The 144,179-nt window shown below is 36.3% G+C and overlaps 4 protein-coding genes and 1 long non-coding RNA gene across 6 annotated transcripts; 3 read left to right on the top strand and 2 right to left on the bottom strand.

Annotated features, from left to right (window-relative positions):
- Nucleotides 1–38,135: 38,135 nt before the first annotated feature.
- Nucleotides 38,136–44,515, top strand: LOC115977688 (ferric reduction oxidase 7, chloroplastic-like). 2 transcript variants are annotated; one of them, XM_031099702.1, is made up of 9 exons: nt 38,136–38,711; nt 38,809–38,902; nt 39,056–39,253; nt 39,676–39,910; nt 42,213–42,540; nt 42,625–42,889; nt 43,003–43,267; nt 43,357–43,789; nt 44,187–44,515. In XM_031099702.1, the coding sequence occupies exons 1-9, from the start codon at nt 38,486–38,488 to the stop codon at nt 44,354–44,356; spliced, it is 2,214 nt and encodes a 737-aa protein (XP_030955562.1). In that variant the 5' UTR covers nt 38,136–38,485; the 3' UTR covers nt 44,357–44,515. The 2 variants fall into 2 exon arrangements, with proteins under 2 accessions (XP_030955562.1, XP_030955563.1); XM_031099703.1 differs by having other exon boundaries at nt 38,144–38,711; nt 43,003–43,258.
- A 5,778-nt stretch (nt 44,516–50,293) lies between these two features.
- On the bottom strand, nt 50,294–50,971 carry LOC115974118. Its single transcript, XM_031094333.1, has one exon. The coding sequence runs from the start codon at nt 50,969–50,971 to the stop codon at nt 50,294–50,296; it is 678 nt and encodes a 225-aa protein (XP_030950193.1).
- Nucleotides 50,972–78,577: 27,606 nt separating this feature from the next.
- LOC115977686 (ferric reduction oxidase 7, chloroplastic-like) lies at nt 78,578–85,544 on the top strand. The gene is made up of 9 exons (XM_031099700.1): nt 78,578–79,097; nt 79,167–79,266; nt 79,423–79,608; nt 81,182–81,416; nt 83,030–83,357; nt 83,441–83,705; nt 83,812–84,067; nt 84,166–84,598; nt 84,993–85,544. Exons 1-9 carry the CDS (start codon nt 78,854–78,856, stop codon nt 85,160–85,162), a joined length of 2,217 nt encoding a protein of 738 aa, XP_030955560.1. The 5' UTR covers nt 78,578–78,853; the 3' UTR covers nt 85,163–85,544.
- A 5,110-nt stretch (nt 85,545–90,654) lies between these two features.
- LOC115977687 (ferric reduction oxidase 7, chloroplastic-like) lies at nt 90,655–109,276 on the top strand. Its single transcript, XM_031099701.1, has 9 exons — nt 90,655–91,061; nt 91,131–91,230; nt 91,391–91,573; nt 94,431–94,665; nt 106,823–107,150; nt 107,234–107,498; nt 107,602–107,857; nt 107,956–108,388; nt 108,775–109,276. The coding sequence occupies exons 1-9, from the start codon at nt 90,815–90,817 to the stop codon at nt 108,942–108,944; spliced, it is 2,217 nt and encodes a 738-aa protein (XP_030955561.1). The 5' UTR covers nt 90,655–90,814; the 3' UTR covers nt 108,945–109,276.
- On the bottom strand, nt 96,549–99,153 carry LOC115977689. Its single transcript, XR_004088585.1, has 2 exons — nt 97,240–99,153; nt 96,549–97,137 (listed from the first exon to the last, which is right to left on the bottom strand). It is a non-coding gene; the product is annotated as an uncharacterized LOC115977689 (long non-coding RNA).
- Nucleotides 109,277–144,179: the final 34,903 nt, after the last annotated feature.

Genomic DNA, 144,179 nt, shown 5'->3' with positions numbered 1-144,179 from the left:
TAACCTACTTGAAGTCGGTATTGTTGTGCCCGTCAGTTTTGATAAGTTCAAAGTGATAACTCCTTGCTAACAAGGGTATCGGCCCTAAGTACTGTTCGAAAGAAAAGGACACCGGTACATCCATTCACAAAACAATTATTGCAGAAAAGAAAGAACATGCAAAATGGGATAAAGTCATCTTTTATTAGACAAAGAAGTAGTACAGCATACAAGAAAGGGGCTTAGACAAGCCTATACCAAAAGCTAACTATAGAAAAAAAAAAAAAGGGGATACACGGGAACGATAAATCCTTCAATTTTGCTTTAGTGGCGACCGAGCAAGTCTGGATGGCACCAGTGATGGAAGAGAAGAAGAAGCGGAGGCACCTGGGTGGCACCAGTGATGGAAGAGAGGAAGAAGCGGGGATGCCAAATCCCCATACCAACTCTAACAGCAATCGAGCAAGTATCGTATTAGCAGTAGTCGAGCGGAAACGGATGGTACCGGCGATGGGAAATCTCAGTGCTATCATACCAAAAATCTGATGCGACCTCCACCTGTTTCGGATTTTGGCTAAAGGAAGAAGAGGCTCCTTTCTTGCCTTATCGAGGAGAAGAAATGTCTTGAGTCTTTGTCTCCCCTACCTTGACCGGGCCATCTTAAATCTCGAAGATACCCTAGACTTCTGAAGAGGGTGTGGTCCCTTCACCCTCATCCTGGCCTTGACCATGTCACCCCCTAAGGCTCAGTCACACTGGTAGTGGGGACTTTGGGCACAATTGGAGGGTTAGGAATTTGAAAAGCTTAAAGGGTCTGCAAATAAAGGGAATGACCTCCCACCGTGCTTCTTATATGGGGGGTAAGCCTAGTGGCATTTAATCTGTACAAATCTCCAAGAAAAACTACAAACGAGATAGGTCCCGCTCAATTCCCAAAGCAGTCTTCAGCCATTGGATTTGCGTCGCCTCAAAAAGAGACCCTAATGAAGACGCGCCTCGTGTACCGAAACGTCAAGAACGCGGCATGGGTAAACTAAAAGAATGTCTCACAACCAGGGACGTGCCCCTAGCAAACGAAGAGGCTCCGACATTGATGAAGGACAAGACTTGGCAAGCCATGACATAGGCCCGACGACACCAAAACCCTCCTCTCCGTCCGAGGAGCCGGACAGCAGGATTTTGAGGGAATTGTGGGGGTATAAAACTGGGAAGCCCATGTCAATATCTGTGCTGGGCCTAAGGCTCGATCCAAGGAAGGCCCACCCCTTGGTCATGGGAAGGATCCTCCTCGGCCATGGGAAAGACCCTCCTCGGCCATGGGAAGGACCCTTCTCGGCCATAAATGTAGCCAAGGGCAAAGGGAGCAACTCGGTCCTAGTGATGACATTCCGGGTCATTTCGCCGAACAAGAACAGTACTAAAACGACAAAGAGCAAGGGAAAGGCTGTCATTACTACAATTAAGTACTCTGAACCTGACAAAGCCATGCTGTTCAGCTTTTACAACCACCCCTAACCACTTTGGGTATGGGCTGATGGGACAAGTACTAGCCCTATAAAGCTGAACCTACATGTGGACGTTGGGGGGAGGGAAAAAGCTAGTATAAAAGAAGGAAGAAGCAATCCAGAAAAAGGGACCGGGACGAGGTCCAAGAACTAGAGCCACCCAGGCCGTGCCAAAGAGAAAGCCTTCTTGGATAAGCTTAGTTCACCTCTGTGCGATCATCATGAACACTATGACTAATGACTGTCTGTTCACCAAGACTTAGCCTTCTAGCTCACTCTCTACAAATTCATTGTATTGGGCCCGCTGGTCCAAGATCCCACCCACCGTGTGGTATTGGGCTGAAAAACGAGACCCTATAGTAATATATAGCCTTTATATATATATATATATATATCTTTATATTTTATAATACACTACACATAAAAAAAAATAAGGATTACATGGATATTAAATTGTAATCAAGTTAAGATTTTTATCAACTTAGAAATTATAGGAGAAGAAAAATTATATATATTTTTAAAATCTAAAAAAAATTCTACAATATGGTGAAACCACTTAGCGCAATTATGGCGTCTAAGCCTAACTTTAGTTTTATAGTATACTAGTCGCTAACCTATGCAATGCACAGAAAAATTATTGACTTTGAAAAAAAAAATCCAACAATGAGTAAATAGACATTTTGCTAGATAGTTTTATTTATTTTATTTATTTTTTTATTTTTAATGAAGAAATATTTAACTTCTATACTTTTCCATAGTTTAGAAGTGTTGTCTAACATTGAATGTTATTGAGTTGCAAATGCATAGTTACCGAAACCTACAAAATAATTTACAATTCTTAATTTAATAAAGCAAAACTCCCAATAGTTACACACACACACACACACTTAAAACTAATATAAACTGCAAATATATAAACAAAGACTATGATATGAGGAAGAAACACCAAGTTTCAAATTTGAGTAGCAGTATGACTTTCTCATAGTAATAACAATATAGGCAATTCAAAACATGGAACAATATCAAAATTATAATACCTAATTTCATTATCTTTTATGTTGAATCCAAACAAACAATTAATTGAAATTAATCCAAACAAATAATTAATCAACCAAAAATCATAGATTTTAATAGGAAAACAAAAAATACATGAACCTAAATAAAAAGCATTTAAGGTGAAGAATTAAGATCAAACTTCAAATTTATAGAATCCCCAAATTCTACTTCAAAACCAAACCAAATTCAACAAATTTATATTACCAAATAAAAATTTATCGTTCCTTAGGCTGGAAGACATAAGTTGTAGTTTTGATTTTTCTCCAAAAAATAGAGATGTTTTATCTGCCATGTACAATAATAATAAAAAAAAAATTAGTAAAAATTTCAACCCAAAAACCAAACCCACGAAAACAATGTCAATACAAATATGGAGATTAACCCAAACACTCAAAATAAAATCAATTCTAAATATAACAAAAGAATAAAATAGAAAGAAAATCGTAGATATAAACAAATATCCACATATGTTGAACTGGAATTTTATTAATAATAACAATATAAAAAACTAGTCGCTAAACCCGTGCGATGCACGGGAAAAACTATAAAATAAGTTTAGAAGAGAGTATCATTATATTAAGTTGAAATAGTTAGCATAATAATAACTAAAAAAAGAGAGGAATATTTAGCATAAATGTATGAAATGCTTTTAAATAGGAAATGACATTAATAATACAATGTAAGATGCCATTTGAAAATTATTGATATAAACTATCCAATAGACATTGCATTCATTCTAAAATAAGTTATAGTCATAAATAGCATTTTTTTTTTTAAGAAACAAATCTTAATAACATTGTATAACTAAAAAAAAAAATGTCTATTGGATAGTTTAAAACATATATTCATAGATAATTGCATTTTTTATAGTATATTTTCTTAAAAAGAAAACATAATACATAAACCTTTGAATTATTATTTTTTATTTTTTTGACAGTAATGATTTATTAGCAAAATCTAGCAAAAATAATAATATTAATACTAAATGTAACACATTTAAATAAAAGGTTTATATAACAACATATGTACATATTACTAAAAGTTTCATTCTAATGTTATGAATGTAGTTTCGATGCCCATTTCAGTTTGTCTATTAGAATAGAATATGGGCAATGCTAAGGATACTAAAAATCCCACAACGCCACAATACAAAAATTGTGTCCTTAACATTTTCTATAGAATATTTTAGCTTTGACATATTGTGGGTTATTGCTAATATATATTGTGGGTTATTGCTAATATATATAAATTAGTTCTATAATAATAATAATAATAATATATTATTATTATTATTATTATTATTAATAATCTAATGCAGAGTAAAAAGATATCTTTTTTTTTTTTTTTTGACGGAAGAAGGTAGAGTTGATATATTAAAAAATGGCAAGAGTACAAAAGTATAAGAATAGGGTCCTGAGCCACAACAGGCCTATCCGCCTAGGCTACAGGACAAGAAGCAAGCTAAACACTGCCACAAACAGAAGACATGACTAAAGAATAAAAAATTGAAAAAGCTGCTTAGGCCAAGTCAAGTTCTCTGGTTGGCCACCAACGTTTGATACTCAAATTGGTATTTTTGTAATTTAGTAAATATAGAATGGTTTTTATATATCACGCAACTTCAACGAAGCTTCCTTTTGCACTTTTGCTAAAATCTACCCTCCCTACATTATTATCTCCTCTCTCTCACTGTAACTCTTTTTCGTCTCTTTCTTCTTTTCTTTTTCTTCTTCTTCTTCTCTTATAGTAATAGAAACTGAGCCCATTCCTATCCCTCCATGCATTCCATGTTAAGCACCAGGTGTAATGTTCCAAACTCTTTTCTTGAAAGTCTTCGAATTTCAACGCCGATGCTGAAGCAATATTTTTGCCATCGTTGGTATCACCCAAAGCTACAAATATAAAATTCCATAACTCCAAAGAATTTTTTTTTTCTCTCACAGTGCCCTCCGTATCTCTCTGTCATCTCTTTCATCTTCTCTTTATTTTTATTTTCTTTTGCCCACAATAAGATCCACTACCTTATTCTCTTCTTCTTCTATCAAATGCTTTGAAATTTGAAAAATGGGAAACGGGTTTGGTGAAGCTGGGACCGGAAAAGTTGAAAACAGAAATCTTCAATTGAAAGAGAGATTTAAGGCCTGAGGCTGAGGGAGAAACAATTAAGAAGATGAAAAAAGATGAAAAGAAGCGTACCTCAAAGCAATGATTGGGTTTTTTGGATCATTGGAGATAGATACCGGAATGGGAGAGGAGGAGGTTTCTTATGCTGGTTTTCAGTTCGCTAATAATCGGGATTTTGTTTTTTTGTTTTGGAGGAAGGAGATGGTCTGCATTTTGTTTGTCAAAGGTGGAGATCTGGGATTTGGGGAGCCGATTTGGCCTTTAGCATAGCTTCGTGAAAGGGAAAGGCAGAGTCGGGATTTCAAAAAGTTTTATTACTTTTTTTTTTTTTTTTAATATTATGCTGACGTGGAAATTTGTGGGGGCTTCAAAAGTTTCGGTTTTATATGTATATATAGATTCGACATAAAATTTGTAGGGTCACGATTTGGGGCCCAAGCCCAAGAGGTATGTGGCTTTGGTCTAACGAGCCCAGAAACAATGAGTTTGTAGAGGATGGGTTGTAAAACTAGGTCCTAGCGAATTGGACAACGGTTAGTATTGGGCTATACAATGATTAACACAAATAAAACACATTGATATCCTTAGATTAATCTAAGGAGGTTAAATGAATATATATTGATCACCATTGAATATTTTGGCAGTTTAGATTGCTACAGTGTTCTCTTTTTTTTACTCTCCGTCCCCCTTTCTCATGGGGACTCCCCATATTATATAGCCTTCTTGAAGTTATCGTGGTCCTACACTTATTGATCATTTGGATCCCTACTTGAGTGCTTGTCCCATCAGACACCTATCTTCAGCCTTCTGTGAGTTGTGGTGGCCAAGGCAACACTGTTCACAGGTCTTCTCCACATAAATGCGGCCAGAAAAGTAGCTGCAATGCATTTAATGCGGTAGTAGTAGCCTCTCCTTGGATATTTTGCGTTTCCTTCTTCCCCGTGGGTTTATGAGGCACACTCTTGTTGCTAGTGCCTATTGGAGGATCCCTTTAATTGCTAGAGTGCACGTTCGAGCTACACTCATCACATCCGAGGAGGTATTCCTCCTCGGATCGTCTTCCATATGTTCCTTGCATTTGAGAGCTTAATTGGGAATCCTTTAGACAACCATTTCCTCTCCTCGGACTTTGTCAATTGTCCCGGGTGAGGCCCAAAGCCCATTACATGATATGGAGTCTTTGCCCCTACAAAATTCATTAATCAAAGAAGAAAGTTGATTTAGATTGCTTGCAATTTTTTTTTTAAATGTTAGTCTCTATCTTTTGCTTCGGTTATATATATATATATATATATAAATATATAGATTATCAACGTTTGAGTTTGAGTTTGAGTTTAAGTTTAAGTTGGACTTATTGGAGAGATAGAGTTCAACTCTTTGTTAAGTTTGGATTAAACAATAATAAAATTTTTTAAATGATAATGATGAATTTGAGGTTAAGTTAGACTTGTTAGAGAGATAGAGTTCCACTCCTTGTTAAGTTTGGATTAAACAAAAATAATTTTTTTAAATGATAATGATGAATTTGAGTTTAAGTTAGACTTGTTAGAGAGATAGAGTTTCACTCCTTGTTAAATTTGGACTAAATAAAAATAATTTTATTTAAATAAAATGATAATTTTATTTAAATATTATGCTGACGTGGAAAATTGTGAGAGTTTCAGAGGTTTCGGTTATATATATATATATATATATATAGATAATATGCTAATTTGGATTTGGCCATGAGATTGGGAACTTAAATAAATAAACAAATTATAAATGCGATGTGAGTGATGATTGTATTATTGATTTGAAACCAACAGGTATAATATTGTAAATATATGAGTATAAATTCTTTTCTATTTCAAATAGACATGGTAAAACAGGTTAGAATTTTTTGACTTGACCCAACCCGAAAAAAGACTCGAACCCTTTTTTCTTTTCCAAAACAAAAACGGGTTAACCCATGAACCAACCTGTGTTTTTTGCGGGCCAACTCGACCCAACCCGTGACACGAACTATTTTTTAAAACTTTTTTTGGTAAAAATAAAATAAAATAAAAATAATATTGGTTTAATTGTTTGTTGTGAGTTTTAAGGAAACAATTGAGATATTTACATAACTACGTGCAAATGAATTAAAAGATGAATGGTTGAGCATTCTATAATGAGTAAAGATTTTTAGATATCAAATAGTAAAATACATGTCCAGATAATATATTTATAGTAGAATTATAAATATAGATTTAAAATTGTAGACATGTGTGAGAAACATTCATAAGTGTGAAAATAGTGAAGCCAAAGTATCAAATTAGCATAAATTATGAATGCCTAGACCTATTTTTTAACAATTTATGTCCAAAATAAACTGCTTTTTAAAATTTTCTTAGAGTGTGTGTTGCTTAACAATGATATGATATTTATAAAAGAGACCATGTATAAATAAGTAAATAATCAAACTTTAATGTATATTCTCAAATTGAAATGGAGTACCAACCTCAATTGATAATAGATTATAAAATTAATTTTCAAGATTGTAAATTTCTTATATGTTTTTATTCTTTGTCAAATGAGTTATCCAATAAGTCATTTGTAATTTTGTTTTATATTTGGAGATGTTGATATTGTGTAGAAATAAAACTTGTGTATTTGTTTTACTTATCTTTGTGTTATTTTGTTTTAGTTAGTAATGCTGGAATTTGTATAATTTTAAAATTATTGAATAAGTATTAATAAGTTTAACTCAGTTCATTCTTGATATAAGTGGTGAATTCAAAGTAATACATTTTATATTAAGTAATTTGTTGCATGACTTTTCAAATGGCAAATATATGTTATTTTCTTTATAAAAAAAAAAAAAAAATTCATGTGAAAAATATGACCCGACCCGACCCAACTTGCAACCCGATTGCCCTGAACTTGTTTTTAACTTGCTTAAAATGACTTGTTTTTACCCACAATTCGCTTGACCCGCAACTCGATTGACCCAACTCGACTTGCCCATTTGCCATGTCTAATTTCAAACCACTTTGCTTTGTACTTAATTAGATTTTTTTTGGACTTCCTAATAATCCCAATATGTATTTTCTTAAAAATTAAAACAAATAAAAAATCCTAATACTATCCACTCGTTTTGGGCCTAAGATAAAAGTGACAAAGAGAGAGAGTAGCTCTTTTAATTAAACTTAGAAGGCACTAAATGTTTAGCCCAGTTGCCATTAAGTTATAAAATTCGATTTTGTTAAAGTCCATTTGAAACCAAATGATAAATATTATATATATATATATATATATAGAGAGAGAGAGAGAGAGAGAGAGAGAGAGAGAGAGATAGGTTCAAGTTACACCTGGTGTAACTCTTTAGAGTTACATATTTTCTAAACCATTAGATTTAAGTAAATCCAACAGTTAAAAGAAGACACTCATGAATACCGAGATTAGAATCTAATTTATTATTCCTTATTTATGATATTCCATACTTATTTCTAAACCTAAAAAAGGTATACTTATTTCTCTCCCTCTTTCTCTCTTTCTCATACGTATTTATGTAATCTTTTCTCTTTATATTGTTTTTGGTTTTTGAGTCTGTGACACAGTTAAGGACATATAAATGGATTAGCGAAATATAAAACATAAAAGGGTAGAATAGAAGTTGAAGCAGTACCAGAGGAAAAGTAATTTGGGTAGAGAAGTTTCGCTCATATTCATTTTAAAAATTTTGATTATATATATATATATATATATATATATTTCACTTTCCAAACACCATTAAGGTGGTCTTCAACGAGGAGCAAGATTGAAGAGGTGGAGTAAATGGACTTTGGTCTAGAGATGGAATAACAAAGAGATGAAACTAAAAGTCAATCACTTTGCTTGCTTGGAGTGCTGCTGATTTGATTCTTATCATTCCTTCATTCCCTTTTTTTTCCTCTTAATAAAATTTTTAGCAATTTAATCATTTAAATGAAAAATTGGATGGCGCTTGCTCTTAGTTTTTGTTCTCAAATATTTATTCTTGTAATCAAGCTAAAGAATTTACCTCTATGATAGGCCAAAAACGAATTGACTCATTGTGATAAATTAATTGATTAATTAGTTAAGTTTATTAATTAATCAAATTAACATGCAATTGTACGTGGCAGCACAAACAAATCACCAAATAACTAAAGAAAGAAATTGCATACAAGTAAATAAATTGTGTGAAACAGAAATAATAAATTGCATACCAGTAATAAGAACCATGTGTATAAAGAAAGAAAAGAAACAACATATGCAAGGATAGGTGAAAGAAAAACATACATCAATTTATAAAGAATATAAGTACAATGTATGTCAATAATGGTCACAAGACCCACGTACAAGATATAAATGTATTTAAAATGGAGAAAAGAAAAAGATACAAATAATCCTCACTACATCCCTCAGAAAGAACACTCCCCCTGTCAAAAATCTCCTATGCTAACCCTCCCCCTAACTATGACTACCATTATATCCAAAATTACTCCCCCTTTTTGTCATGAGTGAAAAGGGTAAGAGTGTCAAGTAAACAAATCGTCATCGCTAGGTGAGCTAGCATCTCCATCAACCTCATCATCAGAATTGGTAGCATTATCATCATTAGCACCATCGAAGTCATCACTCTCATCCACAGAGGCCACAGGAGTGGAAGGCATGGTGTAACCACCTATCTCAACCTAGCGTCAAGTAATGTGTCCAACACGGGTGTTCACATGACACAACTCATCACTGAGAGTGTCGAGGCGAGCATCCATGCGCTAAAGCTACGCCATGATGTCTTCGAGTGTCACTTCGCTCGTAGAAGAGGAAGGAATGGATGTGGATGGAGCAGTAGGAGTCAGAGTGGTTGTCGATCCAGACCGTCTCAAACGAAACTGCGCCTTACTGCATTTAACGGTACCAGCATCTATAGCACCCATGACAGGAAAGGGATCGGAAGAGGGAAAATGAACAACAAAATGGCGTAAAAGCCTCATGATAGTTGAAGGGAAGATGAGCTTATCATGAATCGTCGTATCTCTATAGACATCTATAATAGAAAGAATAAAGTGAGATGGAAAATCTATGGTAAGACCCCCAATAAAAGAAAGCAAAAACCGAGCATAAGGCTCTGTGATAGAGTTATAGAGAGAGAAAGGGTGTAAAACAAAAGTCATGACCATGTTCAAAACTGAGGGCCTTTTGCAAAGCCCGAATAGTAAGTGAACTGGTGCTCACCCTAATCGGATGGATGCTCACAGAAGGTAGAAATGAGCTCGTCTTTAGACATTGTCCTCAGACGCTCATAACCAGGGTAGTCAGGAAACTCAACCCTGGGGACACGAAGCACATCTGCAACAATCTGCAGTGTGACAACTATGTACGTACCTCGAACGCTAGTAATGAAATGAGGTACTGAGTAGCTGAATCCATGCATGTTGGAGTAAAACTTCTGGATCAGCATGGATGGACAAGTGACCGAGGTGTCACACAGTGGCCCCTATCCTTTACTGTAGATGACAGTTGGTAGGTCAGTGTCAGAGAAGTCCGACAAGATGACTTGGCGTTCAGAATGAATGCCTCATGGAGTAAAGTTCTCAAAGAAGTTCAATTTGGCCATCTCATTATGGAACCAGACAGAGAAAGGAGTACTGTCAACAGAAGAGGATGCCCCGGAACAAAGAGGGTTCCAGGACGGGGCAGATTTACATTTGGGTGCCATAGAAGCAGACTAACGTAAACGGAGAGAGAGAGAGAGAGAGAGAGAGAGAGAAAACAATCAGAAAAGTCCTAAAGCAGTTCAAAATATCAAAGAATTTATTGAAAGGAAAGAACATATGCATGGGAATGCATGAACATGTGATATGCAATATAAAAAGTATCATGGGCTCAACCCAATCCAAACCTACCGGCATACAATCAGTCACACACATCTAAATGCATGACAATATTGTTATAATACTCATGAGATGCAATGCATGAATTTTTTAAGATCAAATCTTCAAAACCCATCCCAAAAATTTCACAAAAACCTCTTTGATTTTGAAAAACCCCAAAATTTTCAAAAATCCCAAAAACTTAGGTTAACAAACATGAAATGTATGAAAATGAGGGATTTAGACACTTTCCATGTGAAGAGTAACTTGAATAAGGTCGAAAATCTCTTGGGAAAGAAGTTTAGTGGAAGAGAAAAGTGTTTGGGAGGTGAACCAGTTGAGATCAATCTAGAGAGATTAAGGAAAGTGAGATCAGAATCGTGAGCACTCCTTTTATAGCCCATCAGTAAATCTCGATAGATCAAAAGGTGTCGAGGATCTGTCGAGCTTTAAAGAGTTCAATAGAAGCATCTGTCGAGCAAGTGTCCAAGGCAAAAAGAAGCTCAATGGATTGAGGATTTGTCGAGGATCTATCGAGGGGACAGGTACTTTCTTGATCAATCCACCTAGCTATCGAGAGGTGTCGAGATTGCAATAAAAATCAACTGAAGAGCTCGACAGATAAGCTAGGTGTCAAGAGGTGTCGAGGATCTGTTGAGGTTGCTTTAAAACAATTTTTCAAGAAGGGAAAAATATAGATATGAATGCAATCAAACATGCAACTAAACCAAGGATCCAAACAACATTTTAAACTCTTAAAATCATCTCTCAATAAAAATGTTAAGCACATAGATTCCAAAACACACACACACACACACTAAACAAGTCTAACCAATTTTATATTTCAAAAACAAGTCAAGAAAGTTTAGTGAGTATACATTAACACATGGAAACCTTGTGATGACCAAATCACATTGTACCTGCACATGTATCAAGAGTAGCAAAGAATATTGCATGTTGTGTGTGAAAAGTATCACAAGATTGCATAAGTATATACGTGTTATGGCGATTTGAGATATGAGAAAATCACTTTAACTCACATACAATCATAACTGTTTGATAGGGACTATCACCTTTGAGGTACATCCTATAACTCCCACATCTCCTAGAATACACGCTTGCAATCATAATTAAAGCATTTTGATTCTTTTTGCTTTTTATTTTTCTTTGCATATTTTTCTTGTAAGCAAACCATGCATGGGCATATAAGAGATAGAAAAGAAATATCCAATGATGTTAAGCTTTTGACATTGTACTTTTGCTATGCCGAAGCATACATATGTCATTTCATGATTAGCAGGCAATAGTGGTGAGATGGTTATTTATGCCTTTTTCTTTGGATTTTCCAGTCATTCCCGTAAAAAAGAGTGATATGAGTATTAAGTACAAGAGATCACTTAACTTTACTCATCACAAATACGAGCCATAAAGCTCACTTGCTTAGTTGTGCATGGAGATGCTCATCTAAGCTACAAATGATACAAAGTTTAGAAAACTTTGTTTCAATGACCATCCAAGGTACACAAGTACCAATGTACACAAACACACACTGTTTTTGTATTTTTCTGATTTTTCAATTATTTATTTATTTTTATATGAAAAAAAATAAACAAAACTGAAAACAAACAAAAACATGTTAAACAAAGCAAAGCATAAAAACTAGATTGACTTAAAACAATAAAGCAAAACACACAAGTAATGCAAAAAAAAAAAAATAATAATAAAAAAAAAAAAAACAAGACAAGGAGAGAGAGAAAGTGACATAATCACTTCGAGCTCTTTTCCTTCCACAACTTGGAAGAACCTTTCCTTTGAGTAAACCTTTGAACCAGCGGTGAGGGGGAAGGAAACTGATTCTGGTTTCTCGATGCTATCATGTTGTTGTTCTGTTGAGTGGCTAGCCACTTATAACAATTAGGTCGAGTATGACTGGCTACTCCACAGTGATGACAGAGATGCTGCTTCTTCTGTTTAGGCTTTTGAGAGTTAGTCTTCTTAGCCCTAGGGTTTTTAGTCTCATTCTTAGCAAGTTTAGGGGGTGCTCCTAAGATAGACTTACCGTTATCTATGTTCTCACTAGCTAATTCATTTTTAACTTCATTGTTCTCGGTTTCAACATTATTAGCAGGAGGAACAAAAATAGTAGTACTAGCTGAAGCAATACTAGAGGAAGAGAAATCATACCCTAAATTGGTTCGATCAGAAGCAGATTTCTGAAGATTGAGCATCTCATCGAGCTTAGCGCTTGGAGTCCTTTCCAGCTGGGCTCTGACTTGGAACAGTTCTGCCTCAAGTTTCCTAGTCTTCTCAGCCAAGAAATTATTTTCAAACCTTAGTGCTCCAATTGTTTGATTGGTTTCATCAAACTTTGTGGAAAGCTCTTCTCATTCCAACTCTACATCACTAAGCTTTTTGGTGGTCAACCTATACATCTTCTAATGCTTTTTTGAGACCTTATATAATTTTGCATAGGCTATGTAGATGTCATCTTGTTCATCCATCTTCTCAAACTTGGACTCCACCAATTCCTTTTCTTCATCCACGTCTTCAACAATCCCCTCAGTAGGATTGACAATGGCATGAAGGTATTCAAGATTCCGTTATCCTTATTGTCTGAATCATCCTCAGGCTTGGTGTCGCTTAATGTAGCAGTAAATGCCTTGCTCTTCTCAATGCTCTTGAGATATGTAGGACACTCATGTTTCATAAGCCCAAAGCCTTGACACCCGAAGCACTTTGGTCCTAAGGGAACAGTGTACTGACCGCCATCCCTAGCATCCTTCTTCCTTTTGTCTTGGCTCTTCAACTGAGAAGAACTAGATTGGCTACGGTCCTTGTCGAAGCCTTTTCCATTGGAATTTTTCATGAACTTCTTGAATTGCCTTGTAATGTAGGACTTCATCTTAGAATCTTCATCATTTGAAGACTCCTCAGTATCACTGCTCTTGGCCTTTAATGCCATGCTCTTGCTCTTACCCGATTTACCAATTCTTATTAAACCTAACTCATAGGTTTGCAGATTACCAACCAGCTCTGTCAGAGGAATCTTGTAGATGTCCTTTGATTCCTTAATTGTGGTGATCTTAGCATGGAATCTCTCGAGTAGAGATCTGAGCACCTTTCTCACAATCTTGGGTTCAGGAATGGTTTCCCCAAGATTGAAAGCAGAGTTCACTATGTCTTTGAACTTGGTATAGAACTCATCGAACGACTCATCCTCCTCTATCTTGATCTCTTCAAAGCTTGTAGTGAGCCTCTGAAGTTTTGAATCCTTGACAGTCTTAGTTCCTTTATAGGTTGTATGGAGAATGGTCCATGCTTCCTTTGCAGTTTCAGTGGAGGATATCTTCTTGAATTCCTCATTAGTGACTGTATTGAACAAAGAATTCAATGCCCTGCTGTTGAAGTTTGCCACCTTGATCTTAGCATCATCCCAGTCGGCCGGCGCTTCTTTTGGCTTGGTCCAGCTTATCTCCACAACTTGCCATATTTTCTCATCTAGTGACTGCAAGAAAGCTCTTATGCGTACTTTCCAGTATGCATAGTTAGTGCCATCAAATAAAGGAGGTATAATAAGAGACTGTCCTCTATCCATGACAAATAAGGGTTAATGGATCACACAACAAAGATTAACCCTAATCAGAGTGTGCCTACTTTGATACCACTTGATAGGCCAAAAACAAATTGACCCTTTGTGATAAATTAATTGATTAATTAGTCAAGTTTATTAATTAATCAAATTAAAATACAATTGTACATGACAGCACAAAAAAATCACCAAATAACTAAAGTATGTAGCGGGAAATAAATTGACACGGTGATTTGTTTATGAATGAGGAAAACCAACACAGCAAAAACCCCACTGGGTGATTTTAAGGTCACGACTCCCAAAAATCCACTATTATCAAAATAAACGGTTACAAGTAAAGGAATCTCAGTACCTTATACCAACTTATAGTTGAGCCCTTACCCCAATACCCAATTGGACTTGTTTTATAGTGACAATCTCTCATTGTAATGCACGGTTCCCAGTACGTGGCTAACCAATTGCGCGGATCCCAGTACGCGACTTCAATCACCAACTAGAGAAGGTTGTTGGTTGCAAAGTTCTTCAATTCATCACACGATGAAGATCGAGAAGTTCCTTGTTTACAAAACCCTACGGTGCACAAACACAACAACTTCTTCATAAGAAAGATGAACTAGGGCAAATTCAATCTCCGATCACAATTTGCTTGAACAAACTTTGCTCAACACTTGTGCAACTTGTTCCACCGTTGACGGCTCTTAAAATAATCCTTTTATATGTCTTGGGTTGTGAGAAAAGAAAGCTTAAACATACAATCACGGATTGAATGAAAAATAGTCCTGAAAAACTGAACTTCATAAACCTCGACAAATGCCTACCTGTCGAGCTCCTATCGAGCCACGGGCTGGAACAGCTCTTTAAGGCTCGATAGATGGCTAGCTGTCGAGCTTTAATGACAGATACTTTTTAAGTTGAATCTTGGACAGACTTGCATGGCTTTAACACTTGAACTTGAAACAAGGTTTCTTAAAGTATTAAACACATCCTAGATCTACCCAAATACAAGTAAAGTTTTTGTCAAAGGATTAGCCAATTACATAAAATAGTAACATATGTTCCTATCAAGTGAATCACATATGTCTTAACACTTTATCAAATTCCTGAGTCAATTGTTGGTGAGCACAAAGCCAAGAAACAAAACAGACAAGAGAAAATGAAGTTTTTTTTTTTTCATAATTAACAGAATGAGAAAATGAGTCACAGGTTGAGAGACAAGGTGGTGGTAGATTGGAGCAATAAAAACAGTCTTGCCATATTTGTTGTTTGTTCACTTACAAATCTACGATGTAAAAAATGTGTAACTTTACAAAAGTTACACCAGGTGTAACTTGAACCCATCCTTCTTTATATATATATATTTTATACATACGGTAACCATCCAATCCTAAACATCAGTTTTTTTTTTTTTTTTGAATATTATTACATCAGTTGATAATTACACCTTGGACCACATCCACTTTCATGCTCACTCTCATTCTCATACAGCAAATTCATGGAGAAGCTTTTAATTAGGGATCAAATCAATGACCCTTTTTGTCTTGGCTAGGCCATTGGCTATTGGCTATTGGATAAGAAATGGGTGACTTACCGCGCGCTTGGTTTCTTTTCAACCCTTATCTCATTAATTTCTCAACTCTCCTATTCAAAACCATAAATAAATTAAATATAAATATATAGAGGGTCATATCAAATTTTTTTCGTTACGTTCTTTTGAATGTTTGGTTAATTATTATTATTATTATGGATGACAAAACAAATATAAATATGAAAGACAGATTAAAGGCATAGAAGTATTTTTTTTTTTTGAGAGGAAATGATAGTAAACTTTATTAATTAAAAAAAAATATACATACGTTGGGGAAGAGAAATAGGGCATATGCCCTCCTTTTTCTCTTTTGCATCACTAGCATACGCTAGAGAAACACTAGTGTTGTTATTACTACTTGTTTAGAACGTTAATTAGGATTAGGACTTTGCCAAAAACAATTAATTGCTCTGTACGTAATTATTCCAGTTTAATTTTTTGGTTGGATCCTAGCTAGGTGTATAATATAATATTAGCTTAACTGGTAAAGTCTTTGATAATTGTATAAAAAATCTTAGGTTCAATCTATGCCTACACTAAAAACTAATTGGTGTCTTGGTCTGATGATAAAAAGCTATTATCAAAAGCGGACGCTATAGGTTGAAATTCTCTAAAAAAAAAAAAAAACTACAAATATAGATAGAAAAAAATAAACGGTTTGTTAAAGAAAAAATATCTCATGAAATTAATAGTCTCATAATAAATTGATGATATTGAGATCGAGCTACCTCATCAACTTAAAAAATAAATTAATACAGCTATATCATGTGATGTGGGAGACAACTATACAAAAATTAATGACAAAGACCTCTCATGTTATATTCCCCTGCAGCTGCAGGTGAAAAATTTGCTTCGATCCAATGAAACCCATAGTATATTTATTCATGCATATATATATATATATATATATGATATTTCTCTACCACAAACATATACAACTAAGTACCACTTGCATGTCTTTCCTATACAATTTATATATATACGCTAGTATTTGTTATTTTATGGGGCCGGGGTATATATCACGTAAGTACCTATACTATCTTTCCTAGCTATACCTCTCATTATTCATTAACATGCATATTGGATTTGGAGCAATGCCTAACTTATTACCGTAGATATCATGTACCTATATATAGAACACGCAAGCTGTGACACAAGTACTACTGTTGCATACAACATATCGATGCACAAACAAAATACCTCCTATAAATATAATAGAAGTGGAACTACGTACGTTCGTTGATACTATAGCCCCCAAATTTCTTAAAACTTTTAGATCTCCTGATATGTATATTTAGGACAAAATTGGCCTTTGCCCTTTTCGGGTAAAATAAATAACATTTTACCCTATTTCCCAAACTAATTAGGGAAATGCCCCTCTTTTGAAAATCGACTTTCTCAAAATCGAGTTAATCTTTTTTTTTTTTTTTTTTCCTGGAGTCCTATAGTGGCGTTTTAAGGAGCCTATAGTGATGTTTTAATGACCTATAGTGATGTTTTGTAACTCGATCTCTACGAAGTCGAGTTACATGCAATTTTTTTACCTATAACTCGATTTCATGGAGCTTGAGTTAAAAAAACACCACTATAAGTCCTTAAAAACGTCACCATAGGTCCTTAAAAATGTCACTATAGGACTTAACTCGATTTTGAGAAAGTCGATTTTCAAAAGAGGGTATTTCCTTAATTAGTTTGGAAAAAAGGGTAGAATGCTATTTATTTTGCCCAAAAAGGGCAGAAGCCAATTTTGTCCCATATATTTAAATTAATCACAAGTTTTAGCAAAATATATGGATGGTCCCTAATATTGTTATCTATTACACGTCACTTATAGTCTCTTGATAATGTTTAACTATAAATAAATTCTTTCATAAATTGGACTTATGGAATGATCATGGCTCTTATCTCATCAACAAAAAGAAAGAAAAAGAAAAAGAAAAAAGAAGAAGTAAATATAGGCGAAGCCCAAAAGCACATGGAATGGCTATATATCTCAATAACTATAAGATTATATATTAATATCAACTAGTCGCAAACCCGTGCGATGCACGGGATAGATTTAAATCAAATGTTAACACGTTCAGATTTAAATATCTCTCTAATTTCAATTATTGAAAGCTAAATTGACTCTGATATAAGATGAAACATGTAATATTATAAAGTAATATTAAAAATGAGATAAATACAGATATTACGAAATAATATATTACAATAATCATAATATGCTTTTACATTTGGTTTAATAAGTATTACAAAAGAACATCGCACGGGAATGCTACTAATTTTTTTAATTAAAAATAAATAAAAATTATATCCATAATAGGACATAAAATATCATTACTGTCCCAAAGGATGACACATAAATCACAATTTTAAGCTAAAGCTCCTCCCAACAGTTTTTAATTTGCACATAAGTCCCAATACCATGTATTTTTGCTATGGCTTTTTTTTTTTTTTTTTTCAATTTCATTTATTTCATGACTTCCACTAAATATTCATTGTATTCATAATATTTAAAAAATGTTGAAGTAGAGCTGTATCCTCAAATAACAAAATAAAAGAGTTTAATTCCTCTTTGTTTCAATTTAAAACCAAATTGTGCATAAAAGCAAAAAAATTTCCTTTGTTCCACTATGTCTTTAGTACCAAAATCACAAATCCATTAAAACCAAATTGTGCATAGAAAATCTTAGAGATTGAAAGACAACTTTAAAGTATTTTTTGTATCTTCTTCCTTTGTTGCTTTGTAACAGTCCCTGAATATGCCCTTTTGTTTTCCTTGAGTACAGATGTTGGTGTGAGTTGCACATTGCTTTGAACATCAAGTTTTTGAAATTTTGTATAATCACCATCTTCTTCAGTTGATAAGTTGTTGCTACATTCATTTGAAATATCACTGATATAAGCCTAGCAATAGAACAGGTTGAGGAATGTATTACAACATATACATCTGAAATATCATATTTGTAATTTTGCTAAACTAAAGAATACGTACTTCTGTCATTTTATCAAGCTAAATTGCTTTGTCAATTTCTTCAAAAGAGTCAAAAGTTTCTTGGCAGAGTAGAATTCCCATCCATACTTGAGATTATAGTCATTTAGTTGTATTTTTCTTCTTAATTGAAGAAAAATATAGCATTTACATACTAACTTCAGAATTAAAAAAATAAAATAAAAATAAAAACATGATTATTTGATAAAATACAAATTGTACATAGAAGTAATTAAAACAATGGAAATCTTGAGATGAAACAATTAAACCAATCATAAAACCAAGTTTGAGATAACCAAGAAACTTAAATATGCAATCATATTCCAATTTCAAATTCTTTCTACAAACATATTACCAATAAATATGCAATAAATAATACAGAATAAAGGAAAGACTGGTAAATACCTAACTTTCCTCATCTTGTAGTTGTATTACCAAATAAGCCAGATCTCAAAATGCTAAATCCCTACCTGCAAAACAGTAAGAATCCAATTTTCAGCCAAGAAACATTAATAGAAGAGAAATAATGCAGTACAAAAAGTTTGAAACAGTGTAGTGTAGTGCAGATTTTAATGAAACAGTGCAGAGTAGTGCAAATTTTTCTTTTTTAATCTCCTTCATATCATCAAACAATTTGATTGTGAAAGCAGGCAGCTTACCCTCATAAAAAAAAAAAAAATGAGAACTCTTCCTATATATGTTATTTTCTTCAAGAATTAAATAGATTAGCATAAAAAATTTTATGATTCTATCCAATGAAAAAACAATCACTTGCATCACCATAGTTGCTGCTATTAGCTAACTTTAACTCATTTTTTCCATAGTGACCAGTAATTTATAGAGGCAAAGGAACCCAGATATTAAAAGCAAAAGTCTAAACTAAATCCTCAAATTGATTTAAGAATTCCATTTTGTTTTATGCAGTTACTTTTAGTTATAGTCTTGTAGCCTTGCAAGTATTTGAATGTATCTTATCTAATAATGTATCTTATCTAATCAATGTGTAAGCTGCATCATACCTTGCATGTCCATATGTTAATGTGTTTGAAGACAAAAATAATGTTGTTGAGCAATACAATATTCAATTTTGAAAAACTAAACAACACTGAAAAACTAACCTCAACATACTCCACACCAATTTCACTAAGATTATCAGGAATGTTGTGTAATGAAAGCAAGTTGATAACTCCACCTCGCTTAGTTTCCACTAAACAAATTCAAACCCATAGCTCAGTTTCCACACAAAAAAATTCAAATTGATTATCACCATTTTAATATCTATTTAAAATATTGAAGATGTAACTCACTTAAAAATATATTATCATCAAAACACACTACTAAACTCAGTTACAAAGTTCCAAACCTGAGACTTATCTAAGCGTGTGCACAAACTCAATTACAAATACAAAATAAACACAGCTAAAACAGCACATATTAAAATAATAAGCCAACAGTAAACTGTTGAAGTTACAGAAAACAACAACTGTCACATAAAAAGCTAAATAAATCCCTCTAGAATTACAAAACAGCTGACTTCACCATTTGTTGCAAATGCAATTCACAGAGTTCTATCTTTGGGGTAGCCCAAGACAACGAAGCCCCACATTCTACTATTGGTTATAACATATCACACCACTTAATTCCAAGATACATCTTTCAATTTATGATACAGAAAAGAAAATAAAGCTCAATACAGAAAATTTTATCAACATATACTCAAAAACATTTTGCAAAAAATAGTAAATTGACCCAAAACCACCTACTCAAATCAATAATGCATTCACAAATGAAAATTCCCAAGTATATGTATAATGTTTTTTTTTTTTAAGTATTGAAAAAAAGTGGAGCAACTATTATGACAAAGAATTCTATTAGCGTAATCATATTTATAATGAAAGTGGCAGAACACAAAGTGCTTTAGAAAATACCAGGTATTGACACATAGATGGCTAAGAAAGTGAGTCCACTTAGAAGCACTCTGCTTCATAGAATAGGATATTCTCCAATTACTAATTCTCATGGCCCTTCAATCCACCCATGGAGCAATGAATTTTAGACTCGAATTGGAAACATCAGAAGAAGTAAAGGGAAATCCATAAAGCTGGATTTTTGGGGTCATCTATAAATATATATATATTCCATTGAGAGTGAAAGAAGACCAGCTATTTCAAGCATAACCTAATCTTTAAAATGTGAACTAATTCAAAGTAAATTAATTTGAAGTAAACAAAAGCAGATCAGATCCTAAGTCATAATTTTGACATCAAATTGATTGAAAGCAAGCATAAATGTAGACCAACCATAGACTACCACTAAACAAATTCAAACCCATAGCTCAGTTTCCACCAAAAAAAAAAAACAATCAAATTGATTATCGTCAAATCATAGTACTAAACTCAGTTATAGAGTTCCAAACCCAAACTCAATCAATTACAGATACAAAGAGAAACGCAGCTAAAACTACAATTTAATCAACTCTAGAATACAAAACAAAAATCAATGAAGCTAGGGTAAAAAATCTCAAAAAGGCTAAGAAAAAAAGCTAAACTAAAAGCTAAGAAATCCAAACTAAACGAATACCATACCTTTAACCCTAATCAAACCAAATCCAAATATCTAAATCTAAGATAACAAAAATTAAAATACCTGCACTGGTAGCGGCTTTGGCGGTATATGACGGTGGTAGGAGGCTGGCACTTTTTGCCACTGAAGGAGTGAGAGAGTGCCCATGGGATATGGTTTAGGGGTTTTGAGAATTGAGAGAGGCAGAGGCTAGAGAGAACAGCAAAAGAGAGAAAGGGTATAAAACCTAAAATAAAAATGAAAAATAAAATAGTGGTAGAATTGGGTTCCGGTTTTAAAAATAAAATAGTGGTATTATTATTAATATTGTGCTGATGTGGAAAATTGTGGGAGCTTCAAAAGTTTTGGTTTTATATATATATATATATATATATAGATTAGAATCCAATTGCATTCCAAAGTTGTTGAACATGTACGAAACCTAAACGCCCACTTCACTTAGAGAAATCCTAATTAAGCATCCATTTTCTCTCTAATTAATTGAGCAGGTTCTAAAGTACACCGTAATTTTCTTTCCTTAATTTGCAGTACTCTCCAAGTGCCCTTTCTGTCCCTCTTACCAATCTCCTATCATCTTTCTTGTTTCACATAATATCTCACAGTGAGCAATTTGGTGTATCTTATCTTTCTTATGCTTTCTTATGCTTTCTTCCTTCTTGTACATCATTTTCATGATAAAGAACAAATTGAAATACCCACATATATATGGTGCTGCCATAATTCACACTTAACCTCTTGCATATGCTTTGCACTTGTTCCAAGGAGAAAATGGGCTTTTGCCCTTTTTTTTTTAAAAAAAAATCCAGCATTTTGCCCCATTTCCCAAACTAATTAGGGAAATGCCCATGTTTTGAAACTCGATTTTTGGACAATCGAGTTATAACAAACTGAAAATTAAAAAAAAAAAAAAAAATTGCATGGAACTCGAGTTCATGGAGCTCAAGTTCATGCAATTTTTTATTTTTTTATTTTTATAAGTTTGATCGCTCTATACCTATAGTTGCATTCAAGGAGCCTTATAGTGGCATTTTAAATGGAACTCGAGTTCCATGCAAGTTTTTTTTTTTTTTTTTTGATCACCCCATACCTATAGCTGTGTTCAAGAGCCCTATAGTGGTGTTTTAAATGGAACTCGAGCTCCATGCAAGGTTTTTTTTATTTTTTTTTATTTTATTTTTTTTTTATTTTATTTTTAAAGTTTGATCGCCCCATACATATAGCTACGTTCAGGGAGCCTTATAGTGGTGTTTTAAATGAAACTTGAGCTCCAAGAACTCGAGTTCCATGCAAGTTTTATTTATTTATTTATTTTAAGTTTGATTGCCCCATACCTATAGCTGTGTTCAGGGAGCCCTATAATAGTGTTTTAAATGAAATTTGAGCTCCAAGAACTCAAGTTCCATGCAATTTTTTATTTATTTTTAAGTTTTATCTCCCTATACTCGATTTTCTACAAATCGAGTTTTACATTGAAACTTGATTTTGAGAAAATCGAGTTTCAAAATATGGGCATTTCCCTAATTAGTTTGGGAAAATGAGGAAAAATGCTGGATTTTTTGCGCGAAAGGGGCAAAGGCCAATTTTCTCCCTTGTTTCGACGAAGAGAGAAAGTTTGTTTTTTTATTATTATTTTTTTCAATTTATCTTCACGCATATAACTAAGATAAGTGAACTTTTACTTGTCTTCGCCAATGCATATAACTAAGATATGTTTCACTGACTTTCTATTTTACTCTCCTCATTTATTACTAAATAGTTTCTCTAACTTTCTATCTTACTATTCTCGTTTATTACGAGATAGTTTCATATGATATTGCAAAATATATTCATTAGCTTGGATTTTCTACTTAATATGCTTACTTGGGCATATGAATATATTCGTTTTTTTTTATATTATTTTTGATAGCAGCATACGAATATATATATTTGTTAAATATACTTGTTTGGCTTTGCTCATAATAGCCTAAAATATTTCTTCACACTTAATTTGTATACACCTCATAGCTCAAATTATCTACACATGAGAAATACTCGTTTTCTCATTTGTTAGGACATATGTGGATATTATTAGAGACATATGTTATGTATATTGGCTAGTCCTTTGACAAAACGTACTTTACTTGTAATTGGATAGATCTATGATGGGTTTAGTACTTCAAGGAACAAGAGTTCATGTCTAGTATTGAAACCATGCAAATCTGTCCAAGAAACAAGTGAAGAAGTGTTGTTCATTAAATCTCGACAAATAGCTCAATAGATAATATCTATCAAGGTTTAATGCTGATGCTCGACAGAAATAATATCTATCGAGAATTACAAAATTCAGATTTCCAGATCTGTTTTCATGCATATCCAAGTGTATTTATGTAGAGTTTCTTTTCTCACAATCCTAGACATATATAAGGATTATTTTAAAGGCCATCAAAGGTGATGCAAAGTGAGGTAACTCAATGCAAATTGATTGTGCATGCATATTGTGACCGGAGACAAAATTACCCTAGTCATCATATTCTTTGTAGAAGTTGCTGCGTCTTTGCGCCAAGGGTTTTGTAACCAAGGAGTTTCTTGATCTTCATCGTTTGGATGAAATGAAGAACTTTGCAGCCAACATCTTTCTCAAGTTGGTGTGTCAGTCACATACTTGGATCCGTGCATCGATTGGTTAGTCACGTACTGGGAGCTGTGTATTGAAAAGAAAGATTGTCACTACATTACAAGTCCAATTGAGTATTGGAGTAAGAGCTTAACTGTAAGTTGGTATTAGGTACTGAGATTCATTTTACTTGTAATCGCTTGTTTTGATAATAGTGGATTCTCGGGAGTGGTGACTTTAAATTCACCCGGTGGGGTTTTGCCTCGGTGGTTTTCTCCATTTGTAAACAAATCACCCGTTTCAAATTTAATTTCCGTTGCATTTAGTTATTTGGTGATTTGTTTATGCTACCATGCTTATTGCATGTAATTGAATCTAATTAATTTCACTTGGCTAAATTAATTGATTAAGTTACCAAATAGGTCAATACATTCTTGACCTATCAAGTGGTATCAGAGCGGGCACATTTCGATTAAGGTTAATATTTCCTGTGTGATCCATTGACCCCCGTTGTCATGGCTGCAAATGGCATGAAAAGATCTTTTATTTCAAATACAACTTGCTTCTCTAATCTCTATTTGAATGAGTGTTTCAGAAAATGCAAGTCTAAAAGTTATTTGAAAGCTATCTTAAGGATTATTGAAAAAGGTCTTAGTATAACAAAGAAGAAACTAGACTGTCTCAGAATGATAATGTGCAGAGGAGTTCATTTGAGAAGGGTGAAACTTAAAGGCTTCCATCTTAAATGGCATATTAGAGAGAAAACCATTCCTACTGATTTGTCATGCAAGCATGAGGTGTGCTTTATGATGAAGTCTGCATTTAAGGTAATGGATACATATTTGTGATACCTTGACAATGGATGCTCACGACACATGACTGGAGACCGCTCTCTCTTTAAGGTTTTCAAGTCCAAGAAAGGTGGAAATGTCACCTTTGGTGATGGGTATTAGGTTCTAAAAGTTTAGAACAATTGGCAAATCAGGAACACAAACTTATTTAGATATAGATCTTGTCTATAGGTATTATTAGACAATTCTCAAGGTAATTCAAGTCAAGATTCAAGAACATATAAGCTGCAGGAAGAAGATTTCATAATCTATCTGGTTCGATCGATCGAAAGACAGGCTCGATCGATCGAAAGTCGTATCTGTAGAATTTTAATTAAGCCCAAACAGTAGTTCAAGCCTATTAAGGATTAGGGTTTTACATCTACTTCTCTTAATATATAAAGGAAACCCTAAGCATGTTTTTATGAGGATTTTCAGAGAGAGAAGAGTGTACCTCTTTTGTATTTAGGGTTTTGTACTTAAAAAGCTCTTTCATATTTTCTACCAGTGTTATTACTTGAAGAATCTCAAGATCCGGTATTGTAGAAGTTGCTGCCTTCTCTAGTTATCAAAGGTGTTGATGATCTAAACCTTCAAGGGTGGTCTTAGAGTCATAAACAGAAGAGTTTGTGTTGCTAAACCTTTGAGTGGGATCTTAAAGTCATAAATGTGGGTGTTTGAGTTTTGCAAAGGCCAAAGAAAGGAGTCTGTGGTCTCGGAGCTTGCACGTGGTCGTGTTAATAAGTTTCTACTAATGGGTAGCAATAGGATGTTAGTGGTCTAAGTCGCTATTGTAAAACTTCGATTCTTTCTAGTGGATTCGTTTTTTACCTTGAGGATAGCTAGGTTAAATCCTCCCCAAATTTTTTACCGGTTTGGTTTTCCTGAGTTATCATATCGTTGTGTTTTTTATTTTCCGTTACTATACATTGATATGATATGATTGTTTGATTGTGATAACCTAGATCTGGAATTTGGACTAAGTAATAACTTGGCTAATTAACTAGGTTCATCCAATTGTGTTTTAAGGGGTCTAAAAACCAACAATGGGAGTAAATCATAGATAAAAGGGAAGGTAACCATCTCTCTACCTGGACTGCTAGACATTTCAAATGTGTTGTATGTAGAAGATCTGAGGGTAAACTTGTAGAGCATAAGTCAGATATGTGATCAAGGCTTTATGGTGCTGTTCTCAAAAGGGAAATGCCTTGTGTTGAATGAGTCTGGGAAGAAACTCACAAGCAGTGTTTGCACTCTGGACAACTGCTATGGATTGTTACTTGATGTTGATATTGTGTGCAATAGCATCCGTTTTCCAAATGAAGGCCTATGGCACCAAAAGATGGGACATGCTAGCTACAAACATCTATTAATTATATTTAAGCATGAATCAATTTTGGGGATACCAAAGCTCCGTAGAGTGAACAATGTTGTGTATGGACCATGTCAGTTTGGGAAATAGACAAAAGCAAAACATCCAGGCACTTAGACATTAGCTACATCTAGACCTTTGGAGCTATTACATTTGGATCTCATGGGTCCAACTAGAATTGAGTCTCTTGGAGGAAAGAGATACATCATGGTTATGGTAGATGGTTTCACCAGGTATACTTAGGTCATCCTTCTAAGATCCAAGTCAGATGCTCCTAAGCACATTGAAGCCTTGTGTACAAGATTGCAAAAATGAGAAGAACTTGAAGATTGATTGAAATCGAAGTGATCATGGTAAAGAATTTGAGAACTTATACATGGAATCCTTCTGCACTAGATCAAGTATATCTCAAGAATTCTCTACTTCTATTACTCCTTAGCAAAATAGTGTAGTAGAAAGAAAAAACAGAGTCATTCAGGAGATGGCTAAAGCCATGTTGCACAACAAGGATGTTGCTAGAAATTTATGGGGAGAAGCCGTTAACACCGCATGTCATACGGTTAATAAGGTGTACTTTAGACTCGGTACCAAGAAGACTCCCTATGAGTTGTGGAAGGAAAGAAAGCCAAATGTGAAGTATTTTAGAATCTTTGGAAGTACTTACTTCATCCTTAATGATAGAGAGAATGTGAGAAAATTTGACTCCTGAAGTAATGAAGGAATATTTTTGGAATACTCCTCCATTAGCAAAGCTTATTGGGTGTACAAAAAAAGAACCAAGAAGGTTTTTGAAACAATTAATGTTGTTATTGATGAAGCTTTAGATTATGGTTCTGAGAAAATTAGTGAGGAAATGCCTAAGGAAATTCTTCCTTCAGAGTTTAAGGGTGTTCAAGAAGTAGTTGATCAAGAAGAGAAAGGACCCTCCTCAAGGATCAAGTTGAATCACCCTTCTGAAGTTATTGTGGGAAACATGAATGAACTTACACTAAGAAAGTGTACAGTTGATGAATGCGTTGCTAACTTTGTGTCTTATTCTTGCTATTTGTTACAGGTTGAACCCACCAAGGTTGAGGATGCTCTTTAGGATGAAAGCTGGGTTGAGTCCATGCATGATGAATTGCTTCAATTTCAAAGGAATGATGTCTGGGCCCTAGTACCTAGACCGGAAGGGGAGCACATCATTGGCACAAAGTGGATATTCTGTAATAAAACTTATGAGGAGGGAAATGTGATCCGGAACAAGGCTCGTCTTGTGGCTTAAGGATACTTTCAAGTGGAAGGAGTAGATTTTGATGAAACATTTGCTCTTGTAGCTCGTATGGAATCCATTAGGGTTCTCCTAGCCCTAGCTTGTCACTTGAAGTTCAAGTTTTATCAAATGGATGTAAAGACTGCATTCTTAAACAGGTTCCTTAAAAAAAGATGTTTATGTGGCTCAGTCTAAAGGATTCATTGATCCACATTTTTCAGATCATGTGTTGTACCTCAAGAAGGCACTTTATGGACTAAGTCAAGCACTCAAAGCTTGGTTTGACCGGCTTACACAATATTTGGTCTCCTATGGTTTCACAAAAGGACAAAGCAGATCAAACTCTCTTTATCAAAAAGGAAAATGGCGATTTGATATTTGCTCAAGTCTATGTTGATGATATCATCTTTGAGTCTACTAAGGATGAACTTGCTCATAATTTTTCCAAGCTTATGTAAGCCGAGTTCAAGATGAGCATGATTTGAGAGTTGAATCACTTCCTTGGATTGCAGATCTATCAGCAAGAGTTAGGAATATTCATATCTCAATCTAAATATGCTAAAAATCTTGTGAAAAAGTTTGGATTGGAATCTGCTAGTTCTGTTAGAACCCCCATGAGCCCAAATGTTAAACTCACTGTTGATTTGTTAATGAAAAGTGTTGATTCTTCTCTATATAGAAGCATGATAGGTAGTTTTCTTTACCTTACTGCTAGTAGACCTAACATTAGTTATAGTGTGGGAGTGTGTGCTAGATATCAGTCTAATCCTAAAGAGTCTCATATGATTGCTTTGAAAAGAATCATAAAGTATGTCAAATCCACTGCCAATTTCGGTGTGTGGTATAGCAAGGACACCAATGATGTCTTAGTTAGGTATTCTAATACAGACTAGGTTGGTAATATTGATGATAGAAAAAGTACTTCGGGGGGTTGTTTTTATGTGGGTAATAATCTTGTCTCCTAAATGAGTAAGAAGCATAATTCCATCTTTTTATCCACTACTAAGGCTGAATACATCGCTGCTGGTAGATCTTGCACCCAACTTCTGTGGATGCAAAAACTCTTCCCTGATTATGGTATTCGTCAAGAACATCTTACCTTCTATTGTGACAATACCAATGCCATTAACATCTCTAAAAATCCTGTTCAACATTCTCGAACAAAACATATAGAGATTCAACAGCATTTCATTTGGGAGCTTGTCGAAGATGGCACACTCATTCTTGAGTTCATTCACACTGATGATCAGAAGGCTGATTTGTTCACTAAGCCTCTTGATAGCAAATGGTTTGAATTCCTATGCCAAAACATTGGTGTAATCTCCATGGAGTGATCTTTTCTTCTTTTCCTCCCTCATGCATGTGCATCTATTTTTATGTTATGTTTTGTTTGTTTGTTTTCAGTTTTGCGTCATCTTTTTTATTAAAAAAAAATGAAAAATTAGAAAAATACAAAAACAGTGTGTGTTTTGTGTACTTTGGTACTTGTGTACTTTGGATGGCCATTGAAACAAAATTTTCTAAACTTTGTATCTTTTGTAACTTAGATGAGCATCTTAATGCATAACTAAGCAAGTGAGCTTTATGGCTCGTGTTTGTGTTGAGTACGATTAAGTAATCTCTTGTACTTAACACTCATATTACTCTTTTTTGCGAGGATGACTAAAAAAATCCTAAGAGAAAGGCATAAATAACCATCTCACCACTAAAGCCCGCCAATCAAAAATAACATCTGTGTGCTTCGGCATAGCAGAATTGTGATGTTTAAAGCTTAACATAATTGCGTATTTCTTCTCTCTCTTATATGCCCATGCATGATATGCTAAAAAGAAAAAAGAATATGCAAAGAAAATAAAAGCAAAAAGAATCAAAATGCTTTTAAATATGGTTGCAAGTGTGTTTCTAGGAGATATGAGAGTTATAGGATGTACCTCAAAGGCGATAGTCCCCATCAAGCAGTTATGATTACGTGTGAGTTAAAATTGATTTTCTCATATCTCAAATCGTCATAACTTGAGACACTAACGCTTTCTTGCAATGTTTTCACACACAATACACATATTCTTTGCTACTTTTGATACATGCGCAGGTACAATGTGATTTGGCCATCACAAGGAATACATGTGTTAATGTATGCTCACTAAACTGTCTTAACTTGTTTTTGAAATATAAAATTTGTTAGACTTATTTAGTGTGTGTGTGTGTGTGTGTGTGTGTGTGTGTGTGTGTGTTTTTGATCTATGAATGTTTTGCATTTTCTTATTGAGAGTGAAAGCTCGAAAATGTGTTGAAAATATAAGAGCTGTTTAGACCCCCAAATTAAAGTTACGGCTTGATTGATTTTACTCTAATTTATACTAAGTGTGGAATAGAGTAAATGCGAGTGGATAAACACATAAACTACTTTAACCTATATTTATTATAACACAGTAGTAAACTGAAAGGCAAAATAGTAGGGAAGAAGAATGCAAACATAAGATAACACACCGATGCGTTATCAAAGAGGAAACCGAAGAACTCGGTGAAAGACCTCTCCGCTGCCCTTCAAGCGGTAATCGATCCACTAGACAATTAGTTGGGATACACGAATAGCAAGAGACCCTCTAAACGTAATCTACCCAATGCACGTAATCCCTCCAAGCTCCTACTCCAACAAGGCTTCTCGGAACCATGTCTTGTCTAGCTCTTCGAATCCCGCAATACGCCCAATTGCATCTGCCAAAGCCTGGCTTCTTCCAATGCTTCCTAGTAGCACCAAAACCTCACTTGATACTCTGAAAGGGTATGGTAAGTGTTTGGGCTATCAACCTCTCAAGGATATGAAAATGGAGAGGTAGGAGTTAAGGAAAAACCACAATGGATTGTGTAGAGAAATGTTGGTATAACAATCTCTAGCTCAAAGATAGTGGCTAGGGTTTTCTCTCAGAAGCACTCCTCAACATTTGTGGGTAATGTGGGTATATATAGTGTAGGTACAAAAAGTGTGTATCATAAATGATAGTTCAGCAAAATAGAATGTTTCACGGGTATCTCGCGAGAAGGCCTTACCCGTGAGACACTCGCGAAAACCAGCTGTCTCCATCTTGTCTTGACACTTTGCATTCTAGTCATGTGCAATACATATGCTTTACTTCGCAGGAAGCTTACTCGCAAGCTACCCGCGAAAACAGCTTTAGTCTTCACACACTTTCTCTCTTACACAAAACCTTTACAAATAAAACTTACATGAAATATAGGGTATATAAGATTGAACAAAATTACAATAAAATTTGGCACGGAATTAAAGCCAACAAAAACATGGTTGTAAATTACAACTTTACAGAGAGATTTTTTTGAAAGCTTAAAATGTTGATTGGATCTTTGGTTGAGTAGCTTGCTTGTTTGCATTCATTTCTTTGTGTTTTTCCTCTCTTTGAAAAACTGCTTTTTATCAAGCTTGATAGCTTCTCGACAGCTCCTCGATAGCTTTCTATCTATCAAGCCTCTTGGACTTTTTATCTCGATAGATCTTATTGCAAATTCGATCCATCGAAGCTTTTTGGAATTTGTCTCGATAGCTTCTCGATAGATTCTCAATCCATCGAGAAAGTTTCTGTCTGGTCGATAGCTTCTCGACAACTTTTCTATCCATCGAGGTGATTTTGTTGTCGACAGATTCTCGACAGCACCTCGATAGATTCATATCTTTCGAGATTTAGTGCTTGATAGATCACGATAAATCCTCGATCCATCGAGTTGTGTTTTGTTTAAATAGGTTCAATGCGAAATCAGATCTCACTTTTTCATTTCTACCTTGGCAGAAATTTCTTTTCTCTCCCTCTAAACACTCTTTCCTCACTCCTTTCACCTTCCCCACTTGGATTTTGGCCTAGATCTTGCATTTCTCCTCTGGTAAGGGTCCTTAATCCTTCTTTCTTCATGCATTTCACGCATTAGACCTAGGTTTTAGGGGTTTTATGAAATTTTTGGGGTTTATGAAAACTTTTGAGTTTTTCTTTTATGAAATTTTTGGGTTGGGTGTAGCTTATTTGATGCTATATGATCATGCATTGCATTCCATTTACATTTTCACAATGTTTCATGCATATAGATATGTATTTATATGTTGAAAATTGTGTGCTGATAGATTTGGATTGGGTTGAACTCATGATGCAATTTTTTTTACATGTCACATGTTCATGCATTCTTTTTATGCATATGTACCCTTTCTTTTCTATCTATATGTTTTGGGTTGTGATTGTATTCTGTTTTTTCTCTCTCTCTCGAATAGATTGCGCATGGCACCCAAGTGCAAATCTACTTTGACTCGGAACCCTTTTTGTTATGGGTTATCTTCTTCCTCCAATCCTCTCGTTCCCCCTCTTTACATTCGGTTCCGTGATGAGAAGGCCCATCAGGACTTCTCGGAGAACTTTCCTAAATGTGGCGTTCATCCAGAGCACCATGTGATTCTATCATACTTTTCTGATACTCCCCTTCCCGATGTCATTAACACTCGGGGATGGAAATCTCTTTGTGAGATACTAGGAATGGCAATGGGGTGGGTTCGGGCCGAGTTTTTCCATACCAGATTTGGGCCCAATCCGTGGTCCAAATCGTGGCCCAACCAAAAAAAAAAAAGAAGTAGAAGAAAGAATTGAAGCCCAAATGCCAAATCAATCCAAAATCTAGCAATACACCAAATGAATTTACATCCATCTCATGTTATATGCCATAATCAATTTGTAAGTACACAATTCATGATTGGAATATTATCACTAAAGAGTTTCACCTAAAGTTGGTTTCACTAGAAAGAAATAATCTACCAAATTAATTAATATATAAAATATACTGCAGAACATTATTAATAGTATTGCATTAATACATATTCAGATACAGAGCTCCATTTCAAAAACAAATTTTACCTATTGGCCAGAACCATTTAGGAAAAATGAAAAAAAAGTCATTTTATTAAGTATTCGGTGTGGCTGTGATGGTGGTGGTTTCGGTGAGTCTTTGCCCATTTTGGTCACTGATAGGGTTGTAAAGAAATAAACTTTCTAAATGAAACTATGAAAGAAACTCTCTCTTAATAAGATTCTTATTATCGAAGAAAAGAAATGGAGAGCATAAAAATAAAATACAAAGCTCCTCTGCTATTTATACTACATAACAGAGCATGTACACGAGCCCAGAAACTATTTATTGTGACCTTTGGTGAATAATGTGACAGTTTTTAGACCCTTTAAACAATTGATTAAACCTAGGTAATTAGCCAAGTTGTTACTTAGTTCAATTAAACAAGTCTAGGTTATCACAATAATAAAGATCAAATCATGCAAAGCAGCAGAAAATAAATAACACACGATATGATCACCTAGGAAACCAAACCGGTAAAAAACCTGGGAGGATTTGACCTAGCTATCCTCAAGGTAAACTTGAATCCACTATTAGAAAGAATCGAAGTTCATACAAAAGGACTTACAAGCACCCCCGCTCGACTTCCTAATGCTACCAACCAGTAGAACTTACTGACATGACCACGTGCAAGCTCCGAATCCACGGACTCCTTCTTTCTTGGATTCCCACCAGCTACAAGCACCCCCGCTTATGTATTCTTTAAGCTTTAATGGCAGCAATTGTTTTGATCATCAAGGTGTAGAGAATATCTCCTCCTTGAAAACCCTAAGTTTGTGTAAAGGAAAGCTCCTCTAGATCTCACAAGAGATTTACACAAACCGTAATATGAGCAACACTAAAACGTGGCTAGGGTTTGCCTTTTATACCTAGGACAAATAAGAAACCCTAAAAACGTTTTAAAACAATTAGGGCTGAGTTGAAAAATTATGCAGAAAAGCAATTGCCCGACGTTCGATCGGTCGAGCCTAAGCTTCGATCGATCGAGCCAGGCCGAAAGCCACACTGCTTTCTGCTTTACACTCGATTCCAACTTTACATTGACATACAACTTTGAGCTAGCTTTAAACACTACTAAACACATTGTTTTGACCATGGTTTGCCAACAATACAAATTAGAGTTCTAAATACATAAAGTCCTACACTTTAGAACCTAACATAATGATTTGAGGTTGCAGCAAATGGTTGTGTGCTTTTGTGAGGCCGTGAGGGTGAGGAGACAAGGCGTGATTGCATGAGTGAGGCCGTATGCATGAGGCAGTGACTGAGAGTGAGTGAGCTGAAATGAAGGAGTAAGGGTGAGGTGGGATTGAGGGAGGTGTGAGCTACTGCTAAAGAAATGAGGGACTTTAGGGTTAGTTGTAGCTATATATATAGGGGGGTTTTTGGTAATTTTAGGATAACCGGGTTATATCTGAGTTAAGTTTCAGATTTTTTTGATAAAACCTAGACCTAACCAGGACCTAATTCAGGTTTTTTTTTTTTTAAAAACCCATACTCGACCCTATTCCTAATCGGACTGGGTAAAACCCGACCCATTAGGGTTGGGCTGGGCCAGGTACCCGCGGGTCGGGCAAAAATTTTCATCCCTATGAGATACCCTTAAGGTGTCCCACCGTGTTCATACAAGAGTTTTACTCCAACATGCACGGTATCGAAACCTTTGTGCCTCAGTTTGTCACGACATTTAGAGGTACACGTATCGTAATCACTCTGAATCTTATATTTGAGAAACTACACGACTTGTAGGTAGCGCATCCTAACTACCTCGGTTGTCAGCATTTGAGGACTGTGTCGAAAGACGAGCTTCTGTCTCACTTTTGTAAGACACCTTCCTTATGGGGTGAGCGTTAAAACACCCTATGCTCGGGTTTTGCAAAAGGTCCGAGATTCCTTAATATGGTGATGACATTTTTTCTTACTTCATTGTCTCACTATAACTCCATCACAGAGCCTCGTACTCAATTTTTGTTATCCCTCTTAGAGGACCTCTTTATAGACTTCCCTTCTCATTTTATTATCTCTATCATAGATGTCTATAGGGATACGACGACCTGTGATAAGCTCATTTTTCCTTCGACTATCACACGGATCCTTTGTCATTTTTCTATCCCTATTCCTAATTCTCCTCTCTACACTATCATGGGTGCCATTAGCGTAATGTTTGTTCAACGGAGCGAGGCCTAGCTTTGTTCGAAGCGGTCACGGACCGATACGACAGATTCTCCAACCCCCTCCATTCCATCCACCTCCTCTCCTTCTTCTTCTTTTGCAGGTGGTGTGACCCTTAAGGTAATCATTGTGCAGCGTCAGTGCATGGATGCTCACCTTGATACACTCACTATTGAGTTGTATCAGGTGAACACTAGTGTCGGTCGTATTGCATGATGACAAGCTCGCCTTGGTGGCTTTGTAGCTTCTCCCTCCCCTTCTCTAGAGGCTTCTAAGGATGAGGATGTTGATGATGGTACTGATGATGAGGATGAGGATGCTAGCTCTTCCAAAAATGAGGAGATGACGACCTTTCAGTGACTTGCCCTTTGTCATTTGTGACAAAAAGGGGGAGTAGTTTTGGGATGAGAGTGGTCATGTTTTTAGGGGGAGAGTTAGCATAGGACATTTTTTTTACAGGGGGAGTGTTTATATTTTTTAGAGATGTAGTGAGGATTATATGTACTTTTCTTTTCTTTCTTTATAGTTACTTTATCCTTTTGTACACTGGTCTTGTGACCATTTTTTTGATAACATACATTGTAATCATTTCTCATTTATATATGATGATGTGTGTTATTATTGACATATCTCTCCATGTGTTGTTTCTTTTCTCTCTTTATACACATGTTTCTTTATGTATGCAATCCTTTATTTCTGTTTCACACTAAGATGCATTGGTGAGTTTTGTTTAAAGTGTTTGAGAAAGACAGGTTATCAAAATCTATCATGCCATGAACTCTCTTCTTGCAAAGTTTTTCAAGAATTTGTGTTAGGGTTATATTTTATTGTACTTAACAAGTGATTATGAGTTTAGTGATTTAAGACTTCTCTCATACTTCATTTGTTTGTTGTGGTTTTGTCACGGATTGCCAAAGGGGGAGATTGTTAAGACATATGTAGATATTGTTAGAGACATGTTATATATATTGGCTAATCTTTTGACAAAACTCACTTTACTTGTATTGGGTAGATCTAGGATGAGTTTAGTACTTCAAGGAACAAGAGTTCAAGTCTAGTATTGAAGCCATGCAAGTCTGTCCAAGAAACAAGTGAAGAAGTATTGTTCATAAAAGCTTGACAGATAGCTCGACAGATAATATCTATTGAGGTTTAATGCTGATGCTCGACAAAAATAGTATCTATCAATAATTATGAAATTCAGATTTCTAGATTTGTTTTCATGCATATCCAAGTGTATTTGTTTAGGGTTTCTTTTTTTACAACCCTAAACATATATAAAGATTATTTTAAGACCCGGCAAAGGTGATACAAAGTGAAGCAACTCAATGCAAATCGATTGTGCATGCATATTGTGGCTGGAGACAAAATTGCCTTAGTTCATCATATTCTTTGTAGAAGTTGCTGCGTCTTTGTTCCAAGGGTTTTGTAACCAAAGAGCTTATTGATCTTCATCGTTTTGATGAACTGATGAACTTTGCAACCAAAATCTTTCTCAAGTTGGTGTGTCAATCACGTACTTGGATCCGTGTATCGATTGGTTAGTCACGTACTAGGAGCCATGCATTGAAAGGAGAAATTGTCACTACATTATAAGTTCAATTGGATATTGGAGTAAGGGTTCAATTATAGGTTGGTATTAGGTATTAGGATTCATTTTACTTGTAACCGTTTGTTTTGATAATAGTGGATTCTCGGGAGTGGTAACTTTAAATTCACCTGGTGAGGATTTGCTTCAATAGTTTTATCTATTTGTAAACAAATCATCTGTGTCAAATTTAATTTCTGCTGCATTTAGTTATTTGGTGATTTGTTTGTGCTACCATGCTTATTGCATGTAATTGAATTTAATTATTTTCACTTGACTAAATTAATTAATTAAGTTACCAAAAGGGTCAATATATTCTTGACCTATCATCATTAATTTAATATTTCCATCACTCATTACATTATTTTTTTGCTTTGGAGAAAAAACATTGATAGTGGACAATAAGGGGCTCATGGGCACGAGTTTTGGAGTCATCTACACCAAAAAACCCGACTCTAGCTACTATCCTATAAAAACACAACACCTGTTATTGTTAGAGAGAATTTTTCATTTTTTTAAGTTAGACTAATCCTAATTAAAAATAAAAAAAATAAAAAAGATTATTTTGTATGATCATGATCACGTACATAGCCAATGTGGCTAGTCCATAAACTACTTTCTATTTCTTTAGTGTCTGTTTAGGATAATTTAAGTTTATCGGTTTACTGAACAAAAGTTTATCGGTATATTTTCTCTCCAATAATTGGGGGAAAAAAAAGGTTTTATCTGTTTATTTAGCTTAAAAGTAAACTTAAGTAAATGTATAATTATATTTTACATAAGAAACTTTAAAAAGCTGTGCATATAACCCACTTTATATAAGCCGAAGTGAACACATTCTTCTAATATATCAGGCATCTACTATTCAGCAAAAAAAAAAAAAAAAAAATATATATATATATATATATATATATATATATATCAGGCATCTACTGCATTATTCATGCAATACCTGCAGATTCGTTTGTGTATAAAGCCAACCACAAATATGAGCAAGCGAGCGAGGTACACATAAAATGAGTGGACCTTCTTTCTTTGGCAGGAGTAATTATATCTAAATTCAAAACCTTTGACAAAGATGATGGGCTTTCGTTTTCATGTCATCTCAGCTAATAAATGCTATATGCAATTACTCTATCAGTATTTTGTTTAAGACTCTTCATTATAGTGTACTAGTATTGTTCAATTTCCCCAAGGAGGAGAACCTGGTTTAAATTTTGCACTTTTTGTCAGCCGTAATACGCTATTGCCAGCATTTTGTTTCCATTCTTTTGTATTACGTTTCTTTTGGTAACTGTTCAGATAATAAGTTCATTACTTATAAATCAAGGCATTTTAATTGAAGCTTCATGCTTTTGTTGTCTTTTTATCAAAAAGAAGCTTCTTTCTCTCTCTCTTTTTTTTTTTTGGGTTGGTATAAGCTTCTCTCTTGTTAGAGAACTAATAGGAAGGAAGTGAGTGAATAAGACTTATAAGCCCTGTAACTTTTTATTTATTTAAAATTTAATAGGAAAGGCTGTAACTCTTTAATTATTAATAAGGTACTTACAAAAATATATGTATTTTTACTCCTCAATTCCCATGGATGTGGGATTAGGACTATTCTTTTTACCTTGTTTATTACTTGCAAGTATATATATAATAAGCGTGTGTTTAGTAAAAATTATTTTTGTCAACTTATTTTACTATTCAGTTTATTTTTACTACTATTTATGAGCCTTACTGTACTTTTGGTACTATCCATGAGTTTTATGGTACTATTTTAGCTAATCTTTACTTTTTTCTTTAGTACTTTTAGTAAAATTTTTTCAATTTTAACAAAATAAGTCGATCCAAATTGATCATAAATTTGTGTTTTCCGCTCCTCTCAGCCCTGTTCCTGTAAACAGATTATTATTGTTATTATTATTATTTTTCTGAATTAAACACAATTAATTTCATTGTGCGGTATATGGACTAAAGAGTATTTTTAACATCAGATTGGGTAGTGGGAGTGGTGAATATTGGTTTGTCCATCACATCTGTTCAATAGTGGTTTTGGTGAGTGAATGGTTAATAATGGAGGTACGTACTGTGAATTGAGATAGCACTCCAATTGTCCTCTAACTCTTGATCACCTTAACCCACAACCTGTGAAGTTGTTGTCTCCTTGTGAGTTACACCAATATATAGTTATTAATTTGGACGGTTTATATCTGTCTTTTATCACCGTTGTGATTCGTATTATCCTCCTAGTCTTTGATATTTTTGGTTGGAGGGAAATAAATTGTTTCAGATGACATTACAAAAACGTTAGTGGTTCAGATTTCAGAGTGTATGTTTTACACAATTGACAAGATTCTCATTTCTTAAATATGCCTGGTTGGTTCGTATGCTCTAATGGGTTCCACACAAGTTGTCTACTTTCCAACTCTTTCTATTTATATGTGACTTTTGCCCATTTGGGATTTATGGGAGATTGAGTTTTTTACCTGAAGACATTGGGAAAAAGAAGAAGAAGAGAATTTTCTGGCCATGGATGAAAACTCTGTTGAAAGGCCTCTTCTTTTGAGCAGAGGCGCTGAGAGAGTGAAGAAGACACCTTTCTTTGTGTCATGGGCCAAGTGGATTCTCAAGTTTGTAATATGGGTTATTTTCCTTGCATGGGCTGCCCTTATTTTCTTCATCCCAGCACAGATTGTCAATGAAGCTTTTGAGAAATGGGCTCAACTCACCAGTGGCACTGTTTTTGGGATTACAGGTTGGTACCTTTTATTAACTTGTTATTCTTCTTTTGTCTCCCCCCCACCACACGATTCTTATCTGCTTGGTGGGCTCTGGTGTTGCAAAAACTGCAGGAAGCATATTTTTGGTGTTCAGTGGTCCAGTTCTTATTATTGCATTCCTTTCAATAGCTTATCTCCTCATCTCTGGGGAAGAGGAGCTCCACGAGTATGTATTTTTATATAGTGGAGATAGTTCTTATGTTCTCTTTTTTCTATGCTAACCTAAGAATTTATTCTTTTCCTTCAATCTCTGTATGTTGAGCTTAACCTTTTAATTAAATGGATAGCTTGTTTTGTAACTTAGAACCTTTCTTTGTAGGAGGAAGGCCTCAACAAAACCAAGATTCCGCTTGTGGACTTTCCCTGTTCTTGTGGATGGCCCATTTGGGGTTGTTTCTGCTACCGAGCTGATTGGAATTGTCCTCTTTGTTGTGTATGTTATCTGGGCTGTGTATGCATATACCACACAGATACTCAGCGTTATATCTCAGTCCCAGTTGACTTTAAAACAGAAGAGGTACAATATTTTATATGTTTTTCGTGATCTATTGTTGCCTTTCTTGGTGTTGGTGGCTTTGCTTGTGTGTCATTTTTATCAGCAGAAATTAGCTGCTTACTTCCATTATATTTCCTATTTGAAGTACTTTGACACTTTTATCCTGTGACTTTTCAAGTAGGGTCTTCATTGGTTCTTTTTATTGAGTGTAGTTGAAAATGAATTTCCACTTATGGTCAATACGTACTATTTGTGTGTTCCTTATTTTTCTTTTTGTTTATTATACTTCTTTTAGTTTTTTGTCATCATGAAACATGTTGTATATGAGAAACTTTAATTCTTTACGGTTAGCATTTGCTCTGTAAAATTTTTAAGTTCTTTTTATTCAGTACATGAAGATTGGTTTCTTCGGCTGAGAGTCCTACTTAATTTGAAATTTTCAGTTGTTTCATTTTGGAATATCTGGGACTTCGCTTTGGTACCATTGGATTATATTGCTTGGCATTTTTGTTTCTTCCGGTTGCAAGGGGATCGGTTCTTCTCCGCCTTATAGATATCCCTTTTGAGCATGCAACAAGATATCATGTGTGGCTTGGACATCTCACTATGGAGCTGTTTACTCTCCATGGACTATTCTATATAATTGCATGGACAATTGAGGGCGACCTTCTACAAGAAGTGAGTGCTAGCGGTGTAATTCTTTTACTTGTGTATAGCTTAGCTATATTTATAAATATGTGTTTCTCTTTTGCTTGTATATATATGTATTTGTTTGTTTGTTTTCCAGGAGAAGAATACATGTATATTCACTGAAAATTGAATTATCCTCCTGCTACACACTCACACACACACGTGTGTGTGTGTGTATTCTTTATAGCATACAATAAGAATGCAAGGGAAGGGGCAACCGCAATAGAAAATGGAAAAATAGAAATGACAAGACTAGAGAAATTCTATGATAAAGTGCTGTGCTGTAACAACTATTATTGATGGGGAAATGCTGTGCAGCAGTAACAACTATTATTTTTCTTTGAAAATGATCCCTTATGCTGTTAACTTCTGCTTTGGCTGTTCATTCACAATTCGTTGGTTAAAAATTTTTATTTATGACTCATGCACAAATTACCTTGAATTGTCAGTTTCCAGTGCTTGATTAGTAAAATACAAATTAAGCCGGGGACAGAAATTATGGGAAGGTAGAGATAGCTATTTGATCACCATTAAGATTGGCTGTAGTTTCACATAATGGCCGCCTTCGTGTTACTCTTGTTGGAGTAAGCAGCGGGATCAGAATCCTGATGAAAGATGGACTAGCTGGGATTGAGGTGGGAGTTGCACTTTAAAATGGATTCATTCTTGAGAAGTTCTGCTTGAGGTCTGAGATGGTGCACCATGATGGTTAATTTTGGGGGTGAGATATAGCATTTCAACCAGTAGACATAAGGTTCTTAAGGGTAACTAAAAGCAGGCTTACAAAATATGGTTATGTGGTGGCAATCTTTATTCATGTTCATTATACAAATAACAAGGTAATTGTTCAAAGACACAAGCACAACACAATAAACTGTTCCAGAATGGGATTTTGTGATTGTTTTGTGGTTAAATCCCTGTAAACCTTTTATGTTAGACTAAAGTACACTTTTGTCCCTTAGAGTTTTGGATTATTTTCATTTTGACACTTTATATTTCAAAATTATCATTTTGTCGCATTATGTTAGATCCTGTTTAAATATTGACCTTTTTTGTTCCAATTTCATTTCATGAAGGACCAAATAGAAAACTAAATCAAACATGAAGGGCAAAATGAAAATTTTGAAACATAAAGGGCCAATATGAGAACAAAATCAAACATAAAGACCAAAATGAAAGTAACTCCATGCTTTAAGGGCCGAAAGTGTACTTCAGTCTCTATGTTATGACGCAAATTCTTGAAAGCTATACATTTCCTTAAAGAAGGTATGCACAATAGAATTTATGATGGAAATGAACTTTGGTAAACGGTTTATGGAATGCAAATGTCATAACTCAAGTAGATGCACTTCAATAACTCTTGATCATTATATCATATTGATAGTCTTGCTTAGACTAATGCGAAGGTTTTCTCTTGAACTTTGCTGGGTTACTTTATAGTATACTAAACATTTTATTATTATAGTAGACTAAACTTGTTTTGATTTGTAAATACTCTTTCTTAATCAGTTGATAGATCATGTTGATGTTCTTTCTTAGACTGATGCTAAGGCTGTCTGGTGAACTTTGCTGAGTTACATCATAGTAGACTAAACTTGTTTTATTATAGGAGACTAAACTTGTTATGATTTGTGTTATTCTCCTTGATTTTTGCTAAAATTATCTTCTTCTTTTTTTCTTTTTAATGAGCACACAGAAACATGGAAAGAATGGTACTAATGTAAAAGTCATTGACCAGAATTTTTTGATGACCTTTGGTTCCCGTCCATGTTGTCTTATTCATGTGACAAAAACTTGTGATGCTACCTAGTTCTTGGTAACCTGAAATATTTTATGTGCAAATACATGAGAATAGAAGTGAGTCCCTTTAGTCTTGGCTTGTACTTATAATCTTTTAGCTTATGTAGTGCTTGGTATTTCTTTATGCATGCACCAGTCTGATAGCTGAGTCTTGTACTTATATGTGCGGTTACATGGTCACATTACTGCAGCTGTGTTTATTTGTATCTCTGATTAATTTGATCCACATCACACAGTCTGTTCCATTTTCAGTTCAAGCCATTTTTGAATTTAGTAGAATCTTCTAAAATTAATTGAGAGATTAGTAAGTCATTAAGTGGCATCACAGAAGAAAGGCGAGAAAACCATCTCCTTTGTGAATCTTGTCAATGTCCTAAACCATATGCTTTTTCTTCATTCATAGAATGTATCTAAGAATTCCCTCATGGAAAGAAATAGAAGGTCATATGAAGATAAGAATGGTACTTATATCTTTAATTGTCTCATGCAGATATTGGAGTGGAAAGATATTGGTGTTGCCAATCTCGCAGGAGTTATAAGTCTGGCAGCTGGTCTATTGATGTGGATGACATCACTTCATCCAGTGAGAAAGCAAAAATTTGAGTTGTTCTTCTACACTCATCAACTATATGTAATCTTTGTTGTCTTTTTAGCTTTGCATGTTGGGGATTTCGTTTTCAGTATAGCTGCTGGAGGAATATTTCTTTTTATTCTTGACCGCTTTTTGAGATTCTGCCAATCACGAAGGACTGTTGATATAATTTCAGCCAAGTGCCTGCCTTGTGGAACTGTGGAATTGATGCTTTCAAAACCTGGAAGTAATACTAGTTCCCCTCAATTTTGTAGTTTCCTTGTTTATCCGTTCTTACCCTATCTGATACTTTTCCTTCTTGACAATGTAGATCTGCGTTACAATGCCCTCAGTTTTATTTTCCTTCAAGTTCGAGAATTATCTTGGCTGCAGTGGCATCCTTTCAGTGTTTCATCTAGTCCTCTGGATGGTAAATATCATTTATCCGTTCTCATAAAGGTTCTTGGGGAATGGACAGAAAAGCTCAGAGGAAATATTATGAATAGTTCTGAAGCTGATCTACATCTCCAACCTCAAACAAAGATAATAGCTTCTGTTGAGGGGCCTTATGGGCATGAATTACCATATCATTTGATGTATGCACCCAACCAATCAATTTCACTAGAATTTACTAGATATCAAGCTTAATTTTAAGTTTCATATTATTATCTTCTATTTTATGAACTGACTTCACCATTTGATTCTCTAGGTATGAAAACCTTATTTTAGTAGCAGGTGGCATAGGAATTTCACCATTTCTAGCAATCTTGAATGACATTCTCCATCGTACTCAAGAAGGAAAACCTTGTTTGCCTCGAAACATCTTGATTGTTTGGGCTGTGAAAAAATCAAACGAGCTTCCTCTTCTTTCTACCAATGATATGGAATCAATCTGTCCATTTTTCTCGGATAAACTAAATCTTGAGATTCGTATTTTTGTCACTCGAGAATCTCAACCTCTACTGGTATGCTTAGTTATGCTCTCACACCCTTGTGCTATTGTTTTGTATTTAATATTATCATGTTCATGTCGTGGTATTTAATGGTTGTTAATTACTTGCAGGAAGAGGGTCAAGTACACGAGGCTACGAACTCTTCTCCTCCTACATCTGATAGCAGTAGCATGTCAGTTTTGGTTGGTACTGGAAATAATGTATGGTCTGGACTATATGTTATCTCATCTACATTGGGCTTTGTTATCATAATATATTTACTGGATATTTTCTATATAAACCCCTATGAGATATCTTCATGGTGGTACAAAGGGCTTCTCTTTGTAATTTGTATGCTTGCAAGTGTCTTTATCTTTGGGGGTATCGTGGTTGGTTTATGGCATCTTTGGGAAAGACAAAATGCAGCAAAGGAGGCATGCAAGGATGATAGGATTATGGTTGAGAAGATGCAGAATAATGACATTGTAGCTCATAAGGATTCATGTCAGCAAAAAGTTGCGAGTTTAACCAATTTGTACTATGGTTCAAGACCGAATTTCAAAGGTATGGCATCTCAACTTTTGTTCAAAACATAAATTGAACGAATAATATAACGACAATAATGGTGAAAACAACCAAATTTTAGTCCCAAGAATAACAACAGACTAGTCAAGGTTAGCCACATGTATTCTTGCTAGTAAGGGGCGCCTTAATGTGTGCCTATAGTAGATCCATTCATAATAAAGTGACTAAATTTTACACAAGTTATCAACCTACCATATCCCTCCTCTATTTTCCAAGCTAAGGACCAGTTGTGAACAAAATATATAACATAAACAGATGGAGTAAAACTAAAAGAATCCTGTAGGAAAAAAAAAAATCTTAATAACGAAGTTTTACCTTTTTAGTTGTACTACACTAAAGGCTTTCTTGATATGCCCTTTCCTCTGTCTTACTGTAGGTATTTTTGGGGATATATCAGAGAAATGGGGCTGCGTTGATGTTGGTGTCATTGTGTGTGGTCCTCCAACTCTTCAGACAAGTGTTGCTAAAGAAATCAGGTCACACAATATCAGGAGACAACGCTATCATCCAATCTTCCATTTCAACAGCCATAGTTTCGATCTGTAGGCACCGCCTTCATCATCTCATATTTCCTTTAATGTAATCAGTTAGCTTAGAAGCTAAATAAGCTCTATTGAAATGTATATATATTCATAAAAACATACATAAAAATATATGTATGTGTATATGTTTTTATATATAACTACGTATATATGCTTTTCTTTATGAATATATGCACTTATACATAATTGTTGGGTTATAGATTGACCCCGGTTAATTAATTTAATTACCCAAGTTAATTAATTAGGTTAAATTATATGCAATATGGTGGAGGCACCAACAAATCAGAATTCTAATTTAGAGTGCAGTGGAAAATAAATTTGACACAGTGATTTATTGACTAATGGGAAAACTTTTACAAGAAAAAAACCCCACCGAGTGAATTTTAGGTCACCACTCATAATAATCAACTAATCAAGTGTTAAGTTATGTTTTTTAATAACAATTATGTTGGCTGTATTTCCCGATAAAAGTATTGTAATTTCATTAATTTATTTCCTTGCATTTTTTGGGATTTGATTATAATGAGTTTAGTCTTAAATAGTGAAGATTTGCGACTAACTCGCGATTGACTCGAGAGTGCAAAACTCGTGAAAGTTACAAGAGGAGCACATGAGAAAGTTCGATAGTTAAGATATCTCGCAAGATGACCTAACAACTGGGATTTTAAGTGTGATTTTTTCTATCTTTCACCCACTTTATATATACTTTCATTATCCACAAAATTGTAAGGACGCCATTAGAGAGAAAACCCTAGAGATTGGTTTTCACAACACCCACATTTTTTAGAGAGCTACTCATCCTTAAGTAAAAAATCATTGTAGTCTCTTATCCTCCTCTCTCCCATTGTCATACCTTGGGAGGAGATTGTTAAATCCAAACCACATCCATTTAGAGTGTAGAGAGTATTTTAGAGCTTAGGAAGTATTGGGTCTTTGCCAAAAAAAGCCGGTGACACTGATGGTGCAATTAGGCGGTATTGTGGGACCTGAGAAGTTAGTGAAGACAAGATTTGGTGAAGTCCGTTGGTAGCTGGGGCTTAGAGGGATCAAGTACATTTGGTAGATTAGGCTTGGAAGGTCTTTTCGATATCCTTGTACTCCAACTTATTCACTAGTGGATCATTTTGGCTTGCTCGCAGAGAGGTTTTTATGTTGAGTTCTTTGGTTTTTCTCTTCAATAACACATCGCGGTATTATCTTGAGTTTGTAATCCTTTTCCTTATTGCCCTTTACATATTTGCCTTGTACATGTTCATCCATGCAATTATTGAATGCTTTGATTAATTAATTTGCTAGTCACATATAAGATTAAAATTAATCAAGCCGAAATTAAAATTTGGGAGTCTTAATTAACTCTAGCATTTAAAATATCGAGCTTTTAATTAGTATCAGAACAGATACATTTATTTTTGTTTAATTACTTAAGTGTGATCCTTGATCCTTTGTTTTAATTGCCATGGATAATGCTTTATGTGCTTTTTTGCATGGTGTTGATGATATTGAATGTAACATGCCATGTGTTTGTGAAAATGCCTCTATAAGTGTTTATTCTCATGATTGTGATGCCATATTACATGACTCTTAGGTGTTTCTAAAAGTGTAAATGTCAAAATATTGAAGAAAAAGGCTTTGAAATTTCATGAAAAACTCAGCAAGTTTTTTCATGAAAAGGATACCTTAACCGCTAAACTTGATGAATCTAACAAGTTGGTTGAAAAGTATAAGAAACTAGCTGAACATTCTTTTGAAAAGTTGAAAGAGTTTGAATGTTTGAATATGGACTTGAATGCTAAACATTTTTTTGTCTAACAAACTTGTTGATAATCTTAAATGTGAAAATGAATCTCTTAAGATGCATGCCAAGTGTTTGGTTGCCGAACCTATTGCTAAAAAGGAAGAAAATCTTTGTCGCAATCTTGTTATGAAACTCAATTTTGTGCCTATTGTGAGTTCCATCTCAAAAGACAAATTGTTGTTGTGGTCCCCAAACTGGATAAACGATTTGGGCTCCCAATTTATTTATTTGTGGGTTTCCTCAGAATCCTATGGGTAGTTGCTTCAAACGCAGCTTTGACAGTCCAATTTCTGTTATCTCTCTGATTTTAATTCCAACACCCCATTTCTTTCTAATCTCTCTTCTTCTTTTCTCCCAACTTTCCCCTATTCACTCCCTTAGTTTTCTTTCCCCCCTTTTTTCCTAGATTTTCCAACCCTCTATTTGTCTGCCCTCACTCCCTTTATATAGTCTCTCCTTAGTGGGGTTCAAATTATTACTTTTTCACTAGTTCCCATGCAATCCCACTTTTACTCGAAATTCCTAGAAACAATCATGTCTTTTGAAAATTCTCTTGAAACTTGCTTTAGACGCCAAATTGCGTTTGGTAGTGAACTCCCCAAAGGCACTAATAGTACTTGGGAACTGACCAGAATTTAACCATTTCCTTGTGAATCTCCCACTGTCTTAATAGTCGGTAGTGAGCCTAACTCAGCCCGAACACTGTGGTATTCCCTAAATTATACATTCTAGGTCATTACATACTTATCGTTGTGCTGGGCCTATTCCTACAGGGTTTAGGCCCAGCTCAATCTTTTGAGCCAACATTGGCTACTCAGGCCGATTTTAGGCCTAAGTTAAGTGGGCCGATACTGATTACCTGGGCCTACCCCTTACAATAGCCCTCCACGATCTTATGTTCATGAAGTGGAGATGGGATTGGGGATTCCTGCTTCGGGGGTTGGCTAAGTTTCCCAAAAACAACAGTTATATCTCGAGAAGACAAAACGTCACTTAATTAATACAGTAGACATGATAGCTCACTTTTTATGCGCGCGTGACAACATCTGTTACATCAGATGGTCAAGATGATCTGACGCTTTGATTACCGAGGCATGCGTGAAAATAAACAATGACAAGTATTAATTAATTTATGGTAGTTGCATTAAATGATCTTTTTTCCTATAAATACTGTTGGGAAATTTAGACCCTGGTTGATAGAATTAACAAGTTTTAAACCCAAGTTGTTAATTAGATTAATTATGAATAAACCTTATTAAAACAAACAAACATCAATATCATGTCAAAATCATGCAGTGGAAAAGTAAATAAGACAAGATATGATAACCTAGGAAAACTAATGAAACAAACTAGTTTCACAATAAAAAACCTGGGGGGAAACCTTCTCAAAAAGCAATCCACTATAGTAAAGAAAAATTTTAGATATAGTATAAAACCTTTATCCCTAGACTCTACAATCCTCGTAGATGAACTTACAGCAGAAACCTTCTACCGCTTTAGAACCTCTGAACTCTTCAATATATGAATGCCACCCTTTTTGCACAGATTCTAGTACGTGACTAACCAAAGATGCACAGCTCCCAGTACGTGACTAACACACCAACTTAAATAAGATGTTGGCTACAAAGCTCTTCACTTTATTAACAATGAAGATCAAGAAGCACTTGGTTACAAAACCCTAAGGCGCAAAGACACAGTAGCTTCTTTCAGAGAGAATAAGGCATCAGTCACCTTTTGCTTGTGTTCTCCTTGTATTTTCTTATATGATGGCCTTTAAAATAAGCCTTATATATGTCTAGGGTTGTGAGAAAAGAAAGCTCAAACACATAATTACGGATTAGAAGAAAACAGAACAAAAAAATCTATTTCTTTTAAACCTTGACAGATAGCCATTTGTCGTGCAGTTGTCGAGCTTTTGTCGAGCCGCGGGGTTGGAATAGCTCTTCAAGCTCGATAGATGCTAGCTATCGAGCTTTAATGAACTTGCACTTTTCAGCTTGAATCTTAGATAGACTTGCATGGTTTTAATACTTGATCTTGAAACAAGATTTCTTGAAGTATTAAACACATCCTAGATCTACCCAAATACAAATGACGTGCGTTTTGTCAAAGGATTAGCTAATTACATAAAATAGTGACATATGTTCCTAACAAGTGAATCACATTTGTCTTAACAATCTCTCTCTCTGGCAATCTGTGACAAAACCACAACAAACAAATAAATATATGAAAGAAGTCATAAATCACTCAACTCATATTTACTTGTTGAATACAATAAAATCTATCCTAATACAAACTCTTGAAAAACTTTGCAAGAAGAGAGTTTATGGCAAGTAGACTTTGACAACCTGTATTTATGAAATACTTTAAACAAAACTCATCAAGGCATCTTAGTGTAAAACAGAAATAATAGATTGCATACAAGTAAAGAAACATGTGTATAAAGAGAGAAAAGAAACAACACATGTAGAGGTAGGTGAAAAAGACATACATCAGCATATAAATATATATATCAAAGATGAGCACAATGTATGTAAACATGGTAACAAGACCCGTGTACAAGAAGAAGAAAGTAAGCACTCCCCCTAACAAGAAGAAGGAAGTAAGCTATCCATCCAGTGAAATCTGACATTCTCAAATGCGATTATAGGGGGTACTTGGTCAGCACCCATATTGTATGTGCTTTAAAATAATGTGGCAGCTTCCTTGAAACATGCACCAATGCTAGTGCCATTTTCTCTAGCAGCAAATACTGAGTCTCTACATCCACCAACATTTTGCTGAGATAATACACTGGTCTTTGGATCCCATCCTGATGTCTTAGCAATACTGAGCTTATTGCATGGTAGGAAATCGCCAAGTACATATACAATTCTTCTTTGGGCTTGGGTTGGGATAAAATAGATGGGCTAGTCAAATAAGACTTTAAGCCCCTGAACGTCATATCACATTCCTTTATCTACTGAAAACCCTTCCACTTTTTCAACAACTGAAAGAATGGTCTACACCTATCTACTGATCTTGAAACAAATCGATTCAAGGCGATAATCATCTCGGTGAGTCTTTGCACTTTTTTGGTGTTACCGAGTGGGTTAAGTTGTTGAATTGCTGTAATCTGGTTGGGGTTAACCTTTATTCCTAGGGTAGTTATCATATAGCCCAAGAACTTACTCGACCCCATACCGAAGGCACATTTGTTTGCATTGAGGCGCAACTTGTGTTGCCTCAATATTTCGAAAACCTCGACCAGATTTGATACATGCCCTTCACTCTTCTTACTCTTCCCCACCATGTCATCAATATAAACTTCTACTGTGTCCCTAATCTGATCCTTGAACATTTGTGCAACCATTTGTTGATACGTAGTTCCTGCATTTTTTAGCCCAAAAGGCATCACTGTGTAATGGTAATTACCTTCGGGCATGATAAAAGAGGTTTTCTCTTGATCCTCAGGCGCTAAAGCAATCTGATGATAGCCTTGAAAGGCATCCAAAAAACTCGTTCTTTGGTGTCCAACTATAGCATCCACCAATTGGTCTATCTTTGGTAAAGGGAACGAATCATTGGGGCATGCTCAGTTGAGGTTGGTAAAATCAACACAATCTCTCCATTTCCTATTTTTCTTTTTTACCACCACTGTATTTGATAGCCATTAGGGGATAAACACCTCCTTAATAGTCCCCGCCTGCTCCATGTGTGGCTTTGCCGACCTCCTTGGTTTCTGTTTTTTTGGTGGGACTAGGGGATCTACATTCAACTTATGTGTAATGAAGGCTGGGTCCACCTAGGCACCCTATACGGATTCCATGCAAACACGTCAAAATTCTGTACCAGTGACAAAAGAACTTCCACCTGATCTTCTACTTGCAAGCTTTTTCCTATCTAAAAATACTTATCAGTGTAAGGCATATTTCGTATTTTAATCAATTCCTCCACATTGTCCACCCCATTTAGGCCCTCAGGGCCCTATAATTGCTATAATTGCTTTGCTTCGACTTGCTCCTTCTGCCTAATCTCATGGTTTATCACAACCACCAAGCATTGTCTTACTACCTTTTGGTCGGCATGGACCACAGCGACCCCATCTTCAGTGGGAAATTTGATCTTCTGATGCAATGTAGATGGTATTGCTCCCATAGCATGATTCTAAGGCCATCCTAAAATCGCCGTGTATGGTGAAAAGGCCACTATGAAATTTACCTTGACCTCCTTTCTTCGGTTATCACTGAGAGTTTTATCTGCCCCCTCGGGCAACACTACTTTCCTATCAAATCCTACTAGCGGTGTGTCATATTTACTCAAATCTTCAGGCTTCAACCCTAGTCCCTTGTACAGGTCGAGATACATGATCTCAGCCCCGCTCCCTTGGTCTATCATGACTTTTTTCACTAAGAATCCTCCAATTTGTGAAGTCACCACTAAGGCATCATCATATGGTTGCGACGTTCCTTCCAAGCCCGCTTCACCAAAGGTGATCGAGCCTAAATTCTTCCTAGGCTTCTTCTCAGGTTGACATTCCGCCTTTATATTGGGCGGGGTCACTACACTTAGTATGCCCCTCCGACAACTCACATTTACACCAATGGAAGTTGCATGAATGACCTCAATAATTCCCAAGGGTGGGGGAAGTGTATTACCTTGGCTTCCCGAACCCTGGCCTATATTTTCCCCTCCTTGCCCAACCACATATTCCTTTAAATGCTCTAACTTTACGAGCTGCTCAAAGTGGTCCTTTAGGACAGGACATTGCTTGGTAGTATGATCTTTCTCTCTGTGATAAGTACAGTACAAGCTCTGATTCCCTGTGGTCAGTTCCCCGCCCATCTTTCCTGGCCAACGAAAGTAAGGCTCATTCTTAACACGCTCAAGGATCTTATAGACAAGCTCCTTAAAAGTCACATTAACGCCCTCGGTCTGCTACATCAAATTTAGACTCGGGGCTCTTAGTTCCTTTCTGGTTCTCTGCTGGAATCTCTTGGGACGAGAATCTCTGTTGTACTAGGAAGAGGCCAGGGCTTTTCCTTTGCCCTGCAGCTTATTGTCCACCAACCTCTTATGTTCCTCAATCCTTCTCATAAGTTGGTGCATGTTCTTTGGAGGACACATGGTTAAAGAATCTCTTAATTCTAACTCCTGTGGGAGTCTAAGCCTGAAGGTATTGGCGGCCATCTATTCGTTCCCTCCTCCTATTTCATTATACAACTCCTAGTACCTATTTGCATACGATCGGGAGGTCTCTCCATTTTTCATCCTCATGGATAGCATCACATCGATCGTTTGAGGGACCTTACTACAAGTAATGAATCGTGCCCCGAACACCTACATCAACTGCTTGAAACTGCAAATGAAGCCTTTTCTTAAACCATTAAACCACCTCATTGTCGTGGGCCTGAGAATGGACGGGAACACTTTGCACATCAGTCCATCATTCTAGGAATAAAATGACATCATCTGAATCTAGTGGCTAACATGCTCCATCGAATCAGTTTTTCTATCATAAATGGTAAATGGTGGGCAGGTGTAATGTCTTGGCATTTTTTAAAGTGATTTTCATGGGTCTTTTGTTTTAAATTTCTTCCATCTTCTCCAAACCTCCTATTTCAAAGTTTCTACATTAAAACCCAACCAAATTGAATTTTTTTTCATTCCATTAACATCTCTAAGGTAATCTTTAACATTTTTTATTGATTCTAAACCTTAGATTATGTTTTTGGGGGTTTTATGTTCATAGTTGGGATTTTCACCATAGGGGTTGGGAAAATTTAATTTTTGTCAAAATTTTTGTATGGGTTATGTTTCTTTTGTTTATTTTCTTTGGATGTTGGCCCCTTATGGCAATTAGAACATGTATTTAGGGCAGATTTCACCATATTCATGCATTTCATCATATATAGGGTGTTAGTGTGCATGTTAGGTGTTTGATGAAATACTTCTTAGGCATTTTTTCACTTGTTTGGACTCCGATGAGTACCAAAATTTGGGGATTTGCATATTTCCTCTTTAGGAACATGTTTGCTTCATTGGTTGTGTATTTTACACAGCTTGCCCCACATGTGCATTTCTCATGCCTTGCTCATGCATTGCACATAGCCACCAAATGTACACATCTTTGCCATCGTTGCCATGCCTTGCTTAAGATCTTGTTTACACATCTTATTGATCATTTTTCATCCTTAGCATGTCATGTTTACTTTATGCTTTGTAGCATTTTGTATTTAAGGTGTTTTGCCTTTTGTTTGAGCTTCATTTCTTTCCCTTATCCTTGTTCATATCTTCATTTTCCCCCTCCTTTTTTGTCTATCTATCTATTCTTGACAAAAAGGGGAGAGTTTTGTCATTTCTATATGACTCTTGTACACATTCATAGGGGGAGAAATTCCATAGGGAGATGCATATACCAAGAGGGAGAAGACATTGTTTTTATGAGAAGAACTTGTTTTGTTTTGTTTTATATTATGTTTGTCTTCTTGTTTTCTTTATGGTGCTTTGAGCTTCTATTAGTATCTATGATTTGTTGTTCTCATTGCATTGTATTTATGTGTTGGACATGCAGACATTCTTTATGTCTTATGCTTTATTGGTTGCATGTTTGGATGATCATTTGCATTGTTAAGTGATCATTGTAGTCATTTCTTAATAATTGTTCTTGTTTGATCAAGTTGTTTTTTAATTGTAGTTGTTTGGTATCTACTTGATTGAAATTGACTTCTTATTTTATACTTGTCCTTTATTACTGAAGACTTTACCTTGAAGTTATTGTGCAGGTGTTTCGAGATACATATATTTTGTTCCAAGTTTGTCATAGGTTTTAGATTTAGGTATGAGTGAGTTTTGCTATTGTTCCCAAACTCACATTTATGTCTAGGAAGCATCTTCGAACATCCTATGACAAAGAAAAGTATAGGAATGGAGACTCATTTGTTGCATACACTGATCATTACAGGTATGCTTTGATTAAAGTGGAAAGAGAAGTGGATCTACAGTCACTTTCTCAAACTTGCATTCCTACAGTTTTTAGGGATGGAGCATAAGGTCCCATTCTAATTGGCTTTGGGGATGTGTGTGATCCTTTAGTTCGAGAATTCTTCTCGAATGCAATTGTCTGTGACGGGTATTTGGATTGCTAAGTTAGAGGAACATAATTTAGGGTCCCTCTTACCATTAATCGAGATCTTCTTCAAATTAGTCCAGTGGTTTCAGAGTCTTCTCTTCCTTATGATGAGCGAAGGACCGTGATTGCAATTGCAGTAATAGATCTTAGTGGTGAACAAGATAAATGTAATGTTCAGACCATGCACACTACTAGCTTCAATACAGAAGTCAGAGCTCTTACCTACATCATGATCTTCAACTTCTATCCTATCAAGAATTTGACAACCTTGTCGCAACCAAGAACTTTGTTCCTTCACATTCTCTTCAAAGGGAAGGACATTGTTATTTGTGCTCAGCTCTACCATCTACTTACCAAGCATGTCTGGAAGAGGAAATCAAGGATGACTCTACCGTTGGCAGGTTTGATCATGAAGATTTTTCTCGTGCATAATGTTGATCTTCCATCTGGTTGGGCTCCTATGAAGAGGGAGGATCCTATTTCAGCAATGAACATGACAAGAAGTAGAGCTCGCCTTCCGAGTGTTGAAAAGTAGCAAAAGAGGAAGAAGTCTCAAGCTAAAGCATCTACGGCTATTGGTAGCGATACTGATGATAAGATTGATTAGTTCACTCTTAAAGGATATGACATTCCTCCTCCTTCACCTTAGCCACAACATCAGGCTCCAAATCGCCTTGATCAAATTCTTGCAAGAATGGACCATAGCAAAGGTCCATTGATGATCATACGGCTTACTCTTGAAATCAATTTTCATACCTCCAAGAGCAAGTTACCTTCCTCTCAGATCGCTTTAAAGATATGGGTGGTCCTGAAGAATAGCATCTTTGGTCATTCCAGTAAAAAAAGGGGAGTAGTATTAGCTTGAGGGGGAGTAGAAATTCTTAGAGCAGCAATTTCATTCTTTTAGTGCTTTATTTATGTTTTCAGTACTTTAGTTTAACTTTGTTTACTTTAGTATGCTATTTATGGTTAATGTAATTGATTTTTATAACCTCTTATGATGCATTCAGTTTTTCTATAGCTTTCTTTTGCCTTTGTTTGCTATATTTGTTAGGTTCTAAGTACTTAGGAACTAATGTATTAGAACTCTAATTTGTATTGTTGGCAAACCATGATCAAAATAGGTTTTATAGTCTTGTTTAGACTTGCTCAAAGTGTATGCGTTTTATGTAAAGTTGGAATTGAGTTGTTGCAGAAGTTATAGTATGATTCTGCTTGGCTTAATCGATCGAGAATTAGACTCGACCGATCGAAATTCGGGTAGAACATTTTTCTGCAGAATTTTCCAACTCAGCCCTAAGTTCATATGACGTGTAGGGTTTTATATTTTGTCCTAAGTATAAAAGGGAAAACTCTAGCCACGTTTTAGGTAGCTTCTTTTGCTGTGTGTGTGAATCTTTTGTGAGACCTAGAGGTATTTTCCGTCACACATACTTAGGATTATCAAGAAGGAGAATTCGATTCAAGAACTTGATGATCATTTAGTTGCTGCAATAAAGCGCTTAAAGATATGCAAGTGGGAGTGCTTGTACTTGCTGGGAATCCAAGAAAGAAGTAGTCTGTGGACTTGGAACTGTCATGTGGTCCTGGTAGTAAGTTTCCTACTCGAGATAGCAATAGAATGTTAATGGTCTAAGTCGCTATTGTGTAACCTTCAACTCTTTCATAGTGGATTTAGTTTTACCTTGAGGACCGCTAGGTTAAATCCTCTCCAGGTTTTTACCAATTTGATTTCCTGAGTTATCATATTGTTGTGTTCTTTATTTTCCGCAATTTACAATAATATGATGTGTTTGTGTTAACCTAGATTTAAAATTGGAGTAAGTAATCAACTTGGCTAATTAACTAGGTTAATCTGTTGTGTTTGCTGGGGTCTAAAAACGTACAATATTGTATCATAAACTTGTTGGACATGCACTTAGTTTCACTATGATACAAATTGAAAGCTCACTTGTATAAATACTAGAGCTTAATTAAGACTTAATTGCTTTTAATCTACTTTGTCAGACCGTTAGATGTGCCATTCTACCTCAAAACTAATTTGTGATGAGGAAGACACACTCAAATCTTTTATAGCATTTGACATCACGCTCCATAGGCCTGTTTTTAGAGTAGTTGTAGGGAGTCAAATTGTGGTCCCTCTAACAATCCCTCCCTTACAATGAAACTTGTTAGGACATATGTGAATCAATGTTAGGAACATATGTCAATATAGAATTGACTAATCCTTTGACAAAACATACTTTACTTGTAATTGGGTAGATCTAAAATGTGTTTTATGCTTCAAGGAACAAGGTTTCAAGATCAAGTGTTAAAGCCATACAAGCCTGTCCAACAAACAAGTGATAAAGTGCTGGATTTTAAAGCTCGACAGCTAGTATCTATCGAGGTTTAAAAGGCTACTGAAGCTCGATGCTCGACAGATAAGCTATCTATTGAGATTTATGAAAATCAGTTTTTCAGAGTTGATTTCACTTCAATCCGTGAATATATGTTTGAGCTTTCTTTTCTCATAACTCTAAACATATATGAGGATTGTTTTAAGGGTCATCACAGCTGATGCAACTCAATGCAAAAGTTTTTCACAAGCATATTGTGAACTAGATACATATGCCCTAGTTCATCTTTCTCTTGAAGAAGCTGCTGTGTTTGTACACTGTAGGGCTTTGTAACTAAGAAGCTTTGTGATCTTCATCATGTGATGAACTGAAGAACTTTGTAGTCAACATCCTTCTCAAGTTGGTGAGTAAGCTGCGTACTAGGATTTACGCATTGAATTGGTTAGTCACTTACTGGGAACCATGCATTAAAAGGAGAGATTGTCACTACAGAACAAGTCCAATTGGGTATTGGGGTAAGGGTTCAACTGTAAGTTGGTATAAGGTACCGAGATTCCTTTACTTGTAATCGCTTGTTGCGATAATAGTGAATTCTTGGGAGTTGTAACCTTAAAATCATCTGGTGGGGTTTTTGCCGTTTAGATTTTCCCCATTCGTAAACAAATCACCGTGTCAATTTAATTTTCATTGCATTTAGTTATTTGGTGATTTTTTTTGCTACCACGCTTATTGCATGCAAATTGAATTAAATGATTAACTTGGCTAATTAATTGGTTTATTCATCATAAAGGGGTCAATATATTCTTGGGTTTTTGAAGAGTTTTTGGGGTTTTTCAAAATTGATGAAGTTTTGGTGAAATTTTTGGGATGAGTTTTGTGTAAATGATCTTAAATGTTCATGCATTGCATCACATTTGCATTTTAACTATATTTTCATGCATTATAGATGTGTGCTATATTTGTTGAATTGTTGTGTGTTGTTAGGTTTGGATTAGGCTAAGCCCATGATATTTTTAAGTTTGCATATCACATGTTTATGCATTTTCATGCATACACACCAATTTTGTTTCTATCTTTTGATACTAAACAGTTTGGTGCTTTTCAGCGTCTCTCTCTCTTTCTCTCTCTCTCTCTCTCACTCTCTCTCATTAGTTGCTCTATGGCACTGAAATGAAAATCCACTCCGTCCCACAACCCTCTTCGTTCTGGGGCATCTTCTTCTTCTTCTGACTCCACTCCTTCTCACGTACGGTTTCCTGATGATAAAGCCCATAAGGACTTTTCGGAGAACTTTTATCGACGAGGCATTCATTCGGTACGCCAAGTTGTTCTATCAGATTTTTCCAATACTGTCCTTCCCACTATCATCTATAGTCGGGGTTGGGAGTCACTGTGTGGCATCCCGGTCACTTATCCCTTCGTGATCATACAGGAGTTTTACTCCAATATGTATAGATTCGATACTTCTGTACCTCATTTTATTACTTGCATTCGAGGTACACGCATCTTAGTTACTTCGGATATTGTATCTGAGGTACTACACGTTCCTAGGGTAGCGCATCTTAACTACCCTAGCTGTAATCTTCTAAGGACAGTGTCCAAAGACGAACTCTCGTCTCTATTTTGTGAGACGCCCTCATTTTCAGGTAATCGTTAAAACACCCATTGTTTGAGCTTTGCAAAAGGTCTGAGATTCCTTAACATGGTGATGACATTCGTTCTCCATCCTTTGTCTCACTATAACTCTATCATAGAGCCACATGCTCGATTTTTGTTATCCTTTCTTGAGGGACTTTTTATTGATTTTCCCTCTCTCTTCATCCTATCCCTCATAGATGTCTATAGGGATACTGCAACCCGTGATAAACTCATTTTTCTTTTGGTTATCACGCGAGTCCTTTGCCATTTTTCTGTCTCTTATCCCGCGTCCCTTGAGTCAGGACATATGTGATTGACTTGTTAGGAACATATGTCACTATTTTATGTAATTGGCTAATCCTTTAACAAAACGCACTTTACTTGTATTTGGGTAGATTTAGGATGTGTTTAATATTTCAAGAAACTGTCTTTCAAGATCAAGTGTTAAAGCCATGCAAGTATGTCGAAGATTCAAGTCTAAAAAGTGCCTATCATTAAAGCTCGACAACTAGCCATCTATCGAGCTTGAAGAGCTGTTCCAGCCCCATGGCTCGATAGCGGCTTGACAGATGGGCATCTGTTGAGGTTTAGGATCTATGTGCTTAAAATTGTTGTTGAGAGATGATTTTGAGAACTTAAAATGTTGTTTGGATCCATGGTTGAGTTGCATGCTTGATTACATTCATATCTGTGTTTTTCTCTTCTTGAAAAACTATTTTTAAGCAATCTTGACAGCTTCTCGACTCCTTCTTGACACCTGGCTATCTATCGAGCTTTTCACCTTCCTCTTATTGCAATCTCGATAGCTTCTCAATGACCAGGTGGATCGATCGAGATTTCTTTTGGATCCTCGATAGCTTCTTGACAGCTGGTAGATCGATCGAGCTTCCTTTAGACGTTTATTGATTTGTCCCTCGACAGATCCTTGACAGTTGAATGTGTTGACGTTTTGTTTTCTTGACACCTATCTCGACACCTCTTGACACCTCTATCTGTCGAGATTTACTGAACCTTTATATATAGGTTTTGTGCGATCCGGTTTTCGTTTCTCTCGATCTCTCTCTCGATAGCTTTGTCTCTTCACCTCCCAAGTTATTCTCTCTCACTCCAAACCTCTTTCCCAATTGATTTTCAAGCTTTTTCAAGGTTTTCTCTTCACTTGGTATGTCTTTTTTCTCTCATTTACATGCATCTCATGTTTTGAAACCTAGGTTTTGGGGTTTTTCAAAATTGATGAGTTTTTGTTGAAATTTTGGGATGGGTTTTTGCTTAAATGAATTTAAAATCTCATACATTGCATCATATAAGCATTATAAAAGTATTATCATGCATTTAAATGTGTGCAAATTGATTGTGTGCTGGTAGGATTAGATTGGGCTGAGCCCATAATGCCTTTTATATTGCATGTCACATGTTTATGCATTTTCCATGCATACGTACTCTCTTTTCAATATATTTTGATATATTTGAACTGCTTGGGACTTTTCTAATTGTCTCTCTCTCTCTCTCCCTCTCTTTTCATTTACGTTAGTCGTGTCTATGGCACCTAAATGTAAGTCTACTTCGTCCCAAAACCCTCTTTGTTCTGGGGCATCCACTTCCTTTAATCCTACTCCTTCACATATTTGGTTCTATGATGAGGATGCCTGTAAGGTCTTTTTAAAGAACTTTTCTCGATGAGGCATTCATTCTAAACACCAAGTCATTCTGGCAAACTTCGCCAACACTGACCTACTCGATGTCATTCACAGTTGGGGTTGGGAGTCACTGTGTGACGTCTCGGTCACATGTCCATCTATGCTGATCCAGGAGTTTTACCCCAACATGCATGGATTTGATTTTTGAGTACCTCTCTTTGACACTTGCGTTTGAGGTACGCACATTGCTGTCACATCATAGTTTGTTGCGGATGTGCTTCGTGTCCCTAGGGTAGAGTTCCCTGACTACGCTGGTTGTAAGCGTCTGAGGACTGTGTCCAAAGATGAGCTTAAATCTGCTTTTTGTGAGTGCCCTTTTGATTGGGGTGAGCAACAGTTCACTTACTGTTCGGACTTTGCAAAAGGTCCTCGGCTTTTGAACATGGTTATGACATTCGTTCTTCACCCTCTTTCTCACTATAACTCTATCACAGAGCCTTGTGCTCGATTTTTGTTGCCCCTTCTTGAGCATCTTACCATAGATTTTCCTTCTCACTTTATCAAGTCTATTCTAGATGTTTATAGGGATTTGGTGTCCCGTGATAAGCTCATCTTTCCTTCGGCTATCATGAGGATCTTACACCATTTTTCTGTTCCGTTTCTAGCGTTCGACCATTTCACTTTCATGTGTGCCATAAACTACGCTACCGTTAAATGCAGCGAGGTGCAGTTTAGGTTGAGGCAGTCTAGGTCAGTAGCTCCTCCTTCCCGTTTGGCTCCATCTCGATCTGCTCCATCCACATTTGCTCCCTCCTCTTCTACAAGCGATGTGTCACTTAGCGACATCATGGCACAGCTTTAACGCATGGATGCTCGCCTTGATACAATCTCTACTGAGTTGTATCAGGTGAACGTTCGTGTCGACCGTATAGCACGATGGCAAGCGGTCATGGGTGGCTTCGCTCTTGAGGCTTCTCCTCCACCTCCTCCAGTGGCTTCTGAGGCTGAGGATGATGATGATGATGATGATGGTGATGATGATGATGCTTCTGATGATGATGATGATGGAGATGCTAGTTCTACCAATAAGATGTCTACTTGACACTGTTATCCTTTGTCACTTGTGACAAAAATGGGAAGTAGTTTTAGATATGATAGTAGTCATTCTTAGGGGGAAAGTTAGTATATTGTACTTTAGTTCATCACAAGACCCGTGTGATGAACTAAAGAACTTTGTAGCCAACAACCTTCTCTAGTTGGTGATTGAAGTCGTGAACTGGGATCCGCACAATTGATTAGTCACATATTGGGAATTGTGCATTACAAGGAGAGATTGTCACTACAAAACAAGTCCAATTGGGTATTGGGGTAAGGGTTCAATTGTAAGTTGGTATAAGGTACTGGGATTCCTTTACTTGTAACCGCTTGTTTTGATAATAGTGGATTCTCGGGAGTGGTGATCTTAAAATCACCCGGTGGGGTTTCTGCCGTGTTGGTTTTTCCCATTCGTAAACAAATCATCGTATCAATTTAATTTCCATTGCATATTTAGTTTAATTGGTAATTTGTTTGTGCTACCACATATCTTGCATGTTAATTTGATTAATTAACAAACATGGCTAATTAATTAATTAATTTATCACAAGGAGTCGATTCGTTTTTGGCCTATCACTTTTCCTAGTCTAACTAGTTTTCGAAGCAAGACTTTTTCAGCTTTTTCTCTTTTTAGAGATTGATGTTTGAAGAGCTTTTTGACAAAAAATTAAATGTGATGAGATATATAAGATCAAGTCTACACATGTATCAAGATCAATCAAGACTATTGGCTAGACATTCGTGACAATCTTGAAGATCTATTTACAACAATCAAACATAGATTTCTAAATTTCACTCACATTTAATATATTTGTATACATAACAAGCTAAGCTCGTAAATACACCGCCATTATTACGAAGGTACTAAGCCAAACTCAACATGTGATACGAACACAAACACAAGTGATCAAACTTTTTGGATTTTATAATTTTTATGTGATTTTGTATTTTTTACTCGCACAAATCAAAAGCAATAAAGTATGATATATATAAAATTTTAACAAAAAGCTAGTAAAAGAAACATGCTAGAGGGAAGCATGATAACCAAAAGATATTGCCCAAAGAAAATGAACATGAGAGCATGCATGAAATTATTTCCCTAAAACATTGGAAAAATTAATGCGTGGACATGGTATAGAAATCAAGCATGAGTACCTTTCTTCACCCACACCGCACAGGTGTTGTGAGTGAGATCCTTAATAGGAGGGGTGCATGAAACATAATGCTCAAATCTCGAGGTGAAGCTAGCTAGGCACAATGATAAGCTATTGAGCATCTCCATGACATCGTCAATGATAAGCTGATCATCAAAATGAACATGAAATTATTTCATGCATCTCCATGTCACTAGTGTATCACAATCCAGTCTTGCCCAAGAAGGCCTTTTGAGATGTTAGGACATTGTCAAGCTTCTTGGTTGTTATGTGCACAACCTTTGCATTTGTTTGGATTACTTCAAGTTCAAGAAATTTGATCTTAGAATAAGCATTCAACAATTCTTCTTTCAAATTCTAAACTTCACATTTGGCATCTTTTAGTTGCACAAGAGTAGATTTGTGGTCTTCTTTAACTCTATTCATCTTCTTGACTGTATTCTTTGCAACTTTAGCATATTTGCCACAGTCTTCAAGCAAAGCATCATATACATATTGAAGTTTTCTATCACCTTCTTCAAGACATTCTTCTTCATCATCGGAAGCTTCAACTTCTTCTACATCGATGTGCTCATCGAGTTCCTTATTCAACTCTTCTAGTTCTTCCTTTGAGTCCATCAAGGTGACTGCCATAAAGGCATAATAATTTCCATCACCATCACAACCGTCTTCCGAATTTGAAAAGAGCTCTTGGAATCACTAAGGGTGGTAGTTAAAACCTTACCCTTGTCACTCAAATAGTTTGGGCATTCCCTCTTCAAATGTCCATGCCCATTGCATTCTTAGAATACAATTCCTTGAGATGATGATGAATCTTTGGTATCCTTCTGCTTGAAGTCTTTCTTGTCATTATTGAAGGATGATGCTTTCCCTTTGCCAAACGACTTCCCATTATTCAACATTTTCAGAAATTTCTAGAAATTCTTTGCAGGGTAAGCCACTTATTTCTCTACATCATCCTTATCCAAGGACTCATTAACTCTCTCATTTATGATCTTTAGAGCTAGGGACTTGGTGATTTTGTGAGATGGCAGCCCAAGCTCATAAGTTTGAAGTGACCCAACAAGCTCCTTAATGTTGATGGTATCCAAGTCTTTGCTCTTCTCAATGGTAGTGACTTTGGCCCGAAAGTTTTCGGGTAAAGACCTTAGGACCTTCCTCACAACTTTGGTGTCCTCTATCTTCTCTCCGCAATTAATCTTGGCATTTACAATCTCATTGAGTCTTCCATAAAATGAGTCAAATGACTTTTCCTCACTCATCTTCACTTCCTCAAATCGAGTAGTAAGAATCTGCAGCTTTGTGTCCTTGACCTTTTTGGTTCCCTCATAGGTAGTCTCAAGGATCTTCCTTGCTTCTTAGGCAGTCTTCACATGTGATATCCTGTAAAATTCTTTAGTAGACACTACACAAAAAATAGCATTAATGGCTTTATTATTGGCATTGGCCAAAGCTACAGCAACCTCATCCCACTCGGCCTTGGGTTTTTCTAGTCTAACCCATCCCATCTCAATGGAGTCCCACACACTTTCATCAATAGCACACAAGAAAGCACGCATACGTACTTTCCTAGTCTTTTCTTCACTAGTTATCTAGGTCCCTCAATTAGCTTCAAATTGTATCCGCTAAACAATGGCTTCATCTTATGCTTCCCACATTCACCAAAATAGCTCTCAACACTCAGATTGGGTGAGGTAAGTGTTTGGGCTAAAAACCTCTCAAGGATTTGTAATTAGAGAGGTAGGAGTAGAGGAAATCTGAGAGAAATGTGTAGATGATTGTGGGTTTACAATCTCCAACTCTTAAGTATATTTCTAAGGTTTTCTCCCTGAAATTCTCCTTACAATTTCGTGGGTAGTGTGGGATTTTATAGTGTGGGTAAATAAAAGAGTAAAGCACACTAAAACAGGCTAGTAGTGCATCTCACGAGTTGGCCTAGTCGTGAGGTGAATTGCGAGATACCTCTTGGCACTTGATGCTTCAACTTCCAGCATGTGCTTCTCACATGACCTTTCGTGAGTTGTCCACTCCCGAGCCAGTCCCGAGCAAGTCTCAAGTTGCCTTGTTCTTCACAGTTCTTCACTAATCTCTCACACTCAACCCTTACATTAAATCCCATAAACATACAGGGAAATGATTGACTAAATACAATAAAATTTGACACGGAATTAAAGCCAATAAAACATAATTGAAAATTAAAAATTTACAGTTTTGTTTTACATTATGTCTATTTTCTTGTTTTCTTTATAGTGCTTTGAGCTTCTATTAGTATCTATGCTTTGTTGTTCTCATCACATCATGTTTATGTGTTGGACATGCATACATTCTTTATGCCTTGTGCTTTATTGATTGTATGTTCAGATGATCATTTGCATTATTAAGTGATCATTGTAGTCATTTCTTAATGACTATTTTTGTTTGATCAATTTGTGTTTTAGTTGTACTCATTTGGAAGTGTTACTTTATACGTGTCCTTTATTACTTTGTTTTACCTTAAGGGTCTAATATGTTTTGTGCTAGTGTTTTAGGATACATATAGTTAGTCACAGGTTTTAGATTTAGGTGTGAATGAGTTTTGGCATTTCTTAATGACTGTTATAAGGTGTTTTGCCACAGAATAGCCAAAGGGGGAGATTGTAAATTTGTGATATTCAATTTCGTTTGTTGGCACTAATTCCATGTCAAATTTGATTGTAATTCTTCAACCATTTACCAGTATTTTTGTGGGATTAAATGTAATAGGTTTAGTGTGAGAATTGTGAAAAACAGTGAAGATAGAGCATATAGTGACTGGCTCGCGAGTGGTGCAACTTGCGAAAAGTCATGTGAGGAGCACATGCTAGAAGTTCAAAGGTCTCAAGTGTTAAGGGAATTTCGCAAGTGGCTCGCAACTTGGCCAACTTGCAAGATGCTAGGCCAGGCTATTGCTAAAATGCTTTCTACATTTCTTTACCCACACTATAAAAGCCCACATTACCCACAAAATTGTAAGGAGAGTTTTAGAGAGAAAACCCTAGAAATCATTTAAGAGTTAGAGATTGCAAACCTACAATCCTCTACACATTTCTCTTAGTTTTCCTTACTCTCTTCCCTCTCTAATTCCATATTCTTTGAGAGGTTCTTAGCCCAAATACAAACCACACCCATTCTGAGTGTTATAAGTTTCTTTGGAGATTTTGGGAAACTTTGGGTCATGTCATTCTATGGTGGATGCAATTGGTAATAATTACGGGATCCAAAAAGCTATTGAAGACAAGGCTTGGTGAAGCCCGTTGGTAGCTGAGACTTGAAGGGTCTAAGTACAGAGGGTAGTCTAGGCTTGGAGGGTCTAAATTGTATTCATTGTACTCCAACTTATTTACTAGTGGATCAATTCAGCTTGGAAAGCCGTGGAGAGGTTTTTACACCAAGCACTTCAGTTTTCCTCTTCAATAAAACATTGTGGTGTTATCTTGTGTTTACTTCTCTCTTCCATTTACTCCTTGTATTTTATACTTAATTGTCAATTATGTATGCCCATGCACTAGTAAGTAGTCCCGGTTAATTGTGCATTAATTACTCCTATTTCACATCTAGTTGAGATGTTGGAGGACCACAATTTGACTCCCTACAACCACTCTAAAAATGGCCCGCAAGGCATGATGTTGAATGCAATAAAATATTTGAATTTGTCTTCCTCATCACCAATTGGTTTTGAGGTGGAATGACATAGCTCATGGTCCAAAAAAGGGTATCAAGGCCAAGGTCATGGATTTAAGTCATAGAAGTGTTGATAGGCCAAGAATCTATTGATCCCTTGTGATAAATTAACCAATTAATTAGTTGAGTTAATTAATTAATTCAATTTGCATGCAATAAGCGTGGTAGCACAAGCAAATCACCAAATAACTAAATGCAGCGGAAATTAAATTGATACGGTGATTTGTTTACGAATGGGGAAAACCTACATCGCAAAAACCCCACCGGGTGATTTCAAGGTCACCACTCCCGAGAATTCACTATTATCACAACAAGTGATTACAAGTAAAGGAATCTCAGTACTTTATACCAATTTACAGTTGAACCCTTACCCCAATACTTGATTGAACTTGTTTTGTAGTGAAAATCTTTTCTTTTAATGCACGGTTCCTAGTAAATGACTAACCAATTCGATGCGCGGATCCCAATACGCGGCTTACTCACCAACTTGAGAAGGATATTGGCTACAAAGTTCTTTAGTTCATCACACGATGAAGATCATGAAGCTCCTTGGTTACAAAACCCTACAGTGTATAAACATAGTAGCTTTTTCAAGAGAAAGATGAACTAAGACATATGCATCCGGTTCACAATATGCTTGTGAAATTTTTTTGCATTGAGTTGCATCAACTGTGACGGCCCTTAAAACAATCCTTATATATGTTTAGGGTTGTGAGAAAAGAAAGTCCAAACATGTATTCACGGATTGAAGTGAAATCAGATCTGAAAAACTGATTTTCATAAAGCTCGATAAATAGCTTATCTGTGGAGCATCGGGCTTCAATAGCCTTTTAAACCTTGATAGATACTAGCTGTCGAGCTAGTTGTCAAGCTTCAAAATCTAGCACTTCTTCACTTATTTCTTGGATAGACTTGCATGGTTTTAACACTTGATCTTGAAACCTTGTTCCTTGAAGTATAAAACACATCCTAGATCTACCCAATTACAAGTAAAGTACGTTTTGTCAAAGGATTAGCCAATTCTATATTGACATATGTTCCTAATATTGATTCACATATGTCCTAACAATCTCCCCCTTCGGCAATCCGTGACAAAACCACAACAAACAAATGAACATATGAAAGAAGTCATAAATCACTTAACTCATATTCACTTGTTGAATACAATAAAATCTATCCTAACACAAATTCTTAAAAAACCTTGCAAGAAGAGAGTTCATGATAAGAAGACTTTGACAACCTGTATTTCTGAAACACTTTAAACACAACTCATCACGGCATCTTAGTGTGAAACAGAAATAAAAGATTGCATACAATATATAAGAATCATGTGCATAAAGAGAGAAAATAAACAACACATGTAAAGATAGGTGAAAGAATTGTAATAACAACCTTATCATATACACACACACACACACATATATATATATATATATATATATATCATCATAAGTACAAGGTTTGCTATCACAATGTAAGAACAATGTATCTCTAAAAGAAGAAAAGAAAAAAAATACATAAGTCCTTACTACATCCCTTAAAACATAGACACTTCTCCTAACAAAAATCTCCTATACTAACTCTCGCCCTATGTATATGACTACTCTCATATCAAAACTAATCCCCCTTTTTGTCATGAGTGACAAAGGGTAAGTAAATCAAGTAGGCATCTCATCATCGCTAGGCGAGCTAGCATCCTCATCCTCATCATCATTATCGTGTCAGAGTCACTGTCATTGTCCTCGTCCTCATATGCATCTGGAGAAGGAGAAGGAGACTCCACGAAGCCACCAAGTCGAGCCTGTCGTCTAGCAATACGGTTGACACAGGTGTTCACCTAACACAACTTATCACTGAGTGTGTCAAGGCAAGCATCCATATGCTGCAGCTGTGCCATGACCGCCTCAAGGGTCACACCACCCTTCGATGAAGAAGGTGCGGATGTGGAAGGAGCGGAAGAAGTTGGAGGAGCTGTAGTCTTTGTCTGTGGTCGCTTCGGTTGAAGCTAGGCCTCACTTCGTTTGACGGTAGCCGCATCTATGGCACACATGACTGAGAAATAAAGGTGATAGGCCAAAAACATGTTGACCCCTTGTGATGAATTAATTGATTAGTTAGCCAAGTTTATTAATTAATCAAATTAACATGCAAATGCGTGGTAGCACAAAAAAATCACCAATTAAACTAAGTGCAGCAGAAATTAAATTGACACGGTGATTTGTTTACGAATAGGAAAAACTAACTTGGCAAAAACCCTACCGGGTGATTTTAAGGTCACCACTCCCGAAATTCCATTATTATCACAACAAGTAGTTACAAGTAAAGGAATCTCAGTACCTTATACCAACCTACAATTGAACCCTTACCCTAATTCCCAATTGGACTTATTCTGTAGTGACAATTTCTCCTTTTGATGCATGGCTCCCAGTACGTGACTAACCAATTGTGTGGATCCCAGTACGCGACTTCAATCACCAACTAGAGAGAAAAGAAACAATATATGTAAGGGTAGGTGAAAGAAACATACATCAACATATAAAGAAGAAATCTACAATAATCCTTTGACGGCCCTTGTGTCACTTTTGATGACCCTTAAAATAATCCTTTTATATGTCTAGGGTTGTGAGAAAAGAAAGCCCAAACATACAATCATGAATTGAATGAAAAAAAGTCCTGAAAAACTGAACTTCATAAACCTCGACAGATACCTATCTGTCGAGCTGCTGTCAAGCCACGGGCTAGAACAGCTCTTCAAGGCTCGTAGATTGCTAGCTATCGAGTTTTAATGAACAACACTTTTCACACTTGAATCTTGGACAAAGTTTCATGGCTTTAACACTTGAACTTGAAATCTTATTTCTTGAAGTATTAAACACATCTTAGATCTACCCAAATAAAATTAAAGTGCGTTTTGACAAAGGATTAGCCAATTACATAAAATAGTGACATATGTTCCTAACAAGTGAATCACATATGTCCTAACAAAAAGGTGGAGCAAAATGTATTCAAAATGTATGATGTCAAAGCAAAGGCTTATTCTTCAAAGAAATATAAAAAAATTCATGGCATCAATGCTAAAAAATTGAGTTATATTGATCAAAAGTATGAAAAATGAAAGCTAAATGAAAAGCTTCCAATCAATGTAAACACTTTGTGAGGAGTCATATACGTTCATTTCTATTCATGAGATAGGTCTCTTGACTTCTTGATATTTGTGTATGACTTGATTGAATTCATCATTGAAGTTTCATGCTAGACTATGGACTAATTTATACTTGAAACTCACACACAACACATAAGTCTAATGTTCAATGAATATCTATTTCATTTGTGTGTTTATACGTGTTTAAATGTGATGTGTGTATGCTTAATCGTTTGTTGATCAAACCAAAAAGACTTTTTAGTGTTTTCTTTGTTTTTGAAAGTGATTTTTATCACCTTTGTGTTTTAAAGGTTTTCTCTAAAAGCCAATTTTTTGTGTTGAAAAACTTAGTGTTTGGCAGTTTCGCAACTCATCTTGTGAGTGGAGTTAGTCCCATCAAAGTCATGAGATGAAATGAGAAAATTTCATTTCCTTCACAAATTTAGGCAGAGAGTCTTGCGACTCAACTGCAAGTGCTTTGCTACTCAAACATGACCCACACAATTGACCCTGTGCAATTGCACATGTTGTGAGTTATCTCGTGAGTGGCTCGCGAGTCATTGACTTGTGAAATGTGCGAATCGACAGTTTTTAAAGGGCTTGCAAAATCAGTTTTCAAAAAACTTGTCTTTTTACTCTTCGTGACTCCTTTTGCCCAAATCACAAAATTTCCACAAAACTCAACCATTTTCCTTTGGATTTCTCTTCTAAGACTTCTCTAAGGTATTTTCTAATGCCTTTCCACTTTCAATTCCTTAGATTAAGTCGTAGATTGCTTAAAAACTAGGGTTGGGTTTATTTTGAATGGGGATTGGGGAAAATTTATTTTTTATCAAATTTTTGAGAATTTGTTGATTGGGCTTAGTCACATTTGTGTTTTTGTTGATGATGTTGGCCCCATGTGGCATTTAGAACATGTATTGAGGTAGACTTTCACATGTTCATGCATATTATCATATATAGGGTTAAGGGGTGCACGTTGGGTGCTTGATAAAATGCCCCTAAGGAATTTTTTCACTCGTTTGGACTTTGATGAGTACCAAACTTTGGGGTTTGCCATGTTTACTCATTAGGAACATGTTTTGATCATTGGTTGTTGTAAACATCGCATTTTGTACCCCTTAAAACTCGAGCCCCCGCTCTCAAATAATGCTGAATTCTAAGACCCAAGGTTGGTTCAATCAGATGTTAAATTGACTTGAGAAATGTTAAATTGAAAAATATAACTTTTAATGAGCATATAAATCTATTTTTTGAAAAGTGAGACCAAGGAAACCCTCACTATGCGCACGTAAGAATTGGCTTATGCATGCAACTTTCTACATGCACACGCAGGCATGATCTTGCACACGTATAGCGAATTCTAGAAACATAAATAAGGAAAGTTTTCTACATTAATACTGAGGTTTGGAATAAGTCCCACATAGTCTAGGAGTCATTCAAAACCCGTATTTTCACATTATAAGTAGCCTTACTTGGTATATTTTTAAAACACATAGAAATCCCACGAGAAAACACTAAGATTCACTAGAAATAGTGAATCAAAGAGGGAGTTTTTTGCAAAACATCCTCAAGTCAATTTTCTTTTCATTAGGGCCTTTTTTGGCCTTGATCTTTGAGTTTTAGATTATTAATCACTCTTTTATTGAATTGTGAATAGATTTGATTGAGGGAATGGTCAAGAATCAAGCTTGAAGAGCTTTTGTTTGAGGTATCTAGTCTAAACTTTTCTTTTTCTTTTCTTTTCCTTTTTGCACTTCAATCTTTTTGTCTGCTTCGGTTCCTTGTTGTAATATGTTTTAATATGTTTATATAGCTTAGGTTTATGTAATTATATGTTTTAAAAGCATGTTAGGTTGTTAGAATTCATGTTTTGAAGCTTTGCCCTGTTTGCTGTGTTTCTAGGGCTTCTAGGTAGAAACCCACGTCACATAATCATGCCTGCGCACGTAGGTTTGATTATGTGCACGTAGGGTTGTTCATGTGTGCGCATGAAGTAGCCCAAAAACTATAATTTTGTTTTATCTATTTTTACTTCTGCTTTCATATGTATACTTTTGTTTATACTATTTTCCATGTTTTCATGCTTTTAAGCTTTTGTTTCACATGTTTAATTGCTTGTTTGCTTTTCCATGTTAGAATTAGGGTTTATCTTGTGTTTTGTTGTTTTGATGCCATGAACACGCATTCACGTGTTCATGCATAAATGCCATAGGTGTTGAATTGCTACAAGTTAAGTGAGGTAAGTCATGCATTCACATGAATATGCATCATTAAGTAGGATTTTGTTTAATGATAGGTTTGAATATGCTTGCTTGGATGAGTTGTGTTTAATCACACATTTGTTTGAACCTTTTAATGCCTATGTTTTTGCCTTGGGTATGTATGATAACATGATGATAGATATATGCTAGGGTTTATGCCATACCATGCTAGATGAATGCTAGGTTGGTTGACACGTATGCTAGATGTATGTTAGGGTATGCTATGATAGATGAAAGTTAGGCCTTTGGTTGACAAGCATGATTAGATGAATATTAGGCTTTGGTTGACAAACATGATAGATGTATGATTAGGGATGATTGATGCCATGTTGTGTGCTTAGATGAATGTTGTGTGTGTGTGTGTAAGTATAGATACAATATTGAGTGTGCCTTTAGTAGGGTTAAGACATAAGGCACAATGAGAGGAAGCCAACCTTAGGGTTGGGCAGTTTTGGGTGCCTAACATCTTTCCAAGACCGTACCTTAACTCCGAACCCATATCTCTGGTAGTAAGATTAATGGTCTTTCCTCGATAGGACATTATATATATGGTTTCTAGACCATTGCAAAAACTAGATGGCAACTCCATCCGTTGTGTTCACAGTTGTGTGTTTAACATACTTTGCCCCTTTTGTGCTTGTTTATGCATTGTACACATGCCCTTGGTGCACACACCCTATCACACTTGACATGTCACAATTTTAATCATGTTTTTAGTCTATTTTGACCATCTAGCACATATAACATTTCGTTATGTTTTGCTTATGCTCTTTTAACTATGTTTTTAGAGTGTTTTTGCCTCTCTTTTTTTGTACTAACTTCCATTTAATCAAGTATGTTTCCATTTTGTGTATGGTTTGTGTTTGTTTATCATTGTAGATGTCTTCTAGGAAGAAAACTACTACAAAGAGGTCTGCTAAGCATCTTTGGTATGACAATCATAAGTTTAGAGATGGAGTTGTTAATGCCGCGTTCATCGAATTCTATAGTGAGACTATGATCATTGGGGAAGGGGAAGTGAATCTTGAGTCACTATCTCATACCTTCATTACAAAAGTGTTCAGGGATAGAACTTGGACTTCTCTTCTCATTGGATTTGGGAATATATGTGATCCTCAAGTTCAAGAATTCTTCTTGAATGCCAATGTGGAAGGAGATCACCTTAACTGCTGGGTTAGAGGAATAGAGTTTACCATTTCTCCTTCATCAATCCAGAACTTGCTTCAAATCTGTTTGGTTACTCTAGAATCTTCTTTACCATATGATGATAGAAGAATTCGGATTGTAAAAGCAATAGCAGATCTTGGAGGCAAACAAAAGTGCCAAACCATCCAGACCATGCACATAGTGTATTTCTTTCTAGTTGTCAGAGCCTTAGCCTATATCATGATCTTTAATCTCTATCCAGTCAAGAACTTGACAACCTTGTCTCAACCAAGGACTCTATTCCTTCATTACTTGTTCAAGAAGAAAGAAATAGACATTTGTGCCCATATTTACTATCTTCTTGCAAAGTGTGTCCGGAAGAAGAAGCTTTGGATGACTTTACCTTTTCTGGGCTTGATCATGAAGATTCTTCACGACAAAAGGGTCAAGTTTTTGTCTAGTTGGGTTCCTATGAAGAGGGAAGATCCAATCTCAGCTTAAACCATGACTAGAAGCAAAGCACATCTTCAAGGTTATAAGGAGGAACCAGCAAAAGAAAGACCAAAAGGGGAGGCTACTGAAGTTGATGTTGGTAATACCAATGAGGAGATTGATTAGTTTACACTTGGTTTGGAGGACAATCCAGCCTCACCACCACATGATCTGCCACAGGGACAGCCACAGGCTCAACCTTAGGCATTGACTCAGGCACCTAACTGCCTCAATCTGATTCTTGATCGATTGGACCACTTGTAAAGGTCCTTTGATGATCATGCTATATACTCCAGACGACAGTTTGTTTACCTTCAGTAACAGATTACTTATATCTCTGGTCGCTTCCAGGGCATGGGGGGTTCTGATGACTAGTACCTTTGGCCATTCTGGTAAAAAAAGGGGAGTAGGATTAGTTGAGGGGGAGTGCAGATTGAGGGGGATTAGAAATCTAACTAGTAGCTTTATTTATTTACTTTGCTTTATTTAAGCTTTCAATACTTTAGTTTAAAAACTCAGTTTACTTTAGTACCTTTGTACTTGGTTTATATAACCTTTATGATGCTTTTAGTTATCTATTGCTTTCTTGCTTTAGCTTTTTTTATTGCATCATATGCTTGTTGGACATGCAATTAGTTTTCGCATTGCACTTAGTTGCTTGCGTGTTTGGATGTTCATTTACTTGATAAATGTTCATTGTAGTCATTTCTCAATGACTTTTCATGTTTGATCAAGTTGTGCTTTAAGTTTTTTTAAATTGGTATTTAGTTGATTGCTTTATACTTGTTCTATATACATGCCTTGATATCTACTTGTCTCAATCTTAATAAAGTTATTTTTTATGTACAAGTGTTTTAGGTTATAGGTATATATGTTACAAGTTCTTCACATTTTCAATTACGTTTTGTTGGCTTTAATTTCGTGTCAAATTTGATTGTATTTAGTCAATCATTTCCCTGTATGTTTGTGGGATTTATTGTAAGGGTTAAGTGTAAGAGATTGGTGAAGAACAGGGCAACTCGTAACTTCCTCTTGGCTGGCTTGTGAGTGAACAACTCGTGAAAGGTCACATAAGAAGCACATGCTGGAAGCTGAAGAGTCAAGTGCCAAGAGGTATCTCGCGACTCACCTCGCGACTAGGCCAACTCGCGAGATGACCTGTGAAATGCACTGCTAGCTTGTTTTAGTGTGCTTTGCTATTTTCTTTACCCACACTATAAAAGCCCACATTACCCACAAAATTGTAAGGAGAATTTCAAAGAGAAAATCCTAGAAATACACTTGAGAGTTAGAGATTGTGAACCCACAATCATCTACACATTTCTCTTAGTTTTCCTTTACTCATACCTCTCTAATTACAAATTCTTGAGAGGTTCTTAGCCTAAACACTTACCTCACCCAATCTGAGCGTTGAGAGCTGTTTTGGTGCATGTGGGAAGTATTGTATGAAGCCACTGTTTGGCAGATGCAATTTGGAGCTAATTCGGAATTCGAATAACTAGTGAAGAAAAGACTCAGTGAAGTCCATTGGGAGCTAGAACTCGAAAGGTTCAAGTGCATTAGGTAGATTAGGCTTGGAGGGTCTTTTTGATATCCTTGTACTCCAACTTTATTCACTAGTAGATCATTTCGGCTTGGAGGGCCGTGGAGAGGTTTTTACACTAAGTACTTCGATTTCCTTCTTCGATAACACGTCTCGATGTTATTTTGTGTTTGCACCTCTCTTCCCTTACTCTTTGTACTTTACATTTTGTTAGGACATATGTGGAACATTTATGAACATATGTCATTTAGAATTGGCTAATCCTTTGACAAAACGCACTTTACTTGTAATTGGGTAGATCTAGGATGTGTTTGATACTTCAAGGAATAAGAGTTCTAGTCCAAGTATTGAAACCATGAAAATCTGTCCAAGAATCAAGTGAAGAAGTTTTGTTCATTAAATCTTGACAGATAGCTTGACAGATGTATCTATCGAGATTTAATATTTGAAGCTCGACAGATAGCTCGACAGATGTACCTATCGAGAATTACGAAATTCAGATTTTCAGATCTGTTTTTCACGCATATCCAAGCTATGTGTTTAGGTTTTCTTTTCTCATAACCCTAGACATATATAAGGATTATTTTAAGGGCCGTCATAAGGTTGTTGCACTTGTTGTTACATGCATATTGTGACTAGAGACAATTTGCTTTAGTTCATCTTTCTCTTGAAGAAGCTGTTGTGTATGTACATCGTAGGGTTTTGTGACTAAGGAGCTTCTTAATCTTCATTGTATGGATTAACTGAAGAACTTTGCAACCAACATCCTTCTCAAGTTGGTGTGTGTTGAGGTACAAATTTTCGGGCCTTGATTTTATTAGCCCACTCACAAAATACTTACATGAGCCTACACATTATTTAAAACCCACATAAATATTTCCCATATATATTACCCAAATACTCTCCATGTTATTGGGCCTTCACAAATACTCCGTATGTAAGCCCATAAATTGCCACGGGCTCTCTCACAAATATTACCCATTATATCCCACATATCATCCAACTTAAATTCTCCACAAATAATACTCATAATATTACTATCAAAATTGGGCCACAAAATTACATTACCCCCACACAAAGCCCAACATCATTTGGCTTGTGGGGAAAACCCAAAGAAAGCCCAAACTCCCTAAAGTCCCACTACGATGTGGCTAATTCAAAGTTCCACTACAATGTGGTTAATTCAAAACCCGCTACGATGCGGCACTATTTACAAATCCTGTTGCTACATGGCACCTCTAAAGCCCGTTGCTACATGGCAATACTTTACCAAATCTCAAAATCATTTTACAAAGCCCGTTGCTATATAGTACATCTAAAGCCCGTTGCTACACGGCAATACTATACAAAATCTCAAAATCATTTTACAAAGCCCAAATGTTAATTTGGCAGACATTTTGCAAAGCCCAAATGTTAATTTGGCAGCCATTTTGCAAAGCCCAAATACTAATTTGGCACTATTTCACAAAGCCCAAATACTAATTTGGCACTATTTTATAAAGCCCAAATATTATTTTGGCAACTCTTTCATAAAGCTCAAGTACTAATTTGGCAATTATTTTTACACTATTTTCATAAAAACCCAAATGCTAATTTGGCATCCATTTTACAAAGCCCAAATCCATTTTAGCAATTATCTTACAAAGCCCAAAATAATATTTTGGCAAAAAACAATTACTTTATACTCAAAGCCCAAATGTTAATTTGGCACTTATTTTGCAAAGCCCGAATAATCTTTTGGCAACTATTTCATAAAGCCCAAATGCTACTTTGGCACATATTTACTAAATTCAAATATTATTTTGACATTTATTAAATCCCTAACTCATGGGAAATACAAATTACTCATCTCTCAAAAGAATATCTCTTTCACAAAATTTTATGGGAACTATGTCTATTATTTCCATAATCAAGTAACTATAAAGCCCATGAATATCACCCATGGCAAAACTACTCATCTTGTAGGGTTAACCAAGCCCAACTGGGTCAGGCCAGCCCACACACAAATCTCAGCAATTGGAAAACACGTGAACTGGTGAGCCAAATTTCAGCAACAATCAAACAGCTGGAGCCCCTTCCCATCAGGTCCCAACTTGTTAAATCAGATCAGAAAACAGACACGTGTCCACCAGGGGATGAATCTTTTCTCCACAAGATGAAATCCCATCATTTCTCAAGTGACATAAAGCTGAAGTGATGTGACAGAAAGCTGGGAAAGCTTCAGCCAACTGTTACTTCTTTCTCTTTCAACTCATTCAGTCAAGAACCCAAAGCTACCATGACCAGACCAGTGAAGCTCCTGAAACGACACAAAATCAGCTCATTTTCATACTAAAAATATGTATTCTCTAGTTCATGAACCAAACACATGAACCCCAAATGGGGAAACTTAGGGAAATGTGGTTTAGAGGGCACCAAGGGGATCCCAGCGGAGTTCCCAGCAAGGGCTCCAAGGTTGACACCTAGCTTGAGATAGTCCAATTTGCCATAGGGAACTCTGATTCTAGTTGCAGCATAACCAAGATCATTAGCCTAAAGCATGCTCTACTCCCATTAGCCAAGGCTAATAAGCATTTAATGCTAAAGCCAGAAACCTAGCCGTTATTACTCAAAACAACAAAAACCTTCTAAAGTTGAGCTTGCTACTCTTAGCTAAAAATCCTAAGAACGATTCTCTAAGGATTTTCTGGAGATTGAGGAAGATTTAGCAAAGATTATTTGCTAATCACCCCTTGAAAACCCTAATATAAATGGAACTCTCCATTAATGCTCAACCAACCAACAATACACTAAGACATACACCAGAAAAGGTTCTTCCTCTCTGCTTAAGCTTTATCTCAGCCCTGAAAAAACTAAGTTCCCCAGCTCTTAGCTCACAAATACTTTCTTATAGCTCTATTCTTAAACACTTACTTGTCCCAGTAGAACATTCCAGCAGTACTACTATACACTCTCACTTATTACTCATACTACTCACAAATGATTCTCTCTACTTACTACATACACTATATTCAGGAGCATGCTATGGCACCATAATGATATTGTTGTGCTAGCTGGGATCTCTCTCTCTCCCTCTCTCCCTTCATCTCACATTAAGTCTTCTCCATTATTTGTCATTATGGAACCCATGATATTTACTTATTCATTTACTATCAATGGTTATGATGTAACTGTTACTATAAAGTTTTTCCCTTATATTGTTGTACTAGAAGACTCCTTTCCAGAGTTAATGGATGATGAGTCTGAAAACGTAGATATTTCCTTTAGTCTGTAAAGTAACTAACGGCTGGAGACCTATCTTGTTTTGTTTTACTGCTCGGTTATTTTCTATAGGAACACCTTACTGCTGGGCCGTTTTCTGCAGAAACATTTCACTACTGGGTTATTTTCCTGTAGAAACATTTTACCGCTGGGTTGTTTTCTGCAGAAATACTTTACCGCTGGGCTATTTCCTACAGTATGTTTTTCAACCATATTGACGTGTTCGCTGTAGGGATTGTTCATGGGCCATTTTTGTCAGTTCTAATCTAAACCCAAGGCATAAAATATAGTGGATTTCTTGGACCCTCACCGATAGCCTTTGGGCCGTGCATCGAAGCCCATCGTCGAGTTTTGGTTTAAACCTCCAACCTAACTTAAATCTTATTTGTCGGGAAGGAAACTTTTTCACCCCCAACAGTGTGTTAGTCACGTATTGGGATCTGTGCATCAATTGGTTAGTCACGTACTTGGAGCCGTGCATTGAAAGGAGAGATTGTCACTACATTACAAGTCCAACTGTGTATTGGGGTAAGAGTTCAATTGTAAGTTGGTATTAAGTATTAGGATTCCTTTTACTTGTAACCACTTATTTTGATAATAGTAGATTCTCGAGAGTGATGACCTTAAATTCACCCGGTAGGGTTACCTCAGTGGTTTTTCCCATTCGTAAACAAATCACCCGTGTCAAATTTAATTTCTGCTGCATTTAGTTATTTGGTGATTTGTTTGTGCTACCACGCTTATTGCATGTTAAATTGACTTAATTAATTCACTTGGCTAATTAATTAGTTAATTTACCCAAGGGGTCAATACATTTTTAGCCTATCACATTTGTTATTTATTGTATATACCTATGTACTAGAAAGTAGTTTTGGTTAATTGAGTAGATTAAAACCAATTAAGCCGTAAGTTTAAAATTAGGGGTTTAAAAAAGCTATAGTTCTTTACACTATTAAACTTTCGAAAACAAAACAAGGTTTTCTCATAAAAACATTGTCTTCACCCCCTTGGTATATGCATCTCCCATATGGAATTTATGCCCCTAAGAATGTGCACAAGAGTCATATAGAAATGACAATATTAAGAATGCGATTGTGCTAGGCAAGCGAATCTCATTAATGTGAAGGTGACTACCACTTTATCTGGAAGCTTCAGCAGACTTCCTTAGACAGCTCTGCATCTTTCAGTTTCCTCCCGAGTAGCTTGGCAAATGCCTAGTCATCGGCTGACCAAACTCCAACCTATCTAGTAAAACAGGGGGAGTCATATTCTATTTTGTGGTCCGAGGTTAGGCTCCTTTAAAGAGGCTCGGTATTAGATTCGGGCCGGCGAGTATTGGGCCCATTCGTACTTGGGGCCGACATCATTTAATGTTAAGACCACTTCCATACAGCAACTAGTAAATCAGTGGTATCCTAAATTGTTTAGGCACATATAATATGTATTGTAAATTCCTAGGCATGATATTATCAGTTGCACACCTGCTCTTCTTCCTAAAATCCTGATTGCATAATAAGAGGCGCACTCAGACTCAGACACACAACCACATGTGTGGCCTTGATAGGAGGTTAGGTGCCATTGGCGTACAAGCGCATGCATATACTTTGACTGAGACTCTGAGAGCTAAATACATAGTCTGTCGGAGCATAGGACTACAGGAATCACTCACGCGTTCTCCAAATTGCCCCAACTAATTTTCTTTGATGTACCCCATTCATTTGTTAGCGTAGTCCTCGGAATGAGTCAAAACAATTTCTTTTGAGATGGAAAGGACAATAATATAAACGTTTAGAAAAGAACAGAACTAAATAAATAAATCCTCTAAAGTAAAGACCTTTTGTTGACCAACTAATTTTCTTCCAACGCCCAAACGTGTAGAGTAGAAGTGAAACGCCCAGGCTGCACATCTCCTTTTATATAGTATCTGGTGCAATCTAACCTGAGGGTCAACTTCCTCAGACATAGTCACATTTAAACAAAAATAAGATTGCCTTTGCCTGCCACGAAGAAAATTAGATGGGTTTTCGGATCGGAGGAGAATGATTTTATTAGGTAAGAGTTTTTGAAATACAGGTGAACACTAGTTGTGAGAATCATTCCATATCAAAATGGCCTTTAGATTTCATCATCTCTCCAATAACAACATCACCCTGCTTCTTGCTGCTGCTGCTTCCTTTTCCTCCTCATGGCCGTCGATGACTTTTTACACACTGACCCTCTTCTGCATTCCAATGGAGCTCATGCCAACAACAGCAACAACAAGAGAAACATCAACTTTGTATCATTGGCTAAATGGGTTCTCAAATTTACCATGTGGATTGTATTCCTTGCATATGTTGCTCTCTTTTTTCTCATTCCTACAGACTTCGGGACTGAACTCTATGCTGACTGGACTGCTGCAACCAATGGAAGCCTATTTGGGGACATAGGTAGCTACTTCTTTATTCAAACTTCTTGTCGCATTCAAAAGAGTTTGACTTAAAAATGTGCATTTCCAGGGAGTATGTTGCTGTTATACAGTGCCCCAATTATCTTTATTGCTTTTCTTGCTGTTCTATATCTTCTCATCTCTGGGGAAGACCAACTACAACTACAAGAGTATGTATTTTTTTAATCTATATATGCACTCCTTTTACATCTTTTCATTTTGTTTTTACGATATATGATAGCTAGCTGCGAAAGGAATATTATAGTAATGTATTTGCTTAAATTGGAGTAACATGAAGAAAAAGCATAAGTTTCATTTATTTTCAGGAAGAAGACTCCAAGATTCCGATTGTGGACTTTTCCCGTTCTAGTGGATGGACCACTTGGGGTTGTTTCCGCGGCTGAGTTAATTGGCATAATCCTCTTTATCGTGTTTGTTATCTGGTCTGCTTATGTCTATACTGTAGTGATCATTGGAACGTTACCTGGTGACTCGACCCCCATAGAAAAGAGGTACGATATTTGTTGGGTTGGGTGTTACTTTGTTTATAACTTTATTGTATAGCTTTTAAATAGAAACCATAAACTATTTTTATATTGCTTAATTTTCTTTTGATCATTATACTTCAGCAGTTTTCGAAGTTTTTTGTCATCCTTACAAAACTTTTAGGGAAATTAGAGTAAACTAGTCTAAGACTAATCTAAGATTATGCTCTTTATGCTCATTTTCACCTTGCCTAACCATAATTCAAAAGTTGTTATTTTGCCCACCAAAGATAAGATCCGTTAGAATTCCATAACTCACCTCTTTATTTTCATAGTTTTGTATTTATAAAAAAATATGAAAGAAGAATGAAAGGAATTAAACCGAATACCTGGTCTCCTCATAAAGTCTCCAGATTGTATGAGGGATTGAAGAAATTAACTAAGATAAAAATTATAGAGAACCCAAAACCCATCATTCTCTCTTCCTTTTCCTTTTTCTCTACATTTCTTTTCTTGGCAAAATTCACCTCTGGTATTGAAGTTATGGAGACAGTGGGAGTTTGAGAGAGTCGATGAGAGTCTATTCATTTAGTTTTGACATATAGCTTGTTTCTTTACAAAATTACTTGTTTGATCTTTCTTTTTTTGTGTTTTTATTTTTATATTTATTTTTTGTGTTGGAAGGAAAGAGACATAAAAGGGGTGCAAATTAAAGTACATATTTACCCTTATTTTTTTAATAGAAGTGGGTTATGAGAGACAAACAGAGCTAATCTCAAGTAGGCAAAGTGTCAAGTTTAGAACCACAGATAGGCAAGATGAAAACAGGCTTAACCACAAATGGGTTTACTGTAATTTGCCCAAACTCTTATAACAAAGATGGAATTAAAATTATTGATCTCTCTTATTAGAGGGAAGAAATGCTTCTCTAATCTAAATACATATGGAAGTTATGAATATATATACACACTACAACCATGATTTTAAAAACTGGAACTATCAAAGAACTAGAATTGTGTCTAGTTACCAGTTTTTTCCCTTTTTTATTGGACTAGATTAGGGTCTAATTCTCTATTGAACTGGTTGGCACAGTTTGGTTTTTAGAACCATGGCTACAACCACAAACTATTTAACAACATTTTTATGAACTATTGATGTGACAAATTCTTACTAGTTCTCATTTCAGCCCACCATTAACATTACTTTTTACTTACCAATAACTAATCAGTACCTCAACAATTTGTTAAAAAGTTTGTAAAATAATTTGTGACTAGCATTTTCCATATAAGAAACAGAGTTTGGTGCTTAACCTAATAAACTTTCCAAGTAAGAAATAATAGACTGACACGTGGCTAATAACTAAAACTAATTTAACAAACTTCTGTTACAGCTTCAATGACACCATTTGAGAGCTTTCAAACTACAAGTCATTATCACTGATCTGAACTCATCTCTTTGCAATCATAAAACATGTTGCATATGAGAAATTTAAATTCTTCAGAGTGTGCATTTTCCCTTAAAAATTTTTAGATTTCTTTTTCTTCTGTACATAAAGATTGGTTTCACTGGTTGACATTCCTAGTTTTTTTGAACTTTTCAGTTTTTTCATTTTGGAAAATCTGGGACTTCGAATTGGTACTATCGGATTATATTGCTTGGCATTTTTGTTTATTCCGGTTGCAAGGGGATCAGTTCTTCTCCGCCTTATAAATATCCCTTTCGAGCAAGCAATAAGATATCATGTGTGGCTTGGACATCTCACTATGCTACTGTTTACTCTCCATGGACTACTCTATGTAATTGCATGGACAATGGAGGGACACCTTCTAAAAGAAGTGAGTGCTAATTGTGTAATTCTTTTTCTTGTGCATAGCCATATTTATGCATATGTGTTTCTCTTTTCCTTATAAATATATATATATATATATATATATATATATTTGTTAGTTTGTTTGCCAAAAGAAGAGAATATTTATAATCACTGAAAGTTGAATTATCCCCTTGCTATATATAGTAATAATTGTTATTTTTGTTAATTTGATTTGACCCTCTTTGAAAATGATCCTTTATGCCGCTAGCCTCTGGTTTTGCTGTTTTATTCATAATTCTTTGGTTAAAAATTTTTATTTATTATTCATATGCACAAATTACCATGAATTGCCAGTTTCCAATGCAAGAGTAGTGAAATAAAAATTTAAGTTATGGACAGAAATAATGGGAATGAAGAAATAGCAATTTGACTTCCATAAAGATTGGCTGTAGTTTCACAGAACGGCCTTGGGCCTTCATGTTGCTCTTGTTGGAGCAAGTAGCTCGATCAGAAGCCTGATGGGAGATGGACTAGCTGGGAATCTGGGTTTGAGGTGGGAGTTGCAATTTAAAAATTGATTTATTCTTGAGCAGTTCTGCTTGAGCTCAGAGATGGTGCAACATGTTGGTTTTGGGGGGGAAATATAGCTATGCAACCTGGAGAGTTAAGGTTTCTGAGAGGAACTAAAGCAAGCTTATAAAATATGATTATGTGTTGGCAGGCTTTATTCATGCTTATTATACAAATAACGTGGTGGTTCAAAGACACAAGCACGACACTATAAACAATTCCAGAATGGGATTTTGCGATTGTGTTGTGGTTAAAATACACCTGTCGGCAACCTTGTATATTGATTGTTGCTAAAAATATCTTCTTCTTCCTTTTTTTTCTTTTTTTCTTTTTAATATATCATCTTCTTGATTCAATGATATGGTCATTGATAATTACTTAGCGCACACAAACTATGAAAAGATGGTGCTAATTTACAAGTCATTGACCTAACTTGTTTGATGACCTTTGGCTTCTGTCCATGTTGTCTTATTCATATGACAAAACATTCATGATTCTAACTAGTTCATGATAATATTAATATATATATATATATATATATATAAAATAAAAATAAAATAAAAAAATAAAAAAGAGCATAAAAGTGAGTCCCTTTAGTCTTGGCTTGTAGTCATAAACTTTTAGCTTATGTAGTGCTTGGTATTTTGGTATGCATGCGTAGGTCAGAATGCCTCCTTGATTTTGGAACAAGCCAAGCTGATATGTACCTATATGTATGGTTATAGGGGCCCATTACTGCAGCCGTGTTTATCTGTATCTCTAATTAATTTGATGCTCATCACACAGAATCTGTTCCAATCTCCATTCAAGCCATTTTTAAATTGCATAGAACTAGGTTGTGACTAATTTCATCCTCTTCTTCAAGACTTAATTGAGAGGTAAGTTAAGTCATCGAGTAGCATGACAGAAGAAAAACAAGAGAAGCCCATCTCCTTTGTATCCCCTATCAATATCCTAAACCATATGCTTTTTCTTCCTTCATAGAATGTATCTAAGAATACCTTCATGGAAAGAAATATAAGGTCATATGAAGATGACATTGCTTATATATCTAATTGTTTGATGCAGATATTGGAGTGGGCAGATATCGGTGTTGCTCATCTTGCAGGTGTTATAAGTCTGACAGCTGGTCTACTGATGTGGATGACATCACTTTATCCAGTGAGAAGGAACAAGTTTGAGTTGTTCATCTATACTCATCAACTCTATGTAATCTTTATTGTCTTTTTTGCTTTCCATGCTGGCCATTTCATTTTCTGTGTACCTGCTGGAGGAATATTTCTTTTCATTTTAGATCGCTTTTTGAGATTTTGCCAATCACGAAAGACTGTTGATATAATTTCAATCAAGTGCCTACCTTGTGGAACTATGGAATTGATGTTTCCAAAACCTGCGAGTAATACTACTTCCCCTCAAATTTGTAGTTTCCTTGTTTTTCTGTTGTTACCATAGCTGTGACACATTTCCTTGACAATGTAGATCTGCGGTACAATGCCCTCAGTTTTATTTTCCTTCAAGTTCGGGAATTATCTTGGCTGCAGTGGCATCCTTTCAGCGTTTCATCTAGTCCTTTGGATGGTAAATATCATCTATGCGTTCTCATAAAGGCTATGGGAGAATGGACAGAAAAGCTCAAAGGAAATGTCCTGAATAGTTCTAGAGCTGACCTACATCTTCAGCCTCGAACAAAGATAACAGCTTCTGTTGAAGGGCCTTATGGGCATGAATTACCATATCACTTGATGTATGCAACCAAACAGACAATTTCACTAGAATTTACTAGATATCAAGCTTTTAAGTTTTATATCATCTTCTATTTTAAGAACTAACTTCACCATTTGATTCTCTAGGTATGAAAATCTTATTTTAGTAGCAGGTGGCATAGGAATTTCACCATTTCTGGCTATCTTGAGTGACATTTTCCATCGTACTAGGGAAGGAAAACCTTGTTTGCCTCGAAACATCTTGATTGTTTGGGCTGTGAAAAGGTCAAATGAGCTTCCTCTTCTTTCTACCAACGATATGGAATTAATCTGTCCATTTTTCTCAAATAAACTGAGTCTTGAGATTCTCATTTTTGTCACTCGAGAATCACAACCTCCATTGGTATGCTTAATTATGCTTTCACACCCTTGTTATTTTGTTTTGTATTTAAAGTTATCATGTTCATGTTGTGACATTTAATGGTTGTTATTTATCTGCAGGAAGAGGGTCAAGTACACGAGGCTACGTACTCATCTCCTCTTGTGTCTAATAGCAATAACATGTCAGTTTTGGTTGGTACAGGAAATAATATATGGTCTGGACTATATGTTATCTCGTCTACGCTAGGCTTTGTCATCTTATTGTATTTACTGGATATTTTCTACATAAACCCTTATGACATATCTCCATGGTGGTACAAAGCGCTTCTCCTTGTAATTTGCATGCTTGCAAGTGTCTTTATCTTTGGGGGTGTTGTGGTTAGTTTGTGGCATCTTTGGGAAAGGCGAAATGCAGCAAGGGAGGCAAGCATGGATGATAGGATAGCGGTTGAGAACATGCAGCATGATGAAATTTTAGCTCACAAGGATTCATGTCAGCAAAATTTTTTGAGTTCAGCCAATACTTATTATGGTTCAAGACCAGACTTCAAAGGTATGGCATCTCAATTTTTGTTCAAAACATAAGTTAAAAGAATAATATAACAACAACAACAACAACAATGACAACGATGATGACAATAATCAAATTTTAGTCCCAACAACAATGGTAGACTAATCAAGGTTGGTTACATGTATTCTCGTTTGTAAGGTACACCTTAATGTGTGTTTATAGTGACTAAATTTCATACTAGCCATCAATCTACCACAACCCTCCTCTATTACCAGGCTCAGGACCAACTGTGAACAAAATATATGACATAAATGGATGGAGTAAACTAAAAGAAACATGAAAAAAAAAAAAAAAAAAATCTTAATAACAAAGTTTAACCTCTTTAGTTGTACAACAACAAGGCTTTCTTGATTCCTTTTCCTTCATCTTGCTACAGATATTTTTGGGGATATATCAGAGAAATGGGGCTGCGTTGATGTTGGTGTTATTGTGTGCGGCCCTCCAAGTCTTCAAACAAGCGTTGCTAAAGAAATCAGATCACAGAATATTAGGAGACAATGCAATCATCCAATCTTCCATTTCAATAGCCACAGTTTCGAGCTATAGGCACCACCTTCATCATCTCATCTTCCCCTTTGCATTGATGCACGGATAATATTGTAATTTTATTTTTTTGAGAAAGTTTCAACTTATAGCGTCTGCTTCTAGTGATAGCTCTTTATCATCAAATAAAACACCGATCAGTTTTTTTGGTGTAGGTAGGGATTGAACCCCAGATCTCTTATTCCCATCAGAAACTTTACTAGTTGAGCTTACTGGAACCCATAATATTGTAATGTTTTATGTAAGATGGTTTTGGAGAATGTTGTATGTATATTATAACTTAACTAGTAAGTTGCCCGTACGATGTATGGATAATGTTGTAATGTTTTTTGCAATTTTTTTTTGAAGAATGTTGTACATATATTATAGCATATTTGTTATAAAACTTTGTAAGTAATAGTTCATCATAAGAAGCAATAATTATAAATTGTACACACATATCCATTATAATTATTCAGTTCAAGTAATGAGCAATAAAAAAACAACTTTGGAGTAATTTTGTATAATAAAAGTTGATAAAAGCATATTAATTCATTCCATATTATTGATTTTTATTATATGATGTAATAAAGAGTTTAGTTATGAAAACTTTTTTTTTTTTTTTCTATTTCCTCAATGCTTTGTTATTACAGTATGGCGATGCTTGTTAAGTTTGTTTAGGTGTATGTTATCATTATCTGTTTCTTCATCTTCAACGTTTGAAGTTTGGTTTGTCCCTATTTGTTCATTTTTAACTTTCATCACTTTTTCATTTTATTGCATCATTTGTGATAATCACTAAAGAATTGACATTGGAAGATTCTTGATTGGATCTTATAGAGTTTGAACATGCGGATTTGTTGTCGCTAAGATTTTTCGTACGTATTTGCACTTATATTAAATTTTATTGATGTGATAGTTTTTTGTAATTTTTTTATGTATATTTTTTTGTTAATTTATGAATAGTTTAGCAAAAGAATTAATATAGAATATTGGGTTGTGTATTTTTTTGCTTCCATACCTTTTTGTCATTTGAAGGTGCATAAAAAATCTTAGCAACTAAATAATTTTCAAAATCATCCTTTAGATTGAATTCATTCAAATTAATTATGAAAATGCATTTTTTCCTAAAATTTTCTTCAAATCATGTGGGATTCCTTTTCCAATATCAATCATGTAAAGTTGTGATTTACAACTATGTTTTATGTTGGTTTTATTCCATGACAAAAAGTGTTGTACTTACTTTAATTTTGTTCCTTGTATTTTGTAGGATTTTATTGTATTGGGTTTAGTATTAAGTTGGTGAAAAATTGAGCATGAAATGAAGAATTAGTGCAGTTTCGCGATTGGCTTGCGAGTAGCTCGCAAGAAGGGTTCCCGTGAAAAAGGCACGTGAGAAGCACATGTTGGAAGCTGAAGAGTCATGTTAGCTTGGAGGATTTTACGAATGTCTCATGGGTAAGGCCTTCTCGAGAGATACCCGCGAAACATTCTGCCTAGAGGATTTTAAGTGTGACTTTCTTACCCTTTACCCATACTATATATACCCTTATTACCTACAAAAGTATGAGAGGCCATTCAGAGAGAAAAACCCTAAATAGGTTTTCTACAACACACACGCCCATCTTTTAGAGAGAGAGAGCTACTTATCCTTAGTGAGAAATCATTGTAGCCTCTTCTCCTTCCCTTTCCCATTATCATACCTTGAGAGGAGATTTGTACCCAAACACAACCCACACTTTTTCAGAGTGTAGAAAGTGTTTTGGAGCTTAGGAAGCTTTTAGGGATTTGCCAAAAGAAGCCGATGAGGCTTGGTGGATGCAATCGGGTGTATTACGGGATCCGAAAAGTTAGAGAAGATATGACTCCGAGAAGTTCGTTGGTAGCAGGAGATTGGAGGGCTCAAGTACATTGGGTAGTGTTGTTATGTGGCTTTTAATTTGGTCAAAGGAATTGACCAAGTCCTAGAACTAATAGGACTATGTTTTGCCGACTTAATTAAGCAATTCTACTTCTAGGTGGAGTTTGTATTGTACTCCACGACAAAAGGCCCACATCTCTGCTATATATACACTAGTTATGCGGCTATTGTTGATGAGTTATGAGTGCCGCAATATTAGAATAGGTTTTTTATATTCTCTGGTATTTTGTATAGAGTTCTAAGGTGTGGCTTTGTTCTAGAGATTTTCAAGTTTCTCTAGTCACGTGCTTCTGGTGATTGAGAGCTCTTTTGGGTATATTTGGAACTTGGGTTTTGTGAGAGTGTTTTGGTACCACCTTTGTAATCTCTTTCTTTTGTTAGTGAAACTTTCTCCTCAATGCCACCCGTGGACGTAGGCCAAAAGCCAAACCACGTAAATCTTTGTGTTCCCGTGTGATTGTTTCTTTTGTCGTTTTATTTCTATTTTGCATAAACCCACTGTTATTTGGATACACACACAACAAATTGATATTCATGCTTCTGCTATTCTCAACAAATTGGTATTAAAGCTTCCGCTTTTACAACAGGTAGACTAGGCTGGGTCTTTTGTTATTCGTGTACTCCAATTTTATTCTCTAGTAGATCGATTTCGACTTGAAGGGTTGCAGAGAGGTTTTTCGACGAGTTCTTCGGTTTTCTCTTTGATAACACGTCTCGGTGTTATCTTGTGTTTGCATATCTCTTCCCTTACTCTTGTGCTTTACTTTTATTATTTACTGTTCATGTGTATGCACTAGAGTAGATCTGGTGATTGCGCTTTATTTACTCTTGTTCCGCACTTAGATAAGTTAGAGTAAAAGCAATTTAGTTGTAATTTAAATTTGGGGGTCTAAATAAGCTCTTGTGTTTTCACACAAATTCGAGCTATCAAATCTGTATGTTAGGAATTTAATACATATTATGATCAATAGTTTTACAATAATTTAATAATTTAAATAAGTTGTACCTCAGTTTATTTTTCAGCAAGATCTCTTGCAGGTTTATTTAGGATTTTCTCAACACCTCGATCAAAATTTAATATGAATATGGTTGAATGTAATATGACTATTGTTGACTATGCCATATTGCATATCATTTGACATTTTCTATAACATGGCAAAAGAAGCACTCATTATCTTAGAAGACAATCCTTCCAATGTAGGGGTGTCCACGGCAACCCGTAAACCGACCCACCCGCCCAAACCATTCGGGCCGACCCGAAAACCGGCTAACCCGACACCGGTGATGGTCGGAGACGGGTCTCCGCCCCTAAAAACCGACTGACACGGGTCAGATGGCGGGTTTTCTTCTTCAAAACCCGATATACCCGATCCGACCGAGGAAACCCATGAAAGAAGGCTGGAGTTATGTAGATCCGTTCAGATTCATCAATATTCCGGTGAAGGTTTGGTAGTTTTTGGTTAGATCCGGTGAAGATCTAGGTTTTATTCCTTAGATCCGGCGGTGAGATGAAGATTGTGCTTTGATTTTCACTTTAGATCCAGCGATAGAGATGATTTTTTCACTCAAATCTGAGCTTGATGTGGTTTTTGCTTAGATCCGGTGATTTTCGCTCAAATCTGGGTTTAATGTGGTGATTTTGAGCTTCAATCCGGCGAAGATTTGGTGCTTGTGCTTCGATTTTCACTTAGATCCAGCGATAGAGATAAATTTTTTGCTCAAATCTAAGCTTCATGTGATGTTTTTGCTTCGATTTTTGCTTAGATCCGTGATTTTCGCTCAAATTTGGGCTTGATGGGTTGATTTTGAGCTTCGATCCGGCGAAAATCCGGTGAATGTAACTCAGTACAAGGCCGACCGACCCGACCGTTGTCCACCGGAGTCTGATCCGACTCGACCCGAGGTCGTCTGCGGTCAACGGCAGGTCGTTTAGCCGTTCACCCGATGTAAGCAGGTTGGTTGCGGGTTGGGCATAAACCCAACCCGAACCAACCCGTGGACACCCCTATTCCAATGTGTAACCCATTGGTAAGATTGAATATTGTCTTCAACTTGGGGAATCCTAATATACAACCCAAAATGAGAGAGAAAAGCTTTGGAAGAGAAAGAGAAAATAGAGTAGTGGGATTGTTGAGGTTAGACTGTACATTTTTTTATTATAAATTCTTTAGAGTCATGATTGTATATTTTCATTGACCGTAGATCTCTATTAGTTTAGACAGAAGAGCATAATGCTAAGAAATCAATACACAATAAATAGCCCATAACATGGCTGACCTTGATTACATATAAATATAAAAAACGTCAGATTATATATTTGAATATTGTCAAGTGTCAACTATTTTGACTTTCCACTAAAACAATGAAACATTTATATATACCAATAATTTACCAGATTAAAATGTTAGAATGTTTACCACCGCGCATTATTGGAGCAATAGTTACTCCACAAATATAATTGTTTGTGGGATGTGGGGGATAAGGTGAAGGTTCAAGTCTCTAAGAAGAAATTTTACACATATATACACTTAGATTAGATTAAAGTAGAATTTCTACCTTGTATCCAAAAACAAAATGTTAGAATGTTTAAAACAGATTCTCAAAAAAGAATGTTTAAAACAGAAATGATTTATAAGGAAATATGTATTTGACAAAGAAATATTGCTATATACATTAAACCAAAAACGTTCATATAGTCAATAATATTTGAATTTCAACCAACTTATAAAAGAATATTTTTTTCAAATGATAAAGTTTGTCATTAAGAAAATAAAACTGACGCATTTGAATATATTAGCATTAGATATAAATTTCAACTTTAGCAAACAAAATCGATATAGCCATTAACAGATAAAGATTGATTTCATCAATTCACTTAATTGAGAATATAACCAATATTAAAATAAATTATAATATTTTTTATAAAAATAATCCAACACTATGTATTGATCAAAATTACATGAAAATTTGGCACAAATTTAAGCCAATAAAAACAAAAAATTTACTTTAAGCTTTTTATAGTAAAACTTGTAGTACCTTTAACATTTTTCATTCGATTTTGTGTGGTTTACATAGATTTGATAAGATCATTAGATTTTTTAAATATTATGTCTTATATATGAATAAAAATTAAAAGAAATTGAGGATTTAAAATTTTAAATTAGAAAAGAGATCCTTTCCCGGAGTTATGGAGTACATGGCTAATAAGAGAAGAATCAACTAACATTCCTGATCTTTTTTTTTATTTTTATATCAACTAACATTCCTGATCTTGAATGAAGATTTACAAGTAAAATGCTCTAATGCGGTAGTTATACTAGTAAAGTCAAAGACAGAAAAGAGAAGGTATAATAAGATTAGTTGTTTTAAAAGCAAAGGTTGAGATTAGATTCCTATTGGCTCTTCACTCCCAACTCAGTTAGGTACTGATCGTCCGGGTGTTGTTGTGCACCTGTGTGATCAGTGTTATTGGAGCCATGACAAAAATAATCCCATTAAAAAAAAAATTAAATACTCTTACGTAAGGATCAACCTCCAGCTAAGACTAGTAAGACCTTTAGTTGACAACTAAAGAAATTTTCTTCTAGAGAAATTGCCAGTGCGCATAAGGAAGTACAAACAAGAGACAAAACAAAAATTATAATTCAAATCGCCTATATGTGCTATTCCATATGAAAATGGCCATCATCATCTCCAATAACAACATCACCCTGCTTCTTGCTCGCTGCTGATTCCTTTTCCTCATTCTCATAGTCATGGCCGTCGATGACATTTTACACACTTCTCAACACCCTCTTCTTCATTCCAATGGAGCTCATGCCAACAACAACAACAAGAAAAACATCAACTTTGTATCATTGGCTAAATGGGTTCTCAAATTTACCATGTGGATTGTATTCCTTGCATGGGTTGCTCTCTTTTTTGTCATTCCTACAGACTTCGGGAGTGAACTCTATTTTGACTGGATTGGTGCAACCAGTAAAAGCCCATTTGGGTACACAGGTAGCTACTTCTTAATTCAACCTCGTTGTCGCATTCAAAAGAGTTCAACTTTAAAATATGCATTTTCAGGGAGTACGTTGCTGTTATTCAGTGCCCCAATTATCATTATTGCTTTTCTTGCTGTTCCATACCTTCTCATCTCTGGGGAAGACCGACTACAACTACAAGAGTATGTATTTTTTTAATCTATGCACTCATCTTACATGTTTTCATTTTGTTTTTACGATATGTGATAGCTAGCTGCAAAGGGAATAATATAATATTGCCCATAATGGATTTGCTTAAATTGGAGTAACATGAAGATAAAGCATAAGTTTCATCTATTTCAGGAAGAAGACTCCAAGATTCCGATTGTGGACTTTTCCCGTTCTAGTGGATGGACCACTTGGGGTTGTTTCCGCTGCTGAATTAATTGGCATAATCCTCTTTATCGTATTTGTTGTCTGGGATGGTTATTTCTATACTGCAGTGGTCTTACGAATGATACCTGATGACATCCCCAAAGAACAGTGGTACGATATTTTGTTGGGTTGGGTGTTACTTTGTTTATAACTTTATTGTATAGCTTTTAAATAGAAACCATGTACTATTTTTATATTGCTTAATTTTCTTTTGATCATTCTACTTCAGTAGTTTTTGTAGTTTTGTGTCATCCTTACAAAACATTTAGGGGCAATTACAGAAAACTCACCTAAGATTAGGCACGTTTTCACCTTACCTACCCTTGATTCAAAAATTGATACTTTGCCTCATTTTCACCTTGCTTGCCCATAATTCAAAAGTTCACACTTCACCCACCTGAGATAAGCTCCGTAAGACTTCCATAAAAGCATCTCTAACAGCTTCTTTAGAAATTTTTTACTCTCTGGAGAGTAAATAGTTACATATAGGGTTGTCCACCACTTGCTTGGACCAGAAGAACTGCCCAAACCTGAAGCTCTCCACCCGATAACTGTCCAATCAAAGCAATGTTTCGATCGGACGCTAATCGTCGGCGCCAAGACCCGAGACTATCGGTTCGAGTCGCGGGTTGGCTGTCTAAGAAACCGACGAACCCAACCCGCTCGATGAGTTGTTCTCTCCTTGTTAGAAATATGAGTTTTGGCCGAAAATCCAGTAAGTCCAAACTCTTTACCAATATAGGGAGATCATGGCCGGATCTCGACAAACCCATCGAGATCTCGGCCAGATCTCAATAGATCCGGAGGAATATCAGCCAAATCTCATTAGATCCAACTATATTTGACGAGATCCGGCAAGATTTCAGCTAAAATCTGGCCAGATTTCAACCCCCACAACAAACCTAAAATCAACTGATATGCACTCGAAATTGATATAACCCGAACCGGCAGATCTGAAACTCTATTCAAGTTAGTTGCAGGTTTAGATTTTTCCTACTCGATGCATTCGTGTGGACAGTCTTAGTTACATATACCTTTTACTTACTTTTTCAAATACATTTTTCAATAGACTCTATTGTTTCTCTATTTCATTTAAATATTTTTTCTTTAATATTTTTTTATTCTTTTTTTAGAAAATATTCCTTATTCTTTATTTTATTTTTTTATGAAGTGTTACATTCTCAATATTTTCATAACAAATTTTAGGTGATAAGTTGTTACTGGTTTTAATTTAAACCCACCACTTATTTTATTTTATTTTTTTCCCACTATTAACTACAAATAACAACTTACCATTTAGATTTTTTTTTTTTTGTGAAAATGTTGTAAAAATATTGTGGACATAATTTTTTTTTTTTTCATCCATACATTTACTTTCTAGAATCATCTATATCTTCTTCTTCTTCTTCTTCTTCTTTTTCCTTTTTCTTTCTTGATTTTTCTCCTCCACACACATACCCCACTCTTCTCCTATGTATCTACATTTTTGTTTCTCCTCCACACATCTTCTGATTTCTCTTTTATGTCTACGTTTCTGTTTTTATTTTAATTCCTTTTTATCTCACTTCACACATACACAACCGGCCACTCTTTTGACTTCTCCTATGTATCTACATTTTTGTTTTTATTTTCTTACCTCATTGCTCACTTCACACACACACACAACCGGCAGAGAGAGTTGGCATTCACCTAACTTTGTCTTTAGATGAGAAGAAAGAGAGTTTTTATGAGAGAGAGGGAGGAAAGAGAAAAAAATCATTTTTTATTCAACTGTGGGATTATTTTAAGGGGGGGAAATGTTTGGAGTTGCTACAGTATTTTCTATAGTGCTCTCTTCTTCAAGAGAACTACTATAGCAACTCTAAAAAAAAAAAAAAAGAGTTGAAGACGCCATTGAAGGGTGTTTTTGGTGTGTTTGCTCTCCAAAAAAGGATTTAGAGAGCCTCTTGGAGATGCTCTAACCCACCTCTTTATTTTTACTATTTAAAAAAAAATGTTAAAATAAAAGAAGAGATCAAAAAGCGGTATTTATAAAATAAAATAAAATGTGAAAGAAGAATAGAAGGAATTAAACCCAAAACCTAGCCTCCTCATAAAATCTCCAAATTGTATGAGGTATTGAAGAAACTAAGATAAAAGTTATAGACATCCCAAAGCCCATCACTCTCTCTTCATTTTCCTTTTTTTCTCTACATTTCTTTTCTTGGCAAAATTCACCTTTGGTATCGAAGTTATAGAGATGATGGGAGTTTGAGAAAGAGTCAATGAGAGTCTATTCATTTAGCTTTGACAAACAGCTTGTTTCTTTACAAAATTCCTTCTATTTAGTGTGTGTGTACTACACACACTACAACCATGGTTTTAAAAACTGGAAATATCAAAGAACTAGAATTGGGCCTAGTTACCAGTTTTTCCCTTTTTTTATTGGACTAGATTTAGGCCCGATTCTCAGTTGAACCGGCCAATATAGTCCAGTTTTAAAACCATGGCTATAGCCACAAACTATTTTACTACATTCTTACAAACTATTGATGTGACAAATTTTTACTGGTTCTCATCTCGACCCACTACTAACATCTCTTTTTTCTTACCAATATCCAATCAGTACCTCTGCAATTTGTAAAATAATTTGTGGCTTTAACATTTTCCATAGAAGAAACAGAGTTTGGTGCTTAACCTATCAAACTTTCCAACTAAGAAATAATAGACTGACATGTGACTAATAACTAAAACTAATTTAACAAACTCCTGTTACTGCTTCAATGTCACCATTTGAGAGCTTTCAAACTAGAAGTCATTGTCACTGATCTGAACTCATCTCTTTGCAATCATAAAACATGTTGTATATGAGAAATTTAAATTCTTTAGAGTGTGCATTTTCCCTTTAAATTTTTTAGAGTTATTTTTCTTCAGTACATGAAGATTGGTTTCACTGGTTGAAATTCCTAGTTTTTTTTGAAATTTTCAGTTGTTTCATTTTAATAAATCTGGGACATCGCATTGGTACTATCGGATTATATTGCTTGGCATTTTTGTTTCTTCCGGTTGCAAGGGGATCAGTACTTCTCCGCCTTATAGATATCCCTTTTGAGCAAGCAATAAGATATCATGTGTGGCTTGGACATCTCACTATGCTACTGTTTACTCTCCATGGACTACTCTTTGTAATTGCATGGACAATCGAGGGAACCCTTCTACAAGAAGTGAGTGCTAATGGTATAACTCTTATACATGTGCTATTCTTTTCCTTTTATATATATATTTGTTAGTTTGTTTTCCAAAAGAAGAATACATTTATAATCACTGAAAGTTGAATTATCCCCTTGCTATATAAATATATACACGCAAAAAGAATGCAAGAGAAAGGGAAACAGCAATTGAAAATGGAAAAATGGGAATGACAAGAAGACTAGAGAAATTATTTAATAAAGCTAAGAGTTTCAAGACTTACAGATGGGGAGGTGCTGTGCAGCAGTAATAATTGTTATTTTTGTTAATTTGATTTGACCCTCTTGGAAACTGATCCTTTATGCCGCTACCTTCTGGTTTGGCTGTTTTATTCATAATTCTTTGGTTATTTTTTTTATTTTATTGAAAGTATGCTATTACAATCCTAGCAAGTATTTAGAACCCTTAATACCAGATTTTATGGCTAAGTTGATTTTAATACTAAACTAATCATAAGTTAAAGTGTAAGTGACTTAGCAAAACTTCCAAACACACAAACTACTCTACACAAGCATGGCAATATATGGAGCTAAACAAAGTAGAGAGAGGAAGACAAGTAAAACACACATAACACCACAAGTGTTATGGAAGAGGAAAACACGAGCCCTGAGCTTAAAACCTCTCTCCCGACCACCCGTCGGAAATCTCCACTAGGTAAAATAGTTGCAGTACATAAGGTATCCAATGAACCCTCCAAGCCCACTCTCTTACATGTACTTGAACCCTCTAAGCTCCAGCTAGCAACCGACTTCACTGAGCACTTTCTCTTCCTAGTTTACTAGAGACCCTCCATTGAAGCTCCAATAGAATCACCACCAATGAGGATTGGATTTAGGTTGTGCCTTTTTAAGTTTCCTTTCTCATTCGCTCACTCACAGGTATGTGTTTGTGGATGAGGAATGTGTTTACAAAATCTCTATCAATGGAATGAAAGAGATGGAAAAGGGAGATGAAGAACTTGTTTTTTCTCTAAGAAAAAGCTCTCTATTTTCATACAAAGGATTTTTCTTCACACTCTTGACACCCTTAAGGTTTCTAGGGTATGGTCAATACTTATCTGAAGCCCTTTGCTACACCTCACAATTGTGTGTATGTGTGTGTTGGCAGAAAAATAGTGGTTAGTGCATTTTGTAGAGTACAGAATTCATTCAGCTTGCGACCTGTTCACCCCCTAAGGTTGCAAGATGGTCACGAGGTGCACATCTGCACTTTCATCAAACACCTGTCACATGGATTTCGCGGGCAGCTTAGGTCGCGAGAACATTGCCTCCAGGCCATGAGATCTCGGGTTGATACTGCTTCTAATCTTCAAGGATAGGCTCAAGTACACTACCCCAATTTACATAAAAACCTAGAAACTAATACATCACCAAACAATACATTACATATAAAGTTTTGTCACTGAATAAAGCCAACATAAAAGCATGACTTCTCAATCTCCCACTTTGGCTATTTTGTGACCAAGCACGCCTATACAAACTCTAGACTTAATGCGAGAGGAAACATGAGACCACCAAAGACTCACACTAAACTCTAAAGGTCAAACACAAGAGCTTGAACTTAAAATCAATGCTTGAAACACTAGTATAAGATAGGTTAGACCCTATAGTTGATAACAAGTATAAAAGCATAGAATAAGTACAAGTACAACACGATCAAGTATGATATGAATGATATGCATGAATGCAACTTGATCAAACACTAGACAACCACAGAGACTATGGCTACAATGATCAAAGAACACAAGTTTATGATAATCTGAACATGCATGCAAGTAAGCACAAAGAGCATAAGATAAATGCATGTTCAACAAGCACAAAACGATGCAATGGAAGCAATCAAACCAGAATACTAGATAGATAAAGCAACATAAATCCAGAGCACTAGAAAAGTACATGACCTAAACACGGTCATGCTGTACAAAACCAAAAGACATATTATTCCTCCTTAAAAAAACTTAAAAAATGGATAGTTAGTTTGTTAATGTATCAAAGTTATACTAAAAGCAGGAAAATAACTAAAAAAACTTAAAAAATAGATGGTTAGTTTGTTGATGTAGTATTCCTCCTTGCTCATGCAATTTTGCTCCCCTTGCTTTGAGCTATCCCTTTATATGTGTGAGGTTAGTCTATGCTCTCCCCCCTTTTTGTCAGAATATCCAAAGGGGGTCCTCAAAAAACGATTTCACTAGTCCTCCGTAGGTGGCAAAGGTAGAGGAGGCATGCGAGCTTCCACATGATTGAGACGAGAAGAGGTGATATCTAGAAAATCGTACACAAGCCCAAATCCTATTGCCATTTGCTGAGACAGTTCCATAAACATGGTTTGCATATTCACTAAGTGAAATGTCAGAGTATATGCCTTGAGTGAGGTGGAAGGATCTGAGTCCCTACGTGCATCTCTTGCTTCCACATAAAGAGCATTGAGTGTATTAATGCTGATGGATTCTGGGAAAGGTATGATTTGATAAGACTTAGAGAACTTCACATATTTGTACTTGCAGAAATGAGTGATCAAGCATGTGAACGAAAGGAACTAAGTCCGAGTACCTTTTTTAGCCATACTCCACCACACATTAAAGATGTGCCAACTTAAATCAATCAGAACCCCTCGAACCAGGTCATGTAGAAAGTGAATTTAACGGTGATCAAGGTTCGATTGAACATGTGAGGATACAAATTTGACAATATTGACACCACACGGTATATTGGAAGAAGTTTCTCCATGGACATCGATATGGTTCCGAGGTAAAGCTCTCCACCTAAAGCTTGGCAGATGGAGTGAAGATCTCCCAAGCTCCGAGAAGAATATGGTGTGTTCTCGATCCTTGTGTACTCCGGTAATTCAAACACCTCAAAGATGATTTGTGGGGTGATGATGTAGTAGGAACCCTTGATGAAAGTACTGAGAGAGTTGTCCTAACGACAGAGATTAACATAAAAGTCAAGGCCTAATTCTTCTATTGGACACACCAGATCAACAAGAATGGAGTCCCATTCCTTTTGGTTGAACATGTTAAAGATGGGAGATCCTTGGAAAAATCTTCATTCCACTTTCTTTTCCATGACAAGGTTCGCATAACGATCTTCAAGATGCATAATTTCAAGGCCTAGAGCATCACATAATTGAATCTGATCGAATATGGGGCTTAGATCAGTTGGATCAATTAGTGCTTCACTTTGTTAAGTGTATAATGAGTTAGGCATTTTATGCTTTCCTCCACGAGAGGATAAGGCTTTTGGTGCAACTGCAAAACAAATGCCACAATAGCAAAAAACACAAGAACATGGCATATGATGTTAGAACAAAACAGATGCTATAACCACCCTTAAGGCATTAGAGGCATAGGCACAGGATGCAATTTTAGAAATCGATCAACCCAACGATGGTAAAACAAACTATCATAACCAAGTCTCATATAGAGATTTGATGTCCAACGGAACAACAAACTGATGAAAATACTCACTTGAGAATTTCATCAAACACTTGATGTGCACAAACACAACAACACAACAGGCAAAAAGGGAACCCAACAAATACAGGCCTAATTACAAGCACAAAATGTCATAAAAGACCAACACAAGAAGCATATGATCAACACGAAGAAAAAAGATAGAAGGTTCAAGATAAAAAAAAAAAAAAAAAAAAAAAAAAACAATCACACCCACACAAACACACACACCCAATCCAAAAACACAAACACCAAATAAAGAGATTAGAGTTGCAAAAACTTACTTGAGATGTTTTTGGAGAGAAGAGAGAAGTGGGTTTATGAGAAAAATGAGTTTTAGAGGTGTGGGGAGAAACCCGAAGTGGTGGGAAGTGAAAACGTTTGAAATACAAAACGGTTTAAAACATTAAAAACTGACTTCATGCCCAGTTGTGACTTAGCTAGGCCTTACCTTGTCACAAAATCTCAGGGTAAAAATTGAGCAAAGATTTAATTTGCTCACGACCTGGGCCAAAGTCGCCTAGGGTCGCGACTAGGTCACGAGACCTACAAAAATAGGGCATTTTGAAATTTTAAAAGAAAACAAAACAAAATATAGCCTAGAAACACAAGTCCACTAAGTGAAAGAATAAGCTATGAGAAAGATAGATAATCAATCACAAATTAGGTCAAAGTTCATAAACTTTTTCAAGAGATGAACGACACAAACAAAGCAATAAACTTGTGAGTGTGTGAGTGAAATTTGAGATAATACTAGCAAAGATAAACAGTTAGTTCAAGCACTCATTCAATCCATTCACAAAGGGAGGTTCAAATGCAGAGTAAACCTTGCAAAATTGCAAGACATGAAATATATAACTCTCACAATAAGACTTGATAGGCTTAGGAAGGATATAGATAGAGAGAGATACATAGATTCAAGAATCTTCATACTTAGCACAAGTTTGATGAGTGTGCTTTATAAAACATTGTCTTTGACATAATTGAGGCAAAATGAGCACAAGTTTGAGGCTCTTACAATTTTTGGCTCTTTTTCCGAGCATAGCTTAAAAAGCTTTATTCGATAAGAATGGTGCATCACCTTTTTCATTCTTTTTGGCACCGGCTTTTTAAGAATAGCTTGGCAAGACAATTGTGAGAGAGACATAAGTCACATTTTACTTGAATGATGAGGTCAAAACCAAATATGTTCCAAAAAAAGTGAAAACATCATGAACATTTTCTTTTTCTCTCAACACGTAGATCTAAGAAGTCTATACACAAATCTCAACAAGCGCATATAATTCAAGATAAGGCAAAGTTGTGCATTCATCACAAGAGAAACTAGATGAACTAATTCCTAAAAAGTGCATGTGACAAGCTATCAAAATCAAAACTCATATGATAAAGGAACAAAAGCAACGTCACACAAGCACACACAAGTACAAAACAAACAAGCAACGAAAAGATAAACAAGAAACTCAAAAAGAGTATGTACAAAAACATAATGCAATGCAATGAGATGATTAAGGAGAGGGACCAACACCAATGGCCTTACAAAGAAATTCATACCAAGGACGATCTAGTGGTTTTGTGAAGATGTCTACTTTTTGAAATTTGATGGGGATGAATTCAAGAGACACTACCTTTGTTTCCACCAAATCTCGAACGAAATGATACCAAATTTCAATGTGCTTAGTCCTTGAATGCTAAACAAGATTTTTTGATATGTCAATAGCATTGGTATTGTCACAATAGGCTGTCATCATTTCTTGGGGATTGGAGTAACCATGAAGGAGCTTCTTCATCCAATGCAATTGAGCATGACAACTTCCAGCTGCTATATACTCTGCCTCTGCAGTAGACAATGAAACACTATTTTTCTTCTTGCTCATCCAAGCCACTAAGTTTTTCCCAAGATAAAAGCAACCCTCGGAGGTGCTTTTTCGATCATCCACACATCCTGCCCAATTGGCATCTAAGAACCCGACCAGGTAAGGTTTAAGTCGCGGGAGTACCAAACTCCAAAATCGCAAAAACCCTTAACATATCAAATGACAAGTTTCACAGTAATGAGATGGGATTCCTTTGGGGATGCTTGATTTTGTGTTTTCCAATCTGTACTTCTTCACCAATTCTTTATCATATTTGAATTAACACTCAAAGATACTGTCTTTGTCTTGCTTTACTTGAAGACCCAAAAAATAGGTTAATTCTCCTACCACATTCATCTTAAACTCACAATTCATTTCATTTGCAAACTCGTGAACACATGAGTCCACAGTTGATCCAAATACTATGTCATCTGCATAGACTTGAACCACCATAAGTGACTTTGAGTTTTTCTTGATGAACAGAGTGCGATCTGTTTGTCCATGCTTGAAGTTTTGATCAAGAAGATAATTGGTAAGATGATCATAACAAGCTCTAGGTGCTTGCTTTAAGCCATATAGGGCTTTCGTCAATCTTAACACGTGATTGGGATGAAATGGATCCGAAAATGCTTTTGGTTGTTCAATGAACACTTCTTCTTGGAGAAATCCATTTAAGAAAGCACTTTTCACATCCATTTGATATAACTTAAACCCAAAGAAGTAGGAAATAGTTAATAGGATTCGGATTAATTCCATTCTTGCTACAAGTGCAAAGGATTCGTCAAAATCAATACCCTCCACCTGAGTATATTCTTGAGCTACAAGCTAAGCTTTGTTTCAAACCACAGTTCCATGTTCATCTAATTTTTTTTGAAAGATCCACTTGGTTCCAATGACATGAGTGTCCTTTGGTCTAGGAACTAATTCCCACACATCATTCTTGGTAAACTGTTGAAGTTCTTCTTGCATGGGCTCTATCCAATCCTCATCTTTCAAGGCTTGCTTCTTCCACCTTCTTTGGTTCAATATGAGATAAGTAGCAAGTGTAGTTTACTTGATTCAATACTTTGTTTCAAAGTCTCATTCCCTCACTGACTTCTCCAATAACCTGATTTGTTGGATGATTTAACTTGACTTTAACAGATGGCTCTTTGCTTTTTGGAGTCGTGTCATTTACTTCTGAGCATGATTCACCACATGTTTCTCAACTTGGTGAAGGTTGAACCAACAGAGGGCTAGGAGGACCTAGGGAAGACACTTGAGAAGAAGATATCATGGGACTTGAACTAAAGTTGCTTGTAGTTGTTTGAATGGGGCTGGAGGTATCACTTATAGTTGTGGACTCTTTAAGGGCCTCGGTTGCAACATTTTTGACTTGTTTCTGCGTCCTAAATTCAATTTCTACTTTCTTGTCATTAACTTCGTCGTCAATAGTGATATTGCATGACTCCATAACTGTCTTGGTTTGATTGTTTAAAACTTTGTAGGCTCAACTAAAAGTGGAGTACCCAAGAAATATTCCTTCGTCACTCCGAGTATCAAATTTTCTAAGGCTTTCCCTATCCTTCAAGATGGAGCATTTGCTACCAAAGATTCTGAAGTACTTCACCTTTGGCTTCTTTTCTTTCCATAGCTCATACAATGTTTTGGTTGTTCCGGCTTTGAAGAATACTCTATTTGCAATGTGGCAAGCGGTGTTTACAGCTTCCCCTTAGAATTTCTGAGGAATTCCTCTATTCAAGAGCATCACCCTAGCCATCTCTTGAATGGCTCTACTTTTATGTTCAACAACCCCATTTTATTGAGGAGTCTTGGGAGTAGAGAACTCTTGCTTGATTCCATGTTTCTCACAAAATTTTTCCAACTTTGATTTTTCAAATTCCTTCCCTTGATCACTTCTTAAGCGAGCAATGGATGAGTTCTTCTCAACTTGCAACCGATTGCACGGCTTCTTTATTCTTTTGGCAACCTCCAACTTCTCTCTTAGGAGTTCTACCCACGTGAATCTAGAGAAGTCATCTACCATAACCAAAATATATCTCTTCCCACCTAGGCTCTCGGTACAAGTAAGGCCCATAAGATAAACATGAAGGAGTTCCAGTAGTCTTTTGGTCATCATTTGATTCACTTTGGGATGTAAGGACCGTGTTTGCTTTCCCATTTGACAAGGTCCACATATGGTTTTTTGAAATTTCCCAAATTTTGGTAAACCTACTACTACATCAAGTTTTGAGATCTTTGACAGTTGCTTGTGGTTTGCATGACCAAGTCTTTGATGCCACAACTCCATTAAGTCTACCCTTGCACTTCTACATCACAGGTTTGAGTTTGGCACAATGTCATAGCAATTGTCTGTAGTTCTTCGGCCGCACATAACTTGCATTCCGTCTTCATTGAATACTAGACACTTCTTCATGGATAACTAAACAAGATAGTTGTCATCGCACAATTGGCTAATGCTAAGAAGATTTGCCTTCAACCCATCAATATACAAGACTTCCTTCAAAATTGGAAAACCCGGAATCTCAATGGATCCTTTTCCAAGAATTTGAGAGCAACTTCCATCTCCAAACATTACAAATTCATCCTTCATTTCTTTTAAATGCTTGAAGAGAGTTTTGTCACCAGTCATGTGTCAAGAGCAGCCACTATCAAGATACCATAAACAAGCATCAAAAACTTTTAGGGCAGTATGAACTACAAGACAAGAGTATGATTGACATTTTCCTCTTTCTAATGATCTATATCATTTAAGCAATGAGAAACAATGTCTTAGCAAGGAATACTTTTCTCTACAGCTTTCACTTTCTCACAAAGAATTTCATTTTAATGAGTAAATCATTAATCAATTTATCTGACTTGTGAAGGTCATTGAGAAGCAATTTGTTTTCCAATTCAAAGGCTTTGAGAGCATGGAAAAAACTTTTTAGCATGTCTTTGGGATTAGAGTTTAACACACAGACATTTGAGATAGGAGAGCTCAAAGAGGTCTCACAGGCAATACAAAGAATGTGAGATAAGCATTTTTCAAGAAGCCTCTCCATCATCAAAACAAGGGTTCAAGGATCACACAACGTGATGCAAATCACAAACAAATGTGAACCTACTCTAATACCAATTGAAAGTATGTAGTTACAATCCTAGCAAGTATTTAGAACCCTTAATACCAAATTTTACAGCTAAGTTGAATTTAATACTAAACTAATCACAAGTTAAACTGTAAGTGACTTAGCAAAACTTCCAAACACAAACTACTCTACACAAGAATATATAGAGCTAGATAAAGTAGGGAAAGGAAGACAAGCAAACCACATATAACACCACCAGTGTTATGGAAGAGGAAAACCCAAGCCCCGGGCATAAAGTTTGGTGCATTTTGCAGAGTACAGAGATCATGCAACTCGCAACCTGTTTTCCCCCTAAGGTCATGATATGGTTGTGAGGTGCACGTCTGCACTTTCAGACAAATACCTGCCACATGGATTTTGCAGGTAGCTTAGGTTGCAAGAAGGTCACCTCTAGGCGATCTTGGGTTGATGCAGCTTCCAATCTTCAAGGAAAGGCTCAAGTATACTACCCCAATTTACATAAAAACCTAGAAACTAATACATCACCAAACAATGCATTACATATAAAGTTTTGTCATTGAATAAAGCCAACATAAAATCATGACTTCTCAATTACTCATATGCACAAATTACCATGAATTGCTAGTTTCCAATGCAAGAGTAGTGAAATAAAAATTTAAGTTATGGACAGAAATATTGGGAATGAAGAGATAGCTATTTGACTTCCATAAAGATAGGTTGTAGTTTCACAAAACAGCCTTGGGCCTTCATGTTGCTCTTTTTGGAGCAAATAGCTCGATCAAAAGCTTGATGGAAGATGGACTAGGTGGGAATTGCAATCTAAAAAATAGATTTATTCTTAAGTAGTTCTGCTTGAGGTCAAAGACGGTGCAACATGTTGGTTTTTGGGTGAAATATAGCTATGCAACCTGGAGAGTTAAGGTTTTTAAGGGTGGTCTCATTATTATTATTATTATTATTATTATGAGAGAGTTTCAACCTATGGCATCCACTTCTGATGATAGTTCTTTGTCATCAGACCAAGACACCGATCAGTTTTTGGTGTAGACGAAAATTGAACCCTAGATCTCTTATTCAACCATCAAAGATTTTACTAATTGAGCTAACTGGAACCCACGAGGTCATTATTATTACTATTTTGTAATTTTAACTAATGCAATGAAGAGTAATGAATTTCATAATCATATTTATTGCAAACTAATTTTTTATTATTTTAGAATTGTTTTCTTTACATTTTAAAACCTTAATTCTACCATAGTTGGTTGACTAATTTTTACATCTCTAAGTCAATTAAACACATTTTGCATTCTACATGTAAACCTTCTTTTCCATAAGGGTTGAAATAATGTGGGTAATATTTTTTTTCTATGGAAGTTAAAAATTAAAATTCTTATACCTTGTCTTGATGTTGCCTAAAAAATTTGGCAATTCTCTTTCAATAATTGGGAAAATTTCAAGTAGTAATTCAAAAGGTAATTCATGTTATATGTTCATGCTTTGATTGTGTAATTGTATGATTGCTTTGGGTTATAATTTATAAGTTATTTAGGATATTAAATATAGTGTTGTGTGTGATTTATAGAACAGTGACTGTTGTAGTTATTAACAATTAGTTTTTCATTGTGTTTTAAGTTAATAAAAACTTTACATATACTTCTTTTTCAAAAAAAAAAAAAAAAAAATTTACATATTTTTTTAATGTGAATCTTTACATATACCTTAATAAGTAAACTCTATACATTTCATTTCCTTAAATGCATAAATAAAGAAAAAAAAAAAAAAAAAAAAAAAAAGAGGCATCTATTCCAGAATAATAATGGCTAATTAGTTTTGTCATGATCTTATTTGTAATGTTTATTACCATTATCATATTTTACTAGCTGATGAATTGCAAAACAGAGATATTAAATGAAAGGTAAAATCTTAGAACCTTTCATTAGATTTTTAAAAGTCGTGGTATGTGAAGAATATAAGCATTTAAGCATTTATATAAATATATATATATATATATATATATATATATATTTATATTATTACTGAAGAACATCTTCCTTTTAGTTTTGATAATAAATATGTTTTTCTAGATTAGAGTTTGATTAGTTTTAAGTTAAAATTTTGTATGATTGTATTTAATTGTTGATTATATGATTTAATTAAGTGAATTGAACGATTTATTTAATTGCACTATAAAGTTTTTAATGACATTAATTTGTAAGGTCATCTTTAATTAATTTTTTACTCCTTCAGCTGTCAGCCTCTTTGTTTTCCAATTAAGGGTTACCAATTAATTTACTTAAGGACAAAGTTTAGCTACAAAATTGATTATAGCCTAAGGTTACAAATTTGAAAAAATAATAAGATGCCAATGGAGAGAGAGAGAGAGAGAGAGAGAGAGAGAGAGAGAACTTTTTGTGTGTGGAAAATAAAAAAATTATGTGTGGAATGAGAAAAGGAATGACAAATTTATAGAATGAGAATAAGAATAAAAAGAGTCAAAAATAAAGGAAGATAAAGGGATTGAAGTATAGTGATATTAAGGTGATATTAAGGTAGAGAGTAGTGGGGATATGAAAAGTTAAAATGGAATTGAAAATTCAATAATAAATAAGAATAGTTAAAAATAAGATAAATATGATATTATGATTGTGATATAATAGAGTTTTTAATTCACTTTAAGTGTAAAAAAATCATATAAAAATTGAAAAAAAATGATAATGACACGACTGTTGATGTGGCTTAACTAGAGCATAGTAATAATAAATGCTACACTTCAGTTTTTAGATATATATATATATATATATAAAATGGTGATTGTTCAAAGACACAAGCACGACACTATAAATAAGTCTAGAATGGAATTTTGTGATTGTTTTGTGGTTAAAATACCTGTCAACAACCTTTTATGTTATGATCCAAATTCTTCTACTTCAACAACTCTTGATCATTGAATAGATTATATTGATATTCTTGCTCAAGCTGTCTGGTGATTGTATACTGATTGTTGCTAAAAATATCTTCTTCTTCCGTTTTTTCTTTTTAATATATCATCTTCTTGATTAAATGATATGGTCACTAATAATTACTTAGCACACACAAACTATGAAATCATGGTGCTAATTTACAAGTCATTGACCTGACTTGTTTGATGACCTTTGGCTCCTATCCATGTTGTCTTATTCATATGACAAAACATCCATGATTCTAACTAGTTCATGATAAAAAATAATAATAATAATAAAAAATTAAATTATAAAAAAAATAAAAAATTTAAAAAAAAAAAAAAACATGAGCATAGAAGTGAGTCCTTTTAGTCTTGGCTTGTAGTCATAATCTTTTAGCTTATGTAGTGCTTGGTATTTCTATATGCATGTGTGGGACAAAATGCCTCCTTTTATTTGGAAGAAGCAAAGCTGATATGTGTAAACTGTATCTCTAATTAAGTTGATGCTCATCACACAATTTGTTCCAATTTTCATTGAAGCCATTTTTAAATTGCGTGGAACTAGGCTGTAACTAATTTCAACCTTTTCTTCAAGACTTAATTGTGAGGTAAGTTAAGTCATCGAGTAGCATCACAAAAGAAAGACAATAGAAACTCATCTTCTTTGTAACCCTTGTCAATGTCCTAAACCATATGCTTTTTCTTCCTTCATAGAATGTATCTAAGGATACCTTCATGGAAAGAAATATAAGGTCATATGAAGATGACATTGCTTATATCTATAATTGTTTGATGCAGATGTTGCAGTGGGTAGATCTCGGTATTTCTCATTTTCCAGGTGTTATTAGTTTGGCAGCTGGTCTACTGATGTGGATGACATCACTTCATCCAGTGAGAAAGAATAAATTTGAGTTGTTCTACTACACTCATCAACTATATATAATCTTTATTATCTTTTTAGCTTTGCATGTTGGGGGTTTCATTTTCTGCATATCTGCTGGAGGAATATTTCTTTTCATTCTAGATCGCTTTCTGAGATTCTGCCAATCTCGAAAGACTGTTGATATAATTTCAATCAAGTACCTTCCTTGTGGAACTGTGGAATTGATGCTTTCAAAACCTGCAAGTAATACTACATCCCCTCAAATTTGTAGTTTCCTTGTTTTTCTATTGTTACCATAGTTGTGATACTTTTCCTCGACAATGTAGATCTGCGGTACAATGCCCTCAGTTTTATTTTCCTTCAAGTTCGGGAATTATCTTGGCTACAGTGGCATCCTTTCAGTGTTTCATCTTGTCCTCTGGATGGTAAATATCATCTATCTGTTCTCATAAAGGTTATTGGAGAATGGACAGAAAAGCTCAGAGGAAATATCTTGAATAGTTCTGGAGTTGACCTACATCTCTTGCCTCAAACAAAGATAACAACTTCTGTTGAGGGGCCTTATGGGCATGAATTACCATATCACTTGATGTATGCACCCAAACAGTCAATTTCACTAGAATTTATCAAGCTTAATTTTAAATTTCATATTATCTTCTATTTTATGAACTAACTTCACCATTTGATTCTCTAGGTATGAAAACCTTATTTTAGTAGCAGGTGGAGTAGGAATTTCACCATTTCTGGCTATCTTGAGAGACATTCTCCATCGTACTAGGGAAGGAAAACCTTGTTTGCCTCGAAACATCTTGATTGTTTGGGCTGTGAAAAGATCAAACGAGCTTCCTCTTCTTTCTACCAAAGATATGGAATTAATTTGTCCATTTTTCTTAGATAAACTAAATCTTGAGATTCACATTTTTGTCACTCGAGAATCACAACCTTCACTGGTATGCTTAGTTATGCTCTCACACCCTTGTTATTTCATTTTGTATTTAAAGTTATCATGATCATGTTGTGACATTTAATGGTTGTTATTTATTTATAGGAAGAGGGTCAAGTACATGAGGCTACGAACTTTTCTCCTCCTGTATCTAACAGCTACAGCATGTCAGTTTTGGTTGGTACAGGAAATAATATGTGGCCTGGACTATATGTTATCTCGTCTACACTAGGCTTTGTTATCTTACTGTATTTACTAGATACTTTCTACATAAACCCTTATGACATATCTCCATGGTGGTACACCGGGCTTCTCTTTGTAATCTGCATGCTTGCAAGTGTCTTTATCTTTGGGGGTGTTGTGGCTGGTTTGTGGCATCTTTGGGAAAGACGAAATGCAAGAAGGGAGGCATGTAAGGATGATAGGATAATGGTAGAGAAGATGCAGCATAATGAAATTGTAGCTCACAATGATTCATGTCAGCAAAAACTTGCGAGTTCAATCAATACTTATTATGGTTCAAGACCAGACTTCAAAGGTACAGCATCTCAACTTTTGTTCAAAACATAAATTAAAAGAATAATATAACAACAACAATGACAACGATGATGACAACAACCAAATTTTAGTCCTAACAACAACAATAAACTAGTCAAGGTTGGCCACATGTATTCTCACTTGTAAGGGACACCTTAATGTGTACTTGTCTATAGTGACTAAATTTCACACAAGCCATCAATCTACCACAACCCTCCTTTATTTACCAGGCTTAGGACTAACTGTGAACAAAATATATGACATAAATGGATGGAGTAAAACTAAAAGAAACATGAAAAAAAAAAATATCTTGATAACAAAGTTTAACCTCATCAGTTGTACAACACCAGAGGCTTTCTTGATTCCCTTTCCTTTGTCTTGCTGCAGATATTTTTGGGGATATATCAGAGAAATGGGGCTGTGTTGATGTTGGTGTTATTGTGTGCGGTCCTCCAAGTCTTCAGACAAGTGTTGCTAAAGAAATCAGGTCACAAAATATTAGGAGACAACGCAATCATCCAATCTTCCATTTCAACAGCCATAGTTTCGAGCTATAGACACCACCTTCATCATCTCATCTTCCCCTTAGCAAAATGCACGGATAATATTGTAATGTTTTATGTAAAATGGTTTTGGAGTATGTTGTACGTATATTGTTGTAGGGGTTAGTAACCCCTACCATTGGCACCCAAAAGGGCCATTCGGCTTGTAGGGGTTTCAACGGCTTGATGGTGGTGGGAGGCTAGCATAACGATGGTAGCAGCCCCTCAGATTCCTTTCTTTCTCTCTCTTACAAAAGCTTTGTTGATCTTAGTTTTATTTATTTATTTTGGTAATATTAAAACAACTCATTTCATTTAACAATCCACAACATTTTCATTTCTCTCTATCTCTCCCTGAGGCCTTATCTGGTTAGTTATATTAGTTTTTAATTTTTATTTTTTTGCTTTTTTTTTTAGTACTAAAAGGTGGGTATGTTAAAAGACATGAAGAAGAGAGAAAGGTGTTGTGAAAGCTCACGCAATTAATGAGATAAATAGGATACATTTTGTACAATACAAGCTCAACAAGCTTTAAGGTTTTTGTATTATTGTACCATATTTACTTGGATAACACTCATATTGGAGAACCTCTTTCTTTATAAAAGCAGTCCCTTGTATAATATTTTAGACAATTTTATACAATAAGACATTCAATCTTTTAACATGATATACTCAGTGGAAAACCTCTTCTTCATGCTACCCTCTATAGATAGTGTAGACACTTGATTTTCTACCTATAATTCAATCAAGGAAGATGACTAAAGTGACCATTCATATACCCAAAAAATCATAATTGCATTATATGCATTAATTCATTCATTGCATAAAAATGATCTTGAAATTCTCATGATCACGACAATGTAACTGATTTCCAAATCGGACCATTGGATTGAAAGATATTGCGTGATCAGGTTTGCATGGTCTGCAAGCATTTTGTTTAAGTGGAACCAACCACGCATGATTAATTTAAATTAATTCTAATTGGCTAGACAATTAAAATTAATTAAATAATTTTGTGATTGGTTGTTAGTTAGTGTTAAAAATAGGCTTGCTTGCATGAGAATAAAAGAGGATAATCGAATAACTAATAATCAAGACCAATTTCAAACCCCTACCATCGGCACCCAAAAGGGCCATTCGGCACTTTTGGAGTGCCAATTGGCACAAATGCGGGCCACGACCCGAGGGCACTTGGACTGAGATAAAACTCATCCTTTTCAATTTTTTAGAGATAAAGATGTGTCTCAGTTCGTATTCTGATCATTTAGCTAAATTTTCGAACATCCTAGCCTCAATAAATAGAGGAGGCCTCTCAAAATTCAGCACACTTTTTCATTCTCTCTGACTCCCCTCTTTCTGACTCCTCTCTTCTTTTATTTTTTTCTCTTAAGTTAAAGACATTCTAGAGGCTCTGACCTTAGGAATTTCTTTTCTGTAAGAAAAATATTTTAGGTTTCAAAGAGAATTGAATAAATTTCTTTGAACCCTAAAATATTCCTTCACTAAGAAGAGCACGCTCATGCAAGAGGTAGTTTATCTTTTCTTTTTCTGTTCCTTTTTATTAATTCTACTTGATGATGCATGAATAGTGTAAGGTTGAATTTTATCAACCATCTTGTTGGCTTTATTCTGTGCCAAATTTGCTTGTATTTTAGCAATTAGTAACCCTGTATTTAGGTGGGAATTATGTGAGGGCAGTGTGTGAGAGAGTGTGAAGAAATGCTCAAGATTGTGCAAAGAAGTAGGGACTCGCGACTAGATCTCACGGGTGGCTCGCGGCTTGCAAGCCGCCAGAAGTTGCACACGTGCCAAGCATGCTAGAAGTTGAAGCGTCATGCCAGCTAAAGCACTACAGGACAAAAAGTACATACTGGCTGTTTAATTACCTCGTAGCTGGAACTCGCGACTCAGTCAAGTCACGAGGCCAAGCCGCCAGCCAGCTCTATTTTGAAAAAACTAACTCTTCTCATTCCTCTCTCACCCTAGTATATATATCCCTTATACCCACAAAATGTAGAGAGCTTCCAGAGAGAATTTTGAGAGAGAAACCCTAGAGAAAAACAAGATTGACTCATCCCCAATCTTCACATAAAGACTCTTCAAATTCCTCTACTCTCACCCTCTCTATTGTTACATCTTTGAGAGGTACATTACCAAAACCTTTTCTCACCATACCCATATTTGTGAGAAGACTGTTTAGTGCTTTGGGAAGCAGTTAAGAAGGGACCAATTTCATATTGGTTGATGCTATGGTTTATAGCGGAATCTAGTAAGCTAAAGAAGAAATAGGTTCGGCGTAACCTCATTGGAGTAGGAGCTTGGAGGGCTTAGGTACACTGGGTAGATTAGGCTTGGAGGGTCTTCTGCTATTCATGTATCCCAACTACATTCTTTAGTGGATTATTTACTGCTTGGAGCGCGGCAAAGAAGTTTTACGCCGAGGGCTTCGGTTTCCTCTTCGATAACACATCGTTGTGTTGTCCTTATGTTTGCATCTCTCTTCCCTTAATCTTTGCCATTTAATTTCTGCTGTGGATGTGATTTTATTTGGTTTAGATTGTTTATCAATTCTGTTTTAAGCTTATGTTCATATTCCGCACAATTAATTGTTTGATATTAAACTTGAATTGGTAATTTGTGAATTGGGGGTCTAAACGTTCAAGGTGTTTTATAAACTAATTGAACATTCGAATAGCTTTAGGATTTTTTTATTATTTTTAATTTCTAATGTTGTTACCACGTGTTGTTTAAATCTTTCTTAAAGCATATTCTTAGTATATTTTTGTTGTTATGAACCTTATGGTACAACAGGTTCAAAGCTTAAAGAGTAATCAAGAGGAGAACAAGGTTGACCATAATCCACCAACCATGGAGAGTGAGAAGAAGATCAACAAAAGAATGAACAAGATGGAAGAGATGATCAAGAGAGCTCGCAAAATGGAGGTCCTCATGGACTACCAATCACTCTTACTTTTCCTAGATGTGAGGCTGCCTCCCATGTTCAAGATGCCAACCTTGGACAAGTTTGATGGGACCGGCTGCCTAATGTCCCATTTGAAGATGTATATAAGGGCCATGTAGCCCCTAGGTGCGACTGAAGAACTACTTGCTTAAATGTTCCAAAACACTTTGACCGAAGCCGCTCTTAGATGGTTCCTCAACCTAGATGATGCTAGAGCAAAGAGTTAGGAGGACATTTTCTGTGAGTTTCACAATCAAAATAAATACAACATAGAGGTAGATATAACAAGGAGAGATCTTGAGACCACAAAGCAAGAACCAAAAGCATTTTTCTCTATCTTCATTACCAAGTGGAGGTCCAAAGCTGCACAGGTGATGAATAGGCCAAGTGAAGATAAACAATTAGCTATGGTTGTAAAGAATTTATTACATGTATACCATAAGTACTTGTTTGCCCAATATTTTCCTAATTTTAAAGCTTTGATTGCTGCTGAATCCTATAAGGTTGAATTTAATCAACCATCTTGTTAGTTTTATTCCGTGCCAAATTTTGTTGTAATTTAGCAATTAGTAACCCTGTATTTAGGTGGGAATCATGCAAGGGTTGTGTGTGAGAGAGTGTGAAGAAATGCTCAAGACTGTGCAGTGAAGTAGGAACTCACGACTCAGTCAAATCGCAAGGCCAAGTCAACAGTCCACTCTGTTATGGAAAAACTAACTCTTCGCATTCTTTTCTCACTCTAGTATAAATACCCCTTATACCCATGAAATATTGAGAGCTTCCAGAGAGAATTTTGAGAGAGAAACCCTAGAGAAAAACAAGATTAACTCATCCACAATCTTCATATAGTGACTCTTCAAATTCCTCAACTCTCACCCTCTCCATTGTTACATCCTTGAGAGGTTCTTTAACCAAATCCTTTTCTCACCTTACCCATATCTGTGAGAAGGCTTTTTGGTGCTTTGGGAAGCAGTTTGGAAGGAACCAATTCATATTGGATAATGCTATGGGTTATAGTGGAATCCGGTAAGCTAAAGAAGAAACAGGTTCGGCATAACCTCGTTAGAGTAGGAGCTTGGAGGGCTTAGGTACATTGGGTAGATTAGGCTTAGAGGCTCTTCTGATGTTCATGTATCCCAACTACATTCTTTAGTGGATTATTTACTGCTTGGAGGGCGACGGAGAGGTTTTACACCGAGGGCTTTGGTTTCCACTTCGATAACACATCGTTGTGCTGTCTTTGTGTTTGCATCTCTTTTCCCTTAATCTTTGCCATTTAATTTCTGCTATAGATGTAATTTTATTTGGTTTAGATTCTTTATCAATTCTGTTATATGCTTATGCTCATATTCCGCACATTAATTATTTGATAATAAGCTTGAATTGATAATTTGGAAATTGGGGGTCTAAACGTTCATAGTGTTTTATACAAATATTGAACATTCAGATCCCAAATCGAAGATGCAATAAATAATGGCACTAAAAAGAATGAGGACCCACCCAGGTTTTAAAAAAAAAAAATTAGGATTTAGTTCTAAAATTGTAGAAGTTTCTAATATCCATAAAAATGATCATTATCAACTAATTGCACCCATTACACCCGTGCAAATATCACAAGGGCCACTCCCAAGGCCAAGGAGATAATTTCATGAGTTACATATGCCTATGAGCCAAGTATTTGAAAAGCTAAAAGCAAAAGGGTTATTAAGGCCCTTAGACCTAAGACCAATTTCAAACCCACTACCTTTAAGGTTTGACGTGAATAAAAGATGTGCCTACCACCAAGGCCCTAGCCATGATACTGATAGGTGTTTTAGCCTTCGTCATGCAATTCAAGACTTAATAGATAACAAGGTGATTGCATCGCTGACAAGGCCTAGCATCACAAATAATCCCTTACCCAACCACAATTTTGGGAAAGGGCTGAGGATTAATTTTTTGATGACTAAAGAAGAAAGTAAAAAGGACCCATCTAAATTGATCCATAACCTACCCGAGTGCTTTATGATGACATGAGAAGAATTGATGGGTATGACATCCACTACAAGATATGATATATGGAGTGAAGTAACGAAAACCAAAAATTGCCCAACATCCACAAATAGAGGGAGACACTTCGAACCCTAATCAAATGCTCCAACATCCACAAATGAGAGGAGACACTTCAAAACCCAAGATACCAATCCTAATGACTCGACAAAAATTGCCCACATTACAAAGGGGGAGACACTTTAAACCCCCATATTTGGAGACTAACAACCCAATAGAAGCCCTGAATAAATCTACCCAACAAACACCTACTGAAGAAGATGAGGTCCTCAAGCAACTACAAAAGACACAAGCCAATATATCCTTATAGGGTTTACTCATGGCCTTATACAAACACCGTTTAAATTTGGTATACCTTCTCAACAAAATCCAGGTCCCTACAACCACAACTTCCTAAGATTTGAATGCTATGATTAGGTCCATAAGTAGGGAACTCACTATTTCCTACTCTGACAAAGATCTGATGAAGAAGGGGAAGCACCATAATGACCCACTGCATATTGTTGTAGATGCTAAAGGCAAGAGGATTCCGATGGTTCTCATTAATGATGGAAGTGCCTTAAATGTGTTTCCTTTAAAGACTGCAAGTTGTTTAGGTCTAAGCATTGAAGACTTTGTGCCTACAGATCAACATGTAAGGGCATATGACAATAGTAAAAGAGAGGTCTTGGGAACCATAACACTGGAGCTCACTATAGGGCCAATGATCAAGAAAGTGGAGTTTCAAGTACTCAACATAGCTTCATGCTTCAGTATGCTCTTTACGAGACCATGGATCCATGACACAGAGATCGCACCTTCATCCCTATACCAAAAGGTTCAGTTTCCACATGAAGTAGCTATTGTAACCATATATGGGATACTTTGACTATGTCAAAGCCTATTTTTGGTATTGATTCTATGAAGGAGCCATTAACTTTGGATGGCTTTGAAATTGAAAGGCTTGGCTTTGAAATAAAGGAAGAGGAAATGTTAGGATATATGTGATTCACTTATTAGGAACATATGTCACTATTTTATGTAATTGGCTAATCCTTTGACAAAACGCACTTTACTTGTAATTGGGTAGATCTAGGTGTTTTTAATACTTCAAGAAACAAGGTTTCAAGATCAAGTATTGAAGTCATTCAAGTTTGTCCAAGAAACAAGCTGAATAGTGCAAATTCATTAAAACTCGACAGCTGCATCTATCGAGCTTAAGAAAGCTGTTTCAGCCTGTGTTCTCGACACCTGCTCGACACCTCCTATCTGTCGAGGTGTAAGAAAAACAAATTTTCTATTCTGTTTTCTTGGAATTCATGAATGTGTCTTTGGGCCTTCTTTTCTCTTAACCTTAGACATATAAAAGGATTATTTTAAGGGCCGTCAAAGAGTTCACAAGTTGCACAAGTGTTGGGCAAAGTTTATTCAAGCAAATTGTGACCGGAGACAGAATTTTCTCTAGTTCATTGTTTTTGAAGAAGTTGCTGTGTATTTGCATCGTAGGGTTTTGTGACCAAGTATCTTCTTGATCTTCATCGTTGGGATGAACTGAAGAACTTTGCAGCCAACAACCTTCTATAGTTGGTGATTGAAGTCGCATACTGGGATCTGCGCATTGATTAGTCACGTACTTGGGAGCCGTGCATCAAAAGGAGAAATTGTCACTACAGAACAAATCCAATTGGGTATTGGGGTAAGGGTTCAACTATAGATTGGTATAAGGTACTAGGATTCCTGAAAATCACCCGGTGGGGTTTTTACAGTTAGGTTTTCCCCATTCATAAACAAATCATTGTGTTAAATTTATTTTTCGTTGCATACTTAGTTTATTGGTGATTTGTTTATACTACCACATGGTTGCATGTTAATTAACTTAATTAATTCACTTGGCTAAATTAATTGGTTAATTTATCACAAGGGGTCAATTCGTTTTTGACCTATTAAGTGATATCAGAGCAGGCACACTCTGATTAGGGTTAATCTTTGTTGTGTTGATCCACTCACCCCTGTTTGTCATGGATAGAGGACAGTCTTTAATTATACCTCCTTTATTTGATGGCACTAACTATGCATACTAGAAAGTACACATGAGAGCTTTCTTGCAGTCCTTAGATGAGAAAGTGTGGTAAGCTATGGAGATAGGCTGGACTAAGCCTACAGAAGCACCAGCTGATTAAGATGATGCCAAGATCAAGAAGGAAAACTTCAACAACAGGGTATTGAATGCTTTATACATTGCAGTCACCAATGAGGAGTGAAAGAAAATATCCTCTACTAAAACTACTAAGGAGGCATAGACCATCCTCCAGACAACCTATGAGGGAACCAGGGCTGTCAAGGATTCGAAGCTACAAAGGCTCACTACAAGCTTTGAAGAGATTAAGATGGAGGAGGATAAGTCGTTTGATGAGTTCTATGCCAAGCTCAAAGACATAGTGAACTCAGCGTTCAATCTTGGGGAAACTATTCCTAAACCCAAGATTGTGAGAAAGGTGGTTAGATCTCTGCCTGAGAGATTCTATGCCAAGATCACGACGACAGAAGAATCAAAGGATATTGACAAGATTCCTTTGACTAAGCTGGTTGGTAATCTGCAGACCTACGAGCTAGGATTGACTAGGATTGGTAAGTTGGGCAAGAGCAAGAGCAAGAGCATGCACTGAAGGCTAAGAGCAGTGAGACAAATGAGTCTTCAGATGATGAAGATTCTAAGATGAAGTCCTACATCACTAGGCAGTTCAAGAATTTTATGAAGAATGCTAATGGAAAGGGCTTTGACAAGGACCGTAGGCAATCCAGTTCTTCTCAGTTCAAGAGCCAAGACAAAAGGAAGAAGGATGCAAGGGATGGCAGTCAGTACACTCTTCCCGCAAGACCTAAGTGCTTTGGGTGGCAAGGTTTCGGTCACATGAAACAGGAATGTCCTACATATCTCAAGAGCATTAGGAAGAACAAGGAACTTGCTGCTACTTTGAGCGACACCGAGCCTAAGGATGATTCCAACAATAAGGATGACGGAATCTTGAATGCCTTCACTGCCACTTTCAATCTTCCTGATGGGATTGCTGAAGATGTGGATGAAGAAAAGGAATTGGTGGAGTCCAAGTTTAAGAAGATGGATGATTAAGATGATATCCATATAGCCTATAAAAAATTATACAAGATCTTTGAGAAACATGAGAAACTATATAGGCTGAACACTAAGAAGCTCAGTGATGTGGAACTTGATCGTGAAGAGCTTTCCACAAAGTTTGATGAGGCTAATCAGACTATTGGAGCAATGAGGTTTGAGAAAAATTTCTTGGCTAAGAAGACTAAAAAGCTTGAAGCGGAGCTGTTTCAAGTCAGAGTTCAATTGGAGAGGACTTCAAGTGCAAAGCTTGATGAGATGCTCAGTCTTCAGAAATATGCTTCTAATCAAACAAGTTTAGGGTATGGTTTCTCTTTATCTAATATTGCTTCAACTAGTATTACTGTTTTTGTTCCTCCTAGCAATAATGTTGAAATTGATAACAATAATGTTAAAACTTATTTAGCTAGTGAGAACTTAGACAAAGGTAAATCTATCTTAGGAGCACCCCCTAAGCAAGATAAGAAGGAAGCGAAGAACCCTAGGGCTAAGATGGCTATCTCTCAAAAGCCTAAACAAAAAAAGCAGCATCTCTGTCATCATTGTGGAGTTACCGGACATACTCGACCAAATTGCTATAAATGGCTAGCCACTCAACAGAGCAACGGCATGATAGCATCTGGGAACCAGAATTAGCTTCAATCCTCTCTTGCTTCTCTTGGAGATCTTCTCAAAGCCCTCATGTTTCTTTTGAACTTGAACGATTTCAATTCTTCCCCCTCATCGTCGATTCAAGGGTTTAATCAAAGGAAATGTTCTTCTAAGGTATGGAAGAAAAAGGACTCCAAGTGATTCTATCACTTTTCTCTTTCTCTCTTCTTGTTTTTATTTTTGCATAACTTGTGTGTTTTGCTTTTGTTTTAAGTCAGTCTAAGGCCCTTAGACCTAAGACCAATTTCAAACCCACTACCTTTAAGGTTTGACGTGAATAAAAGATGTGCCTACCACCAAGGCCCTAGCCATGATACTGATAGGTGTTTTAGCCTTCGTCATGCAATTCAAGACTTAATAGATAACAAGGTGATTGCATCGCTGACAAGGCCTAGCATCACAAATAATCCCTTACCCAACCACAATTTTGGGAAAGGGCTGAGGATTAATTTTTTGATGACTAAAGAAGAAAGTAAAAAGGACCCATCTAAATTGATCCATAACCTACCCGAGTGCTTTATGATGACATGAGAAGAATTGATGGGTATGACATCCACTACAAGATATGATATATGGAGTGAAGTAACGAAAACCAAAAATTGCCCAACATTAACAAATAGAGGGAGACACTTCGAACCCTAATCAAATGCTCCAACATCCACAAATGAGAGGAGACACTTCAAAACCCAAGATACCAATCCTAATGACTCGACAAAAATTGCCCACATTACAAAGGGGGAGACACTTTAAACCCCCATATTTGGAGACTAACAACCCAATAGAAGCCCTGAATAAATCTACCCAACAAACACCTACTGAAGAAGATGAGGTCCTCAAGCAACTACAAAAGACACAAGCCAATATATCCTTATAGGGTTTACTCATGGCCTTATACAAACACCGTTTAAATTTGGTATACCTTCTCAACAAAATCCAGGTCCCTACAATCACAACTTCCTAAGATTTGAATGCTATGATTAGGTCCATAAGTAGGGAACTCACTATTTCCTACTCTGACAAAGATCTGATGAAGAAGGGGAAGCACCATAATGACCCACTGCATATTGTTGTAGATGCTAAAGGCAAGAGGATTCCGATGGTTCTCATTAATGATGGAAGTGCCTTAAATGTGTTTCCTTTAAAGACTGCAAGTTGTTTAGGTCTAAGCATTGAAGACTTTGTGCCTACAGATCAACATGTAAGGGCATATGACAATAGTAAAAGAGAGGTCTTGGGAACCATAACACTGGAGCTCACTATAGGGCCAATGATCAAGAAAGTGGAGTTTCAAGTACTCAACATAGCTTCATGCTTCAGTATGCTCTTTACGAGACCATGGATCCATGACACAGAGATCGCACCTTCATCCCTATACCAAAAGGTTCAGTTTCCACATGAAGTAGCTATTGTAACCATATATGGGATACTTTGACTATGTCAAAGCCTATTTTTGGTATTGATTCTATGAAGGAGCCATTAACTTTGGATGGCTTTGAAATTGAAAGGCTTGGCTTTGAAATAAAGGAAGAGGAAATGTTAGGATATATGTGATTCACTTATTAGGAACATATGTCACTATTTTATGTAATTGGCTAATCCTTTGACAAAACGCACTTTACTTGTAATTGGGTAGATCTAGGTGTTTTTAATACTTCAAGAAACAAGGTTTCAAGATCAAGTATTGAAGTCATTCAAGTTTGTCCAAGAAACAAGCTGAATAGTGCAAATTCATTAAAACTCGACAGCTGCATCTATCGAGCTTAAGAAAGCTGTTTCAGCCTGTGTTCTCGACACCTGCTCGACACCTCCTATCTGTCGAGGTGTAAGAAAAACAAATTTTCTATTCTGTTTTCTTGGAATTCATGAATGTGTCTTTGGGCCTTCTTTTCTCTTAACCTTAGACATATAAAAGGATTATTTTAAGGGCCGTCAAAGAGTTCACAAGTTGCACAAGTGTTGGGCAAAGTTTATTCAAGCAAATTGTGACCGGAGACAGAATTTTCTCTAGTTCATTTTTTTTGAAGAAGTTGCTGTGTATTTGCACCGTAGGGTTTTGTGACCAAGTATCTTCTTGATCTTCATCGTTGGGATGAACTGAAGAACTTTGCAGCCAACAACCTTCTCTAGTTGGTGATTGAAGTCGCATACTGGGATCTGCGCATTGATTAGTCACGTACTTGGGAGCCATGCATCAAAAGGAGAAATTGTCACTACAGAACAAATCCAATTGGGTATTGGGGTAAGGGTTCAACTATAGATTGGTATAAGGTACTAGGATTCCTGAAAATCACCCGGTGGGGTTTTTACAGTTAGGTTTTCCCCATTCATAAACAAATCATTGTGTTAAATTTATTTTTCGTTGCATACTTAGTTTATTGGTGATTTGTTTATACTACCACATGGTTGCATGTTAATTAACTTAATTAATTCACTTGGCTAAATTAATTGGTTAATTTATCACAAGGGGTCAATTCGTTTTTGACCTATTAAGTGATATCAGAGTAGGCACACTCTGATTAGGGTTAATCTTTGTTGTGTTGATCCACTCACCCCTGTTTGTCATGGATAGAGGACAGTCTTTAATTATACCTCCTTTATTTGATGGCACTAACTATGCATACTAGAAAGTACACATGAGAGCTTTCTTGCAGTCCTTAGATGAGAAAGTGTGGTAAGCTATGGAGATAGGCTGGACTAAGCCTACAGAAGCACCAGCTGATTAAGATGATGCCAAGATCAAGAAGGAAAACTTCAACAACAGGGTATTGAATGCTTTATACATTGCAGTCACCAATGAGGAGTGAAAGAAAATATCCTCTACTAAAACTACTAAGGAGGCATAGACCATCCTCCAGACAACCTATGAAGGAACCAGGGCTGTCAAGGATTCGAAGCTACAAAGGCTCACTACAAGCTTTGAAGAGATTAAGATGGAGGAGGATAAGTCGTTTGATGAGTTCTATGCCAAGCTCAAAGACATAGTGAACTCAGCGTTCAATCTTGGGGAAACTATTCCTAAACCCAAGATTGTGAGAAAGGTGGTTAGATCTCTGCCTGAGAGATTCTATGCCAAGATCACGGCGACAGAAGAATCAAAGGATATTGACAAGATTCCTTTGACTAAGCTGGTTGGTAATCTGCAGACCTACGAGCTAGGATTGACTAGGATTGGTAAGTCGGGCAAGAGCAAGAGCAAGAGCATGCACTGAAGGCTAAGAGCAATGAGACAAATGAGTCTTCAGATGATGAAGATTCTAAGATGAAGTCCTACATCACTAGGCAGTTCAAGAATTTTATGAAGAATGCTAATGGAAAGGGCTTTGACAAGGACCGTAGGCAATCCAGTTCTTCTCGGTTCAAGAGCCAAGACAAAAGGAAGATGGATGCAAGGGATGGCAGTCAGTACATTCTTCCCGCAGGACCTAAGTGCTTTGGGTGGCAAGGTTTCGGTCACATGAAACAGGAATGTCCTACATATCTCAAGAGCATTAGGAAGAACAAGGAACTTGCTGCTACTTTGAGCGACACCGAGCCTAAGGATGATTCCAACAATAAGGATGACGGAATCTTGAATGCCTTCACTGCCACTTTCAATCTTCCTGATGGGATTGCTGAAGATGTGGATGAAGAAAAGGAATTGGTGGAGTCCAAGTTTAAGAAGATGGATGATTAAGATGATATCCATATAGCCTATAAAAAATTATACAAGATCTTTGAGAAACATGAGAAACTATATAGGCTGAACACTAAGAAGCTCAGTGATGTGGAACTTGATCGTGAAGAGCTTTCCACAAAGTTTGATGAGGCTAATCAGACTATTGGAGCAATGAGGTTTGAGAAAAATTTCTTGGCTAAGAAGACTAAAAAGCTTGAAGCGGAGCTGTTTCAAGTCAGAGTTCAATTGGAGAGGACTTCAAGTGCAAAGCTTGATGAGATGCTCAGTCTTCAGAAATATGCTTCTAATCAAACAAGTTTAGGGTATGGTTTCTCTTCATCTAATATTGCTTCAACTAGTATTACTGTTTTTGTTCCTCCTAGCAATAATGTTGAAATTGATAACAATAATGTTAAAACTTATTTAGCTAGTGAGAACTTAGACAAAGGTAAATCTATCTTAGGAGCACCCCCTAAGCAAGATAAGAAGGAAGCGAAGAACCCTAGGGCTAAGATGGCTATCTCTCAAAAGCCTAAACAAAAAAAGCAGCATCTCTGTCATCATTGTGGAGTTACCGGTCATACTCGACCAAATTGCTATAAATGGCTAGCCACTCAACAGAGCAACGGCATGATAGCATCTGGGAACCAGAATTAGCTTCAATCCTCTCTTGCTTCTCTTGGAGATCTTCTCAAAGCCCTCATGTTTCTTTTGAACTTGAACGATTTCAATTCTTCCCCCTCATCGTCGATTCAAGGGTTTAATCAAAGGAAATGTTCTTCTAAGGTATGGAAGAAAAAGGACTCCAAGTGATTCTATCACTTTTCTCTTTCTCTCTTCTTGTTTTTATTTTTGCATAACTTGTGTGTTTTGCTTTTGTTTTAAGTCAGTCTAATTTTTATGCTTTACTTTGTTTAACATGTTTTTGTTTCGTTATTTTTCTGTTTTGTTTTATTTTGTTTTTCATATAAAAAAAATTGAAAAATCGGAAAAATACAAAAATAGTGTGTGTTTGTGTACATTGGTACTTGTGTACCTTGAATGGCCATTGAAACAAAGTTTTCTAAATTTTGTATCTTTTGTGGCTTAGATGAGCATCTCTATGCACAACTAAGCAAGTGAGCTTTGTGGCTCTTGTTTGTGATGAGTAAGATTAAGTTATCTCTTGTACTTAACACTCGTATCACTCTTTTTGATGGGAATGACTAAAAAATCCTAAGAGAAAGGCATAAATAACCATCTCACCACTGTTGCCCACCAATCATGAAATGACATTTCGGTACTTTGGCATAGCAAAAGTGTGATGTCAATGACATTTGTGTGCTTCGGCATAGCAAAATTGGAATGTTAAAAACTTAACATAATTGGGTATTTCTTTTCTCCCTCTCTTATATGCTCATGCATGATTTGCTTAAAAAGAAAAATATGCAAAGAAACTAAAAAGCAAAAAGATCAAAAATGCTTTTAAATATGATTGCAAGCGTGTATTCTAGGAGATGTGGGAGTTATAGGATGTACCTTGAAAGTGATAGTCCCCATCAAATAGTTATGATTGTGTGTGAGTTAAAGTGATTTTCTCATATCTCAAATCATCATAACATGTATACACTTATGAAATCTTGCAATGTTTTTCACACACAACACGCAATATTCTTTGCTACTCTTGATACATGTGCAGGTAAATATGATTTGGCCATCACAAGGTTTTAGATGTGTTAATATATGCTCACTAAACTGTCTTGACTTATTTTTTAAATATAAAATTGGTTAGGCCTATTTAGTGTGTGTGTGTGTGTTTGTGTTTTTGGGATCTGTAAAGTTGTGATTTAAAAATTTGTATTTTGTTGGCTTTTATTCCGTGCCAAATTTGATTGTAATTTTATTCAATCTTTTGTATCCTGTATTTGTTGTGGGAATTTATTGTAAGGGTTGTGTGATAGTGAGAGAGAGTGTGAAGACTCAAGCTATTGAAGAATGAAGTTTTTTCGCAGTTAGCTCACAACTTAGCATCCCGCGAAGTAACTCATGTGCCCTGCACATGCTGGAATGTGAAGAGTCAGGCTAGAAGGAGACAGCTGTGTCTCGCGAGTATCTCGCAGGTAAGGCCTTCCCGCGAGACACCCGTAAGACATTCTGTTCTGCCAGCCTATCTAATCTGATACACAATTTCTGTGCTTACATTATTTATACCCACATTACCCACAAATGAGATAGAGAGCTTCTGAGAGAAAACCCTAGCTAAAACACTTGAGAGTTAGAAATTGTTAATCCAACAATTCTCTACACATTTGTTTGTGGAATTTTCTCATCTCCTACCTCTCCATTTTCATACCATTGAGAGGTCAATAGCCCAAACACTTACCACACCTTTTGAGAGTGTCCAGTGAGGTTTTGGTGCTGCTGGGAAACATTGGAAGAAGCCAAGGATGGCAGATGCAACATGGAGCTTGTTGCGGGATTCGGAAAGCTAGACAAGACACGGTTCTGAGAAGCCTTGTTGGAGTAGGAGCTCAGAGGGCTTAGATACAGAGGGTAGATTAGGCTTGGAGGGTCTCTTGCTTACCCATGAATCCCAACTGATTGTCTAGTGGTATGATTACCGCTTGGAGGGCGGCGAAGAGGTTTTTCGTCAAGTTCTTCGGTTTCCTCTTCGATAACATGTCTCGGTGTTATCTGTGTTTGCATCTCTCTTCCCTACTCTTGTTCATTTCATTTTACTGCTATGTTGCTTTAAATATGGATTAGAGTAGCTCTCGTGCTTATTTGCTTGTGTTTACACTATTCCGCACTTAGTATTAAGTTAGTGTAAAATCTATCAAGCCGTAATTTGAATTGGGGGTCTAAATAAGCTCTTGTGTTTTCACACATTTCGAGCTTTCAATTGGTATCAGAGCAAGTACACTCGCTGTGGTTTAAATACCTAAGTGTGATCATGCTAGAATCTTTATACACATGCTGAAATTACTAGTTCATAAGAATCATGATATTCATAATAGCTTGTGTGAGTCAAATGCCTTAATCAACAAATACAAGAAAAAGAATAGACGTTTGTGTGACAAACTAGATTTTCTTAAAAGAAAGATTCACTCATCGATGGATGAAGTAAAGAAAAATGAATCCTGCTTTGATGGTCAAGAATGCCTATCTCATGCTTGTCTTTTTGTTCATACCGCATTGAAAGTATTTAATTCATGTTTGTGGTATCTTGACAGTGGTTGTTCAAGACATATGACTGGAGACAAATCTTTGTTCAAAACTCTTAAAGAGAAGGAAGCTGACTTTGTGACATTTGGAGATGGTAGTCACTCATAAGTTCTTGGAAAGGGAACTGTGGATATTCCAGGACTGCCTCTGTTAATTGATGTGCTATACATTAAGGGATTGAAAGTGAACTTGTTGAGTATCACTCAAATTTGTGATGAAGACTTCTTAGTCCAATTCTCGAAGAAAGGATGTCTAATTCTCACTGAAGAAGGAGTTCAGGTTTTAAAGGGACTTAGGACCACTGACAATTGTTATGGGGTCATTCCCAAACCAAGCATAGCATGTCGAAGTGCTCAAGTGAATCTTTTGGAGTTGTGGCATCAAAGATTTGGACATGCTAATTATAAACAAGTGTCAAAAGTCTCAAGACTTGAAGCTGTGATTGGTTTACCAAAGTTTGGAAAAATTGAGAAGAACATTTGTGGTCCATGTCAATTGGGAAAACAAACAAAGTCAAGCCATCCGAAAGTAAATGTGGTTGCTACGTCTCACCCTTTGGAGTTATTACATGTGGATTTAATGGGTCTAACAAAGACAGAAAGCATGGGTGGAAAGCGCTATATTATGGTGGTGGTTGACGATTTCTCAAGATATTCTTGGGTGAAATTTCTTAAAGAGAAGTCGGAAGCATATGACAAGATGGAAAGGCTATGCAAAAGGCTGCAGAATGAGAAGGGAGTTCCCATACTTAAAATCAGAAGTGATCATGGGAAGGAATTTGAAAATGCAAAGTTTGAAGCATTCTGCAATGAACACAGCATCAAGAGGGAATTTTCAGCTCCGAAAACTCCACAACAGAATGGAGTGGTTGAAAGAAAGAACCGGGTGATTCAAGAAATGGCAAGAGTAATGTTACTAAACAAAAACATTCCACATAAGTTTTGGGTTGAAGCAGTGAATACTTTGTGTCACATTGGAAATAGGATTTACTTTCGGGCAGGAACAAAAAAGACATCATATGAAATTTGGAAAGAAAAGAAGGCGAAAGTGAAATACTTTCAAGTATTTGGAAGCAAGTGTTACATTCTCAATGATAGGGAGAATCCTAGAAAATTTGATGCTAAGAGTGATGAAGGGATTTTCCTAGGGTACTCAACAAATAGTCGAGCATATAGAGTGTACAATAAGCGCACTAAGGCGGTGATGGAATCAATAAATGTTGTCATCGATGACACTATCTCTGAAAAAGATATTGATGATGATGGTGATGAACCGAATCTTAAGAAAAATGAAGGTGATGACAACATGTCTCAAGGTGAGGATGCTGAGAAAGAATCACCGGACAGGAGTTTACACCTACCATATCAAGAAGGGAAACCAGATCAACTCAAGGACTGTCTAGTCCACTCAGCCTTCCTGAAGTTCAACCTCCAATCTCTCGTGATGAGGAACCTTCCACCTCTAAAAGACCATCGTCAAGGATAATTCTCAATCATCCCTCAAGTAATATCATTGGTGATTTAGATGATGGAATTCGGTTAAGAAAAGGAACTGCCTACAATGTGAATCATGTGAGATACAACTGCTATCTTGCTCAATTTGAACCAAAGAAAGTGGAGGAAGCTTTGAAGGATGAGAATTGGGTAGAATCCATCCACTAAGAGTTGCATCAATTTGTTAGAAATGATGTATGGGAGTTGGTACCAAGGCCCAAGGATACACATGTAATCGGCACCAACTGGATCTTCAAGAACAAGACTGATGAAGGTGGTGAAATTGTCCGAAACAAGTCTAGATTGGTGGCTCAAGGATATACGCAAGTTGAAGGCATAGACTTTGATGAATCTTTTGCTCCAGTTGCAAGACTACAGTTAATCCAAATTCTCCTTTCCATAGCATGCATTATGAACTTCAAGTTGTATCAAATGGACGTAAAGAGTGCTTTCTTGAACGGGTTTTTAAACGAAGAAGTGTTTGTTGAGCAACCAAAAGGGTTTCAAGATCCTCACTTTCCGGATCATGTGTTAAGACTGAAGAAGGCATTATATGGGCTGAAACAAGCACCAAGAGCTTGGTATGATCGCCTCACCACATACCTTCTGGATCATAGTTTCAAGAGAGGTCAAGCCGATCGAACTTTGTTTGTCAAAAGAGATGAGAAATCTCTCCTTGTTGCATAAGTTTATGTGGATGACATTGTATTTGGATCCACAATAGATCACCTAGCTCATGAATTCTCAAAAAAAAAAAAAAATGAAAAGGGAGTTTGAGATGAGCATGGTGGGAAAGTTAAACTACTTCCTAGGGCTTCAAGTGAAACAACGAGAAGATGGGATATTTATCTCTCAAGACAAATATGCCAAAAATCTAGTAAAAGGATTCAGCCTAGACTCTAAGAAACACACTTCCACTCCCATGAGTTCTTCAACAAAACTGAGTCGTGATGCAGCAGGTGTAGAAGTGGATCCAACACTTTATCGAGGCACGATCGGTAGTCTTCTCTATCTCACTGCTAGCAGACCGGACATTGCTTATAGTGTAGGGGTATGTGCTCGTTTTCAGGCAACACCCAAAGAGTCTCACTTGACAGCAGTCAAACGAATTATCCGCTATATAAATGGCACATCTGATTATGGAATTTGGTATCCAAGAGACTCGAACAAGTGCCTAGCTGGATATTCTGATGCTGACTGGGCCGGATGCATTGATGATAGGAAAAGCACTTTAGGTGGTTGCTTCTATCTTGGAAATAATTTAGTGTCATGGATGAGCAAAAAGCAAAATTCAGTTTCTCTATCAACGGCTGAAGCTGAGTACATTGCAACGACAAGTTGCTGTGCACAATTATTATGGATGAAGAAGCTTCTACATGATTACGGAATCACTCAAGACACTATGTGTGTGTTCTGTGACAGCACGAGTGCTATAAATTTGTCCAAAAATCTTGTCCAACACTCAAAATCAAAGCATATCGAGATCCGGTACCATTTCATTCGAGATTTGGTGGAGGAAAAGACTGTGTATTTGGAATTCATCAACACTGACAGCCAGAAGGCAGACATTTTTACCAAACCTCTTGATGGTCCAAGGTTTGAGTCCTTGAGTAAGACCATTGGTGTCGGTATCATTCCTTGAACTCTATCACTTCTGTGAACCTATTCTGCTCATGTTGCTCATCCAGTGCTTAGGTCTCACTTGATTTGATATTAGCATTTTTTTTTTTTTACATTTGCTTTTTGTTGATCTTACTTTCCTTGCTCTGCTTTTGAATGTGTTCAAAATTCAAAAACTCATAAAAAATTGAAAAATCTTCAAAAAGTTTGATCGCTTGTCTTTGTGTATATCACATATGAATTTGGCCTAATACCTTCGTACTAATGGCGTAGTGCATTTACGAGCTTAGCTTGTTTCTATATGCACATCTATCTGTGTGGAAGAAATCTTGAAAACTATGCATGATTATTGTAAATAGATCTTCAAGCTTGTCATAAATGATTGGTCAATTGTCTTGATGGTCTTGATACTTGCATAGACTTGTGCCTATATCTCTTCCCACGTTATTTTTTTTTATGTTTTTTTGCAATTGAGCTCTCCAAATGTAAATCTCAAAGTGAAAAAGAGATATTGAGCTGCAAAAGCCTGTCGCACATACTAGTATTTGACTAGGAAAAAGGGAAAGCGACTTTTGTATTGAAATTTATGGTGCTCAAAAAGCCAAAGGCTAATCCTCAATGTTGAAATATCAAAAAATTTCAAGCATCGATCTCAAAAAGAGATGTATTTATCCAAAAAGGATCAAATGTCATGATTTATGCAGAAGCCAAATGAAAAGCTTCTAAGTTGTGTAATCAATTTGTGGGAGGTCATATATGTTCATTTCTATAATTGAGATTGATCACTTGACTTAGTACTAGTTGTGTATGCCTTGATTGAATTGATCATTGAATCTTCACTCTAGTCTAAGGACTATTTCACACTTGATAATCACCCACAACACACAAGACTTTGTTTCAATGAATGCTTATCTCATTTGTGTGATTGTACATGTTCAAATGTGATGTGTATGCTCAAGTACTTGATGATCAAACCCAAAAATATTTTTGAGTGTTTATTTGTTTTTGAAAGTAATTTTATACTTTCGTGCTTTTAGGTTTTGTTCAAAATGCATTTTTTGTATTTTTCACCAAAAACTGGTTCGGAGGCTATTCCACGAGAGGCTTGCGACTTAGAGCTTCCCACGAAATGCTTGAGGGAAATCAAAAGCCATATTTTTCATATAGAAACTCTTGCTACTGCCTCGTGGGTATTTCGCGACTAACCTCTTCTCGCGAAATGGTTTTTAGGCAAAAACTAAATTTTTCTCAAAATCACACAGAAACTTTCTCGACTGTCTCGCGCTTAATTCGCGACTAACAACTTCTCGCGAAAACACTTGTGCTTCAATGGCTCTTTTTGCGACTGTTTCGCGACTAAGTCGCTACTGCCTAACCCGCGAAAATCGCGTGCTTTCAGTTTTTATGTAGCAGACATGACATCTTTTCAAAACTCATACCTTCCCTCGCATTGCCTATCTCAACCCAAAATCAATTTTCTCTTAAACCCCATCTAGTCCAAGCTTGTTTTCTGCAATTTTAACTTTAAGGTATGTTTTCTAAAACATTTTTCCTTTTGTTGTTCATAAATTATGCAGAAAATTAGTTAGGGTTCTCAAAATTGGGGATTTTTCGAAAATGGGTTGGGGTTCTTGATTTTAGTGAAAAATTTTCCAAAATCTTATTTGGGCTTAGTCCCATTTGATGTTTGTGTATCTGTGCTGGCCCCTTGTGGCAATTTGAACTTGTATTGAGGCATGTTTCATCATGTTCATGCATTTTTTCATAGTGTTTATAAACTGTGGCATGATAGGTGTTTGACAGAATGTCCAAGTAACATTCTTTGGTTGTATTGGAATCAAATGAATTCCTTTACTTGTGTTTACTATGATTGAACTTCTTTCACATGTTTTGGATGTGTTTAACTCACTTTGTTCTCAAATGCCATGTCTTGCACATACTATGCACACTTTGGGCATCTCTAGGCACATCTCATGCATCAGCACATGCACACACATACATCAGCACATGCACATATCTGCACACACTGTTATACTCACTTCACTCATGCATTGTGAGTCTATTTACATGACCTATCATCTGTAACTTGTTGTTTTTGTCTGTGTGCTCTGTTTTACGTATGTTTTGATATGTTTTGAGTTGTTGTCAAGTTTGTTTTGAACTAACTTGAATCTAATCAAGTTTTTTTTTGTGTTGTGTTTTTCTTCTTTTTTTTGTGTTGTTGCACTTGTTTCGTTTCTATTCTGTGTTCATTTGTGCAGATGTCTCCATTTAAAAGCTCAACTGTGAAAGGAGGCAGCAACAAAGGAAACGAGCATGTGATTGATGTTGATAATCTCTCTCCAAAGCCAAAGAGGACTCGATCATCAATAGGAATTTTTTATCAGAACTATTTCAGATCTTATGCTGCATCTCAAAACTTTGAGAAGTACTTTATGGAAGCTCTACTGTTGGTTGAAAGAGCTGTTGACCAGCTATCTCTACGTGACACCAATATTCCCATATGGTTTGCCACAAAGGATTGGAACTTTCCTCTATCAACTCTTGAGGATACTTACGAGAACATGGTGAGAGAATTTTATGCCAATGCAACTGTTGACGGCGAGGAGATCAAATGTTGGGTTAAAGGAAAAAGTTTCTTAGTGTCACCGATTTACTTGGCAAAAATCCTACACATCGACCGGCCAATACTCCCCATATCGCCGGTATATGATGAGCTGAATCCGGATGAAGAGATTCTTAGAGAAGTCTTAGGAAATAATCTAGAATTTTCCTCCAATAGGAAGTCAATAAGTGTGGCATCTCTTTCTCCTGAACTAAGACTACTTACAACAATCATGTGTAGCAACCTCAACCCTCTGTCAAGCACTGGTTTCACGAATCTCGGTCGAGCACTATTCTTGCATGATTTAATCTCTGATGTCGAGATTGATGTGTGTTCTCATATCTTCCACGTTCTGGCAAAAACAGTTGACCAAACTACCTCAAGGAATTGCATTCCTTTCTGTCGCCTTATCTCACGGATTTTGAAGCTCAAAGGTGTTTATCCCTCAGAAAATGAGCACCCTTATCCAAGGCCAAGTCCAATTTCTATTCGCACTCTCCATGCAAGCATGAGTCACACTAAAAAGAATCCCAAGCAAGAAATTCCTGCTACTCAGGGAAGCTCAAGTTCTACATCACATGTTTATGATGAATGGCTAGACAACATCTTGGATACTCTCCAAGAGATTACTACCAAGATATCCGGACTAGCTACCATCATGTACTCCCAACAAAATCGTTTTGACACCAAGTTCACATCTCTTCAGACTCAACTGGACCAAATTCAGAGGAAGCTAAAGGAATATGAAGACTAGCTATCCTGTGACAAAAAGGGGGAGAAGGTGTCGTTGTTAGGGGGAGTGTAGTGGTAGGGGGAAAAGAAGACAGTAACTAATGATTGGTTTACTTGTGCTTATATTTAGCTTCTACAACTACTGGTTTATGGTTATGCTTTTACTGCTTTTGTTTAAAACCTCAGCACATGTTATTTTAGTTAATTTCAGTGTTTATTCAGTATATTGTGTTTGTGACTTTCTCAATGCTTGTGTAGCATTCTCTGTGTACTTTTAGATATTGCTATAATGTCTTGAGTACTTCACACTTATGCCCTTAGTAGGATTGTTCCTAGATGCATATACTTCGTGTATTTTGCATTGGTTGTGTGATTGGACATGCAAGTAATCATAAGTGATTGCTTCGTTGTACATGTCCGGATGAACATTTACTTGTTATATGTTCATTGGAGTCATTCTTTAATGACTGCCCTTATTTGATCAAGTGTGTGTTTGCATGATATCTATTGTTTACATACTTGATCACACTTTGCTTGCTCTTGTTCATACCTTGTGTTCAACTTGTCATAAGCTTAATGAAATTTTTGTTTATGTGCGAGTGTTTCAGGTTACAGGTATAAACTGCAAGTGCTTCACAGTTTCTAGATTAGGTGTGAGTGAGTTTTGCCATTGTTCCCAAACTCACGTTTAAGTCTAAAGTCTGTTGTTAGGGGTTTTGTCAAGGAATAGCCAAAGGGGGAGATTGTAAAGTTGTGATTTACAAATTTGTATTTTGTTGGCTTTTATTCTGTGCCAAATTTGATTGTAATTTTATTCAATCTTTTGTACCCTGTATTTGTTATGGGCATTTATTGTAAGGGTTGTGTGATGGTGAGAGAGAGTGTGAAGACTTAACCTATTGAAGAATGAAGTGTTTTCGCAGGAAGCTCACGACTTAGCATCCCGCGAAGTAACTCATGTGCCCTGCACATGCTGGAATGCAAAGAGTCAGGCCAAATGGAGATAGCTGTGTCTCACGAGTATCTCACGGGTAAGGCCTTCCCGCGAGACACCCGCAAGACATTCTATTCTGCCAGCCTGTCCAGTCTGATACACAATTTCTGTGCTTACACTATTTATACCCACATTACCCACAAATGAGATAGAGAGCTTCTGAGAGAAAATCCTAGCTAAAACACTTGAGAGTTAGAAATTGTTAATCCAAAAATTCTCTACACATTTGTTTGTGGAATTTCCTCATCTCCTACCTCTCCATTTCCATACCATTGAGAGGTCAATAGCCTAAAAACTTACCACACCTTTTGAGAGTATCCAGTGAGGTTTTGGTGTTGCTGGGAAACATTGGAAGAAGCCAAGGATGGCAGATGCAACATGGAGCTTGTTGCGGGATCCGGAAAGCTAGACAAGACACGGTTCCGAGAATCCTTGTTGGAGTAGGAGCTCGGAAGGCTTAGGTACAGAAGGTAGATTAGGCTTGGAGGGTCTCTTGCTTACCCATGTATCCCAACTGATTGTCTAGTGGTATGATTACCGCTTGGAAGGCAGCGAAGAGGTTTTTCACCGAGTTCTTCGGTTTCCTCTTTGATAACATGTCTCGGTGTTATCTGTGTTTGCATCTCTCTTCCCTACTCTTGTTCATTTCATTTTACGGCTGTGTTGCTTTAAATATGGATTAAAGTAGCTCTCGTGCTTATCTGCTTGTGTTTACACTATTCCGCACTTAGTATTAAGTTAGTGTAAAATCAACCAAGCCATAATTTGAATTGGGGGGTCTAAATAAGCTCTTGTGTTTTCACACATTTCAAGCTTTCAGGATCCATGTGCTTAAAATTGCTGTTGAGAGATGATTTTGAGAGGTTAATATGGTTTTTGGATAATTGGTTGAGTTGCTTGCTTAATTGCATTCATGTCTATGTTTTTCTCTTCTCAAAAAACTGTTTTTAAAAGCTAGCTCAACACCTCCTCGACACCTGGCTATTTGTCGAGCTTTCAAGCTTTTTCTTATCGCAATCTCAACACCTCCTTGACACCTGTGGGTCGATCGAGAAAGTTCTTGTCCCCTCGATAACTTCTCGACACTTGGTGGATCGATCGAGCCTCATCTCTTGTGTTTGATGTTTTGTACCTCAACACTTCCTTAACACTTATATCTGTCAATGATCAAGCCCTCATCACTTGGCTCGACACCTTGATCGACACCTTCTTCTATGGAGATTTACTGAGGTTCTATATATTCTCCTCGTGCGATCCAACTCTCATTTCTCTCGATCTCTCTCTCTCAATAGCTCTGTCTCTTCACCTCCCAAACCTCTCTCTCTCTCACTCCAAACCTCTCCCCAGTGATTCTTCAAGCTTTTTCAAGTTTTCCTTCAGTTGGTAAGCTTCTAATCTCTCTTATTTACATGCATTTCATGTTTTGAAACCTAGGTTTTGGGGTTTTGAAAATTTTGGGGTTTTTCAAAATTGATGAGTGTTTGTTGAAATTTTGGGATGGATTTTTGCTTAAATGAGTTTAAAATCTCATGCATTGCATCACATTAGCATAATAACAGTATTATCATGCATTTTAGATGTGTGCAATTGATTGTGTGCTGGAAGGATTGGATTAGGGTGAGCCCATGATGCAATTTACTTTGCATGTCAAATGTTCATGCATTTCCCATGCATACGTACTCCATTTCAATATACTTGCTATATTTGAATTGTTTTTGAGCTTTTTTTATTGTTTCTTTCTCTCTCTCTCTCTCTTTCTATTTACGTTAGTCGTGTCTATGGCACCTAAGCGTAAATCCACTCCGACTCGGAACATTCTTCGTTCCAGAGACTCTTCATCTTCTGATTCTGCTCCCATCTCTCTTTGGTTCCGTGATGATGATGCCCACAAGGCATTCTTGGAGAACTTTTCTAGACGCAGCATTCATTCGGAACGCCAAGTCATTCTAGCGGACTTCACTGACACCGACCTTCCCGATGTCATTCATAGTTGGGGATAGGAGTCACTGTGTGACATCCTGGTCACCCGTCCTCTCGTGCTTATCTAGGATTTTTACTCCAACATGCACGAGATTCATTGTTCAGTACCTCTTTTCTTCACTCGCATTCGAGGTACGCGCATTCCTGTTACACCACAGCTTGTTGCGGATGTGCTTTGGGTTCCTAGGGTAGAGTTCCCTGACTATTCTGGTTGTGAGCATCTGCGAACTGTGTCCAAGGATGAGCTCAAATCCACTTTTTGTGAGCTTCCTTCCGAGTGGGGTGAGCACTAGTTCACTTATTGTTCGAGCTTTACAAAAGGCCCTCGGTTTTTGAACATGGTGATGACCTTTGTACTCCATCCTCTCTCTCATTATAACTGCATTACAGAGCCTTGTACACGGTTTTTGTTATCCCTCCTTGAGCATCTTACTATTGATTTCCCTTCTCATTTTATTCTTTCCATTATAGATGTTCATCTAGATTCGACATCCCGCGATAAGCTCATCTTTCCTTTTGCTATCATGAGGATTTTACGCCATTTTCCCATCCCTTTTCTTGTGTCCGACAACTTCACTCATATTTGTGCCATAGACTATGCTACCATTAAACGTAGCGAGGCGCAATTCAAGTTGCGACAGATGGATTCAACAGCTCCTACTTGTCCGGCTCCATCTCGATCTGCTCCATCTCAATCTGCTCGATCCACATCCGTTCCCTCCTCTTCCACGAGCGATGTGTCACTAGGAGACATCATGGCGCAGCTTTAGCACATGGATGCTTGCCTAGATACACTCTCTACAGAGTTGCATCAGGTGAACGTCCATATTGGCCGCATTGCTAGACGGCAGGCGACTATGGGCGGTTTTGCTCTTGAGGCTTCTCCTCCACCCCCTCCAGTGGCTTCTGATTCTGATTCTGAGGATGAGGATGATGATGATGATGATGGTGATGACAATGATGCTTTTGATGATGATGATGGAGATGCTAGCTCTACCGACAAGATGTCTGTTGTGAAATTTTAAAATACTCGCAAGTGTACAAACCATACCGAAGTATAGTTCGATAAGAGCGAGGTCGAACCCACAGGGACTTGAATGAACGTAGGAAAATTAATTAAACCTTAACCAAACTAATCCTAATCTAGTTTAATAAAAACTGGTTTTTTTGCAATTAAATAAACTAAGAAAATAATAAAATTAAGCAAATAGTTAAACTAAGTAAGAGATATAAAGCAATAAAAAGATGTAAACAATCAAGAGAAATGAATTAAGGTTTTGGAATCCGCATTGTAAATCATATCAGCATATATTTATGATCATTAATTTTTCCCAACCACTGCATGATAATCTAAAAATCAATCTTGCTATCATGGAAAATATCATCATTAAAATCCTTATTTTAAAAATAAAAAGCATGTTCTTCTTCGCTTCTTAAGTATAAAATCAAATCATCAATTGTATCCGTAGCCAAACAAATCACAAGATATATCCAATTCTAAAAATCAAATCATAAATTGTATCCATTGACAGACAAATCACAAGTGATATCCAATTTTATAATCAAGAATTAATAAACCAAGCATTCAATTAATTAAGACAAATCCTAAATCATGAGAAAAACATGATTGAACTCATATCTAGAATCTCATCTTAGTCAATTGATATGAAACAAGAACAATTTAAATCATTAAAGAACAACTATTGTGGGAAAAATCAAATTACATAAATATTACTGATAATCCTTAACAAGGTTTCATCCTCAACTCTAATTATAAATTTAGCTACTCATAGTAATTGAAAGAAAACATAAAAATAAAATACTAAACATTAAACTAGACAAATAAAATAAAACTAACTGTCATGGAAGAAAACCAAGAAGTAGCCGCACTCTCTATACATTTAGCCCTCAGCCCTAGCACTAGCCTCCGCCTCCCTGAATTTTGCCTTAAAGAGCCCTTAAATAGGTCAAGGAATCCTATTACAAGTTGAATTCTCGTTTGGAGAAAATCCCAGATTTTTAGGCTTCAATTAACCAACTATTTTTTCCCATTTGACGTCAGAATTTGGACATTTGGTAAACTACAAAGTTGTAGCCCTTTAAGTTATCGTTCCATCCCAACTTGAATCATCTCGATTGGACATCTGAGCCGAAAGTTATACCAAAAATACTAACTGATGTGCAGTCTGGAATCCTAATCCGAATTAGACTTGGATTTGGTGCAAATTTCCTTTGATTCCTTGCTCCAATTGGACTTAAATTTAATTGGATTGACCTTTTCTTGAATTCATTCCTGGCTGGATATAAGTTGGCTTGATTTAATTGGCCTAGCCCCACTTTGCACGTAAAGCCCTTGTTATCTACAACACAAAGATATTATATAATCAGTCACAAAATAATATAAAAGTAAGGCTAAATATGTAGATATGTGAGTAGTTTATTGTATATATTTCATGCACATCAATGTCTACTTGACACTCTTACCCTTTATCACTCGTGACAAAAAGGGGAAGTAGTTTTGGGTATATGAGAGTAGTCATACTTAGGGGGAGAGTTAGTATAGGACATTTTTGTTAGGAGGAGTGTTGATATCTTGAGGGATGTATTGAGGATTTTATGTATCTTTTCTTTTTTTTCTTTCTTTTATAGATACATTGTTCTTGTACCTTAGGTCTTGTGACCATTTATTGACATACATTGTACTTATTCTTCTCTATATGTGGATGTATGTTTTTTTCTTTCACCTACCCTTACATGTGTTGTTTCTTTTCTATCTTTATACATATATTTCTTATTACTTGTATGCAATCTATTATTTCTGTTTCACACAAAGATGTCTTGATAAGTTTTGTTTAAAGTATTTCAGAAATACAGGTTGTCAAAGTCTACTTGCCATAAACTCTCTTTTTGCAAAGTTTTTCAAGAGTTTGTGTTAGGATAGATTTTATTGTATTCAACAAGTGAATATGAGTTGAGTGATTTATGACTTCTCTGATATGTTCATTTGTTTGTTGTGATTTTGTCATGGATTGCTAAAGAAGGAGATTGTTATGACATATGTGATTCACTTGTTAGGAACATATGTCACTATTTTATGTAATTGGCTAATCCTTTGACAAAACGCACTTTACTTGTAATTGGGTAAATCTAGGTGTTTTTAATACTTCAAGAAACAAGGTTTCAAGATCAAGTATTGAAGTCATTCAAGTCTGTCCAAGAAACAAGCTAAATAGTGCAAATTCATTAAAACTCGACAGTTGGCTTGACAACTGCATCTTTCAAGCTTAAGAAAGCTGTTTCAGCCCGTGTTCTCAACAGCTGCTCGACACCTCCTATCTGTCGAGGTTTAAGAAAAATAGATTTTCTGTTTTGTTTTCTTGGAATCCGTGAATGTCTTTGGGTCTTCTTTTCTCCTAACCCTAGACATATAAAATGATTATTTTAAGGGCCGTTAAAAAGTTCACAAGTTGCACAAGTGTTGAGCAAAATTTGTTCAAGCAAATTGTGACCGGAGACAGAATTTGCTCTAGTTCATCGTTCTTGAAGAAGTTGTTGTGTATTTGCACCGTAGGGTTTTGTGACCAAGCATCTTCTTGATCTTCATCATTGGGATGAACTGAAGAACTTTGCAGCCAACAACCTTCTTTTATTGGTGATTGAAGTCGCATACTAAGATCCGCGCATTGGTTAGTCATGTACTTGGGAGTCGTACATCAAAAGGAGAAATTGTCGCTACAGAACAAGCCCAATTGGGTATTGAGGGTAAGGGTTCAATTGTAGGTTGGTATAAGGTACTGGGATTCCATTACTTGTAACCGCTTGTTGTGATAATAGTGGAATTTCAAGAGTGGTGACCTGAAAATCACCCGGTGGGGTTTTTGCCGTTAGGTTTTCCCCATTCGTAAACAAATCACTATGTCAAATTTATTTTTTGCTACATACTTAGTTTATTGGTGATTTTTTTGTGCTACTACGCATTTGCATGTTAATTAACTTAATTAATTCACTTGGCTAAATTAATTGGTTAATTTATCACAAGGGGTCAATTCGTTTTTGACCTATCAGGAAGTAGAGAAGATCCTAATGGACTTCACTCCCTACAGCAACAATAATGTGTTGGCAGTGATGAGGAGAATGAATTACCTTCCAGTGATGAACTTGGGGAAGATCGTGAAGAAGCCAACTATTCAAGACCCCATAATTCCAACTGCCACACCACCTTTTGGGCTAGGCTATAAGCCCACTGATGATGACTTGTTAGAGATGAGGGTGAGAAAGATGGCCCCAGCCAAGGCCAAAGCAAAGGGACTTCCTTGTCTCTCGGAACCCCTAAAGCCCTATACTCCAACCTTGAATGGAAAGTTTGTCAAAGCTAGAGATAGTCAACACTATTAGGGATTCCCTGAACCAAGATTTAATCCCTAGACCGGAACTATGATGCATGGGTTTGAGCTACTACTTGATTGCAACAACAAGCTTCCAAAACTAAAGAGGGAAGATACAACCTAGGTCCTTACTGATTGGGTTGATTACATGGACCCTGATGCGATGACTATGCTTCTGGGGGATGCCATTTGCTATATAGAGGAAGAAGAGTACTGAGAGGCTTGCCAACATGCATTAAAGAGCCCGTATGAAGTAAGAACAAGTGATGAAGATGAAGAAGGGGGAGCAGCCCCTAACAATGATGATGAAGATAGTAATAGCCAGAGTGATAGTAGTAGTAACAACAGCAATAGTAATAGTGGACATGGTGAGGATGATAGCAACAATGATAGTGAATGCAACGATAGTGAAGACTATGATAGCCAATATAGTGCCAATGATGGGGGTGAACCCCCTAGTGATAGAGAAGATGAAGACGAGGGGCTTTACAACAAAGACTATGACGATGATGTAGACCATGAACATACGTGTACCCATGGCCACAGTCCTCGGCATGTCCGAGATCTCACAGGAAGAAGGGACAAAAATGACATAGAGACAGCTTGGGGAAAAAAAATCTAAAATATCTGTGTCAATAGAAAAGGGTACGATGGGAAGTATAACAACCAGGGAAAGCTGCCCTTACTGCCATTCAATACTCTGCACCTGACAGAGCCATACTCTCAAACTTTTACAACCACCCCCAACCACTCTGGGTATGGGCGGATGGGACAAGTATCCATCTTGGAATGTCGATCCTACACGTGGACGAATGATAAAAAAACACAGGCTAGTATAAAAGGGAAAGAAAGCAATTCCAAGAAGGGGCTGGGAAAAATGGCCAAAAACCAGAACCTCCCAGTCCGCCTCTAGGATAAAGAATCCTAGGGCAAAAACGACTTAACCATGTATGGGTATCACGAAAAACCCACCGTCTGGTGATTAAGGCCTAGCCTTTCAAACCCACGCTCTACAAATGATATTGTTTGGGTCTTTTTACGTGCGAACCCAACACTGTTACGGTTCGTTACGAATCGAGTCCTTACAATTGGCGCCGTCTGTGGGAAAGGTTTGTGTGTTGGCATAGGTAGTAGGTCGAAAGAGTTCCCTTGTCATTTCTAACAGCTGGTTATAGAGTTCTAGTGTAAAGTTCCGCTAGGGGCTGTGATTCTTGACTAGGGGCTGCGCTTTGTAGCGTCAATCGCATGGATGGTTCTAGGGGCTCGGCCGAGGAGCCAACCCCCCTAAAGCCAAGGCCCCATGCCAAAAATCAAGTTTGGACATAACCAAGGTATTGTATGGTCCTCGGACTCAAACCTATGGGGAAACCAACTACTTAGATGAGAAAACTGAGTTTTGGACAGAACCAAGGTATTGCATGGCCCTCGGACTCAAACCTATGGGGAAACCAACTACTTAGATGAGAAAATCAAGTTTGGACAGAACCAAGGTATTGCATGGTCCTCGGACTCAAACCTATGGGGAAACCAACTACTTAGATGAGAAAATCAAGTTTGGACAGAATCAAGGTATTGTATGTCCTCGGACTCAAACCTATGGTAAGATTGGTTACTAAATAAAGATTCTAAGTTGCTCAAATCCTCGGCTCAAAATACCATAAAAGGTTAAAGCTATTAAAGTTGTTAGGAAGATGGTAAAACACCCTATTACTCAGCAACCTGGAAGGGTTATTCATTTCCGGATTGTATGTCTTCGGATGATTACCTCCTGCACCGCACCTAGCGTTCAGTTGTCATCTCGGCTATTTTGGGGTAAGTGTTGTTTTCACAGGTCGGCACTGTTGCACCAAGCAACTTTATTAAATTCATGATATCTTTTCCTTAGCAAAAGTTTTTGACCCTAAGTGTCATTAGTTCAAGTCTGTATTATTGTGCCGAACAGCACTCGTAAGTTCATAATAGCGTCTTTTTCCTTGGTAAGGGATTTTAGCCCTAAGTATTATGCCCTAAGGTCGACGGTATTGTGCCAGGCCGACTCAATAAGCTCATCATAATGTCCTTGCTTTTTCTTCTTAATAGGGGTTTCAGCCCTAAGTATCACTTGTTCGATTCAGTATTATTAAATCGGATAGTTTCTATAAACACAGAGCAAGATCTTTTTATTAACTAGGATGTTGGTCCTAGGCGTCGGTCAAAGTGTAAAAATAAAAAGAATTTACAAGATTGTATGTCTATTCACGACGTAATCATTTCAGAAATAAAGAGATAAAACATGTGAAATAAAACAATAACAACTTTTATTAGTATAAAGAGGTATTACAACGTACAAATAAGGGCTTAAACAAGCCTATACAGAAGTTGGATTACAAAAATAATAAAAGGAAAACAACAAACAATATAACAAATAAACAGTCCAATGTCTTTTTTAAACTCGTCTCCGAAAGTCCTTCCAAATTCTGCCCCAGTAGCGCCCATATTGAGAGGAGGACCTTCTTCAGAAGAAGATAGAGGAGATGAAGAGAAAGAAGGAGGAGAAGAAGAGGAAGAAGGAAAAGCGCCAGGATGGATCTGGTAGTGGAAAGAAGAAGAAAGAGAGACAAAAGGAGGCACCAGTGAAGGAAGAAAGGAAGAAGCAGGGACACTCTATCCCTGCGTCAGTCCTGACTCCTAACACGCTGGTGTCATGTTAGTTATGCTTATAAGAGAGCGGCTGATACTGATAATGGGTGACCCCAGCTCAGTCGCGCCGAAAGTTTGACGTGACGAGCCCTTGCTTCGGATTTTGACTGAAAGGAAGGTTAGAAGGATCTTGAGTCTCCACCATCCCTGCCCTGACCGAGCTATTTTGAGCTTCATAACAATATGGTGTTTCTGGGAGAGGTATGGTTCTTTTATTACTTATCTCTATCTCAAACGTATCACGATTTAGGGTGTAACTAGCGAGTAAAGTAAACTCTAAAGGAGGATAAGAGTATCAGATTTCAGAAGGGTGGAAAGGGTCTCTGTATAAGAGAAATAGCCTCCTGCTTTTCTTTTTATATGAAGGGCGAAACGGAAGATATTTAATTTGTTCAGATTTTCAAGAAAATCTGTAAACGAGAATATACCTGTTCCACTTCCCCACATCGTCAAACAAACCGTCGAATTAAATAGTCTCGTAAATGGAGATCAGTAAAGGCGCGTTTCAGATAATCAAACGGCGAGAACGCGTCATGGGTGAGTTCAAAGGAATGTCTCGTAGACTGGTATGTTTCCTGGGCAGATGAAGAACCGCCAACATTAATGAAAGGCTGAATTAAATGGGCCGTAATAAAGGCTTGGCGTTACCAAAACCCCCCTCTCCGACCAAGAGGTCAGACAGCAGGGTTTTGAGGGGCTATTGTGGGGCCCAATAATTTGTGGACTAGGTCCATTTATTCGTGGGGGTCCAAAGGCCCAAGCCGAGGAGGGTTACGGCCCAAGCTCGATAATATAAGTACAAAATAGCCTTGGGATACAGCCGAGGACGATCAGTCCTCGGCATGTCCGAGGTCTCACAGGAAGGAGGGACAAAAACGACATAGAGACAGCTTGGGGAAAAAAAATCTAAAATATCTGCGTCAATAGAAAAGAGTACGATGGGAAGTATAACAACTAGGGAAAGCTGCCCTTATTGCCATTCAATACTCTGCACCTGACAGAGCCATACTCTCAGGCTTTTACAACCACCCCCAACCACTCTAGGTATGGGCGGATGGGACAAGTATCCGTCTTGGAATGTCGATCCTACACGTGGACGAAGGATAAAAAAACACAGGTTAGTATAAAAGGGAAAGAAAGCAATTCCAAGAAGGGGCTGGGAAAAATGGCCAAAAACCAGAACCTCCCAGCCCGCCTCCAGGATAAAGAATCCTAGGGCGAAAACGACTTAACCATGTATGGGTATCACGAAAAACCCACCATCTGGTGACTAAGGCCTAGCCTTTCAAACCCACGCTCTACAAATGATATTGTTTGGGCCTTTTTACGTGCGAACCCAACACTATTACGGTTCGTTACGAATCGAGTCCTTACAATCAGTATGATCAAAAATCATATGCAAAAAAATCACATGTTCAAAAAATTCCCATGACCAAAATCACATGTTCAAATTTTCCCATTACCAAAATCACATGTTCAAGAATTTTCCATGATCAAAATCATATGTCCAACAAAAATGTTCCGCAACCAAAAATTACATGCCCTAACAAAGTTTCCCACAACCAAAAATCTCATACCTAACAAAAACTCTCCATTCCATAGCTACATACTCAACAAAAATTTTCCATGACCAAAATCACATGTCCAAAAAAATTTTCATGACAAAATTACATGTCCAACAAAAATGTTCAAACATCCAAAATTTCATGTCCAACACAAAAAATACAAACCCATATCCAAAAAAAATTTCCATGACCATTAAACAAGACTTACACATTCCAACAAAATTTCCAAATACATTAAAAATGAACTTGTTCAACCAAGCCTACACAACAAATTTCCATAATTTCAATGCCCCCAAAATTCAAGTCTAAATTCATCCAACAATACCACCTAACATACATTGCCAAAATTCATGAGCTATTAACATTGTCCAAGTTACACCATACCAAAACAAAAAACTCAACAATTCAAAATTTCCCTAAAGCCAAGATTACAAATTGATCACAAGAATTTCCAGCCAAACTCCACAATGTCCAAAATTCCAACAAAAGCAAACAACAATCAAATGATAATGTCTCAACACCAAACTTGCAATAAAACATGAAATCAACAAATTTCCCAACCAAAAAAAAAAAGAAGCTCACCTTAAAGTGCATGTTGGAATGAGGTGCATGGGTCTTGAGGTCTTGAATGAGCCCCTCTTCATCATTCCATTCAAGGGATGGATGGTTTTTTTTTTTCCCCATGAAAGTGAGAAAAGAAGGTCTATTGGAAAAGGATGCCATTTATGCAGAGAAAATGGAAGTTTGGAAATAGGTTTTACAAAATGGGTATGAAGCAAAAATGACCAAGAATACAAGGATCTGAAAAGATATTGAGGGTGATGAGTGAAGGAAGGTTGAGAAGCTTAGGAAAGTGTTTTTTTTAGAGAAGAAATGGTGTAGGGGAAGGAGAGAATCCAAGTGGAAGAAGGAAGTGAATAGTGATAATGGAGGAAAAGGGTAGAAAAAAAAAAAAGGAAATGGTGGCCAAAATTTGGCCCCTCCCCCCCTCTTTTAGTGACCTGAGTTGCTGAGTCAACTCAGGTTTGACTCTTTTAGTGACCTGAGATGCTGAGTCAACTTAGGTTTGACTGATTTGACTTAGTCAACTCCCAGTAAAAAATTCTTTTTTTTTTTTCTTTTAAGACAAAAAAAAACAAAAACAAAAAAACAAAAAAAACACCATGAAGGATGAGTGAAAATTTTTCAAAGTTTCAAAAAAAATAGATGATATCAATTTTGGAAAAATTGTGTGATTTTGAAGAAACTTTTTCTTGGAGATGATCAAGGACAAAGATACAATTTTTTTTTTTTTAAAGAAGAAAAAGTTTTAAACTCTCAATTCCAAGTTTCAAATTCCAAATTTCAAATTTCAAAGATAAAATCATTTTCAAAGAACTACAAAAATCAATCAAAGTTTTCTTGCTAAAAATGGAAAAATTCAAATCAAGAAGGAACAAATGAAAATCCCACATCTCAAAAAACAATGGGACAACAAAGCACTCACCATTTAAAGTCTAATCCCAAATTTTGACTTTTTGTAGGCAACAGTTCGAGATCAAGGTAGAAAAGCCTTTTGATCAAC

This window comes from Quercus lobata, chromosome 2, assembly GCF_001633185.2.
Source record: "Quercus lobata isolate SW786 chromosome 2, ValleyOak3.0 Primary Assembly, whole genome shotgun sequence".
NCBI lineage: Eukaryota > Viridiplantae > Streptophyta > Magnoliopsida > Fagales > Fagaceae > Quercus > Quercus lobata.
This window is presented reverse-complemented; position numbering and strand designations above follow the sequence as displayed.

Excerpts from the sequence above, each read along its gene's own strand:
- LOC115977688 (XM_031099702.1), top strand. The coding sequence starts at position 38,486 with ATGGATGAAAACTCTGTTGAAAGGCCTCTTCTTTTGAGCAGAGGCGCT. Across the intron at positions 38,712-38,808 it reads CACTGTTTTTGGGATTACAG|GAAGCATATTTTTGGTGTTC; the intron begins GTTGGTACCTTT and ends CAAAAACTGCAG. Across the intron at positions 43,268-43,356 it reads AACCTCTACTGGTATGCTTA|GAAGAGGGTCAAGTACACGA; the intron begins GTTATGCTCTCA and ends AATTACTTGCAG.
- LOC115974118 (XM_031094333.1), bottom strand. The coding sequence starts at position 50,971 with ATGGGCGGGGAACTGACCACAGGGAATCAGAGCTTGTACTGTACTTAT.
- LOC115977686 (XM_031099700.1), top strand. The coding sequence starts at position 78,854 with ATGGCCGTCGATGACTTTTTACACACTGACCCTCTTCTGCATTCCAAT. Across the intron at positions 79,267-79,422 it reads GACCAACTACAACTACAAGA|GAAGAAGACTCCAAGATTCC; the intron begins GTATGTATTTTT and ends ATTTATTTTCAG. Across the intron at positions 84,068-84,165 it reads GAGAATCACAACCTCCATTG|GAAGAGGGTCAAGTACACGA; the intron begins GTATGCTTAATT and ends ATTTATCTGCAG.
- LOC115977687 (XM_031099701.1), top strand. The coding sequence starts at position 90,815 with ATGGCCGTCGATGACATTTTACACACTTCTCAACACCCTCTTCTTCAT. Across the intron at positions 94,666-106,822 it reads AGGGAACCCTTCTACAAGAA|ATGTTGCAGTGGGTAGATCT; the intron begins GTGAGTGCTAAT and ends TGTTTGATGCAG. Across the intron at positions 107,858-107,955 it reads GAGAATCACAACCTTCACTG|GAAGAGGGTCAAGTACATGA; the intron begins GTATGCTTAGTT and ends ATTTATTTATAG.